The sequence below is a fragment of the Perca flavescens genome, chromosome 8 (genome assembly GCF_004354835.1).
Source record: "Perca flavescens isolate YP-PL-M2 chromosome 8, PFLA_1.0, whole genome shotgun sequence".
Classification (NCBI taxonomy): Eukaryota; Metazoa; Chordata; class Actinopteri; order Perciformes; family Percidae; genus Perca; species Perca flavescens.
Genome location: NC_041338.1, coordinates 29,025,774 through 29,147,669, shown reverse-complemented (window position 1 = coordinate 29,147,669; position 121,896 = coordinate 29,025,774). Strand labels below are relative to the sequence as shown.

The 121,896-nt window shown below is 40.1% G+C and overlaps 4 protein-coding genes across 10 annotated transcripts; 1 reads left to right on the top strand and 3 right to left on the bottom strand.

Annotated features, from left to right (window-relative positions):
* Positions 1-11,009: 11,009 nt before the first annotated feature.
* On the bottom strand, positions 11,010-36,682 carry sin3aa (SIN3 transcription regulator family member Aa). Of its 5 annotated transcripts, none has more exons than XM_028586468.1 (21): positions 36,624-36,682; positions 29,878-30,094; positions 29,344-29,541; positions 28,130-28,236; positions 25,997-26,291; positions 25,096-25,344; positions 24,058-24,210; positions 23,646-23,801; positions 23,422-23,511; positions 22,783-22,901; positions 22,460-22,670; positions 22,067-22,183; positions 21,132-21,370; positions 20,423-20,606; positions 19,547-20,123; positions 18,342-18,511; positions 18,021-18,194; positions 14,972-15,064; positions 14,362-14,456; positions 13,858-14,050; positions 11,010-12,927 (listed from the first exon to the last, which is right to left on the bottom strand). In XM_028586468.1, the coding sequence occupies exons 2-21, from the start codon at positions 30,061-30,063 to the stop codon at positions 12,697-12,699; spliced, it is 3,837 nt and encodes a 1,278-aa protein (XP_028442269.1). In that variant the 5' UTR covers positions 30,064-30,094; positions 36,624-36,682; the 3' UTR covers positions 11,010-12,696. The 5 variants fall into 5 exon arrangements, 4 of the variants coding, with proteins under 4 accessions (XP_028442269.1, XP_028442268.1, XP_028442270.1 ...); XM_028586467.1 differs by lacking the exon at positions 36,624-36,682 and adding an exon at positions 34,156-34,382; XM_028586469.1 differs by lacking the exon at positions 36,624-36,682 and adding an exon at positions 34,156-34,382 and having other exon boundaries at positions 29,344-29,523.
* A 3,231-nt stretch (positions 36,683-39,913) lies between these two features.
* Positions 39,914-64,513, bottom strand: ptpn9a (protein tyrosine phosphatase non-receptor type 9a). Its single transcript, XM_028586471.1, has 13 exons — positions 63,792-64,513; positions 53,839-53,982; positions 50,229-50,318; positions 48,018-48,142; positions 47,458-47,563; positions 46,575-46,685; positions 45,757-46,073; positions 45,108-45,195; positions 44,522-44,591; positions 43,883-43,961; positions 43,581-43,731; positions 42,828-43,035; positions 39,914-42,469 (listed from the first exon to the last, which is right to left on the bottom strand). The coding sequence occupies exons 1-13, from the start codon at positions 63,822-63,824 to the stop codon at positions 42,279-42,281; spliced, it is 1,713 nt and encodes a 570-aa protein (XP_028442272.1). The 5' UTR covers positions 63,825-64,513; the 3' UTR covers positions 39,914-42,278.
* Positions 64,514-70,115: 5,602 nt separating this feature from the next.
* Positions 70,116-116,444, bottom strand: snupn (snurportin 1). Of its 3 annotated transcripts, XM_028584646.1 has the most exons (10): positions 116,388-116,444; positions 85,170-85,322; positions 77,137-77,301; positions 76,438-76,621; positions 75,415-75,519; positions 72,878-72,974; positions 72,287-72,384; positions 72,043-72,120; positions 71,446-71,526; positions 70,116-71,238 (listed from the first exon to the last, which is right to left on the bottom strand). In XM_028584646.1, exons 3-10 carry the CDS (start codon positions 77,292-77,294, stop codon positions 70,918-70,920), a joined length of 1,122 nt encoding a protein of 373 aa, XP_028440447.1. In that variant the 5' UTR covers positions 77,295-77,301; positions 85,170-85,322; positions 116,388-116,444; the 3' UTR covers positions 70,116-70,917. The 3 variants fall into 3 exon arrangements, with proteins under 3 accessions (XP_028440447.1, XP_028440445.1, XP_028440444.1); XM_028584644.1 differs by lacking the exons at positions 85,170-85,322; positions 116,388-116,444 and adding an exon at positions 78,385-78,868; XM_028584643.1 differs by lacking the exons at positions 85,170-85,322; positions 116,388-116,444 and adding an exon at positions 78,395-78,867 and having other exon boundaries at positions 70,118-71,238.
* On the top strand, positions 79,928-103,385 carry snx33 (sorting nexin 33). Its single transcript, XM_028584642.1, has 2 exons — positions 79,928-82,317; positions 100,032-103,385. Exons 1-2 carry the CDS (start codon positions 80,886-80,888, stop codon positions 100,283-100,285), a joined length of 1,686 nt encoding a protein of 561 aa, XP_028440443.1. The 5' UTR covers positions 79,928-80,885; the 3' UTR covers positions 100,286-103,385.
* Positions 116,445-121,896: the final 5,452 nt, after the last annotated feature.

The window sequence follows — 121,896 nt, the reverse complement described above, 5'->3', positions numbered from 1 at the left end:
CTCTTGTTTTATCAACAAAGTGGTCAGATAGACGGGAGCATTAAACACAAAGTCCAGTGAATAGGAAGGCAGAGAAGCATTAATGGAGGATTCAATAAACAATTGAATCCTCCATAATGAAAATAGCTGTGACAGTGGTGTTATTAAACCTGGACAGTTATTAGGAATGTGGGATAATATACTGTAGAGAGGCTTCTAAATTAAAGTTTAGATGGGAAAGAAGGAAAACAGCAAAGCCAGTTTTTCCAGATTGCATAAGTTATGAGTACTGTAATAGCTTATTATCTCACTCGGATACTACAGCCCAGATACTACAGTGAAGGTGCAAGTGTTTTTCTTCTCTGTTTTTATGCCATTTTCGCTTTTTGATAACGAGGCACACATATTTTGTAAAAATGGAAAATCTTAGGGCCTAATGTAGCACCAAACGTGACACCCAAGGTGTGTTGGCACTTGTGCTTAGTCATTCAAGGTGGGCATTGGACTCAACACAAACTCTTCTCTTAACAGTTTTAAGAGTAAACTTAAAGGGATACGCCACCGTTTGTTGAAATAGGGCTTATCACGGTCTCCCCTAGCTGTAGATAGGTGGGCCAACGCATTTTTTGTGCATGCATTGTTTTAGTCCGGTGCAACACCGGCAGCGCCACCGCTAGTTAGCTTAGCGTAGTGAATGGAATCCTATGTTGCCGGTTAGCATGTTGTGAGTAAAAGTGAGCCAACAAAAGACAAAAAAACAACCTAATTACTTGCACTGAGACAAAAAATGTGTTGGCCCACCTATCTACAGCCAGGATAGACTGTGATAAGCACTATTTCAACAAACGGTGGCGTATTCCTTTAAAACTCTCCTCTTCAATAAAGCTTATAGTTAGGGAGTGAGGAGTTGCAGCGTCCGCCTAACCTGGCCCACCTGCTCTCTTCATTAGTCGTCAGATTCATTTACCATATAATCAATAATATAATAAAAATACTATATATATATATATATATATATATATATATATATATATATATATATAAACGCTTATGATTTGATACTATATATAAAATTGAATTGAATTGAATTGAATCTCCATGCTTGCTGCTCCCTCACTGCGAGGGACACCTAATCACTCAACAAAATCCAGACTGTTTGCTGTCCTGGCTTCTAAATGGTGGAACAAGCTCCCCATTGACATTAGGACAGCTGAAAGTCTACACATCTTTTCCGACTGCACCTTGGCTAAGAAGATGATAGCAATAAAGAATACATTTACGAAACTGCACTTACAGTACATGTTGCACTTACATGTGGCACTTTGTAGTTTGGCTTATTTGAATCTAATATACTTCTATGTAATTCTTGCTGTTCTGAGTTTGTACCTTCATGGTTGAAAGCACTTGTGGAAAGTTGTTTTTGGATGAAAGTGTCAGCTAAATAAAATGTAACGCAAAAATGTATGGAGGAAATATTTATTCATAATTCAAATTGAAAGTCCAAAGAGAAATTGAAAATCCAAAGGGAAAACAAAGCGAGATCAAATTAAAAATATTATTATTATTTTTAAAATTTTCCATTTGGCTTTGGCTTTTGAATTTAATATTTGGCTTTTGAATTTCAATTTAACATTGGATTTTAATTTTAATTTACTATTTGGATTTTGAATTTCAATTTAACATTGGATTTTAATTTTCATTTGGCTTTTGAATTTCAATTTAACATTGGATTTTAATTTTCATTTGGCTTTTGAATTTCAATTTAACATTGGATTTTAATTTTCATTTAATATTTGGCTTTTGAATTTCAATTTAACATTGGATTTTAATTTTAATTTAATATTTGGCTTTTGAATTTCAATTTAACATTGGATTTTAATTTTCATTTAATATTTGGCGGACACGCACCTCACACCGCGCGCACCAACCGGAGAAAAAAAGTGAGAGAAAGAAAAAGGAGAGTTCGCAGTTCGGACGGTGACTATCCGGTTGAGATTGTGTGTGTGCGTCCTCGAGATCGGACCACACACAAACACACGGAAGCAGAGCTACCCACACCCATGTTTCTACTGTTGCTTAATTAAATATAACATCAAAAGAGAGAAGTTGTCTGAGTCGTGTTTTAAACAGACACACATGGGGCGAAGTTGGGAACCAGAATCAGCTTTAAATCCAGTCCTAATCTAGTCCTCACTAACGCGGGCCCAATTATAGTAACTACATGAAAACTTCACGGTTGTTGCATGAAATGTCGTTTGTGTTTAGCTTACATCATCATTTTCTATCATGTGAAACAAGACCCAGCCTAGTGGTGAATCTGCAGACAGATGCTTAACAGTGTGCTCCTCAGCAGTAAGCTCCCCCTGCTGCTCATAAGGTGCCTCTGCACCCCTTTGGTTTCAGCCCCTCCCACCAGCCTTTGGGCCACGCCTCCTCATTTACATTGACATGTGTCAAGTCCAAATGAAAAGGCAATGTTAAATGGAAATTCAAAAGCCAAATATGAAATGAAAATTAAAATCCAATGTTAAATTGAAATTCAAAAGCCAAATATTAAATGAAAATTAAAAGCCAATGGAAAATTTTAAAAATAATAATAATATTTTTAATTTGATCTCGCTTTGTTTTCCCTTTGGACTTTCAATTTCTCTTTGGACTTTCAATTTGAATTATGAATAAATATTTCCTCCATAAAAATGTAGCACACGGCAGATTTGTGAAAGAACCGAACTGCTTATGTTTTTTTTAGTACAGTGAAAGAGCGTCTCTGCTGCTAGTTCACATGCTTGAAGCCATTTGAACTGATTCACCTGGTACAGATGCACCACGTGTCCCGCTCCATCTGAAGGTGGTCTGGGTATGATCAATGATCAAGTGGGAGGGAATCCCTCAGGGAGAGCTGTAGGTAACTGCTGGGGATAAGGTTGTGGACTGTGTTGCCATGGTGCTATGACCGGACTGATGATACTAACAAGAATGAAAGGATGGAGGGACATACAGACAGACAGGCAGATGGTAAGACAGTCAGTCAGAAGAAATGAAAGGATGATGGACTGCAAATGTCTCAAAATGATTCAATCTTTAATGAAAGCAAATACGTTTCCTTTACATTTTTGGATGTTTCACTGGGTATATTGGGATATCCAAACCAGTCTGGTTTACAATACAAGGCCTGACTGGTGTATTTCTTTTACAAAACAAAATGTGAATATTATCAACTACCGGTGTTTAAACTTTCCTCTTAATCTGCTTGTAGGAGGAGTTCTCCCTCTTTTCTTCCTCTGGTGAGCTAGAGCTGTTTTTTTCCCGCCAGAAAGGGTTTTAATGCCAAAACCTTGAGGCAGAGATTTGGCTAACTAAAACAAATGAACCTGTTCACACAGTTTGGAGTCCATCACCCAACTGCTTCAACCGAACGAAGAAGGTAAAGTGACTGTATCCCATTTTCTTAGAAATCTGGGTTTTGTGTCTTCTGTCTTGACAAATAACTTAGCTTTTGTTTTATTTTGAACAGTGTTTCAGTGCTGCTCCGGAGCTAATTTACTGTTCAAGTGCATGAGCCAGGCAGTGCACTGCTGCCATACAAATCTTTTAACTAGAAAACCATTGGGGAACTCATTCAAGACACTTCCCCGGACCAGGTGCACAACACATGAGTGTACGATCTGGGCCAACACGGCCCCAGCCCTCACTGCAGTGAAATGTGTATCAGCCTCACCAGTGGTCAGAGGCCTTGGCGTGGACTACAGTCTTGTCCTCTGGGTGGATATGGCGAGAAATGGGCACAACATCAAAAACAAAAAGCAAATCTGTCTCTGTCCTTCACGGCTGCCAGGGATTAAAAGGTTGTCCTTTCAACACTCGGCCTCGCGAGGTCTAACACAGTGGAACGGCGACTGTTCCCATTCCTCAGCGCCAAGGCTGCTGGGACGAGTCTATACCACCCCTACTTTTTGACCTGGTATCCCCTGAAAGAATGAGTTTCCTCGTGAGTGCACCACAATGCTCTGGGAAGCAAGGGCCAGGGCGCTCGCCTGCTGTGATGTTAATTTAATGACAAGCTGCTGTTCAGATGGCAGGTCCAAACAGCTGAATAAAGGGATTGTTGTGTTTATGCTCCATTTTGTCGGGAAGGGGCCCCTCCGCCTGTCTTACTGATCTCTACTGGGCACCAAACAGTGGAGCCTCTGTGAGTACAGTGGAGCACAACGCCGCTTCCTAAAGACAAAAAAAAACAAAAGTTTCCCTCCTCGTCTTCACTTGGTGTCCCAGTTCAGCTCCTCCCAGGGCCTGAGTGGGTTTTCACTTTTGGGACGTTGCTGAAAAAGGCCCATTGGGTTTCCTGCAATTAGTGCATTCCAGTTTCAAGCAACCTGGGTCTTAGTTTCTGAGTTCTGGCCACCATTCCTATTGGTAATAATAACATTTGCATGCACCAAGTTAACTGCTGAGATGTGGGAACACGGCAACAACGTTTAAAAGAGGTCAGATGGAGCGAGAAACACGAGGAGTCCGATGATCAGACACGTTTTAAACAAACATCCAGGTTAACCAAAATAATTTAGAAGACAAAAAGTAAAAATACTACCCAAACCTTTGCTGTAAATCATCAATAGCATCCATCACAGTTTACAGTAAGACTCCTTGAAACTTTGCGCTACTGTACTTACCATAGTTGTGAGCTCACACAGTCTTTTTATGCAATGAAGGATTATTAGCTACATTACTGTTCGTACCAAAATGGTAATACCAACTTTGTGCGGTCATGACGCTGCTAAAGTTATACAGTACAGGCCTAGAAAATGTCAGAAATGGTAATGAGTGCACTTGTATTTAACCCTGGCAGATGGTGCTGACTAACCCTCCACTCTGGTGTAGAAAGTGTAAAATGCAGCACATTAACCAACTTACATGTATTGGATATGAACACCAAGGGAGGGTGGAAAAGGTCAAGTTTAGCCAAGTGTCTGTGTGTGTGTGTATGTGTGTGTGTGTGTGTGTTTTTTGTAGCTGTCACATTAAATTACCCAGCATGCTTTGTGGCTCTGACATCTCCAATGTCATCTTGTGATATATTTAGTCACGCTTAGGTCTCAATAAATGGTTTTCTCAGGAGGGGACACACACATATTCCGAGTGCTCTGCACAAATGTCTGCTAACAGAAGAGGAGGAGGAGAAGAAGAAGAAGAAGAAGAAGAAGAAGAAGAAGAAGAAGACAGGAACAAACATGATGATGACAAAGAAAAACATTTACATTTAAAGCACCTGCCTAATATGCTCACCCAAAGCAACCTCTGTGTGTATTACATGTCAAACAGAGATTATAGAAATCTTATAATAGTGGTTTTGCATGTATTAGCCCATTAACTATTATATGTACATGCTTTAGATTACTGCAGATCATCTTTTGCATATCTGTGGTGAATATTCTAAATGAAAGGTCCACATTTCCAATGGTTTTTAGTCAGATTTTCTGGCTTTCTTCCTGGTTTCTATTTATTTCAGCAGGAAATGATGACCAACCTGCAGAAACCTTCTTTAAATAGATAATTCATCACATTTCCCTCCTTTACTTTTTTATTATTTATTATTATTTTCCATTTAGATAATTTGTCCATGGAGGTGCATTCAAGGACAATCTATATTTCAGAGTAGCAACCAAACAGTAACCTTCCCAACGCAATCACGTCATCCTTGTCACACAGTCAATGTTTGCTTATCGTTTGTCCTCTGGTTCTGTATTCCAATAGCTATGCAATGCATTAACTTCAAATCACGTGTTGCGATTGCGGAGGATATTTTTTCTTTTTTCCACCCAGAAATTGCCTGTCCATGCAGGGGATTCAAACTGCCAACCTTCATGTTGCCAGCCTACATTTTTACAAGGTTCGGTTCACCCAGAATTTCTTTTTTAAATCTTATCTTTGGTGATGTCTATCCATGCAGTCATTTTTGGTTTTATGTGCTTAGGTTTTGTCTCTAATAATTCTGCAGCCACAAGAGTACAGTGGAGGCAGACACAATTTCATTTGGGGTGCTAAAAATGTTGAAAAATTACATTTAAAAAAACTCAACATCAATGTCTTTCCAGAAGCTGTGTCCTTGTTATACGTATAACTACCAGAGCTATAGTGCCTTCGGCCACCAACAATTAGATTCACCTCCTCTGTATTGGGTGGAGGTGGATGTCTCAGAGATGTATATCTGAAAACCTGGATGAATAAAAGCATAACTATTAGATATCACTAGAGGTAAGTAATTACATGTTAACTCCCGTGTCTGTAGAGTGATTGTATACTGTATGTAGGATTTGAAATGTAGAATTTATTTTTAAAGGCATTATGTTTAGCAATTTAAAACTAGATGTACCATTGTGACTGTCAGAACAAATGAGATCATGGTCAACCCAAGTGACACGTTGAAACTCTTTGCAGTGATTCTGCTGTTTGTCAACGGTTGTTATACAAAACATGTGGGATGTGGATCTACATGCCAGTAATTTGGGCAGAGCCACAGTAAAACAGCTTTGTTAATAAATCTTAACATGAATCACTAGTTAAGTGTTTGAATGTGATTCAAAACACATGCCCCATTGGTAATGTTTACGAGATAATCATTTCATCATGTTGAGCAGAAAACAAAGTTGACAGTAATTTCAAATGTTCACATTGCCATCATACGCGTCATACTTAATCAATAGTCAAATTCTCAATCTTTGAGTGCAGACTTCCAGATTGCTGTTAGTGTCCATTAGTCCACTGCTGATGGGATATGTTTACTGTGATGGATATTAACACCAGTAGAATGTGTTGTACTTTCCAATGTATTTATAATGTACTCAAACAAACTGTACAAGCTGTACCGCTGGGTTAACAATGCAAGAACAAGACTTAAAGGTCTGAAAAACTGAATGTCTGAACCAGATTTTTTGGTAATCCATCCAGTAGTTGTCGAGATATTTCAGCCTGGACCAAAGTGGTGGACCGATTGACAGACGCCAACATTTTCCTTTCCAGAGCCACACCGCTAACAAGTCTACAACCTGTGAGCAAAATGTGTGAGCAGGTGCATAGTGGTTTCTATTTTCCAAACAGTGCAGCTTGTGGTCTGTAGCTTAGACGTAAGGACATGAGACATCCATCCAGAGCAGGGCAGACTAGGATAAGTGACGTTCTTGTGTTTGACAACTCTGCTGTAGAATGGCCATTAATATGTTAAAACAGTTGGTGGGGAGTTTTTTTCTGATCTGTTGAAGTTGCTGGACCTGAGCATGTAAACTTGACTGTTCAGCACAGGAGCTTGCAGTGCTTATGTAAGAGTGCCAGACTTCACTAATCCTTTTATAGGAGGAGAGGAGCCTGCAGGGTTTCTCATCATCAAGACAAATCAGCCTGTAAAGGAGAGACATCTCAGCTGGTCTGTGCATCCACCACCACACAGAAAAAGATCCTCTCATATAGACACAAACTGCCTCTGAATGCAGCTGGTAGAAATCACCCATGAAGTTGTGAGACAGATGAGTTGAAAAAAGGATGAGTGCTTTAGGTTATTTATAGCTGCTCCAATTCATGCTTCTTATTCTTCTAATCCGCTGGTCTTCAAATTTTATAACCCATTCCAAAAATACATAATAGTTTAGAATTATCTGCCCTTATTCGGCAGCGCTATTGATGTCTTGTGCACAGAGTGAACACCTGCCATCACCCAAATGCTGCAAACGTCTTGTCATGATTGCCAAGATTGTCCACTCCATCAGGAAGTAAAGGACAACTATTCCGACGTTTTCTTCCTCTCCTGTAAAAGAGTGAAAGTTCCCGAATAAAGACCAAAAATCTACTGTACGTGGTAACTCTCAGTGAGTTAATTGCTCTGCATTGTGAGTAACAAGGCCTCCAAGCTTAAGGGGCAATGCCAACTCTGTAGTTGTGACAATAGCTCTGCTCTCTGAGTCAGAAGTTGCGGAAGTGCCGACATTAGGGAGCTGAAAGCTGTTGAAAAGTTCCGGAGTGTGCACTCCGAGGAAGAAATCATGCAGAAGAGCTTTGGGAAAGAAAAAGAAAACTCCCCCTCAGCCGGTGCTGCCTTTGTGGAACTCATTGTTAGCGCTGCCAGTGGGAGGCATGGAGGGCTCTGTTGGCATGTGTCAGCCTCACTCCTCATCAGGGCCTCTGCACCGCAACGGCCAAGTGTGTAAAGGGTGTGTGTCTATTAGTTTTTTTTTTTTTTTTTTTTAAGGGGCTTAAAGCTGCAGGTACTGTAAAGGAGGTGAAGTTTGGGTTTTGAGGACATGTTCTGTCTCACTTCTCTCTACTCTCACTGTACAGTATGTGGGACCACCCGTAGAGGCCTGACTGGAGCCGGGCCAGTTTCCCAGTGGAATTCACCTTTTGCATCACAGAGCAGATTGTCCCCCATCAGATCTGAAACTCACACAAAGCTGCCAAGAGATGTTGGCCCTGCCTCTCTCAACAGTTCCTGATGACCTAATGTCTCGAAGACCTCCAGTTTGGTGGCTCAACTAGGCTGAAACAGCCGTACGTGATCATTTTTAGAGCCTTTCGCACTGACGTATGATTAACTGACTTCTAATAAAAGAAACAGTGTATGGTTTGTTTTCTATAAATGATTTGAATTTGCTTTAAATTTACATCCCACAGTGTTACCCAAAATGTGCTTTTGCCAGTTTCTAAACTAGGGAAAATATGTATCAGCGTGTACCATTTATTTCCCATTATTCGGTCATGGAGAAAAAGAAAATTCAAATGTTAAACCAAAGAGGGGATATTTTACTGTCCTTTTGACGTCTCATAGCTATACAGGAGTTCACTGATCAGCCATCACATATTATATTGAAATCCAAGCAGAAAACCTATTAAATGATTTGTTGATTATAAAGCAAAAATTCCAAACAATCAATGGTTTCTACTTTTTTTATATATATAAATGTGTGGATTGGCTACTTGTCTCCGTTTAATTTAATTCAAATTCATGCTTTGGCAATTTTGGACTATTGGTCGTACAATAAAAGTTATCCCCTTGGACTCTGTGTAATTAGTAATGGAAATGTTCATATTTTATAGACTAAACAATCTAGATAAATCCATATACTGTGCACTCATTACTGGAAATAGAGTCTGCTGATGACCACCTACTGCCTGGATTTTACGGCTTCTGCTGTGATGAAAACTGAAACTGATCCAATAATCCTGGAGGGAAGAAAGCAGAGAATCACATGTAGTTAATCAGCTAATGAATAATGTGTGCATTACCATACCATAGAGACCATAAAGCTGTGAAGTGTCTTCAATTTATCTTAATATGAATATTTGGCTAGCCGGCTCAACTGCAACCAAGAAAATAATATCCGTGATGTGACGTCAGCGCCACAAGAACTAGAGGAGAGGTGTGGTTTCTGTTCGTTTGTTTTGTTTTCCTCGAGACCGCAGAGGGTGGGGGGTGGGAGAGGGTTTTTGTTCTTGTTCAATTTGTGTTTCTCTGTTCTGTGTACCATCTGATATTACCTGGCACATATTGTGGAATTTGTTCTGTCTGAATGATAAATGGTGCTAATAACAATACAAAATTGATCTAAAAAAAAAAAAAATGAACCCATGTAAAATCAATACTCTATCTTTACAATGCAAAGAGCTCTTTATGTTGGTGGACAGTTCAAGGACTCCCTCTGCAGGATTTAAAGGGGATACATTTGATAGACGTTTACACAAAAGACCACCTTTGTACTGACAACTAATTGCTGATGCATGTTCAAACATGCTTTTTTTTAACCTCTCTGTCTCTACATCTATGATCTACAAATCAGTGTTTCAGCAGGGTTAACCAAGTTTAAATTAAGATTTTTCACAGTCAAACAGACTAAAATATAAAAGTATGAAGGAAAACTAGAAGGGACAACATGGACTAGAATTATTCGTTATTATATTACATATTTTCAGTACTTCCCAGCAGTATATAGCAGTTATTATAATAATTAATAATAATTCCTAATGATATAATGAATTAAATTAATGCGACCTGGATCCGGTGAAGCAGCAGAAAATGGATTGATGAATTTACCAAATAGAAATGATTAATTCAATCAACTTCTGGCTAAAGTCAAGACTGGCCCATTTAGTACCGATGAGCTTCATAGCTACTGTAGCTAGACGTAGTGACATGGTTAGCCACAGGTCTGATGGTGCTCACTAAAACTCCGCAAAAAATTGTTGAATTCCTGGGCGCAGAAGCCACAGTTGAAGTGTGCAACGTCTCCTGAAAGCCTACAATCAAATACAAAAACCTTTAATAACTAACATCATTGCCTACAGCAGGAAAGAGGAAAATATTCAAGGCATTTTTTAACTCAAATTTAAGACTTTCTAATAACTTCAAGGCCTTTTTTCTTAAGACTTCAGTGCTTTAAAAGAAAAATACAGAATCATAGTTTTAAGCCTTTGGCATTTCATAAAAAGAAAAAATATTCCAAAGATTCTGCACAACTAGTACAATATATAATAAATATACTGTAGCTGGTGTTAGTATAACTGGTGGTTTATAGTCAAGTACTGCGTGTTCAAACTTTTAATCTGCGGTTACTTACTATAATTAATCAAGTTGTCTAATTGGATGTGAACGAGCCTGGTTTGCTTCTTGTAGTCTTGAGTACCAGGAAGTACATTTTAAAAATTGTATCTGAGAAGAAACCCAATTCTAATCTGCATATATTTATTGAGTGTTTGATAGAGGTTAACTGAAAAGGTACTCCACAGCACTGTGGTCTGGCTACACCACCTATCTATTCTGGGATAGGGGGAAAAAAATCAAATAAATAACACTCTGGCTTGTTTGTATTTCTTTAAACCAATCACAACTATCCTGGGCGGGGCTAAACCCCAAAAAGGTGAAGGGGGAAGGAACATCTGGTGCGTATGTCAGGATTTATCCCAGCAATGTACATCCGTTCAGCCAGACTAACCGCAACATGAATGACTGAAGGTGAAAAAAGAAATCACTCAACAACTGCACAAAGGGCTCCGTAGGCTACAAATGTCGTTTTTATTATTACTTTAAATAATGTCTAAATAAAGGGACTAAAGACATGCTCGTGTGACTTCTTCCATTATCAAAAATATGGTGTGGGGTGATGTTTACAGCAGAAATCTATCCAGGGAGGGAAGCGTGCGTCACCAGGTGAGACCGTTGTGGAGTCAATTCATCCGAAGATAAATTAAATGAGTGCCACCATCACCATGGACGGTGTTGGTTGTCAAAAGTGGGGCAGTGATTTTTTTTTTAACAACCAAATGTCACATTCAGAAAAAAAAAAAAAACTAAACTTTTTTCTCATATATAAAAACTGAAAGGCCTGGATATATTTCTACTTTTCCACGTTTTTACTACAGAAATTAAAAAGAAAGGAACACACAAAGGGGGAAAACAGCTATTTTTTATAATCAACTCCCTTTGGTAAAAACTGTAATAAATGGTCTTGCATTTGTCTTTTTCATATACATACTAACTTTAGCCATTCATCACTAAAGTCCACAGTAAGCTTGGAAAGTATTACTAGCACAACAACACAGATCTGTCATAAAAAGTCTGAGACTATATACAGTGTATTTACAATGTGAACGGCATGTGGACAGTCCTCCCAGAATGAGTCGAGTGTGTGTTTGTGTGTGTGTGTGTGTGTGTGTGTGTGCGTGTACAAGCTGGTGTATTGGCAGAGGGCATTTTAAAAAGGTTGACTTCCAGGGCGGCGAGGATCATTTGTGTTAATAGAACTATATATAATATATATATATACACAACACATACACTGGAATACATGTCAGTATCTGACATTCACAAGCTGTACAATTTTACAGTCTGAGACCAAACAGTGTTGTGAGGCTAATTTTCTTTCTTTTTCAGTGTTTTTTTATTTTATTTTTTTACATAAATGCAACAGTGCTTTTGTTGTTGATGTTAACCCAACAATACTGTTTGGGGCTCAGGCACAGTTTCTAATAATGCTGCCATGTGTTTCGGAAAAGGAAATGTAACCCTCTTTCGTCCGTGATAGGTACAGAATTGTGATTTGGCCTTAACGCAGGAATGTCAGAACCAGATCTCTCCGACTTTGTTGTGCTCTCTTCCAAACCTTCAATCTGGTACACAAAACTTTTCAAACATTTTCCTCTTTCTAAATAAGTGCACTTGTCCACCATATTGTTTTCCATGGATACTGTAGAATAACACTATCATAAAGAAATCCCTGTATGATGGAATGATTTAGATGGAGCTCTTACTCTGATGGCTTCAGACAAAATGGTCAGTCGAAAATCCTAAACCGAAGCCCAGTTGTGATAAAGTACAAAAAGCACCACTCTATCGCACACAGACTCCCTGTCGCAAAGCCCCTGTAGAAAAAGCTCAGGGAAGTTTGTTTGAGAAGTGCTTCCGAGTGCTGGTAAGAGCTCAGGTCTGCGAACGGATCATGACGATTCCTAAGTTTTGGCACCAAAGGCCCTGCGAAAAAATGGGCCCAGCTAAAAACGCTGGTAAAATCAGTAATCCTGCCGCCCTGGGTGCAACATACACGGTTGCTAGCTTAATTGTGCTCCCATGTCGGCCTTAAAAACACATTAATAAGCCCTCGTCCCTACCTCTACTTTTGACCTGTTTTGACTTCAGACCCAACACCCCCAGATATCAGTCTCTCTCCCGTTTCTCCTCAGCTATGGCGCCTTGCTGGGTGGGCCGTATTTGACGCGGTACTTGTTGATGTTCACAAAGTGAAGGATTTCTGGATTGCGGCTGGTGGTGCAGGGTAACAGGCCTTCACGAGCGTCGCCCATCAGCCACTTATTGGTCTCGGCGTTCATGTCGTGAGAGACGTGCTCCTTGGCCCACACGTCCACCCAGGCTTGGAAGCGTTTGTGCAGCCGTATGCTCACCCTCTCGTGTGACTGAGGAAAAACGTTATTAACGTTGTTATAAAACTCAGTGGGTAGACAATGACATTTACGGATAGGATTCTTAAGGGACTAGAGATGATTAGTACATGGCAGAACAAACCTTTAACACCGAACACAAGGTAAACTGAATGTTCTGAATCATTAGTGCTACGATGAGTAGCTTTTTGCATTAGAGCTCCCCTCACTGGTGACTAACAGCCCCAACATGCAACTGTCAGCTCAGCTGCGATATAAATGTTACGTCCCTCTATAAGGCTATTAGTCCTATAAGCAGTGCTTACGTAGGCCTAGTTTGTACTAAACTTAAATTAATAGTTAGACATTTTAGGAAAGATGCCGTCTTGCTACCAATTAGAAGAAAAGATCAATATCGCTCTCACGTCTGTATGGTAAACAGCCCCCTTTGGATCGAGCTGAAGATGGCTGTTTCCCCCGTTTTCAGTCTTTATGCTGAGCTAAGCTAACCAGCTGCTAGCTTCTGCTACACATACAGTATATTCCCAGAACTATTCCTTTAACTAAACAGGTTGAACAGGCAATAGAGTCAGACTAAACTGAAGACAGAGCTCTTTACATCACCTCTGCTTATAAAGTACATTAAAAGGCTTTAGCAACTTAAACAGCAAGGACATGTGGAACAACCTGCTAAATTGCTTAATAATTAGATATGCTGCAAAAATCGAAATTTTTGTTTATCGTTTCAAAAATATTTTGGAAACCTTCGGTCTCTTGGCCAAATGCATTTTAAACTGTAAATAATAATAAAAAAAGGATAAATATGTTTTAACAAAGGCCAACCCACACCCTTAAATAATAAAACTCATAAAAGAGATAACACGCTTACTGCTCCCCCTACACCTTGAGCACAGTAAGGGAGTAAATTGGAAATCCATTTGACTAGTAAGAAAAAGCAGTGGATACCTGGTGAGCTCGCAGCAGGGCAGTGCGTCTGTACATGTAGTCCTCAGACTTAAAGACGTACACCATCTTGTAAGAGTTTAGTTTGAACATGCACTCCATTTTCTCCTTTTCCAGGGATTTCTTGCCACCCTCGGAGGCCTCTTTGTCCAGCTGCTCTCGGCCCTTCTGGTACTTCCTGATCCGCCTCAGATTCCTGGTTTTGAGTGCAAAGAGAAACATGATGAGAGTGACTAATGACACCCAGCAGGAATGTGTCGGTACAAATTGATTGGAGTTCATGTAATCAAAAGGACTCATGTTTGACTTCTGCATTTGCACTTCATAGAAGGAGATGTGTTCAGTTTAATAAGCAAGATACTCTGATGTTATGCAGTAGAAAAAGAAATATCCTTACCATTAACATCACCCTATTTTTTCTGAGTCAAAAGAAATAAAACTGCATTCACAATTCAAAAAATTATTTGCAAAATTGACAAAAACAATTGACCTGATGTGACAACTTACCTGGGAAGAAAAACTGGCTTCTGAGCGAGGTGCTCCCTCAACTCAGGTGTGGTGGTATCCGGGTTTAAGTAGCGTCCAACATAATCAGACCAACGCTGCAAACAAAGGACAAGTGAAAAAACTAATGTAAGACACAGATTAGGTATATACACACTGCTACTAAACACCAGTATTACCAAAAGGTTGGCAATAGGTCCTTACTGGCATTTCCACTCCAGCTGGAAAGTAGACCCTCTTACTAGACAAAATGTAAAAACAATGACAAGTTTTATTTGCATTTATACACTGGATATTTGGTTCCCTCATTTAATATAGAGATATTACTTATTGTGACAGAAGCCAAATAAGAATAATTAAAATCTGCGTGGAAATTTAAGACTCGTCATAAGCCAAAAATAAGGGTCCCAAGTCCCCCTAGTGTTGGCAGTTTAACAACCATCACAGATACTCTTGCTTTAATAGTCCTAACTGGTTTGTAAAACAGAGAAAATAAGGAAACATCGTGTGGCTTGATAGTAAAAAGGTTCTTTCCCTGCGTTTATCCAAACTCATTGCACACAAGCCGAGCCTTAAAAACGGCAGTCTTCAAGTGGGTTTAACAGTTTCTCACCTCAGCCTCCATGGGCTCGTCTGAGTTCTCCTCCTCTGTGTCGAGCAGCTCCACCGTGAGCTGCACCTGCCCTCTGTTCCTTGAAAACATCACCTGAGAGAGCGACAAAGACAAAGCGTGAAGCAAAATGTATTCAGAGTGAGAGGGATGAAAAAGCCAGGATGTCCTGAAGGCTCAGAGGGCTGAGGTGCAAACTAGGTAACTGCAGCGTTCCAATCGTGTGCCCAATTTCCACTGCATGGCTCGACTTGACTCACTTTTGGTACCAGGTTTCTGCTATTTCCTTTCCCACTACAGATAGTAGAGTCTGGCACAGTTTAGCGGGTTGCCCTTTTTTTTTTAATCTGGGTCGAGTGAATAAAAATAAATAAACATTGTGGTCGCTATTGGCAGTAGTTTGCCATTTGGTTTCTTTGTGCAGGATGTCCTGTGTTGTGCAAGTGACAACTCTATTGACGATTCTCTCTTACAAACAAGCTTACATATCTGGATTAGGGCTGCATGGTATGAGGAAGATATGCGATAATATTGTTAAATATTGCGATAACGATGTAACGTGCGATAAAAAGATACTAAAGCGTACTCAGTTCTGCCTTTCCGTTGCTTTTAGAATTCGGCTAAAATGCAACAAATTGCTTGTTGAATTTAAAAGAAATGGAAGGAAATCATTTCCAACATTCTTTTCTAAAGAAATTGAACTTTAAATAAAATGTAAAAGGCACCACTAAAAAAATATATATTTTAATGTGCAGTTTTCTATTGATATTTTCTTTCAACTAACACAAAACAAGCTCTGATTGTCTTTCGCTATATGTTACAGCCTTTCAGAATGTGTTTAATGCAGCAGTTGATATCAGGACAATTAAAAAAAGACATATTGTGCAGCCCTAATCTGGATTAATTAAAGCAACCACTTTGCACTCTGCAGCCTTGATTTAAATGTACTGGCTCAATTTAATGATTTGAGTGGCAGGGTTAGCTCAGTTGGTAGAGCAGGTGCACATGTATAGAGGTTCACTCCTCGACGCAGTGGCCGCGGCCCTTTGCTGCATGTCATTCCCCCCCTCTCCCCTTTCATGTCTTCATCTGTCCTGTGAAAATAAAGGCCTAAAAATGCCCAAAAAAAATCGATAATAATAATAATAAATTATATATATATATATATATATATATATATATATATACACAGTGGGGGAAATAAGTATTTGACCCCTTGCTGATTTTGCAGGTTTGCCCACTTACAAAGAATGCAAAAATCTACAATTTTAATCATATGTACATTCTAACAGTGAAAGACAGAATCCCAAAGAAAATTCCAGAAAATCACATCATATGAATTTATTAAAATTGATAACCATCTGATGAGGAAAAACAAGTATTTGACCCCCTGGACAAACAGCATGTTAATATTTTGTAGAAAAGCCATTATTGGTCAGCACAGATGTCAAACGGTTTTTATAGTTGGTGACAAGGTTTGTGCACATTTCGGCAGGGATGTTGGCCCACTCCTCCCTGCAGACAGCCTCCAAATCATTCAGGTTCCGAGGTTGTCGCCTGGCAACTTGAATTTTAAGCTCCCTCCAAAGATTTTCAAATCGGATTCAGGTCTGGAGACTGGCTAGGCCACTCCAGAACCTTGATGTGCTTCTTCAGCCACTCTTTTGTTGCTTTGGCGGTGTGCTTAGGGTCGTTGTCGTGCTGAAACACCCATCCTCGACCCATCTTCAGCTCTCTCACTGAGGGAAGGAGATGTTGGTCCAGAATTCCACGATACATGGCCCCGTCCATCCTCCCCTCAATACGATGGAGTTGTCCCGTCCCCTTGGCTGAAAAGCACCCCCAAAGCATGATGTTGCCACCACCATGCTTGACGGTGGGGATGGTGTTCTTTGGGTTGTACTCAGTGTTCTTTGCCCTCCAAACACGACGAGTTCAGTTGAGGCAAAAAAGTTCTATTTTGGTCTCATCTGACCACATCACCTTCTTCCAGGCCTCTTCTGAGTCGTGCAGGTGGTGAATGGCGAACTTCATGCGGGCCTGTACATGTTTCTTCTTGAGCGGGGGGACCTTGCGTGCGCTGCAGGATTTCAATCCATGACGGCGTAGTGTGTTACCAACCGTTTCTTTTGTAACTGTGGTCCCAGCTGCCTTCAGTTGATTCATCAGTTCCCCCCTTGTGGTTTTGGGATGATTCCTCACCGTTCGCATGATCAGGGACACCCCACGAGGCAAGATCTTGTGTGGAGGCCCAGACCGAGGGAGGTTGGCGGTGGTGTGGTGCTTCTTCCATTTCCTGATAACTGCACCGACAGTTGATCTTTTCTCTCCAAGTTGCTTTCCGATTCTCTTGTAGCCCATCCCAGCCTTGTGCAGATCAACAATCTTGTCCCTGATGTCCGTAGAAAGCTCTTTGGTCTTGCCCATGGTGGTGATGTTGGATGCTGGTTGTTTGGGTGTTGACAGGTGTCTTTTATACAGGTAACGAGGTGAGGCAGGTGTATTTGATGTAGATAATTGGTTCGGATTGGGGCTGTGTCTTAAAGAAAGACTAACTGGCTTGTAGGAGCCAGAATACTTGTTGTTTGTCCAGGGGGTCAAATACTTGTTTTTCCTCATCAGATGGTTATCAATTTTAATAAATTCATATGATGTGATTTTCTGGAATTTTCTTTGGGATTCTGTCTTTCACTGTTAGAATGTACATATGATTAAAATTGTAGATTTTTGCATTCTTTGTAAGTGGGCAAACCTGCAAAATCAGCAAGGGGTCAAATACTTATTTCCCCCCACTGTATATATATATATATATATATATATATATATTTATTATTATTATTATAATGTTTCTAAATTTCTTTTGCTGTAACGGTTTGTTTCTTGAATGTATTTTTTATTGTTTATGTTAATATGCCTCTGTAAAGCATTTTGAGTCTCCTTGTGTGTGAATTGCGCTATACAAATAAACTTGCCTTGTGGAAAATTTGAAATTGAAGTACTTGTCCTTAAATGAACTTTAGTTGAATTGGCTGTGGTAACTTGGTGTATTTACCTTGAAGCAGTTCTCATCAGACATGAGCTGCTCGGCTTTCCGCTGATACATGGCCTCCGCAGAGCTCCTCGAAGACTGGGTGGACATGGTTCCTCCGCTGGCGCTGTTGGCGCTCTCTGAGAGGTAGAGGTCTGTTACTTGGACACAGATCTCATCGCTCACGATGTGCTGGAGCTGGACGGAGAGAAGGAAATGTTTTTTGAAGTGGGAAACAACTATTTTAAAAGTGTCAGAATAACTCTCACTGTACTAATGGAGGCTCAGTGTGGCCGCCAAACGACACAAGAACAGCTGGAGGTGAGAGAACAAACAGATGCTTGCCTGCCGGACGATGCTTTGGATGAGCTTGTCCATTGTGAAGGCAATGTAGGCGTGAATAGTGAACATTTCCCTCAGCGAGTCCTCGTACTGAGAAGCCTCCATATTTCCATCAAGCAAATTCCTAACCATCTCCAAGAAGGCTGAGTAGTAATCTTCCACCTCAATGTCCACTGGAGAGAAGAAATAAAAAAAAAAAAAAAAAACAATCAAGACGGCTGAGTACAGGGTTTTTCCTGCATAGAGGAATTTTTGCCCCCCCCCCCGCCCCCCCAAAAGAGGTTTTAGCCCACCCCAAAGGAAAATCCCAGGCACCAAAATGACAAGAATTGAGAATATTATTATTTTACTCTTTATTTTTTACCAGTTTTGTTAGTTGGGGTTTATTTACTCAAGCATAAAATACGTCTTGTTTATCAATTTGGAAGAAATAACAGGAACATGCATAGATTTCTGTCAAATAAGGTAACACAGACTCATTGACTACCCCACCGATCATGCTTCCTTTAGAAGAAAAAAAAGCGGATTGTGAAATACAGTACAGGCCAAAAGTTTGGACACACCTTCTCATTCAATGCATTTCCTTTATTTTCATGACTATTTACATTGTAGATTCTCACTGAAGGCATCAAAACTATGAATGAACACGTGGAATTATGTACTTAACAAAAAAGTGTGAAATAACTGAAAACATGTCAATATTTAACACTATATAATATTTTAGATTCTTCAAAGTAGCCACCCTTTGCTTTTTTGATACCTCTGCAAACCCTTGGTGTTCTCTCAATGAGCTTCATGAGGTAGTCACCTGAAATGGTTTTCACTTCACAGGTGTGCTTTGTCAGGGTTAATTAGTGGAATTTTTTCCCTTATTAATAAAAAAGCAAAGGGTGGCTACTTTGAAGAATCTAAAATATAAGACAGGTTTTCAGTTATTTCACACTTTTTTGTTAAGTACATAATTCCATATGTGTTCATTCATAGTTTTGATGACTTCAGTGAGAATCTACAATGTAAATAGTCATGAAATAAATAAAAAACGCATTGAATGAGAAGGTGTGGCCTGTACTGTATGTGTTAGAGAGAAGGAATGTGGCCCAAAAATCACTGAAATCAGAGGTTTCATTCTCTGTCCTCAATAGGAAAAGCAAACAATGTGGTTTAACTAAGAACACAAAACATGCGAGGGACTGTCTGTTGTTACTCACTGGGCTCCTTCAGTCTCAGCTGGATGGCTGGATTGTCGCTCTTCTCCTTCTTCAGTCCCAGGACCTCCCTCTCCCAGTCTCGTTCTCGGACCTCTTCTTCGATCTGTCGCTCCGCCTGCCCGTAGAGCCGCAGCAGACGCGAGCACAGCGTCTGGTGCAGCCGCAGGAAGATGTACCAGTTGTTGTTGACGTAGTAGAGGTTGTAGGCGTCGTCCGAGCCGCGCAGCTTCTGCGCCGCCGTGTTGCTGAACAGCAGCTTTGACTTGGAGGGGCTCCTGCTGCCGGGAACGCCGTTGTGCTTTTTGGGGGCGCCTTCCTCCAGGTCCATCTCCTCTTCCTCCTCCTCCTCCTCTACGTCGGAGAGCTCACCCCGCTGCGAGAACAGCATGTCGGGGATGAAGTGGTAGATGATCTGTTTGATCTTGTATTTGTCCTCCTTCTGAATGCTGGTCTGCCGCTTGACGTGGTGGATGATGAGCGCCGCGGCGTCCTCCAGGATCTGGCTGTCCTCGTACGGCAGCGCCAGGTGAGGACCCGTGGGCGGAGTGGTGTTCTCCTCAGACGCCTGCTCCTGGTGCTGCAGAGCAAAAACAATTCAATGTCCGCATTTTGGGTTGCATTGAATATATGATTCTGTGTGATGCTAACCTTAAAAAAAAAAAAAAAAAAAAAAAAGTGGGTCTACGGTCTCCTGTTTATTCCTATTTGAGATACATTTTCCTCAAGCACTTTTTGTAAAAAAAAAACAACAACAACAACAAAACATGATATTATAAACAAAATACTAACCATGGCATTAGGTAAATTCAGGTTTTATTGCATATTTTGTGCGAATGCTGGTACTGTAGTGAGGAGGTCCATGAGAAAGAAACTTACCTCATCATAAATGCTTTCGATTTCGTTTAGCAGGGACTTGGATCGAAGCACTTTGGTGTCGTTCTGTTTGAAGTTGATGCCTTGATGGTCCAGAGACTTGAGGTAATACTTCTCGTTCTGCTCCCTCCAGATCTTGTTGAAGCCGCGTTGGGCTTCCCGCCACTCTTCCTCCTTGGTCTTTAATCTGGTCAGAGGAGAAGGCAAAGTCAAGTAATGTACACACACACAATCTCTGAATTCATATTTTACTACTAACTAAAATCAGCGACTTTTACACTCAAACTACAAGGTGCAAAGGTGTGTCACATCACATCATCACAAGATTTAAACATCTGCTGCATTATGCATTTCAGGCAGGAGTACTAAATTAAAATACTGGTTCAAATTCTTTTGCAGCAATTGAGAATGTAGTCTACAAACGCATGCATTACTTTTAACAACATCATTTTAGCTTTTCCTTCCCTGTGTGCATTAGCAGGTTTATGAGCAACGGTTCATAACCTTGGTCTGGGCCCAAAAGAATCACACAGGTTTCGGTTTGCATGTGTGTACCTTACTGATTCTTCGCAATTTTGATCATAGATACCTAGTTAAAAAAAACAAAACAATCTCTTAACTAAAAAACAGCTTCTATTTCCCAATACACAGATCGGATAATTAAAAAGGAAATAAAGAAATAGCATCATTCAGGAGTTGGTTTGACTCAGACCTTTTTAACACGATGGGGACAGAAACAGCAGGGTTTTTCTTCAGGCCATCAATGATATCGGGCGCCTTGTCTCCGTATATCCTCTGGATGGCCTTACGGTGTACGACCTCCGAAGAGCCGCCCAGTGTGCTGTCCAAGCGGAACTTGCCCTGCTCCTCCGCAGACATGCGGGACAACTTCCGCTGTACCGTCTCCAGGACTCTGATGGTAGCCAGGTTGGTCTCCAGTACTACATCCAACTGTGGGCGTGAAACCGCAGCGGTTTTAATATGCATATCCAATTATCTTTAATTAAAAAGCTCATACTGTGTAATATTCTCGTCGTCTACTGTTCACCACTGAGCAATTTCACAGTAGTAATTCAAGTCTTTGTTCAGGGATGTTTTACGACAAATATCAGAAATAACAACTTAACATCCATTGGAATTAAGGATGCTAATTTAGATTTTTTTTTTCTGACCATTAGCTGATCCAGACAATCAGGCAACTCAGTCCCAGTTCACCCGTCCGTGAGAGTTAGCAGCCATGATGTTGCATACATTGTCGTGGACACATGCTGCCACTTTCTATTCAAGTTTAGCTGTGAGGTTGTCAGCTGTGTCTTCTTGGCATACTCTGTGTTAGAGCCACGAACTTAGCAGGGGGAAAAAAACCTTGCAGTTTAAGCTCTCTTTTTTTTCTTCAGTTTTTCTGGCGGTTGGCATCCATGAGTTGTATTACTGCCACCTACTGGATTGTAACAGTTTCACAGTGCAAACTATTTACAGTGTCCACCCAGGGTTAAACAAATAGTTTGATTTAACTTTTGAACTATATTAATTGGTCAAAATTCTTATTGTTGGTTAACGGTTAATTATTAACAGGGAATAAAATAATTTTTCACCCGTGTGGTGGCATCAACATACAAGTCGTGAAAGTTTAACGTTCCTGCTCACCTCAAAGCGTTCGTCCTCACATCTGTAGATGTGCTCCTCGTACTGAGTCTTCTTGGAGCTGACAAACGTGGAGTCCTCAGACCAGGAGGGGAAGGAGACCCAGGTGTCATTTAAGACCTGGATCCCACAGAAACAAACGGAGTGTCATCTTTAAAAAGGTCCACACACTTTTCGATAAAGTTAATCTGTCCACATTAAGATATATTTTTGTTCAATCACTAGGTTGGGTATGTTCTCGATTGGATCAATATAAGACAATTGGAGTTTCAGTAATCAGAAAACTTGTCATCGTGTTTAAAACAGAAACTTGACCCATTAAACACAAATGTTAACACCGTTTATGACATTTTCTAAATCTAACTCTTAACTTTCAGTTTCTCTCTCTACTCTTACCTCTTTACAAAGTGGAGTTCTGCCGGTGCACTTGGGCTGTTGGTAGCTTTTGGGCAGAGCTCTGTAACTGGAGCCGAGTCTCTTGCAGGAAGCATAATCAATCTCCATGGCGATGCCCTCGGTGGCCCGTTCCTTGGGGTATGTTTCGATGTGGGACATTTCCCGATATCCCAGGAAGTTTTTGAACCAGTTGAAGAGTTCGGGGAATTTTCTGTGAAACATAATTACGTGAAAAAAACATATGTATGATATACTGTACATATAGTGTACTGTGAAAAAAATACATTTATGTCATTTGCCAGGTGAGACAACGGACTACTCACCCTAAAAAGGGCAGCACCAGCTGCACTAGTTCAGCCCTGGAGATCACCTCCTGATTAAAGATGACCAGACACCGCAAGAAGTTGTCGTAGGCCTCTGCACTTCGCAAGGCTTTGCGCACCTGTGGTGAGAAATAAATGGAAGGATGGTAGGTGACAGAGCCGAGTGGAGGGACATAAAATTGCCAAAACACCTGAGCATAACTCGGCTGTAGATTTCTTCAGTCATGTTAGGCCGGTTACACACTGGCTGCGTCGCGTGAGTGTGTCAGCTGCGTGGCGTGTCCGTTTATATTTCGGCTCCCATGTTAACAAGTTAGAGCTTGCACACTGCCTATGTGACACACACGTCTCAGGCGCGCCGAAAACGCATGCCTGCTAGAAATAGAACCAACGCCTATTTTTCACGTGACACGCAAGCGTGTTGGAAGCGTTTCCAGGCAAAATATAATAGGAAAAGATGTTTATATGACAATTTACTGTCTGAGTGAATTCTTGCCAATATATCCTAGAACTTGAGCCTTGCTTTTCTAAGCTTTTGCTTTGAATTTAAAATGCTATCTGAGTAACTTATTTATTGACTTATTTAATGACTGTTTGCTTTTCAAATCAATACAAAGATAAAACACAGCAAACCCTCACCTTCTCAAAGAACAGAGATTCTGTTCCGACTCCATGCTTGCTGGCCTCTGCCACCGAGGGATCTTTCAAATTCAGTAACTTGGGCTTCTTCTGTAGCGTAACCAAAATAGAAATGAGAAGACTTCGGTACAATAATTACTAAAAACAGACAGGAAGCACGTCAAATAAGAAGGACACAGGAGTGGACTATAGCTTCAGCAGTATGTGAGAACACATGCATGTACCTTGACAGGGGGTGTGGTCCCTGGAGTTGGATGACGACGGATCTGGCAGCCGTTCTGATTGGGCCTCTGTTTGTTGTTGAGCTGCAGCTTTTTGGCAGTTCCACCGTGGTCGTTCCGTACAGACTCTGCCTTCTCAGCTGTGGTCTTACTTAACAGCTGTGGAGAATACACAACAGTGATTAAAATGAGGGTACGTGAATACGCTCTCTTCAACTCTGGATCTGCAGAACTACGGATACAATGGGATTATTCCAGCAGGTCATTGCTAAGAACAAGGCTTAATGTGGACTGTTGAACTGGTACAAAGCATCTAAATAAGACTAAACAGCACATCCTAAAAGAAACTCCTCCACTCTATACTTGACATGTGCTTGTACATCTGCTCTAAATCAAAGAAAGGGTATCTGCTCACCACTGAACTGTTGGCATCAGGGAGAAATTGCCCAAACTCTGAGAGCAGGTCTTCTTGGTTCTTGAAGAGTCTGGCCACCTGAGCGTACACCTCCTGCTCCGTCAGAGCCGGTGTGTAGTTCCCACCAGCCTCCTTAGCGTTACGCTGCTCCTTCTGTAGTGGACAAACACTTTACTGTGAAGTTATATTCAAATATATTTGAATATACATTTTTGCGCATCATGTCTATAAGAGGGCAAACCAATACAACGGGAGACAGCACTACTTGTGTAACTTTAGTCCTCTCTCTCCCTCTCTCTCTCTCTGGCGCGTGCAGCAGGCAGACATGACTCAGCAGATTATACCGCTGTCACGGTAATTTGGTCATAAACCACAGAGCGTCTTGCTTTTCCATGAATTTCCCCGACGATATTTTCTCATTGTCTCTGCAGTTAAAGATTTACGTTGTGCTGTATTCTTCTTTGCCCTCGTTGTTTGTTTACTTCCGTTGGCGGCAGCCAGATGATAGAACGCCATCAACACGCCCACTCGCTCGGCGTGAACTCTCTTCCTGGCCGGCTCAATCAGACAGGAAGCTAAACATTTAGGAAACAGCGGCTTGGTAGGACTTTGAGGTCTGCTGTATTCTCTTTGATGATAAATTAAGAGCTTAACAGCATATGCAGAGCTGCTGAACAGTCATGTGTTAGCAAACAAACAGCTGGGTTATGTTATGGCTATGTACTGACAATCCCCCACAGACACACCAGGTGAGCATCTCATAGTCACACCTACGACTTCGTGCCTGTGTTAATTGCAATTGACTATAGGCTTTATCGTCCCCAAGGGGTAATTCTTATTCACAACACTGTACGTTATGGACAGCCTGCTTACAGAAAAATGGTACAAACATAACAGATTGACATGAATGACACAACATAACACAGACAAATACCACGCGACAAAGTGGCCCCATTTAATCTCACCAATTAGATCTTTTTAAGACACAAAAGTACTTCATAGCAAAGTATCACCTAGGTTTCAGCTGGGGCCACTGACCTGGTACGTGTGGAGGATCTCCAGGAAGGCTTTGTAGATGTCGGGCTGGCCCTGGAAGCGGTTCTTGATCTTGTTGACGTAGTTGATGGCGTGGTTGAACTCCACAGGCTGGTTGTTCTGCATGGGTGGCCCAGTGGGGGTCCCGCTGAGTGGCGGGTGGAGCTGCATGGGCGGGGAGCGAGGAGAGGGGTACGCAGGGATGGACGGATTGCTCTGACTGCTCGGTGTCAACGCCTGGGGCTGAAGAGGCTGGAAAAGGCCAAAACGTTCAAAGTTTTAAGGGTATTTAAGCAGATGCTTATAAAATGTTTTAAACCACTTAGTAAAGATGGGAATAACAAAATATATTAGGGGTGGGAAAAACAAATCTATTCACATACAGTATGTATCATGATTTTTGTTTTTAAGACAATTTTTAAAATGGATTCCTTTCCCCGCAATCAATTTTTTATTTTTTTTTATTTACCAATGATTCGCCTAAATATTTTCTGTTTATACAGTACCACTGATGGCGACTACATCATAGCAGTTTCCAGCAAAGCAGAAAACGCAGAAAATACATATTATGTAATTCATTACAAATGAAATACATGTCAGACTGACTGACGTGTGATGTGCATTCTTTTTTAGAAAACAATTTGTTTTTAGAAATGTCTCATGATACATACCGTCTCTAGAAGTGTATTATTCAATTTTTGTTATCGTTAAAGAAGGAAAAGAAAATCACAATACTCAACACTATCGAATCCCAATACTTCTAGAATCGCAATAAATGGAAATCGCAACACAAATCGAACCGGCAGCCATGTATCGTGAAAGAAGCGAATCCGGACAAAAGCTTTTCATGTATTGTTTGTATAACTCTGCTGGTATCGATCACTTCCCACTCGGAATCACAGACCTTGCTCGTCTTGGCGGGGGTGGGCTGCGTCAGAAGGGGCGGAGCGGTGGTGGTTGCAGCAGACGGGAGCTGGGGCGGATGTTGGGTAGCCGCAACGGTTATGGGGATGTTCTGGACCGAGATGCCATGCGGGGTGATGTGGTGGATCTGACCAGGCGTGGTCACGTTGACTAGGTCGTTGGTCTGGACCTCGATCTTGTAGCCAGGTGGCAGGAAGGTGTTGAAGCCCATGATGAGGTCGGGGTGGCCTTTGAAAAGCTGTGACACTCTGCTGATGACTCCAGGGGTGTCAATACTGGAAAAACAACAACAACAAAAAAGACTTCATTAAAATCTATTTTGACTTAAAAATTGTGTATATGATGTGATTATATACATTTTGTAAATTTTTCAAAAAAAACTGATCACAAAAAAAAACTATTTTGACTGTTATCCCGTTACATTTTGAGTGAGAATGAACTGTTTCAAAAACATTAAGTAGAAGCCAAACAAGCCCTTTCATTACCGCAACAACAGTAGTTACATGAATACCAATAAGTGACTCAATGTAAGTCTGCTAGTGTTTTGTTGTGAAGGAAGAGATGATAACACTAGTAAATAGATAAAATAAACAAGGTTCAATTGTGAACACATTGTAGAAACTTATTTATAGGTCATTGAAGGATTTAACCAGTTGATTGTCGCAGAACTGTCGTATCTGTATTCATGTCATTAACTTTCTACTGTATCAAACTTCATCAGCACCTGGTACATGTAGGAGAAAACACAAACAAAATCAAAGCGAACCAATCTTGAAGTCCAATAAAGCTCAGAAAAAAAGTTACATTTTTTGAGGAGGTGCGTGTATGATGGGACCATCTACAGAGCCTTTGCATGTAAATATTGGGTCGCTTACTCAGAAAAGCAAAAAACTGCCGTAAACTTTTGGGATTATTCATGTATTATGGATTGAGATGTTTGATTACACAATTTTAAAGAGGACTAGAAAAATAGACAAAATTATTAAACTCACAAACCCTTTTACAGCTTCTAGTTGTCACACTCACAAAATGGCAAAACAATGTTATTAGCTACCGTAAAACAAACAGCTGAACAATACTGTTCTTGATGAACTGTTAATGGAGGGTTAACTGGAGTACTTCTAACACGTGAAGTTGCTTTAAAGCGTAACTTTTTGACATTAATAAACGACCGTTACATTCAAGCCATTGCCAAATGAGTTAATACAAAGTTAATTAAGACTATCAGCTCCACACAACTCTCTCTGTATTTCTCAGTATGGCTATGTTCAGAAGATTGTGGCGTCCGGTGACTTTCCCACGCAGAAACTCAAGTGAAGATAATTAACTCTTCTGAAGAGTCCATCATGTTTTTTAATCCTCCGTGTCTTCCTTGGTTACTAGCATCTGCATGGAGGAGGGGTAGGGGCTGTGTGCAATCACGTAAGGCTGTATCACGTGGATGCGCTGACAGTTGTTATTACTTACGGAAACTATAGCTTTAAAGTAAAGTAATGTTATCAGGTATTTCAGACTTATGTTGTTTGAAGAATAAATTAACATTTCTTGGTTGTGGCTCCATAACTGAGTCACAATTTCATCCTCACATATTTTCCCACTTTGACAAATGCGGCTGCAACTGTCTTGTATCAACTGTCATCGTGCTATACCGGAGATGTGTACATTCAAAAGCTGCCAATATTGTGGGTTATTAAGAGTTTTACCAAACCAAGAGCAGCTCGTACCCTTTAAACTTTAGATTGTTCTGAACTAATGCCAACTTTTAGCTACCATCTGTGACAAGGACAACAGACCGGTCGTTAGTTAAAATATGCTAATTACCTTTATGGAGGCAAACAAATCTCATGATTTTTCCAGGATTGAAAGACTAGTCAAAGACTTGAGATTTGTGGCCTTATCCTTCAGCTTCTGCTGACAAGCCAGTTATTATTTTATATAGTTATTATAATATTATTATCAGTAACGAATTGTCCAAATTATCACACTGTTGTTTGAGGCAGGACTGAAAGAGTAAGAACTCATCAAATGTACATTTTGAACACAAAGTTGTCCGACTTTGGGTGTGCATCCTAAAAACATTGTCTTCTTCTGTAAAATCAAACAGTGGCCTCACCTTTGAGACTTGAACTCTTTCATTATGTCCAGAAAGTCATTGTAGACCTGAGGCTGGTTGCCAAACTGCAGTTTCACTTGATCCAAGTAGGACAGAGCATCTTCCACCTTCGGGGACAGAGAAGAGGGAAAGTCAATTACATCAATCTGCCAATCAGTTTTTTCTTGTACATTTCACTATTGGCCGCTGTGCCTGGATCATTCATTCATTAATACAGTAAAATAACTAACTTCATAAAACAAATCAGTGACCATTTATGCTACCATCACATTTTTCGAAATCCTGACCAACACAGTAAATAAATAATTTAACCCAGATCTAAAAATGTTTATTAAAATAAAATAATCTAACTACAAATGCTTTTGGTTTAAATGCTTCCCTGTGAACTAGTGGTGTAATAAAACATTGATACACTTGTGTATCGCAATATTTTATTTACTTTGCAATACTTTATTGATTTTCAAAAATCGATTTTTGTTTTGTTTTTTTGTTTAGTTTACGTGCAAAAATATTCATGTAAGACAGTGGTTCACGTTTATGTTGTGTTTAAACCCCCTACTGCTGGATAGCTATGCTGAGACGCACCACTACTGTCCTTGCCTAACAGTGCCTAGCGGTGCCTGACTTTTTGCTAGAAGCTAACAATGTAGCTATGGCTGAACTTTGGCCTACTTTAGCATATAAACATTAGCTCACTAAGACCCTGTGAACCACAATCCCAAACTGGCAGTTTGATTTTCTGTCTACTGAATTGTTTACCTAAAGTAAACTTCTTTGACTTTTATGCACATCGTCTTTTTTTAAATATTAATTTTTCTCAAATTAAAAATCCCAATATATCGCCTTACGCACAGTATCGAAATATATTGCAATATATTGAATCGTGACCCATGTATCGTGATACGTATCACATCGCCAGATTCTTGCCAACACACTGTGAACCATGTGTATGGCTGGATACAACAAGGGTTAAAAGGGGAAGCCCTTTGTGTTTAGGGTGAACCAGCCATTTAACTAAACAGAAAATGTACTCAAACCAACAAATTAACTAAACATTTATTTGGCAAAAAATACACACGTCCCTAAAACCTCTAATAAGGTCAGTATATTTATTTTCACAAACTTCTCTGGCATGAAAACTCTTTGATGTTTGCAGGTTTCCCATGGGACCTGGCAACTGTAAGAACCTGTCAAAATAAAACATGCTGACTAACCTTGAGCCTCTGGAACTGCTGGCCCTGTGCAGAGGCTTGAGGAGGCGCTGTATGGCTGTGCCCTGACATCACTGAGGGCCCGTGGGACTGGACTGCTGGGCTATGGTGGTGGGACCCACCATGGACGGGTGGGCTTGGAGTGTGCCCATGCCCGCCACTGTTTTGGGCCACGGTGGGAACCTGGGAAAGTAGAGACACCTATAACAATGATTGCAAGTTGTTAACTTTAGTAAATCTGGTAATATATCTGATGGATAGCAGCACTATGACCTTATCAAAAAAGGAAACATTATTTAAATCACCACATACAACAAGTATGTACAGCAATTTATCTTCATAAAAAAAGCATGCTGGCGGCTTACAGAAAGAAAGAAAAAAACAGAGTCTCTGACACGCTCAACAAACTGACACGGGTTAAAATGACAGCCTGAGTTATGAGCGATGGGTGACTTAAAATCTGCTGTATTTGACCCAGTTTCAAATCTAAAACTCAGTGAGCTTAAGACAAATCTGCAGTGGACAAGCAGAGTATACCTGGTATCCCTGGGGGACGGAGTACTGGACGCCTGCTGTGGGCTGCATGTTGTCAGACACGGCCTCATACACAGCTGGGGCTGGGGCAGGGGCCAGGACGCGATGCTGGAAAGCCTCCGCGTTGCCAGCGAGGCGCCGCTGCTGGGACGCAAAAACCGTTTCCTGATCCTCCAGTCGCCGCTTCATTATGAACTCATACTTGTAAAAGCTGAGAGGCCTGCAAAGAAAGAGCATATGGACCCTATTTCACATTGGCAGCCTTATGTCAAGTTATCAAAATCTATTAAATCAGCCTCTTGGTTTAATTCAATACTTTAGTCATATGGTAGTAATTTTTCTTTTACTTCAACTGTGAATTTATGGATACATACAGTACCAGCTAGCCACTTCTGTTGTTCGGCTCGAAAAGAAAATTATTATATAGCGTACTGATTTACTAACTTGTGATAAGGCATGTCAGTTTTAGTTTGTGATATCCTTTTGGGATGTTTCTTTTCCCGGAACTAGGTCAAAGTTACAATGACATAAGATTAAGTTTGTGCATGTCGTTGCAAACTGACTCCAAGTGTCTGGTTACACTTTTGTTTGAACTTGCGACATCCCGAGGGTCTCCAGCAATGCCAAGCCTAGAATTGTATTCACAAGAGAAGGACTGATCAGCCCCAAACCTAAAGCACCGTCCTGCTACATACGCAACAATAGAGCAGCTACGTCACCAAAGGACAGCCGCACAGATGGTGCAGCCATGCAACAGTATGAAAATGAGGAAACACTGTATGTGCACAAGCAGATTGGAGGGGGTTATTTAGGGAAAAGTAAGCCGTTAGGAGTTGCAGAGCACCCTGAAACAGCAATGTACAGCTTTTGCTCTTTTATGGACCGCCTCAGTTATTTTTGTGTGTAAATAATCTCTTTCTCTGAATAATAAAGTTAAATGTTATTTGGCAAAAAATACTGTGGGATCATTAACTTACATACATTTCATCTTCCTTGTTATAAATAATAGTTTCATTCATTGAAGACTTGTGTTTTTAAGTTGAATTAAACCTCCACACTTTGGAACTATATAACTTGAAAAGCCCTGTGAATACCTTACCGACAGTTTGGGGTTTACAAATGAGAAAGAATGGTAGTATATTACTTAACATCAATATCAACAAGCTACCATTTTCCCCACAATGCCTTCATCATCATTCTCACTCAGTGCTAAAGCGATGACTTAATACATCTAAATGTTACAGTTTTTTTACAATCACTTTGCTACTAATTTCAGAACCTTGACGTCATTTTTCAAAACTCTAGACACAAAACTCACAACCAATGATCAAAATGCACATTTTTCAAAACTCTAACACTTTTTTCAATTGCTTGGATACAATGCACATAAACCAAATATAATTTGTTCATTTAACAAAGATCACCTGTTCAATATGACACAACTTAACATCAAAGTACTACTTTTTCAAAAAGCAATTGACACATTACATTTTAGATAATTGTCTATTCATTCCATTACAATCATCTAACTATCAATCGATACAACTACTCAAAATGATAAGTAACTGTTGCATTACTCTTAATGCATAATTGTATGGAAACAGACAAACAATATTCCATGTTTAGATCATGAAAGTTTCAAGATAACGAGATTCACATGTCACCAATTAGCGTGGATCATGAACCAATTAGACTACATCATCTATGGATGTAATATTTCATCATCATTCTTTACTGTAATGTACTACTGTTTATCAGACACTGTTTCTGTAGTACCATGTACCAACTTTTCAGACTCTTTACAGTATTTACAGTACTGCACTGTATGGATTCAGGCCCTTGGAATTGCTTGTCCAATTCTGCCAACTTGTTACTGATGATTGAGATATACAATTTACAGTCATGTGAAAAAATTAGGACACCCATGCTAAAGTTGACTGAAAAGAGGAATAAAAAAAACATCTATTGCAAATTGATCTTAATGCCTTAATTAAAAAAATGAGGGAAAATCCAATCTTTAAGGACACCAATTTTCTTTGTGAATGAATAATGTATCGTAAATAAATAAATGTTCTTCATTAAAATTAAGGGGGCATAAGTAAGTACACCCCTATGTTAAATTCCCATAGAGGCAGGCAGATTTTTATTTTTACTGTAATGGCCAGTTATTTCATGGATCAGGATACTGTGCATCCTGATAAAGTTCCCTTGGCGTTTGAAATTAAAATAGCCCCCCCATCATCACATACCCTTCACCATACCCCCCCATCATCACATACCCTTCACCATACCTACAGATTGGCATGGGGTAGTTTCCATAAAATCATCTCTCAATGCAAATCAAACCAGCTATCAACTCAAATTAACTGAAATAAAACCATGTCAATCTCTAGGTATGGTGAAGGGTATGTGATGATGTTGAGCTATTTTAATTCCAAAGGCCAAGGGAACTTTATCAGGATGCATAGTATCCTGGATCCATGAAATAACTGGCCTTTAAAAATAAAAATCTGCCTGCCTCTATGGGAATTTAACATAGGGGTGTACTTACTTATGCCCCCTGTATTTTAAGGAAGAACATTTATTTATTTACGATACATTATTCATTCACAAACAAAATTGGTGTCCATAAAGGTTGGATTTTTCCTATTTTTTTTAATTAAGGCATTAAGATCAATTTCCAAAGATGATTTTTTTATTCCTCTTTTTAGTCAATTTTAGCATGGGTGTCCTAATTTTTTCTCATGACTGTATATATACTTTATTTATAGAGTACTGTATGTCTGTTGTCGTTGCAAATGAGAATTTGTTCTCAATCGACTTACCTGGATAAATAAAGGTTATATATATATATATATATATATATATATACACACACACACTTCTACCACATTGGTATGCAGTATTCGCTCTACTACTGCAGTACTTTAACAGGGATGTATTTACTTGTAGTACCATAATGAAACATGTATCACCTATTTTGTACTACAATATTTAATGATTGTACAAACGATGACCCAGTGAAACTATGGGTAGCTTATGTGTGGGTGATCTAAAGTAACGTTTCAATGGTATTTCACAATATATTTGTTTTTTGAACCAGTGATTGTGCAAGTGCAAGATTTCTTTAAAGATATGAATGCCCAATGCAATGTTTTGAACATTGGACAGCCTGTGTTACAAGTGATAACTGTTTTGAGTTTTGTGTCTAGAGTTTTGAAAAATGACATCAAGGTTCTGAAATTAGTAGCAAAGTGTAAAAAACTGTAACATGCGCTGAATGTAAAACTTGCAGTCTCCGCAGCCAATGAAATACAGACAGCCTACGTCATCGATGCAACAAACAGGTGCTGTGGGAACGTGGGAAGTCAGCCTGCCATTCACAACTTCCTCAAGACAGCAACAACTCCATAAGCATCTGAATGAATTGCGTTAAAGACAGACAAAGCTAGAAACCCTACGGTGGAATAATAAATAACGTTTCAAAGCCCGAATGTCGAGCAAAAGTAACACAATGACTGCCAAAACGAACTAGTAACGCCTCCAACCGTGGTGCTGTTCATCAACAATTCACGCTCTGAACAGCCGCGGCCAAAGAAAATGAGGCTGTTGTATTTTTAGAAACTCCACTTTACTTAGTGTAGTAACGTTAGAGTCACGTAGAGACAAATGCAGCTATGTCTGCTAGCTACATGCTAACAGCCGTTAGCCGACAACAGCGCTTCACCATCCCCTTTATGGCCTGGCAACACAAGCACCGACCTCGAGTTACTGCACGACGCTTTCTCCCACGCCCGCCATTTAGCTAGAGCGTGGCGCAGGAGTGCTGCAAATTACACTCCATTTCAGAAGGTAAGCACGCAAAGTGGCTGACTTACTAGCCGTCTGGTGCCTTTTGAGCTTAAAAGTATACGAAAGCGTTTTTTTCTATTAACTACGCCGAGAACTTGTTTTGTCGACAGAGGTTGTGGGCTGCCAGTTAGCTGCTAGCTAGCTAATGTAAACAACATAAGTAGCCCGACACCGAGCAACGTCTGGTGCTAGCAGGGAACCACATGCAGCTAACGATTAACGATCTGGTGCGCTGTTGCTGAAACAGGCTAACGTTATCTTAAGCGATAATTAGCTGTCGATTTATCAGAGTACCTATATCGGGTCTACATACGAGTGAGTGACATGCAAATAAACGTCGATTCCCCGTGTGCTGTACTTAAAAGATCTGCTAACGGTAGGTATATAGCTAGCTGTGTTAGCTTGCTGAATGAATTCAGCTGAACTCACCCCTCTCCCAAATAGCAAGCTGAAGATCGCAAATGATGCTTTGATAATCCGTTATTTGTGAGTTAACCGCTACACCTTTGGCCAGGGAAGATAGCAAAGTGACGTGTGTGCTGAAAGCAACTTATCAGTTGCTTGTGATTTTAAAATAAACAATTCAAGCTGTGGGCTGCAAAGTGAAAATCTCCCCGAGAGAGGAAAACAATCTCCGTTCGGTTAGCTCTGGGGGAGGCGGGGTTTCAGATATGACCCCGCCCCCGACAGGCGCTATTGGTCAGTTCGTTGAAGGACCCACATGAGGGGCGGTGCGACGGGCCTGGGTTTTGAGTTTGAACTGTCAATCAAGGATTTCCTCGCACAGTTACCATGCACGCCCATTTTGAGTTGAGGCGCGACAATACCAGCGGTGAGAGGAGTCCCGCTTGCGGACAGTATAACATTTTAGGTAACTAAAAACCTATTTTAAGTATATAAAGTATGAAACGTTAATATACATCCAAACTTGCCTTCTCTCCCAGTACACACAAACATACTCTCCATATATTAATAATATAACGAATAATTGTAGTAATGCAACTAATTGCGTTGCATAAGTGGGCAGATTTCCACTGAATGAAGCATCAGGCTCTTATTACAGACATACAAATTTACATGTAGGCCTACATTCAATGACATTTACTTTTTTTGTGGTGTGTGTGTGTGTGTATTCATGGCCTGATTAATCTGTTTGGGGGCCCCTGTTCACTCCAAGTTTCCGTCAAGTACAGTGCACACAGCACACTATAGATAGCAGCGTCATCGTATTTTGCAAAGTATAGTACTCGTATAACGGAATATTACCTAGATTTTCTGTATCAGTTTGTGGTAATATAATGAAAAACTTTATAAATGCACCACGTGAGCATAATATAAAACATTAGAAATAATTAAGGTCTTACAACTAGATTATGCCGCATGGCCCCTCTACAGGACAGGGACAAAATATGATCAACTTCTGACCCAGCGGTGATAACGTGTGTATAGTTCCACTGGACGTTTCAACACGCATCAACCAAGCACCTGCCAAATCATTAATACACTGCAGTTTCTAGACTTGCATTAGCCATGTAGGCCACAGCAAATTACCAGGCACTTTGTTGGATGTATTGAGAGTTTTAGAGTCCTATCCATCTGATGAATTAAGATCTCGATCTAGCTACACAACTAGCTACTTCCTGGACTTTGGTAACACGTGACTTTGTTCCGTAGGAGGGAGTCTGCTTTTGCACTTGTGTCCCACCTCTTTGTGAACACTTCAGCCAATCGTTGCCTGTCACCGTCATTACAAATCCCAAAAAGGTGGAACTTCCAAAATAAACCATCGCCCACGACAGGCGGAGCTGCAACACCAGCCCGGGATTCCTCACTCCGATCCAGGCATCGGATTCAGCACAACACACACAGTAGCCTACTCACTATCCCAACTAGCTTCCCCCAATTGCGTTGCACTTTGCAGAAGATATGCTCCAGACCGAAACCAGCATTTGTCAAAAATACGCCTGGGTTTAATGTTTAAACGCACAATATTTTATTTTTATTTATTTTGGCATCTTAACAAGTATTTTTTTCTTCTTCAAGTTTTGTGCAAAAGCATGCAAGACAACACACTGCGGGCTGTTGTGAGATCCCCCCCCACAACACCGTACTACACGGTTAAGAAGGAGGATAAGCCGGCCCCCTGCACTCAGCGTCGATCATCGACATAGGTATTTGCAGGCTGCACAACAAACAAAAGGCACTAAAATGCATCATCTGGTAATTGACGCTTGCATGAGCGCTGGTAAGCATGGTGAAGTAGGGCCTATATGCGGCTAATACCGCATCTTTTCTCGGCGGCAAGAGCTGATCCAGTTGCCCTTAACTAAACAATGCCAAAGTCAAACGAAAAGGGAACTACGGCGTCGCTGTGTGGAAACATCGGCACGGTGGAGCCACGCCATTCTACGCGCTCCCAAATAACACGCAGCCCCATTTTCCCGCAGAGAGAGAGAGAGTGAGAGAGGACGACCGCGTCCTTAACAAATCATATTCTTTGTTTACTTCAATAGTCGGGAGTAAAATGTCTAACCTGTCTCACCACAACAACCCCCCCTACCGATCCATTAGCGTATGCTCACACAACGCTGCAGACACGTAACGTTAAATGTTTCGACTTCCAGACAGCGGGATGCCTCACATTATCAGCACACAGCCCGGGGGGGGCGAGGGGGGGGAGATTGTTTACTAGCAGAAGAAATTACGCCCTGCATCTATCTCGTTATGTTTTGGCTATTCTGTAGTCGTTTACGACCATAAAAAGCCCCTTTCAGTTCATTTAAAGACACAAAAGGCACGACTGACCACAACACGCGTTCCTCTTCGAAATAAACATCGTTCACTTGTTATAGAAGCAATACTGTTGATATTATTTAGTTTAACCAGCTGTTACATACCCAGGAAAAAGACTCCTTACTCCGGATTCGTGTTTGTAACAAAATTAGTTGGATACGCCCCCCTCCGTTGGCATTGGAGCATACTACAAGACACGTCATTTTATTTTGAATATCACCCGCTAAAACCGAGGCAGCATCAGTGAAACAGGGTCTCCATGAGCATCATCTAAACTCAACATCTCTATTCCCTACAGTGGAAGAAAATGATTGGAAGCAGTGGGGGAAAGTACATATACTTAACTAATGCACTTTAGTAGTTTGTACTTTTTTTAGGTTCTAATCTACTGCCCTGTACTTTTTTTACTCCAATCTTTGACAGCTATAGATACTAGTTACTTGGTTACTAGTGGTTACTAGATTCAGATTTTACATACAAAACATGTGCTCAGCAAAGGAAATATGATGTATTGTTATAATTAAACCTCTCAGCAATATGAACATATATAATAAATTCAAATGAACCCCACCTCCAGCTGCTACATCATTAAAAATGCTGCTAACATGTTTAATGGTCAGTAATAATCCAATGAGATCTAGATAAGACAAAGTATTTAACATTGTTTTATGACTGCTTTTATTGTTAAAAAAAAAATCTGATGTCTTACACCACTGCTAGCCGTACTGTTTGTACATTCTTTGCACTTGTCAAATATCAAATGAAGTTACTTTTACTCCAACAATTTGCCCTTATTGCAAAACATGGCGTAAGGAGAAAATCTCGGACCCCTGAGAGGGTATTGCTCTTCAGCTTCTCCCCTACAAAACCCTTTTAAAAAAATAATATAAATTATAATATGTATTAAAATATAATATTCAAATTGTGCTGGAATTTTTGTGAGACTTCCTTACATTTTACCTGTGCAGTTGCATGGGATATTACTGTATGTTTAATAAATATTGTGTTATTTCTAATAGAATTATAACTTTTTTTGTTATAAATATACAATGGCTAAGTTGTAGATTGTGGTCTAAATATTTGTGTATCTTGAAGATTTAGTCTACACAAAGCCTTTTCATTTTTTTGATACAGTTTTATATTCCTAACCTCTTATTTGAAGTTACCACACTACAAGAGAATAACAAGAATACCTATCTTAACACACTTTACATCAGAAGAATATCTGGACATTAATCTCATCTATTATTGCCCTCTTAACATAAGCTTTCTTCTGAAGACTAAAGTTATAAAAAAAAAACATATTGGGCCTTTTTTTCAGCTCCATTCATAGTTGACTTTGTGATTCCTGAAAACATTTTTGCAGATCCAAAAACCAGAAATGCTATGTGAATTCTGTTTAACGTTTTACATTTCTGTCAAATAACAAATTCACAAGATATTCATGAGTTTTTTTTTTTTTTTTTTAATAGGTTGTGCATTGCCCAACACAGTTAAACGCTACAAAATTAAGTCTCACGTGGTTAAAACGTTTAGTTTCAAAGATTTTCAAACTTTTTCTGTGTACTTGGTCCTAGATTGATGCATTCAAAGGCTCAGCCGTGGCATCTTTGTTTTAAGCTGTAAAGAGGATGATTAGAGGTCTCAAATGATCGTTCTTGTTTAGTCTGTGACCATATCATCATCAGGTGGATGATTTAGGGCCTGTGATGCGGTGACACGTGTAACACACTTGTAATACAGGGATATTGTCATGCCATTTAATGGTAAATAAAAACAAGTTTGAAAATTGTCACAGTGCTCCTTTTAAAAGGTGCTCCATCAAGACCAAAAGAGTTTTAGCAATTTCCTACTTGAATTAAGGAGAGAAAACTCTCGGCTAGCCAAAAAACATTTACTTAACTTTAGGATAAATTAGATCAATATTAATTGGAAGGTATATGCATACACTAAATCTTGCTCAGTCAGTTTTACTGCAGCAACATACAGAGAGCAATACCACACCCAAAAATAAGCATAGTTTAGAGAGAAATACCCACACGCTGCTGAATTCAGCTCCCAGCATGCTTCACGGTTGCAGTGTTTCAACGTACTGGAAATACAAACTTTGTGGGTATTCCTCTTTGAACGCTGTTGATTACACTGATCACTTTGGTGTGGTGGTAAACCCCACGGTCTAGCTAAAGCCAGTGTATTTGTTGAGTGTATGCAGCAGTGTAGGAGTGTTACTGCAACCACCAGCTCTGTATTTTAAGAGAAAAGTGATGTTTTGGACTTTGAGCTGTCAGCTGAAATGACTGCAATCATTGTCTAGCCTTGTAATGAGAAATGGATTTGGTTTAGATTAGATTCGGTGTAGGATGTGTAGAAAACTTGAAATGACAAACTCAACTGATCTAATTCTTTAACCCTCCCGTTGTCCTCCGGTCCAATTTGACCAGTTTTCAAAACGTTTCTTTATCAGAAATTTTGGTTTCTTTCAACCAAATTTTCAAAAGAAATAAAGTGGATGGCTCCCTACAACGCTCTTCACAAGTTGTATTCAATTTCATAGCATTAGAATTTTTTTTATTTTTTATAAAAGAACATTGAAAAAAAGTCGGGACAAGCTTTAAGAACGTGGGGAAAATAACACACAAAAATGTCAAAAGGCGCAGAAAAAAAACATTGAAAAAAGTGACAAACATTGGTGGAAAAGCAACAAAAGTGTCAAAAAAGACGGAAAAGAAGTTTACATTTTCAGACAGAAAAACAAAAAGTTGCATGGTCAACGGGAAGACAACACAAGGGTTTAACCACTAAATAGTTTTACTGCAAACGTGTTAGCAAACAGTTGCCTTTTTTTTTTTTATTTTATTTCTTTTTACAACCAGCAGATACAGAGCAACTTTAGCATTCATTTGAAGTGGTTTCTAGACGCCTGGCAAAGTTCAATAGTCACTCCTTTTTGCTCGGTTTTGGTTTCCTCCAACTCTCGAGGGAAATATGTGGCTCTTTAACAGCTAAATGCTTCACTATGTTAATTAGCTAATAACAAGCTTTCACTGAAAACTGCTGCCTTCTGAAAAGAACGCTACAAGAGCGGGGAGAGTGAACCAAAACCGTAAAGTTGTGGGCCGTAAAACCAAAACAACCAGCTGAAAGACACTCAAACACTATTGAATTGAGGGGAACTGCAGTCGGGTCATAATTCTTTGTGGGTTTGTCTCACGAGCGATGCCTTTCACAAAAAAAAAAAAAAAAATTCTTTCAATTTAGACAGTCAAACTGTTTAAAGTACCATAATAAACATTTAACTGGAAAATGAGAAACATTTCAGTACATTCCCAATAAAACTGAAGAGCAGTTCTTCTAAATCAGCTTTGTAAGCCAAAAAACACGCATTACAAATGTATACGTTGACATAGTTTGTATTTAATACAGTATAGCTTGATTCAATACTCAAAACGAATGATAAAGTAATAGGTTATAATAGAACAAATATAAATTTAATGTAGATAACTGTATATCCTGGGTAATTGTATGAATACAGTTGTTGAATATAATAGAAAAATAAAATAGGGGACATTTTGCGTCCATCATTGAAAGGAAAAATAATTCTAAAATCAGAGTGCATGAGGATGGCAGACTTAAAAATGCTTCACTACAAGCAAATTCAATATGAATTCTGTAGCAAAGAACACATTTTTTTCCTTTCACCCAGCAACAACATAATGCAACGTACAGTATAACACACAGACACATTTTTGTACATGTACTATAATAATGGCAAGATACTGGGACCAGATGAAAGCACTGATTACAACCACAGTCTGTAGAACTTAAAGTAACAATAATAATTATAAGAATAAACTTAAGACATTTCTGACTAGTGCCCAAGAAGGACTCTAGGGTGTAGGGTTCCCTGTAAAATAGTCTTGTCCCAACAGAGCTCTATAAAGATGTTTACGGTAAGTCCAAAATGTTAATACATTTTTTATAATTCAGCATTACTAAATTTAACAATCAAGTTATCCCAGCATCACATGCAGATCTACAGATTTAAGTCCTGTGTCATCCGATCCCAATGATGACTAATCTCAGAGCACACTGGGAATAGTTCTTTAAAAGTGCTAAGACATGATTTGTAAAAAAAAAAAAAAAAAAAAAGAAAAATATTGCACTACTCATGAGGTCTTAACTGATGACTTCCACAGATGTTCACAGATGTGCACTTCAATGGCATAATCACTTTAGACTGCTCTAAATGTGTGTGCGTGTGCATGTGGGTGGGTGCTAAGCAATAACTTTCCCACGATCACTAAAGCATGATGGCACTGCTAGTGAGAAAAGGCGGCCATATAGGCTAGACACTGGTCACTGTCTGTACTGCAAGTCAGGAAATCTTAATATTTAGGTGAGATGGAAGGTCAGGCTTTCAGTGGATGAATTTGGAAAAACAAAACAAAAACTAAAGAGGAATTCACATGGACAGCAATTTAATTAAAGAGTACAGAGGGGCTTAATGGCCGTTTAGCAGTTTACAGCCAGGTCATTTAGGATGTGCTTCACCCCTGTCTCACTGCCATTCAGGGTTTCTTTTACTAAGGCTGAGGAGAATGCATCATCAATCTCAAAGGAATACAAACACTTCTTGGCAAAAGACTTTCACTAAATAATTTTTTTGATAACCGGTTGAGCAGTATCACCTCGTATTCAGCACGACACTCCTGAGACTGGCTCGTACCATCTACGTGACATATACCATGTGCTAAAAATGCAATAAGCAATATTTCCTGGACACGAGGTGTAAAAATTGTTGCGTAACAAAAAAAAAAAAAAAAAAAAAAAAAACTATTCTTGTTTGATGACTGTAGAAATCAAGCTCCCTATTTGGAATTTAAATAATTGTGTACTTAGTTAAAGGATAATTTCACCCCAAAATAAAAATAGTGTCATTAACATCTTGCCTAGGTCACTTAAAACTCCAATAAATACATTTGTACATAAAAAAAAGCATACAAGTTATTAGCTTCTGTTGTTCCATCTTCAGCTCTTTTCAAAACAATTACATTGAGTTCAGTGCTTACTTCATGCACCAAGATACTTTTGTTTGTGTACAGTAATTATGCCTATGGGGCATTTGGCTACAAAAAAAAAAACTTTCAACGGCAGTTTTTTGGCACACAATGGCTAAGTTAACTTTAGCATTTAAGGAGCTTTGACTGAAATACAATTTAAAAAAAAAAAAATCACTGTTTTGCATTCATACAAACTTTGGTGGAGTTTTAACTGATATGGGATGAGTGGATAATGATTGAAGTTTTATTTTGGGGTGAAGTACTCCTTTTAAAAAAGGTCCCCTAAACCACCAGTTTAAAAGTTGGAAATAAATATAACAAAAAAGGTTAGTGAACATAACCTCGATCACTTCACCCAATGTGCCTCAACATACCACAAAACTGCACAACACAGGAGCACTATGTTCACGCTACCACGTATTGTCAGATATGTTCGGCATAAACAAAATGTCACATTATTGGAAGCAAGAATGTTATCACATTGAAACATAATGGTCAACACTGAAGCCTTTTTTTTTGTCACTGTCTTGTCTTGGTCTGGCTTGTCAAAGAATGGCCTAGTTTCAAAAGGACAGCTTCTGTGAGGAAGATAACTCTCCTGGGTTCACAAATTGGTCACACAACACAGCTCGGGGTTAACAGATTGACTGCAGAAATCTCAGGGCTCATGGATTAATTTGGTAAAGTCATGGCTGAAGCTCACTGATTGGCTGGGAGCAGGCCCTGCCTTTGGGCGTGCTCCAAAATGGCATTGTAGCAGAAGTAGTACTGGTCCGGGGTTTGAATGCTGAAGGCCCTCTGCGTTCTCATGCGTCGCACTGTCTGGCATACATTTAGTGAGCCTACGTCCTGTAACTGGGACAGACAGATGTCCAGAGCACAGAAGGTACCTGCAAACAAAAGGGACCTCGTTAGCAGAGACACTTGAAGCACTGTTATTACGGTCTTTAAAAAACAAACAAACAAAAAAACTAGGCAAATTAAGTCTTTGTGTTGAAATTTGGTCTAAACCTTCACAATCTCATCCACTCTGTTACCCATATTACCCAAGCCTTGAAGCTCATAATATACAATTTCACAATTGGGTATCTAATCTTTTTTTTCAGTTCTGGAAATATGTGCGTTTAACAAAATAAATATTTGATCTGAAAAAAATCTGATGAAGACAATGACAAATGGCAATAGTCGGATGTCAAGCTTTTATTTTGGAGAAAAAAAAAAAAAAAAAATACAATCTCAGGATCTCACCTGTTCTCCCAATCCCTGCACTGCAGTGGACTACCATTGGGGGTCCCTGTGGGTGGCCTGCCCACTGAAGTCCCAAAGCTTTCACCATTTTCCTCTGTTGTCTCTTTACAGCTCCCAGGAAGTCAATGAGAGTCACTGCTGAGGTGGGAACGCCATAGTCCGGCCAGCTGAGGTACTGGAAATGACTCACTTGTCTCTGTTCACATGTCTGAATGGATACAACATATTATTAGGGGTATGCTTGTTGTACGTCACACTCTTGAAATTTGGATGAAGGAACAGTTTGATATTTTGGGAAATATGCTTACTTGCGTTCTTGCCAAGAGTTAGATGAGAAAAACCAATACTGCTCTCATGTCTGTACGCTCTATATAAAGATTGAGCCAGCATGCGTTTAGCTTAGCATAAAGTAAAGACTAGAAACAAGCTTGGCTCTGTGTAAAATAAAAATTAAAAAAAAACACCTACCTGCACCTCTAAATTTGACTAATTAACACTTTGTAAGACTTTGTTTATGCCTGGGCTACATTGCTTATCCTGCTTCCATCTGCCCCACAGAGGGAAATATGGATCTCACTATAGCAATTTGTTGGCCAAAACTTGAAAAACTGAAAAAATATATTTGACTCTACTGTACAACTAGTATGCGTTTTGGTGTTTGTTGACAAACTGAATATTGTCGCTACATGAAAAACCTCCCGGTATGCTCTTTCCCATTGCAATACATGTTCTCGCAGTGTTCCATGGCTGTACCTCAGTGTTGTGCAGTTCGAGGATGGTGTGGTTGTAGTGGGTGTGGTTGTCCACCCTTTGGTTAACCACTGCCATGTGGCCATAGACCTCCTGTCCCCCTTCCTCCAGAGGCCAATACTGTCCACACTTCCTCCGACTGCCCTCGTCTGTCCTGCAGCACGGAGACAGGACATACTGGATTAAATACATATAAGTACCACTTCTAATTCAGACTAACCTTAAAAGAGGAAAAACTGACACCTTTTTTTGACTCAACAAGTATGAATCATATTTGGCATTTGTTAATAATCAACCTAAATTACCTGGTTGTCATGACGATAACGAGCACGTTTTGCTCCCAGACCATTCTCCAGAAGTCACTGTAGGTCTTTTCCAGTGGTCCTACACAAGTACAACAGGAGATTCAAAGCACATTAAAGGACTTCAGTCAGTGATCATTAAACTGCTTTGTCATGTAATCAAATGGATATGCCCCATTATACTAATGGGGCATATCCATTTGATTGCATGACAAAGCAGTTTAATAAGCTACTGTACACGTATACCAAACACTAATAAAAGACATCCATTACTTTTGGACATTTACTGCTTTTTCAGAGAGAAAAAAAACCCAACTGTTCATTTACTGCTAACAATTCTGCAATCACACCTCAGAGTGCATTGTTGCTTGCACATTCAGTACCTGTGGGTCCACCAGCTTATTCTGTCAGTTTGAGAAAGTCTCCCTAGACATCTTCAGAAAATTAGCACTTCACGAAAAAACATCACTGTCTATTTGACCTCTTCACACACACACACACACGCACACACACACACCTTATTTTCTTGTATGTTTGTAACCATCCATGTATCCCATCTATACACACAGATGTGTTTAAGTAGCTTTAACTACTTAAGCCATCCACAGATCATTAACTAAGAATATGTGACAGTTGTCATACCTTGAGTACCAATGTATGCATTCTTCTGTTTGTAGCCGTCCATGAAGCTCGCATTGATGTAGTCTGATCTCTGTGGGAACAAAATCGGAAGTTTATAATGTCAGTTCAAAAAAACACTAAAAAGGGGAATCGTTCTATGATCTGAATGAGACTGTAGAGTTCAGTTGTCTATATGGGCTGGATGGAGTATTTAGGAAACACAACAGAATGAAAAAATACTCATTACACATTCTGGAAAAATACCAGCTAGCCTGTAAATCAGAATACCGACAGTGTGACTGCCTTTCAAAATGCCAACATTTCTTGGCAGCTGTGAGTAATCATGAACTGGCTTTTTCTTTTGTAACTGTAATGTGTGTGTGTGTGTGTGTGTGTGTGTGTGTGTGTGTGTGTGTGTGTGTGTGTGTGTGTGTGTATATATATATATATATATATATATATATATATATATATATATATATATATATATATATATATATATATATATATATATATATATATATATATATATATATATATATATATATATATATATATATATATATATATATATACACACATATATACATATATAAAAAGCACCAACCTCATTCCTTCTGGCTTTCAAACGAACTCTTGTTTGATCAAGGCACAACACGTCTCCATAGCGATTCCTCTCCTGATTGTAAGCTGATCTGTAAAGAAATAATACCAACACTACAGTACTAATGACACTACTACTGTAGCCAGCTTGGTAGTCGGATGGATTGATTGTTGTATACAGCCAACAGTGCCAAATCTATACATGACAAAGATAAAATCCTCTCATTTGAGAATCCGAAACCATCAAATTGTTGGCATTTTTGCTTGAAAAAAAAAACAAAAGCTAAAATAATTATCAAACTAGTTGCAGATTAATTTTCTATTAATAGACTAATCAATTATTTGTTTCAGCTCCAACAAAACTGATTATCATTTTGTCTGCTTCTCCTAGTAGTGTGAGCTTGGGTCCACAAAGAATATTCACCCAATGAACACGAGTAACCTAAACTAGGACAATCATTTTAGAGTGTCACTCTATTGCTCCCAGGGGAAAAGTAAACTAACTAATTGCCTTTACAAAAAGTAATAAGTAAGAGAATTGTGTAATAATTCCTTGTTTTGAGTAATCACCCCACTTTTGTAATTAAACACCAATACTCCAAATGTGATCCCTGAAGTCTGAAGCAGGTGTGTATGCCTGCTGCTAAACTCACTGTGCACAATGGAAGGTTCCAGGCGGCGGTTCTTTGCGGAGCTCCTCATACTCTTGATGGATGCCTGAGCGCTGAAGCCTCCCGAGGTGAGTCAGCAGCTCCTGTGGGCGCATGGACTCGGGTCCGGGGACGTGAATGGAAGAGTCTTCCACGGGGATGCCCACCAGCTCGTCCACTGGGTCTACCCGGCCGTTCTGGCCCGCCAGTAGCTGCTGGTTCCAGCTGTAGGACTCCAGAGGCAGCAGGCCGCCGAGGTGCTGGGGGAGACAGTCTCTGGGGAGGTGTTGGCGGAGCTCGGCCATTTTCACCATCTGAACCTGGAGTTAGAAGGCGAAAGGCATCGACAGATGTGATTCACATAGTAAAAAATGTAGTTCGCTATGGCATCCTTTGGTGGAGGGTGAAATTGCTGACAAATAGTATTCTGTATTCTTTTGTTTTTCCCTTTTTTAATGTAAGAGTATTTGTTGGTTTATTCTTTTTTTCATGAATAATCCTAACACAATTTACAGTAGACCATCAGGCGACTGAAGAAATCCATACTAATGAAATTCTTCAGGGACCATGTGGCAGGGTGATGGTGGGGACTCCTGTGTTTCAAGCATTAACATCCCAGGGATATATGAGGCAGCAGGGTGGATAAGTGGTTAGAGAGAACCCCCTAATCAAATCACCACTTTCAACAATCAATGACACTGAATTCCCTGCTCACTCAATATGTGCTACTCCAAATAAACTAAACTGAATTTTTCAAAACTCTTCAATTAGTATCATCGTAAACACGCAGCAAGTATTAGAACATTAGCTCCTCCATTTACCCTCTCCCTAAGTTTCTCCTTGAGAAGCAGGCTGAGCAGATTGTAGGGCACTCGAAACCAAACGGGGGCCCCGACGATCAACACCTTCTTCAGCCTGGCAGGGAACGCCCCCTGGTGGAGAGAGACAGCACAACAAACTACAATTTATAATCAGATTCAACAGGATGTATTTCATTCTTCTTTGAAAGTCATGATTTAGACAATCGTGTGCTACTTTGCTGGGTCTGAAATAGTAGTTTATCCTCAAAACACAACTTGGACAGAGCAATCGCAGAAGCTCGCCCTCTTTCACTTTATATTGTGGTTGTTCTGAATTTGATGAGCACAACTCTACTACAGTCAATTTTTAAATCAATATGTGGGCACAAAATTCATGCTGATGTGGCCACATAAGTGCCTGTGTTATTTACTCCTTAAAAGCACAAATCACTTAGACTGGTGCCTATTTTGTACCTGCAAGTATGCCTACATCTTACACAGCCATGTATGGATTAAATCATTCTGATGCTTGTCAACCCAGTCAGTGAGCCATTCATCTTGCCCTTTGGACCGGCTCGAAATTCTGCGAAGACACCAACCCTGCTTTAATCAATATGCTTCTTCACAGAATGGAAGACATAACTTTACAGTTATGTATTAACCTGACTCTGGGAAGGAGTGAATCATTTTCAACAATGGCAGATAATTCAACCTACCTCCTTTCAATATATGTAGTACTGTTTACAATAAGTAAGTTTACATCCAATCCTGTGAATATTACCTTGTGTATTTCTCAGGACCATGCATCTCATTTTCTCAGATATTTGTCTCCGTTTGGTGTTTACAGTACACATATAACAACATTTGTACGTGTGTATGTAAAATGCAGCACTGTAAGTCCAACCTTGAGCAGGTTGAGGATCTTCTTGCTCAGGTCCAGCTCAAAGTTTGTGTAGTTGGAGCCCGCCATGTCGTAGATGAACACCAAGCCGTTCCTCTGGGTCTCAAAGCTGTGGGTAAACAGACATTAATACTTCTATTAATGTTTTAGACATCCTAACAAACAGGTCAGGTAACAACTAACTTATGCAGGCAAAGGTTTTTTCTTCCAACTCAGGAAATAGACAGCATTCTGAAATAGCACTTAGAACTTCAAATACAGTATAGTTACCATGGGAGACGGTGAAAGCTGTCATAATAGTCAAATTAAAAGCCAAATTTGGTATTACATGTTCAGGATTCCCTCAAAAGAAAACTAACCCACTTGGAAATAAATTGGGCAAAATATTTGGTATATCTGCACCAGATTCCGATGCTAAAGCAGGACATGTTATTCTAGGGAGAAATGGATGCCCAGTATTAAGCAGATAACATTTCAACAATAATTTTAAACAAAAATGTTTTTCTATTTTATTACAACTTATTTTATATTCAGACTATCTACCTAAAACCCACAGTCCTCACCTTTCCACGGCCCGATCCAGGAGGTAGAAGAGGGCCTGAAGCACCACATGGTTGCCTGTCTTGTTCGGGTGATGAAGTTTGGCCGTGTACAAGGCAATGGAGGCCCCCGAAGGATCCCGCACACTCTGGAATACACAAAACGGGTTAACAGGTTAGATCAGCATTCAACCTAGGGTGATAAAATTGCCCCCTTGGTACTACCAACTCAAACTGCACTGGACTGTTGACAATATTACCATTCATATTCATTCAGTTTTCTTTACTTTTTCCTGCATCTCCAATAACTATCATTGACATTCTCATTAGATGCATGAATGACGATATCTGAAGAAAATGTTACCAGTGGATTGACGGATGTATTTTTCATAGAAATCATGTGGTATTTTTTAGCCACTTGTAGGAGTTAACTGGGCCTGGTTTTAAGTGGAAGCCAAATGGACGCTCTGCAAAAATGAAGAATGAACAATGACCACAGGGGGGCACTTAAGTTCATATGATGGTGACTGCCACCCAGCCCCAGCCCCTGCCCCCACCCCCCCATCCTCCCCCCCAAAAAAGGGCTGTCAACAATTCAACAAGAGGTACAATTCTTGTCAATATTGACAGCTCTTTTTAATTCCTGAGGAGGGACACAGGACATATGGTTCATGTCAAACCTGATCAGAATTAAGGCTGCTGGTGTCAAGAGAACTTGAGTCTTCACTTGAATGAAGCCCGTGTCCAAAGACACTTCAGAACCGTCCTCCTCTACTGCCGAGATCTTTAAGTCTCGTCTTAAAACACATTTTTATTCTTTGGCGTATGATTTAGTTTAGGGACATTTGTGTAGAAGCGTGTTGTTTGTATGATCATTGTGTCTATATTTTTATTGTCTTCCTTTGTTTTTAATACATAATATAACTTTGTACCGGACTTTGTTCAGCATAGTTTGGTTTTATGTGCTCTATAAATAAATTGACTTGACTTTGTAAGCAAATATGCCTGTGTTATCGGGCATGGGCTGCTAAAAATACATCAGGCAGGATATGAAGCCCGCTGCTGAGACTGGAGACCTCCGACGTCAGACAAAAGGATGTGCGGCATCAATGCCACTGTGACACGTCAACAGGGAAGAGAGAAGGGAAATGCAAAAGAGTGGGAGTGTGTGTGTGTACTGGAAGTGGGGCATCTTTTATGGTTGTAATTTGGCTGACAAAAGGCTCAATTTATCTTGCACAGGAAATCCTATTGGCACGTCAATCAATAATTTTCACCCTTAAAAGACTTAAATCCTCATTATGAGAACTTGCTTACAGAATTTGTACATTAAGCCCTAAATCTTGTCAATGAAAAGGGAGCTCCTTTCAAGTTGGGATCCTTTGAAGTATAAGTTACTGATTGATCGATTCCAAAGCTGCTCCAGAAAAACCAACATTTCTGAAAGTTAACACGTGGAAGAGGAAAAACATCCCAACAACAACCCAACAATCTTAAAGTGTTGAATAGGGAATCATTTTGTTAGCCTGAGTAATTCTATTCAGGACAGAACTGAAGAATGTTTAACTGTTACCCCCCAATCATTATATCAGAAATGTACTGAAACCAAGAACAGAGTAGCAGCCTTTTACAACAATACTCACACAAATATGTGATTAATGTGATAAGCAACAGCCAAATTTGAACGTTTAAGGATAAGGCTGGTATTATTCTGCATTTTTCTTGTCAACAAATCGTAGTTTTAAAAGAAAGGCTAAGTAATTTCCTAAAAGAGCTGGGCACAGCAGTTTTTAGCAAACATTACGAGTAGGAGTAAATAGATCTTTTGTTGGTGACTATTTTCAGCTGTGAATTAATACATATTTGGTGCTCTAGTAAGCATACATGACATCAATACATTGTATGTGTGATCAAACAAAAAAAAACTACAGTACCCATTCATCATAATAATGAAAGAACATGCAACAATCTGTCTCATTGTTCACGTTTCCAATAGTTGTTGGACAACAGTGGAGGTCTATGGGATGGAGGAATAAGCTATATTAGGCTTTGGATACACACACAATACTTGTCAGAAGGATTAAGTCAATGTTGTTTTTTGTCTTTTCATTTGATTTGTTTATAATAAGGAAAATTATAGAATTTTGCCTGCCTTATCTTTAAATTGTTCTGTTAGACTGAGCTTTTCCATTTAAGGGATGCCAAATGTAGAAGAGATTAAAAGGACACTCTTACCAACACAGTGAACTTTCCACTGAGCAGCTCCGAGCGCAGAGGTTCTTCCTGAGGCTGAAGTCTGACGATTCCTTCTTTTAGACGCGTTTCCTGAAGAAAACAGATCACAGCAGGTGAAGTCAGGCTGTGGAGTAACTATAACAGGCCGTCACTTTGAGGTAAATTCCTCTCTGTGAACAATAGAGAATTACCCGCCTGACTTTTCCTGACAGGAGGATCCCTCTCTGCAAAGTTTCCATTCCTTTTTTCCAACCCCCTCCCGTTAGTGGGAGTTTCTTGAACAACTTGAAAGAGCCAAGCATGGGAGGTGTCATTTACATTTACGGTTTCTTATTCTTCTGAAATAATGTGGGCCCTTAACTGTGGTTTTAAAGGGGGTATACAAATAAACTTTACCAGTGATAAATACAGGATGAATCTTGCCTAGCTGGAGGAAAAGTCTTCAAACCTAAAATAGTTTCCCCATAATTTCAGTTACACTGATTTTAACAGTTTGGTTTTCATAGAGACTTTTCCATTTGATTGAGAAGACATGTTCTTTTAAGTGTGATTTTTTTTTTTTTCCATCAAACTTGTTTTATTGGTAATGGAGACAAATACGAAAGAAAGACTAAATGTGTACATATATAAAAAAGGGCGGCCATATTCCAAGTAATGTCCTATCAGAGCAGTGATGTCCTATCAGAGCTCTGCAAATAGACCTAAAGCCTTACTGCAAGACATGGACTGAGACTTGACTCAAGAATGATTGAGGACACTGAAAGAATGTTAAAATGACCTGGGACCAAGGAAATCCACCTACCTACCTCTAAAGTTCACCAATATACACGTTACATTTTGTTTTAGGATATACGTACAAAATTACACGATTACATGCTTCATTAAAATACAGCTACAGTCTTAGCTGAAACTACTCATGCAGCAGTTACAATAGATGATACAATATACAAAACAGTGATGTTTCCTGCCAGGCCCTACTCGCACGACCAACCGCCTCGGTTTTAATGCCAGCTTGGCCCATTTGTACGTCCGTCCCCCCCCGACCAAACAAACACTTCACTGGAAACTTTCCCCCTTAGTTTGTTCTGACAAATTACTTGTCCCCGGCCTCTGTCCCGGTGCTGACGCAGCATTAAACAAAGTTAAATGAACTGTGGCATGGCAGGGGAGACCAAATCCTTCTCAAAGTCACAGTCAAGGCATTCATATACGAGTCGAGTTCATGCAGGCCAACTATTTATTGCAGAAATAAGAACCCGTCTTGGTGTTTGAAGCAACATTACTTAAAAACGTAGTAGGTAAAATCCTGCCCTGTCTCGAAGCTATTCAGATCATTAGAGTCAGTGTGAGGCGTCTAAGAACTTTCAGTGTGCTGCAGCGGGTAAACCCGAGCACATTTGAGCAGATGAACCCCATTTGCATGTTAAGATTTGTCCAGAATTAAATTTACAGTAGTATAGACCATTTAGGGACAAAATGAAGACGTTATCCTCGACTTCCTGGTAGTTATTACGTGGCTCGGAGGAGAAGGCCTTGATTATGTTATTATCTAGAGGTTATTTTCAGATCATAAAGTAAATGAGACCTGCAGTATTATCCACAGGCGCTGCCCTAGAGGTTTCATCTTGATCATAATTTTCCGGTTCGAAGGTAATAACATCACCAAGGTCACCAACGGCTATTTCAGTGATATGGAGTGAACGGCCATTTTCACTGCTACGCTGTGGCAGTTGAGAGGCTGATGGCCTCTCAAAGTCCTTATAGCAGGAACTTATAGATATACAGCCAGCTGCTACAGACACTCCTACGCATGTTTTAAACTTGGTCCAGTTTCAGTTTACTGTTCTCCCCAGGGAGGTGGTTAAGAGCAAAGCAAACAAACAGAAACAAAAAAGGAGATCAGAAATGTCTATAGGTGCATAACCGCCATGCCTTTCTATTAAACGCTTCAAAAATGATTCCGAAAATAAATGACCTAATGTACAGAGAAACCATGTTCCAAATCTTTGAGTTATCATACAAGCATTAGAAATATTATATTAATAATATCTATTGTGTTTAATATTGTTTTGCATGCAGGCCCAACACACCCTTCCCTGTCAAACTTTATGTTCCTCCTTATTTTATCTAACCTCATCAACTCATAACCTCAGCTGTACCAACCAATGAGCTTTAATGATGACAATGCAATACTTATTTTGCGATAAGCTCAAAGCTCTTGGTGTGTGTGTGTGTGTGTGTGGCTCCAGGATTTTGGTGCATCTGTTTAGGCGATCTCTTGCTTGGCAAGGGCTTCTGAAGACATTTGGTAAATGAAAAAGGCCTTGTGTTACTGTGCTGTGGGTGTGGTAAAGATGCTCTACAACATGACCTTCACCTTTCTACCTCTGGACCAACTTGTATCTTTGTGTTGTTAGACTGCTATTCTTTGTCCAAAAACAAAAAGGCCCTTTAATACATTTGCATGTTGACCTGATTTTATTCATATTGCAACTGGTCATCAGTTATTTCTTCCCTTATCTGAAATAATCACAATAGGTAGTAAACTGCAGTTAGGTGTCAGAAGCAACTTTGCAGTTGGGTTATAGTCGTCCAGACAAGGAGTTAATATAATACAAGTGGTTCTGTGGAAATAACGGAAATACTATTCAGTATAATGAGATAATTGTTCCAACGTGGGTGTAGATTATTTTGATAACGTTGAAACTAAAAAGTGTTGACTGACGAGATAGATAGGTTTCTAAATTTAGGTTACAGAAAACTGGAAACTATGTTTTCACCAAAACAACAGAATTCAACAGTTATAGCTTGAGATGAGCAAACGCATCGAAAAACTATTTCTTCGTGACATTTGACTCCTCTGGGTCTGTTATAGCTTTCCAATTGGCCAACAATGTTAAAGCAAGCGACTTTGGGCTTTTGTTAACTTAGTTTGAACCGATTGACAGAAGCCATAGCTCATGCCATGAGCATCACTGTCACGAGGTCTCCCTAAATCATGACCTCGAGCTCGGCCGAGAAAAGAGACAAAAAAGGTAAACGTTTTTTTATAAAAACACCAGTTTGCACAGAGTGATGACACTAGGCTAATGTAGGTCTTTTTTGGGGCTATGTAACATTCACATTAATGGACAGGGGAACTCCAATACTTGAAAGTACAACCAAAATGTGTATACAGTATATCCAAAACTAACATATTGGTCTCATTTAGAAATTTCAGAAGCATAAAAACTTAAATTGAAACTGCTAAATTCACACTTAAAAAGTCTAAGACTAGACTGAAGCTTGATATTACCAAAATTTGTTTTGACTACATTTTGTGACCGGATGTGCAGTTCATAGGTGTTTATAAAGAGATAATAGTGTGAACTGCTCACTTAGTTAGCCAATTAATATGCTAACATTTCACATTAAATATCATTTGCAAAATCCAACGCCCACATAGGGAGTGCACAAAATTCCTGCGTCTACTGGATTGTATTTAGATGGACAAGTTGTTCACTATGTAAGAGATGAGGACTTCCAAGAGGGTGCTGTCACCACTGCTCTGCTGTTGTATATACAGAAGCAAGTTAGTTTGAATCTAAAGGATTCTCTGGTCCCTTCTTACCCTGTAGCTGTGGAATAGCTCGATGGCTCGGAGGACGTCAAACTTGCGAGCCATGAGGAACTTGACGGCCAATTCCCTGGACAGCGGTGACACTCCATGCTGACTGGTCCACTTGTTGATTTCCTCCAGAAACTGCCTGGTAGCCTAAAACAGACAGATGTGGTCACAAACTTTGTATTCCATAATCAAAGGGTCAAACAAAAAGGAAGTGGAACTAGGCTTTAAACTTGATACATCCTCACACTACAGCTTCACAAAATATTTGACACAATTGTAAGGCCTGGTAAGACATCTATGATAATTCTTCATGTGCTGTTGTATAGTCTGCTCACTGAGTGAGTTTACAGAATGTATATACACCGTACACAGGGAGGTACAAAATGAAATGTGTGAACTGTAATTTGTGCAGCCAACCTAAAGTTATTCTTCATTTCTGCTGGTTCATCTCATGCGTTAACCACAGCTATCTTGGGGAAAGTTTTGGCACTTTGTAAAAAGCCATGAAGGAACCAAATAAAATGAAAGCTGCAAGCAGCGTTGGACGGGCCCTCGCTCCTCTGCACGCGTCGGGGTTACTGGCGGACACCGATCCTTGCGGCCGTACATTTGCGCGGCACTCAGACACTGCAAATCATCACCAATGAAAAGGGAACTCTCTGCTAAGTTCAATGATATCTCATACAAGACTCTAGATCATACAGTTCTGTGAAAGGGGGCGTGGCTAAAGCATAGGGGGCGGACCAAACCATGACCAATGAAAACGGAACTCTCTGCTGAGTTCAATGATACGTCACGCAAGACTACCTTAAAAGCTTCAAAAGTTATGAAAGGGGTGTAGCCTGAGTAAGTGGGCGTGGTTAATGTATAGGGGGCGGCTCAGTATCCCATGTAGACCACACATAACTTTCATGTAAGTCGGATGATGTTTGTCATATAAGGCTGATTTCCTGTTGCCAGCGGGGGGCGTTATGACCAAAAGGCAATTTTGGCCTGTAGATGACCTCAGGCCTGGACTATTGTTGATTGTGGGAAATTTCAAGCAGCATGGACAAGGTACCCTCTAGTTACAGCCACTTTCTTGTTCATCGCTAAACACTCAAAATGGCTGCCATGCCACTGCCACACCGTTTGACAAAAAGTTTTGCTTTTAATCACTTTTCACCTTTAAGGTGTTGAGATGGTACACACCAAATCTGAAGTCCATCAGATGAAATCTGTAGGAGGAGTTCGTTAAAGTATAGCACCTATAGTTTTGGGACTACTTCCTGTTGCCACAAGGGGGCGCTATGACTTTGAGTCAATATCAGCCTTTATTTGTCCTCAGGGTTGGACTCTTATGAATCATGAAAAGTTTTGAGCCAGTTGGACAATGTACACTCAAGTTACACCCACTTCCTGTTTCAATGGCAAAACGCACAAAATGGCCGCCCCGCCACGGCTATGCCCTATGACGAAAAGATTTTCTTTTAACAACTTTTCATCTCAACGGTCTTAAGATGGCACAGACCAAATTTGAAGTTGATGGGATGAAATCTCTGGGAGGAGTTCATTAAAGTACGACGTGGAATTGGCCAAAATAAAATAAATTAAAAAAAAAACACACTAATTTTGACCTTTCAATTCAAAATGGCGGACTTCCTGTTGGGTTTAGGGTATGGCTCCAATGAGCTTTTTTGTACGTCTTGACATGCTACATTTGTGTACCACGTTTCGTGAATCTATGTTAAACGCACCGCAGGGGCTCCATTTTTTAAGTTTTGTAGGGGGCACTAGCGAGCCATTTTTGTGCGCCTAAACCCGAAACACTTAAAATACATACATTTTTACCAGACTTGATGCGATTAATTTGCCGGAAGAAAGAAGGAATAATAATTCCTTCAGTTTCAATAGGGCCTTCGCCGCTGTCGGCGCTCGTGCCCTAAAAATCCAGTCCATGGTTGAGCTAAAAAGAACAAGTAAAACTGAGGAGTGACACATGTAAATGTCAGTATGTAGATGAACAGGAAATTTTGTTAAGTAAAAAATAAAAAAAATAAAAAATCTTCCAGTTTAGAGCGAACAATGTTCATAGTTTTTTATAAAAAGAGTACAAAAGAGGGGAAGAAGCTGAAATCTTGCTGAACTGATGTTCATCACATGAAGCTGCAATAATGACAGGGCAACATACTTCTAGTTTTAATAGTACTTAGCAGTAGAACCAGTCATGTGTAGTTGTTGAGTGCTGAGATAAACTAATAAAGTAGTTCTTTATTGATAACAAATGTTTGGTGAAAGGATGACCCTAATGGCAATGAAATTAAAAGGGTTTTAGATTTGATTTGTGTCCGATTTCTTCTCCAGGAAGAAGATGATTTATTGGCCATTACACTTTGTGATGGTAAAGCTTGATGTGCATCTAGGATGTAGATGCTAATTTGTTTTGTGTGAAATCTGGCTGCAGCCACAGGAAAGAACACTATAAGAGCAAAGCAGAAAAGAGCTTAAAAATTACGACATTATGATGTATTACTGGTGATTATGTGGCATTAATTAGACTCCCATATTAAATAAAAACAAAAAAACTTCGTGAGACAACTGTTTGGTCTTTACTATTTAGTTTCATAGTAATTTTTTGTGAGATTTAAATATTAAGTTTTTAAGCTTATATCAGGTATTCACAAAATCAAATGTAGCGTATATTAAACCTACTTTTTCAGCCACCTGGGGCCAGTGGAAACAACTGACATTATTTACTTTGTAAGTTGATAAAATATCAGTGTTAGCAAACACAGCAGACACTACAACAGCATTCATTTGGAGATATAAGTCCAATATTCAATGGTCTTTTAGCTCTTTTTGGGTCTCCACCAACTCACCAAATCTGGCTCTTTAGCCACTAAATGTCCCTCATATTCACCAGCTAGTCACTAATAGAGTCTGGATAGGGCAGAATTTTTCTGTCCGAGACCAAACCCGGCCCGAGCCCGATCGGCATTAAGAAATTTGTGTCCGAGCCCGACAGTTAAAATCTCATTTTTTTCCTCATACTAATGACACATGTAGGTTGTACGTTGTACATTTTTGTGTGGAAAGCCGGCTTTTATTAAGCAACTGTAGGAAGGCATTTGCAAATGTCAACAGATGAGCGCATCAGTGCACATGGGGCAACAAGCACACGTTAAAATGTTAACGTGTTAACCTTTCCTGCTCGCTTCGTTTCCGACCGTGATCAGAAAACCAGGGGAGACTCGTTACCTCCAGGGCCCACGTTATAACATGAATACCGTCGGGGTTAAAATCCCGTTTCTGGTGAGCAAATGAATGAACTAGGCTTTCAGTCTGGGGTTTATTTCGGACACCGCACACACTGTGTACAAAACTTAAACTTTTATTCCACCAACTCTGCTCTGGTTGCCTACAACACGTCTGCTTCCTCTTTCTCTATCTCTCTTCTGCCCACTTACCACACACACCCACACGCACTGAGCTCTCTTAAAAAAGGAGCAGCAGCACCATTTTACAACAAATGCCTTATCGCGCTGATGTGACCGAGCCCAACCCAAATATAATTTCTAAATATTTGTCCGAACCATCGTCCACGTATCCATGCCTTAGTCACTAACTGTGTCAGTCTGCCATTTGGTGCTGGGAGGTAGCTCACGGTCTGTTTTTAGAGCTTGTCCACTGAAAACAGCTACCTGCTGTGGCCGAAAATGTGCTAGTGGCACTTAGATAAAGATTTGCTTGCTTACGAAATGTGGTTGTGTTCCAAGAATCGTAGACACTCGTTCAAATCTTTGAGAAAAAAAAAAGAAAAAGAAAAACATTAAAATTGATATACACTGCACTTGTAATTTGGAAAATGTATTTACCATAAAGGCCTTCCACCCATCTTACAAATAACTTATGCATTTAGCCAGCAGTCTTTCAGAGGCTTCCTGTCCTCCCCTCTGCTCTTATTATACACTCCCTAAGGATCCCACCCCCACCACCCTCAGCACCCGCAGAGTTAGCGAGTCAGCACCCAGTGAATCGTCAAAAGGCGACACAGGAGGCAATGAAAGCTCACACTTTAAACACAGGGTCCCACTTCTCTTGTGAGGCACAGCAGCGGTGGGGCATGCATGGGAGACAGGAAGTCAAGTTCTGGGAGTCCACAGCTCTTTAGTAATACAAAACGATCACTGACGAGCGCTGAGCCTCGAGACAGGATGCCACTGTCTCTCCTCAGGAAAGCCAGTGCTTTCACAGACAGGAGGGCCTGCAGCTTCTGCTCTGTTCAGATGCTTTAACATGCAAGGGATGAGGGATGATTGCACCTGACAGGGCTGAGGTCGTTTCATATCCGATTCACATGGGGAGGGGTGTTAATCTGTGTCCGGAGCTTTTCAGTGCAGTACAGAATGGATCTCTGATTATTATCGGAGCGGATTCTACAATATTGGCATACAATATTGACATTTAAAAACATAAATTGACTATGTTTCAGACCTCAGAACTATGAACGGCACATTATGAGCCTACAATGACGTATGTGACAGGGAAAACTGGGTGTATTACCATGACTCTACCTATACTTTGTGTTAGCATGTGTCTCTTTTCAGTCTACTTTCTACTATACCATCTTATGTTTGACTTTTGGGAAAAGTAGAAAAGTTTTTTTGTCTTTTTTTCCAGAAAATAGAGAGCTGTGACACCATCTGTCTGTGAACACCAGACTAAAACCCAAGGGGGTAAGCGAGCGTCCACAAAGCGTAGCTCCTATTTAGCCATTTTGTTGTTATCAAGCAATCACCTGCAGTTAGCATCCCATTGACTGCCATTCATTTTGGTGCCACTTTGACAGCGAATAACTTTACATCTGAAGCATTTAAAGACTCCATTTGTCCATTGTTTATTTCTAAAGAAACAATACATAAAAGGCTCCATTACCTTGTATCTCATGTTACGGCTCCGTAGCAGACGTTTTTGTAAAATTAGGCTAAAGATTGTGTCATAACCAAGTGACTTACTGTCGCATAGTAGAGGAATTACCATACAGTACAGGAGAAGCTCACAGGCAGTTTCAACTTACATTAGCTGTTTAAGTTTAATTACTAATGTTGGCTAGCATTTTAGTTAGCAATAATTAGCCTGTGCCTATGTTATCTCCTTACATATACCTACACTCTCCGTCTCTGCAAGATTCGGAATGATTGAGATTTCTCTTGGCACAGCTACCAGAAGACTTCCAACTTTCAGACAGGTTGCACACGTCACAATTACGTAGTCAAGCTCAGTTGGAGGCTGCGCAGTAACGCTCAGCGCTCACCGGAAAAGTGTTTCTTATAGACTTCGCTGGTCTCCGTAGAAAACAACGGCGTCACTTTGTCCACTTGTTTAACTGTCTATGCTAAAACCAGCCAGAGCATCGACTGGGAAAGGGTCAAAGTCATTGACCAGGAGCCAGTGGATGGCCAGAGAAAGATCAAGGAAGTCATCCACATCCCTTGCCAGAAACCATCTTTGAACATACAACTGCATGTTATTATATAAGGGTTCAACATCCGTCCTGCAACTTAGCCAGCTCCATTCACAGACGACGACCAAGAAGTAAAGACACGTTCCACTAAATGTATTTTAACATTTAACAACTCTTTTATTACATTTTCTTTGGGTTACTAGGTGTACTCACTATTGTTTTCTTCAACATCTAAGGAGTTTAGTGGGCGTACATTTTGTTGCAATTGATCTGGTGGAAATCAAAGGAGATGATGACTCAGGGCTTCAGACAATCAACGACAGCGGCTGACTTTCTGACTTATATCTTCTGTCCCCTAAAAGTGAGTTTTGTTCAGGTTGTGTCAAGCTGGAATGGGACAAAAATCAAGTTCTGTCAACTTGGTAAACAAGACAAATAGAAAAATACTAAGAGGGAAGATCCTGTAAAATAATTTACAGCAAAAACTGCAGTAAGACTAATATATGATGTCAACAAATACATACAGCTACTTTAGAAAATGTAGTTGGTGCAATGGTTAACAAGGTTTTCTTCTGAAGAAAAGAAGTTTGTTTCAGTACTTTGTTCAGTGGATTTATTATTATTACTTTGATTTACCATATGAATAATCACATTTCTTGGTACAGCCCTTTAACATGAATTCCATCAAATGTGGGCCGTCTGCTCTTTGTTGTTGCACTGTGAAGCGTTAATCCTTCAGGCTAAAGACAACTTCCTGTCAGATTGCTGTCAGGTACAGTACACTCGGGTTTCCAAGATTTCAACGGTCTGACAGCTGCTCTCTCTTTTAGCCTTTTAAGGAGAGCCTGCCAACTCCAGGCAGTGACCCTCTGTTCCTGGAGAAGCCAGTCTTGTTTGGTTTTTCTGCACTAGGGCCATATCCGCCAGAGTGGAATTTGAGGATGAACCAGTTTGTTTTCATGATAGCACACCACACTGCATTGGAAGACTCACTGCGGAAGAGTGACCTATTCAATTCCTGAAAGATGCATAAATATTTGCTCTACTTGCTCCAGTTCTGATATGGCAAGATGTGTTTTCCTCAAAAGTTCTTGAAACACTTAATTCTGGCTTTAACTGCCTGATGTAAATTTTAAAAACAGATTGAGAAGTCAGTTTGGAGAAGTACAGAATTAGTCTGTATGTAATCACAAGTCTTTATATTTTACTGGTTCAGCTGTCTTCATGTCCTGAGTTTGTCGTTCTCAAATGCTGAGTGAAACATTTAAAACAATAAACAGCTGACATTACATAATCCAGTTTGCTGTCAGGGGTTGTTCATTGGTGGTGTTGACAATGACTGTCGATAACTAATTGATTAGGTTCACTAGGTTAGGAACATGCGGTGCTGTGAGTTAGTGAATGAAGTTGGTTCTTTGCCAACCAGCCCTACAAACAAGTCCATGGGTCCAAACAGGTTGGAGACCCTGACCCAGAGAACTATGACATCAGAAAACAATTACTGCCACACAGAGACGAGGGTTGTGTCAGAAATCATTTATTTACAACTCCCTAGTAAATGACAATTGACAATCACAAGTCTGCAGGTTGCTTGTTTTGTCTGACCAGTAGTACGGAACCCAAAGATATTCAGTGACCTATCACAAAAGACTACAAAAACCAGCATTTATTCATATTTGACATGCTGGAACCAGTGAATTTGTAGCATGTTTGACTAATCGAGTCAGCTCTACATGATTTGTCAAATAGTCTTCAAAAACAGTTTCTTGAATTTCCAGAAGATTTTGATTATTTGTTCAAAACTACCTGTACTGGGATAGATTGTATCCATATTTCCAACCACTAATACAACTCTGTAGACCATCCTGATGGTGCACATTTTGAGTTATTAATACATGTAGCCTAAATAATTTTTTTTATTAATAGCTGCATTCCATTTAAATGTGTCAGTGTCAGGGTAATGGTATTGTACATGCTGGCTTACTGGCACACAAATGGATTTTTTAAATTGTTTTACTAACCTCATGATCCTTTGTTACAGGAATTGGCCATTAATGTCCAAGTATTGACATACTGTCTACTGTATTCACATTCCAGCCAGAAGGAGTTATACTACACTATTGAAGGGTTATGGAAAGTTGTAGGGGGTTACTGCAGTGTCATGATTACACCTTGATCAGACCGAACTACTGCATTTTCTGTATTATTATATTTAAAAAAAGGATTTATCGCTGCCCTTGACATTGTCGGTCCAGAATCTGATTACAGATGCAATGCTAATCTATTTACAAATGTATGACTGCTGGTGCCAAGCAGCTTTGCTTCACTTTAGTGAGTGCAATTTGGCACGAGTCACTACCAAAACAGGAAGTCACTGACGTCACTCTCTCCCTATTCCCCAATTTCTCCACTCCACTGCTTCCTGGGAGTAGACTCACACACACAAACACAGGCACACAACACACACATTTTCTCTGAAGCACATGATAGACACACACAAACACACTCTGTAACTCATAAACTCTCCCTTCCCCCGAGTCCTGTGGAAATGCTTTTAACAGCTGCCTTTAGAATGAAGTTCCACACTACACTTGTGTATGCTCCCGAGAGAGCCACCCTGCCTCGCACACGCACACGCACACACACACACACAATCCACCCAAACACCCCCCCACAGGGCTGTGGATGTAATGAGGGCGTCCGGTACCCTAGCGGGGGCCCTGGCTCACACAGGAAATGGAGTAGCCAGATATGGCTTTCTTCTTGCCAGATGATGAGAGGAGTCAGCGGGAAGAGAAGGCACGCGCATGACCAAAGCACCAAAGAAGAAGACTTGAATAAATCATACATAGATTCAAAATCTAGATACTGCACCGATTAGTATTCCCCCACAGTAACTGTTCTTTAAGAGCAAAACGAAAAAATTTACAAAAGCAGTATCTAGTCTATTTGCTCAGGTTGGATTTCTTATGGTTGGTACCAGTTATGTGAATATAGCTTTGACTGGTCAAATGTAAACTACAAACCAAGATAAATTATACAATTTACACTAAGTTGCCAGTTTATTAGGTAGGCCTACACCTAACTTAAAAACGTATACAGTCTGATACAACAGTCCTGCAATAAAGCCAACCTTCATGAAGGTTATAATGTTCAGTTTAGTAGAAAGTGTTTCAGAGAGGTGTTGATTCAACTTTAAGGTGTACAAAATATTAGAGACACCTCTCTGTATTACACAATACAAATAAACAGCCTCCAAAACGGACCATAAAGTTGAATCAACACAAACTGCTACAACAACTATAGTCTCGCTTTGCCAGACCTTCCTCCAAAGTGCGCTGAAGGAGGGTCTGGCTACTCCACATAGCATTCAGGGATGGGAGGAAAACGTGCTGTGGTTTAATGGCATTTCTTCAAACCAATCAGAATCATCATGGGCAGTGCTAAACTCAGCACAGAGCTGCTGCAAAAATAGTCCTGCGAGAGAAAACTCAGATTGGACAGATAGTCTAGCTAGCTGTGTCAATTTGCCATGCAGAGATTGTAGGAGCAGTTAACCATAGTCCTCATAAATCCACAAAATTATAACGATTATTCAATTATTCCATCAACAGAAATCGGTTCATCTGCAACAGTTCCATCAAACACGTAAGTAATAAAGTAAGTAATTTTTCAAAAAAGGCCAAAACATTCTACAAATTGAACTAAATAACTTTGGACTGAAATCAATTTTAAACACATACAACTTAAAACATATAAAGCCAGGTGATGATGACTTGACAAAACAGTATAAAATCTATATTAAAATATGTTTAGCCAGTAACTTACGGTTACTATTTATATTCAGGCATGTAACAAAAGGGAAACTTGTCAAAACTGAGATCACAGCTTTTTTATGGGGTAGCCTACATACTTAAACATCTCACATTATAAACTCTTCTATGCTTGGGTAAGTCCACCAAAATAAAAAAGGAAAATGCATTTCCTATCATTGAAATTGGACTGAATGTGTGTCAGTTTACCCGGTTTTTCAAAGCCACGTTACTAGCATGAGAGTTTAAACGAAGTTTCTACGGTCTACCTTTCTGAATGAGCCAAATGTGAAACCAGACAGCGTTTCCAAGTCTCCCCCAAACCCGTTCCCGGTGTAATATCACGGTCTGTGCCCACGGATAACCAACTCTTAAAGACCCCGGGATAAATAGCCTATTTTACATCTGTTTAGGCTGATAAAGGCAAGCTTGGCATGTTTCGCAACACTTTAAGCTTATAGCCGCCAGAGAGGAACTGACAGTGATGCAACGAGAGCAATTAAAGCGCCAGAAATCGATACAATATTTCCGCTCCGCATTCAGGACCATTTCGCAACAAATCCATTGCGCACTGCCATCGCCACTCGCCGCGGTGCGCTCAGGGCTGATATACCTCCAGGTAGGGCCGAGGCTGGGGTATTTAGGGCGACGAAACACAGAAAGAAAGACGTGTAAGCAGCATAAAGACTCTTAAGGCCTACCTGTTCTTCCTCCGCCGATAAAGTAGCTGCCATGGTCCCCGTCAGTTCTCTGATCACCTTGTACCGAGACCCGTCCTTTTCATGAAGTGGAAGACGACGGAGATGTACGGTGTGTCTGTCCCTCGTGTAAAAACGGGGTTTAGGGGTTGTCCCTCTAGCTCAAAGTTGAAGGCATCTGAATCGCTTCAGTATGTTTCTTTTCTCTTGATAGCCTCTTTGACTGCGAGACACACAGGCCAACTAAGCCCGAATCTGCCACCCAAACTAGATAGAAAAACCCGCTGATGTTGTATCAGATTTCACCGAGGAGAAGAAAAAGAGGACAGGGAAGAGGAAAAAAAAAAAATACACTCGAGCAGCTAGACGATCGAGGCTTTGTTTCGGCTCGAGAATAACTGGGTTCAGACCATGATCTGCTGCTCAACCTAACACAGATCAGAGGGCTGCAGCTGCTCGCTGACTTCTCCATGCCATGAATTGCAAGTTTTTAGCCCTGAACGTCGCTTTTATGTTGTGAGGGAGACACGCGCACACACACACACAGCCCTGAACAGAGAGATTGGAGGCTTTCTTTCTGCATGTTGCTCTACCCCCTGGTGGTTAAGACCAGAAAATGACAAAAGCTCACAACCTCCGCCTTCATTCATAAAAATAGGAAACCGACAGGAAAATCACCCATTTTGTCAGTTTGCAGCTGGAGGAGGCACGAGGAGGACTCTGAAATACAGGATGCTAACGTCAATGTTATACGCATTTAACAAAAAATAATGGACACTTTGTAACGTTTCAATAATTTTAAGTCCTTCCACTCATGTGCCTAACCTTCCTTCATGTTTGACCGTCACCAGTGACTCACTACTGTCGAAATATGTAACATTCAATTAACATTATGTATGGAGTTAAGTCTGAGGCTTTCTTGTCAAGATGAGAAGATTTATACAACTCCAATAGTTGTCCGTTCACGTTAACGATAGTTAAACATGAAGCTAGCTACAGTTAGATTAGCACGAAGACAGGAAACGCTAACCTAACGTTAGCCTGGCTCTATCCAAAGGCAAAACAAATCTACAAACACTTTTGTTTAATAATGTAATAAACCCGAAGTTGTAAAAACAAGAGTTCGCCATTTTATGGGCTTAGCCTTTTCTATTTATTTACTGAGAGCATGTAGCCTAACGTTAACTTCCTCTCCGTTAGCTAGTCTAACTAAAACAATATTTGCCTATTCACAGATTCTACACTTTTCAATGAGAGAGAATGCCTGGGTATCATGCTTTGGAGAATTTGTTTGTGTGGGGGAAACATATAAATACATGGTATGTCTTAAAACATGTCAAGAGATCTTATAGCCTTTTGCTCATCGGCCACTGCAGTCTAAGATTATACTGTTTTTGTGCACATCTATGCATTCGTCTACATCACAAAAGCACTCTCCACTCTATCACTGCCCATTACTAATGCATGAAATAAAGTGAGAGGAAATAACTAATAATAGGAGCAGGCCCATCTGCAATAGTTGGTTGCAAGAATAGCAATTTAATTAGTGAAACTCTCGACTCATGTATCCCCCAGGCTACATTATTAGCCAGTAGGCTACACATTACAGGAATTGCATGACATCATACGAAACAGAAAATACCCAACTGTATGATAAAGTCACTGTAATATGACCCACAAACACACTGCAGGTCTCCATTGAAATATTATATGCTGCTGATATATTTCAGCAGGGAAGTTGGCTCATGTGCAACCAGGAGACTGCACTTCCTGCAAGACCTAAAGGTGGCCTTTAATTTATACCTTGATGTGTTTGTAATGAGGTTGTAAAAGTAATCATCAATGCTGTGTCAACCTTCACATCATAGGCATCTTGTTAGTCCTGTAGTTAAAGAAGGAAAAGCCTTTGGGAGAAAGTTAGGGAATTCATTAATCTGACTTCCAAGTGTTTTTGTAAGAAAAGGTTGGAAGTTATAGGTACATTCACATGCTGTTTATATTTTCTTTCCATAAAAAAAAAAGATCCTACAATAGGCAAATTGTAAATAATAAGGCGTGAGAAAGTCTGGCTTGAAAACTAAAGGGAAAAGGGAGTGGGCAACAATAGACTTCCTGTCAAACTAGCTTACATCATCATTTGTGAAAACGTGATTGGTAAAGCCTTTGTCCTGCCCACTTTATGTCAAAAAAGTATTTCAATGCACTGAACATGCAAGAGATGAAGACCTGATTTCACTCATTGTGGTTCGTAAAAGCTGGAGAGGGAGATACACTCATTCATAGTTTAACCAAATCAGTTTACTCCAAGATGATGTTTAATGTACGGTGTGTGGATGCCTCTGGTTGAACAAGAACCACTCTAGGCCCCACATTACAAGTCTAAAGTGACTCATGTCTGCATGAAAATCACATTTCACTGGGTTTTTATAAGAATCACAAATGAGCAAAACATTGTGGACTCAGTATCATATAGTTACCACTGAGGTTAAGGAAGCCACGTCCTCAGTATTGTGTCTGAGATTTTGGGGATTTTAAGAGGAATTCAGACTAAATATGTTTAAATTTGATTGTTTGACAAAAACAATCTAAAGTTAAATTAAATTGTAATAAACAAATTAAGTATTACCCCCCACAGAATTGTATTTGCAGTGTGAAAAAGGCTTGAAACAGCATTTAGGGAGGTATAGGCTGACATTTTGGGAAGTATGCTTATCTGCTTTCTTGCCAAGAGTTAGATGAGAAGATCAATACGATTCTCATATCTGCACATTTATGAAGCTACAGTCTGCAGCCGGTTAGCTTAGCTTAGCACAAAGCCTGGAAAAAGGGGGGGAACAGCTGTCTGAGGGTAAAAAAAAATCTGCCTACAAGCACCACAAAAGTTTACTATTTAAAAAAAAAAAAAGGAACACATTGCTTGTTTTACAGGTTACACTTTGGGTTTAGTACAGGAAAAAAAACACAAAATAAGTTAATATAATGTTATTTTGTGATCTTTTGAGGTACTGGTAGGTGGATTTTGCTACCTGCCATGTAAGCCGTTTCCCCATTTCCAGTCTTTTTTGCTGCTTTACCGGCTGCTGGCTGTTGCTTATATTGACATGAAAGTGGTTTAATTTTAATCATTGTTCATCACCATTTACATATTAAAAAACATTTTGCTATCTCTTTATCTTTGGATTTTATCTCAGTTTTTGTGAATCCTGGCTAGAGCCCTATGTGGACCTGTCTACAAATCAATATGCAACTTATTATTTTTCACACTAATGCCAGCAGTGTTACCACATAGGCTAAACATCATGTCTGACAAGTGTTCAAGAGTTGCAGAACAAACACAAATCTTCCTCCCTTAGAAGGCTTGTGAAAGGGTTTTCATAGAGATCAACATTTAACAGTGTGTGTGTGTGTGTGTGTGTGTACACACACATATATGTGTGGGAGACTGAGCATGCTCTGACAAGTGTGCACAGTTCCTGGAAAGTGATCAGCGCTGCTGACTAATAGCTAGATTCTCGCATTAACCACATGCCTGACTATGCTCTCTTTGACAGGCCTCTCGGTTTAGTGGTGACTGAATGTAAAAGAAAAAACATCCGAATGTACTCGATGAAATGCAATTGTCAAATTCTGTAAGTCTGGAGCAGTCAAATACTTTGGACCTTTTCTCAGAAATTTGTATTTGCAAACACTTTGACCACCGATGCAATTAAAACAATGGGAGGTTAAAAAAAAAACCCGTGGAAACATTGCTCATGTTTTCTGTAGCATCATCCAAAGGAAAATTCTACCTTAAATCTGATTGTTCACAAACTACATCAACACTGTTATAACCTATATCATTTTCCTCCTTTAGGTAGAACTGAAATCTCACCAAAAAGCAGATAACCAAGAACCTGCTACTACTAAATACTTCCATCCACTATTATTACTGTTCAGATCGGTCTGTGATATTTGATGCTTTCCAGGAGTTACCAGATATTGTAATTGTGGTTTACTGAGTTTCCTGTCGCTGCTTTGTGCACCCTCCACTACTTCAGTCAGTGATGTCCTACGTTTCCCAGAATTAGTTATAACAATCCCCCACAGAAGGATGTTGAGCGTGTTATTTTCACCTGCTGATGTTCCGTGTAGGTGGTTGAGCAATAGTGATACCATCGAGAAAACAAGATTTCTGTTTTTTTTTTTCCAGTGTAGAAAAAGTGAGTAGTGGCACAAACACAACATGGCTTTTAGCTGCAGTGCGTGCTGTTCTAGTGAAGCTGCAAGTGGTGAAGATAACTACACCTTTTTTTCTCCCTTCTTTTTTTTTTTTAAATCCTTTTATTACTTGGTGATTATTGGAAATTTAAATTGAGGTTTCAAGAAAGAGGCATACTCTGATTCTAAGAGTCAAACACAAAATCCTGTACTGGTCAGCCTTTTATTATTTTGTATGTAATCTTGAACGTCTTGTTATCTGTAATTGGGACACAAAATATTTATTTTCATATGACAAACTAAGCACCAAAAGATTTGTGTTAAAATGTTCTGAATTTAGTCTACAGCCAAGCCAAGGAAGTTGTTCTTTAAAACAGTATCGCTTACATCAGCATGCTCACACAGACCGTGCTAAAATGCCGACGGTAAGCAGGTAGGTTTACCATTTTCACCATATTAAAGAATTAAATTTCACTACTTAGAATTAAATAAACGTACAGCTGAGGTGTAAGGCAATGTCCGTTTAAAATCAGATGATGGTCCCTTAAAGTTAAATGATTCGTCCAGAGGGGGGCATACATGTCTGAACCAAACTTCATGGCAACCCATCGAATAGTTGTTGAGACAATTCACTCATAACCATGAAGGTCAACCTCATGGTAGTCTTGAGGAAAAGTCAGGGGATCACCAAAGCCTATACGCTTTAGCCTCTGTAGATCATAAATGTCTGTAGAACATGTCATGGCAATCCATTCAATAGCTGTTGAGATATTTTAGTCTGGACCAAAGCGGTGGACTGACCAACAGACATTCCTATACAGTATGTATAGCCACGCTGCTAGCTACAGGTAGAATTACAATGTTTTTGGGTGGACAGTTCCTTTAAAGTTACCACTACTACCTCAGCTACCTTTGAAGTCATATTACTAATTTGCATTTAAAGCCGCAAACAACTTTACTTCAAAACTATTCTCACCAAAAAACATGGCAAGAAAAAGGAAAAAGAAAATCAGGTTGCCTCCCTTGCTAAGATATTGTAAACTACTTCATACAGCCCAGATATGATAACCTGAGGCAATCACTTTGGGAGTTGCTACACAGAGGATGTGTTGGCACAGGTCGCCAAAATTTCCAATCCTGCCAGACACTTTCACGTCTTTTCCTGTTGACAATTCCCCCCCAGCTCTTTACAGTTACACAAATGTCACAGTAAGTGCAGTACAAAGGGGGAAGAGATTCTGATTCTGCTGGTGAGTGCCTATATCAGCAGTATGAGTCACATCTTACCATATACTGGCACATCAGCTACTGGCAGGTATATTGACAGTGCATACAGTGCCTGAGCTGCTTTGAAAATCCTATTTAAAAGGATTTTCTTAACTTCTATTTAACTTCATTGTATAAATAATGTAAATTATATTAAAAAAAAACATTTTTCCTTGCTTAATTTTATATAGCAATCTTTAATCACAGAAACAGTATTTAGCTACGGACTTGATCTAAATTTACGTTTATTTCCTAAAATGCATATAATAGTGAATGGTTTGATACTTTGAATTATACCCAAACAACCAATTAAATGAGCATGTTATAAATTGACAATTTTCTTTAAGTCTAATTAAAGGTCCCATGACATGGTGCTCTTTGGATGCTTTTATATAGACCTTAGTGGTCCCCTAATACTGTATCTGAAGTCTCTTTCCCAAAATTCAGCCTTGGTGCAGAATTACAGCCACTAGAGCCAGTCCCACAATGAGCTTTTCTTAGTATGTGCCATTTCTGTGTCTGTAGCTATTGAGGAGGAGGGTGGGGGTGTGGCCTTGACCAACTGCCACTTTGCTCGTTTGAAAGCCATGATGTCTTTCTCTCATGGGTGGGACAAATTCTCTGGGCGGGCAAAGCAGAGAAAGGGGAGGTAACCTTCCTCCTTATGACCTCATAAGGAGAAGATTCCAGATCGGCCCATCTGAGCTTTCATTTTCTCAAAGGCAGAGCAGGATACCCAGGGCTCGGTTTACACCTATCGCCATTTTTAGCCACTGGGTGACCATAGGCAGGCCAGGGGAACACATATTAATGTTTAAAAACTTCATAAAGTGACATTTTCATGTCATGGGACCTTTAAAGAATTTCTGTATTAAATGTCTCTCCTAGAGGATTGAACTGATTCTGAAATAGACCTTTCAAAAAAAGTGTAGTGAGTGTAGGCCGATAAAAAAAACATTTATTGAGAAACATACACTTTAAAAACATCATCTAAACAATTTTAAATTCAACATTAAATTGTAAAAGTCCATGTCGCTGCTGCTCCCAACTCACAGGGTCTGACCAGTCAGCAACACCTCAACTTCCAAATCACTGAGTGCAACTCTCCATTATAACGAATGATAATCTGTTGAAAAATACCGGAGTTTTTAGATAGTTTTAGAAAGTCTGCAAACAACTGACAACAGTAAGGATGTTTCATAAGCGAGATCTGTTTTAAATGCAGAGGAGCAAAACACCTCACCACAACATTTACCGTGCTGCACTTTGCAGTATATCTCCCATAAGAAACCTCTCGTCCCATTTTTTTGAACACGTGACTACCTATGGTGTTATGAAAGGGAGCTGCATAACACACTGTGACTAAGTAATTATAGTGATTAATGACTGTGCAATTACTCACAAAGAAACAAATCTGTTTCAGAGTTCTGCAACAGGTACAACATGTAAATGGCAGAGTTTTTAGCCATTTAAAAACACATATAGAGCATAGCTCTACTAATCGGCACTCCGAGGGCGTCCTGAGCAGTGCCGGATTAGAATTAGCCATGCTTTGCAATTGGTCAGATCTGCAAAACCATTCAGCAGATATTCTAAGGAGCCATATGTGGGCCACCACCACTCAGAAACCCCGAGTTAGCAATTTGCATCTCGTTAAGCCTCCCACTCAGATCTCCATGTGAGCTTCCCTTATTGGCTTTTGATTCAAGAAGTTCAGAGTGTCCCCACTGTCCAGGCTTGGTGTGGACAGGTACTCTAACTCATAGCCTCCACTTCTGTTGGCCGGGCGGACTTCACTTGAGATTTTCTTGTGTTCCAGGATCTGCTGCAGCTGGTGGCAGGCGTACTCAGGCTTGGTGGTGAGAGGTCCTACGGGGACCTCTATGCCCAGGATATCAGTGACCATGTAGGGGCGAAGCCAGCCCACCAGAGGGGTGCTGCCGGGGGTGTAGTGGGTCTGCCGGTGGTAGAAGAGCAGACCGTCCACCTGCAGCCAGAAATTCAGAATGAAACTAATCCAAGCTTGACGAGAAGCAAATAAAGGCTTGTTTACGGTTCATAAAAAGATAAGGAATTACCTCCCATATACATCATTACACCTAGCAGTTTAGCATTTATTTGACTAACACTACTCCCAATGTGCAGCATTAAGGTGTTAGCAGAAAACGGTTGGAGGACAAGATAACTTTCTTACGCCGAAGCTATACTCCGCTGCCAGGGCTTTCTGAATCAGCTCTGCTGTGCAATCTGTGCTTTGGAGGCTCACAAATCGGAACTGTTGGACAAAAGCAAAAGCAGAGCACCATGTTGTTAGTTCCAAACACAATTTGTCTTCTTGTCAAATGTGAGAAACTGCTTTCCAATGGCAAGTTTACTCTACAAGGACTAAGCCTGATTTAGCTCCTACTGGGCTGTTCTACACAAACACTAAAGATTAAAAAGGTGAACCATGAACTCAATGTTCACTCCGGCTTCCTCAAAGCCCCATAATCGTTAAGATTTGTGTGCAATAATCACTTTAGTGCACAATTAGTACAAAAGACAGTAATGGAAGTTTTCTTTTAGTTTTCTTTTGTTTCATTTCCCTCTGAGCAGGTTCAAGTTCAGGACTTTACTTATCCCATATGTGGAAATATGGTGCAGCAGGGCATAAAGCACAACAAACACAAAATACAGGAAACCTAAAATAGAATAAACATGTTGCAGTATCTCAAATAACAATACTGAGTACTGAAAACTAGGAAGGACAAAATGGGGCATGAAGTGAATGGGCTCCATTCCTGTTACTCACAGGGTTGCGTTTGGCGATTTCTGATAGGCCGTCCGTCTCCTGGACTTTGGACTGGAGCCAGTAGAAACGGAAGTCAGTCTGTTGATGAGAAAACAAGCACTGTAAACAAAAAACCTCCTCTTCGAATCCCGAACCAATGAGATGGCCAACGTGGCAAAAAAGCACATCTGTGGCCCAGACTTTGCTACTTAAGCAATTAGACAAGCATTCCTGGATTGCTGGAGGATTAGAAGCCAAGTCTTACCGGGCAGTCGTAGACCGGGTGGCCTCTCCAGCACATGACATCCAGGATGTAGTACGTTCTGTCCACCTCGCTGTAAATGCAGTCCAGGATCGTGTAGTCTGCACATACAAAAGGGCCATTTACAGATTTACAGAATTCACTTTTATAAAACTTATTATCTCAGCTATTATTTACTTTAAAAAAAAAAGGCAAAAGAAAAGACGTTTATAACCCCATAGTACTGTAGCTGTATGCAAAGCTTTTGAAAGAATTATTGATTAATACCAGTAGCACAAAAGTTACAAGTTCTGATATTTTCAGTTGTGCAAATCACAATCAAATGGAAAGGGTTCATCATCATTTTATACACCTTTACCCAAAATCCTGTTTGTATGTGGTCCCTTTGGAAAATTTGGGATCTCCCCTTCCTCTCTTAAAAAGTGTTGTCTGCGATTAATACATTTAAATCCTAAGTTGAAATTTCTTTCAATGTCGTTGCACTACATTTAAGCTAGAACATAATGGGAGAACCTTCTGTTGGTGGAACACTTTCTTGTTTTGCCTGAGTGGTCTGCCATAGTTAACCACTGCACATTCAACAGGCCCACCTACCTTTACCCATGGCCGAGTTGTGTCGGTTCCCGCCGGGCAGCAGGGAGGGGAAACGGTTCACACAGTAGCCGCTTTTAGTGTACGATGCAGTAGAACCCTTCATGAGAAAAAGTCAATAACAGAGACAATACTGTTACCACAATGTCAGCTACTCTGTCATTAGAACTGTTAAACTGAGTTTGAAATGTCTTGTGCCAAGGTATTGGTTATAAAAAAGCAGCGCGCGCTCATTTTGTTAGTTTTCAATTATAATTTACTTCAATAATATAAACAGAATTCAGTATAACAATAATGTAATCAAATTGTCACTGGAGCTGAAATAATTTTTCAATCATCACTCTCACTCAAAGTATGAGGACAGACCTATTTGAAATATATCATAATGTATGGCATATTGTATTTGGATGTCCCTACATGCACTTAAAAATAGAAAAGTAGGACTTCAATTCATAAGACAACTTGACGATTCTAACTGCTCGGGTCATCAGAATATTGGGAGCTACAAATGGGGTCACAGATCACAGAAATTGACTTTTGGTGTAGGTGGTCCCAACAGTCATCACCCGCCTAACTCCTGGCAGCATTAGGGCCTAAAGTTACCACAGAGCTGCACAGGAACTTTGGAGAAGATACGAGTGTCAGATTGGGTAACTGTGACAGATACGTGTGAATACTAGCGAGCAGAGTCTCGTTCCGTTTTCCTCGAGCAACGGAAACCATCTGTTGTTTCTGTTTGGTTGGTAAAGAGTGCGTGCCGCGGCGTTTCAAAGGTTTGTCGTTAATGAGGTCAAGATCTGAATTACTGAATGAGAAACCAGATGACTGTCATAATGACAATATAGATGGTTGCATCACAGGGTGTGGAGTGACACTAGTGCAGCAAATGTTTGTGTGTGTGCTGAGGGAGGAACTCTGTAGTCTAGGCCAGTATGACATGACAGGCGTGTTGTACCAGAGTTACCAGTAATCGAATGCCGAGAAGCATTTTCAAGCCTTATCATTACTCGTGAATCACATACTGAAACAATATGTGATGAATGAGGCAATTGTTTTTACATATAACACTACCACAGAAAAACACACACAATGTTGTAAGAAAGTGGAAATGGAAAAAATTAGCTAATTTCACTTCTTATAATTTATGTCTTGATGATGATTATGAAACTACTGTAGAGGAGGACTTAAGAGGGGATTATTTGGGGATGCATTTCATATGACGGACAGGTTTATATGATTCAACACAGAGCCCTGGTGACTGCCACTCACCTGCCTCTACTCAGCGTGGCTTCCCAAATTCTTTTGTTTTCAACAACTGACGAGATGGCGATAGTGTAAATTCAATTCCAAACATGTCCTGCAGACAAGAGGTTGCAAATCTTTTTTGCACGATAGACTGTTTTGGTGGGGTTGTTCGAGGGCCACGACCACAAAAAAAAAAAAAAAAAAAAAACTCCAGTGTTTTGAAGGTACTCTAAAGCAATCTGTCACTCTCACAAGGTTTCTTTGTTTTTTTTATTCATGTTTACAACTTTCAATACAATAATGTAATTTAGTTGCAGCCCTAATCCTGTTGTTGTGGGCTTGAGAGGGAGAGACGAGGAAATGACTGCACAAATATTGTATAAAGCTTTATAATTATTATTCAGCTTTTATACCAAATAGTTTCCTTGCTGTGTGGCTCGGTACCGGTCCACGTTTGGGAACCACTGCTATATTTACTACAGCTTTAGAAATGACACAAAATCAGGTCTGTTGGCTAAAAAAATGAACCCAAGACTAGGATAGCATTGACAACATATTATACTACACACTTCTTTGGTGTCAAGGCCAAACCGGTTTTCTTTTTGCATTAAATTCTTGTCGCCATGTAGCATACTTGTGTTCTTAAGTTTTTGAAACAATTATATGCAGTGGCTTGCAGCTGCATTATTTTATTTTATTTTGATAAAACCGCCTCACATAGCACCTCAGACTCAAACTTATGCTCATTTTCAGATTCATATAGTACTGTGAACAGCATCATAATGAAACCACTTCCAGCTTACTGCTTTCTCCATCACAGGCTCAGGAATGTTCTTCCCAACTGTTCGTCCACATTATTCATTTTGTGTAAGATTTCTCAGACAAGGTGCCTCATCTTACTCACAGGCACGACTCATCTTGTTCTCCTCAAAACCAGGAATGCAGTATTGAATTTACAAGCAATGAATGCAAAGCACAATATAATCCTCTAAAAATATTGATTCAGTACAGTCATCAAAATGCATTTAAACAATAAGGATCCTAACTGCTGTTCAATGTTAATCAAATTGTGAAAGTGGCAAGACTTTCCATCAGGGCTGGAAGATGACACATCAGAAACAGCAGAGGTGGAAACTAGTCCAAAAGCCAATATAAGCTGATCGCAGAATCTCAATTCTATTTGATTGACAGTTCTATATGTGTTGAATTATCAATGTGGTGCCATTAAAATAGTCATTTTCTTCCTGCAGTAACACATTAAGTGAATCAACAGAAAAGCAGTGGCTGGTTCTTACCTTGGAGGCAACAATGAGGGATCGTTTCCCGATAGGACAGACCACCATCAGCCAATCGGTGTCAAGTTCTGATGGCACATCCACCAGCCACTCTGACAGCATGAGCTAAGGAGAAAGAGGAACTTCGTTAACAAACTCAGCTTTTTATCTTCATCAACACTGTATTTAACATAGACAGTAAAATTAATGGACAAAGCGACGCCGTAGACTTCCACGGAGACCAGTGAAGTCTATTAGAAGCACTTTTCTGGTGAGCGCTGATCATTACTGCGCAGCCTCCAACTAAGCTTGACTACGTAGATGTGACGTGAGCAACATGTCTGAAAGTTGGAAGTCTTCTAGTAGCTGTGTCAAGAGAAATCTCAATCATTCCCAATCTTGCAGAGACGGAGAGTGTAGGTATATGTAAGGAGATAACATAGGCACATGCTAATTATTGCTAACTAACATGCTAGTTAACATTAGTAATTAAACTTAAACAGCTAATGTAAGTCGAAACTGCCTGCGAGCTTCTCCTGTACTGTACAGTAATTCCTCTACTATGCGACAGTAAGTCGTGTGGTTATGACACAATCGTTAGCCTATTTTTACAAAAACGTCTGCTACGTGAGGTACAAAGTAATGGAGCCTTTAATACATTGTCGTGTTTCTTTAGAAATAAACAATGGACAAATAGTCTTTAAACGCTTCAAACGTAAAGTTATTTGCTGTCAAAGTGACGCCAAAATGAATGGCAGTCAATGGGATGCTAACTGTGGGTGATGGCTTGTTAGCATCAAAATGTCTCCATAGGAGGTACGCTTTGCGGATGCTCGCTTACCCCCTAGATATTTAAGAGTCCAAAAATGAGGATCTCAAGTCATTTGGCATTTAGTAAGCTCATTGGGTGTCATTCTAGAAACTCTAGTGCCCTCTGCTGGCCCAGATGAAGAATGCAGAAACAGAAAAGTACATGGCTTAATGTGCAGTCATTCACACATGAATAGAATAATATCTCTGGGTAATAACACAACGAATACTGACCTGGTTTGCATAATGTTTTGGCAGCTTCCTCCTCTCAATCTCCATCTCCTCTTCCTCTGTCTGGCCATCTTGCTCCTGTCCCCCCTCCTCTTTTTTCTCCTTGTCCTCCTCTCCATCGCTGTCTGCCCCTGTCCAGTCCCCATCAGCCAGACGCCGCGCATGGTTGACGTAGTTTAACCTTTTGCTGAGAGCAGTGATGGAAAAAAAGGCTCATTTAATTATGTACACTGTGGCCTTATTTTAGAGATGAAAACATCTGTGTAATTTACCAGTACACAAGATATGGTAGTAACTCAAAACATGCATTTAAATTGCAACCAGAACTGACATCAGTGGATCCGCACATCCTACATTCTTAAGTTGACCAATTCTGTAAAGCTGGAAGGAGGCCCTCTTTAAAGGGCTTTCTAGAATGAGCGTTACTATAGTCACAAGTATGTAGATGGAGCAGAAATGTAAGGTAAAAAGGTCTCCAGTGCCTTTCATCATTTAGTGGTTATGTTGGTAAAAAATGTGTTCATATCGCAATACAGAAGGAAGAAGGGTAGAGAACTATTATCTTACTGTATGTATAAAAATAAGACTCATCTTGAGTAGTGGCTCTGGGTAGGAGAAATTCTAACCCAGAAGGGATAGGCTCCATACTGAGAACTCACAATTAAACTCCAGGATCAAATACTGACGTATGAGGACATTTACCTCTTCTGCAGTTCAAGAAAGCGCCGCCGCCGCTCGCTCTGCTCCAGCACGCTGTACTTGCTCTTATACTGGGCCAGCCGAGGGTGAGGGGCGGCTGTGGTGTTGGGCTCCTTGGACACAGCGAAGCTGGCCGAGAGGGCTTGGGTCAGGTCATCCATGGGAACTCTGTTAAAAGTATAAAGTAAAAGTATCACTATACCATGCAAGTCTGAAACTGAAAACAGTGGCAGTATTTGTGCCACAGATCATTCATAATCTGTGCTACTTGTGAGCTCAGGAAAATTATGTGCAAAATTAAGAATATATAATGAAAACTATAAATGGGATTCTTTTGTGATTCTGAGGCAAAGGTGTCATTTTCTGTATTTTGGCAGTTCAGCCTTTTTGCCACATGTTGCTGAACTCAATTTTGAGGTACCAGTGGTCGAGGCAAGGGCACAGAATAGATTATATAAACAACTAATCGGATGTTACCAATGACTGGCCAACTGCTTTAAGCAGGCAGTGTATTTTGAATTATTTAACTAATTTTGTGGTTTCATCCTCATAACATTTCGTCTTTAGTGGGAATCCCACCATTATATTGTGATAGTAACATATCACAGCTACAGTAAGCATGTAAAAATATGTAATATTAATTAATAAAAAAAAATAATATATATATATATATATATATATATATATATATATATATATATATATATATATATAAAAATACAAACTTACATTACCTATATAGCCCTATGTATATAACTCGACTTGACCAGTGGTACATCAAACGGAGTTCAGGCACCACAGAAGTAGAGGACTTCACTTAGATAGTAACACACTGAACCAACATTAGCTAACGTTACTATTAGTTCAACAACTAAATGTGACGTTATGTCTGTTTCACGGAATGTTTTACCCACATCACTGTAATATCCGCACATGTAACTATATTAATCCGTCCAGATAACAAACGTCTTCTTAAACGGGTGATAGAGAATTTTTTGAAAAGCCCGGGGGACTCTTGTATAAAAGACTGCTGCATCTAGCTAGCTAGCCAGTTAAGTCATCTTAGCAGCTAGCATCGTGCTAAACCTGCTAGCATACAGTTAGCCGGGGCCATTCGTTAGCAACACTGATTCGAGTGTTACGTTACAGCTTTAATTCCCGACTAGCTAGCTACACTACTACACTATCTTAAGGTAACTAAAGGACAGGAGGTTTGCTCGGATAATAGCAGTCATAATAACATATACATACATAACAATACCTTGGACATTCAGGGAGGCTGCTGCTGAAACGTCACGTTGTCATCTTTTCCCACCAGGGGCGACTTTTAGTTGGCCGACTAAATGCAGCACACTAACCCGGAGTTACCGAGCAAACTTCTGCACTTGTGCAGAAATACTGTGTTCCTGGCAGTAGGTAGTCTGGCTATCATCAGACCAAGCGTATAGGGGCTTTCTAACTTTGTTTAACTAAGTGTATTCGTTACATCTATAGGTATGTGCAGTGGTGGAAGTTCAGATTCAGATAGTTTACTTAAGTAAAAGCAGCAATACTACAGTGTTAAAATACCCCTTTACAAGTAAAAGTCCTGCATTTAAAATGTTACTTAAGTAAAAGTACAAAAGTATTAGCATAGAAATATACTTAAAGTACCAAAAGTAAAAGTAATCCTTATGCAGAATAGCTAATTTCTGAAAGTTGTATTTGGATCATTTTAACATTGCTGCAAAAGTGGCCACTTACATAGTGCGGGGGGCGATATTACGAATCCCACTATGGCCACGCCAAGACCCGCCCATCAATAGCGTTCACACACTACTATTGGCCAGGCGTCCACGCTTACATGTACAGGTCCTATCCCCTGACCAATCCCCTAACCCCAACCAATCGAGCTGCTTCGTAGGGCGGGTCTTGGCGTGGCCATAGTGGGATTCGTAATTTTGAGTCCCGGGGCTCATTTTATATAATGCTGAGTATCGTAAACTATAACAATACGTCATAATGTATTTGTTGATTATACTTTGTAGTATAAATCAGAATCTGCAAAGTAACTAGTATCTTAAGTTAACAAATAAATGTAGTGGAGTAAAAAGTACAATATTTGCCTCCAGAATGTGGTGGAGTAGAAGTATAAAGTAGCCTAGCCTAAATGGAAATACTAAGTAAAGTACTAATACCTTAAAATTGTGATTAGTTACAGTACTGGATTACATGTAGCCTACTTAGTTACATACAGTACATACATACATATACATACATAATTATAAACTGATATGATTTGTATGTAAAAACAAAACTTAATTAAGTAAAACTAAATACAGTGGAGTAAAAAGTACAATATTTGCCTGTATGTATAAAGTAGCATGGGAATACTCAAGTAAAGCACAAGTAGGCCTACCTCAAAAGTGTATTTAAGTACTGCACTTAGTTCCACTGTCCTGTGAAGCACATTGAATGGATTTGGATGTAATGGTGCTATATAAACAAAAATTTAAATCGAATTTCAGTGATTAAGAAATATCTGTTTAGAATATTAACTGATATAACTTTTATAGTGGCAATATAGTGGTGGATTTCAACAGAAAAGTCAGTTTTATTCCGTTGAAATCAAGTTATCAAGTGTATTATATATGCAAATACATGTAGTACGACATTCTAATACTACTACTAATAATAATCTGTATAATCTGTGTCTCTTGGATGTTGTAATCTGTGTTGCAGGTTATAATCTGTTTCCCCTGTTGGGGGCGGTGTTGAGCCAGTTTCTTCTCTACAACGAATATAAAGGAGCTGATGGAAAAAAAAAGGCGAACTTGCTTTCAATTGTCCAAGCCTAACGTCATGGAAATAGTTACTTTGTTGAAGCGCGCACGGGAATAAACCCAAAGAAACAATACTGAGCCGTGATGTGTGTTGATGCTCTGTAGAAGGAGATTGTTTGGTTGCCGATTTCGTTGTTTTTTTTGTTGGTTGAATTCAAGAAGGATCGACTGAAGATGCGCAGGAACCTGTTTACAAGGAAAACGCAGCGAGTTTCAGTCTGAGGGAATGCGGAGCAGGCTCACAATGCACGGCGATACCATTACTCATCCCTCTGTGTTTCCTCACGCCAGGACACTTTGTCTTAAAGATATTTTCCCGAAGGATCATTTCTGAGATCTCCGTAATGAGAAACAAGTGTCCGAAAAGTGAACACAACGCGGGTCCAGTTTCTGAGGATTAAAACCAGCGTCGGGGTTTGTGGAGGAGCTCTTTGGTGAAACCAGTTTTGTTTTTTGAACCTGTTGTGTTTGTGATGAGAAAGAAACAAGATAGTCAATCTGTTATGCGGAAGTTAATGTGTTCTAGAGCATTTGCAGCCTAAAGGTATTGGTAGACGTTTAAAGCAGAATACATAGTAAGACAATGAGGCGGTAGCCTCAATGGGCTGAGGATGCTAGTGGTCACAGAAGGTATATTTTAGACTTTGTTTTGGCGCAGAACTGGCCTAATAGTTTGACGTAACTGCTGACTTCTCCTGTGTTTACTAGCCTAAGTGTCAGATAGCCTAATTACATTAACGTGAAGTCCTACTGTGCTGTTGCACACCTGATCCAAAAGCTGCCATGTAATTTGAGAGGAGTTTAAATATTACAGTGAGCTATTGTCAGATGTTTCCAACACGGCATGCATCAACGCAGCAGCATCACTATAATCTAGGCACTATGTGCATGTAGATTGTTCTTGCTTTGGGGACCCACTGGAGTGTCAAGATGTCCGTGAAAGCCAAAGCAATCTACACTTTTCAAAGTGAAAACAAAGAGGAGATCAGCATCCAGGAGAATGAGGAACTGGTTATCTTTGATAAGAACTCCGTGGACGGCTGGTTTCAGGGGGAGAACAGCCGAGGGGAGAAAGGTCTCTTCCCTGCGTCCTATGTGGAAATTATTCGCAGTCGTTCAAACTCGAACGTGACCGACTGCTCCATAAGCCCGGCAGGATCTTTAGGAAACGACTCCTCCTATTTCCCCTCGACCCCAAACACCTCTCTGCATTTGCAGCAGAGTTACTATGACGATGACGACGATGACTGGGACGACTGGGACGACAGGTCGACAGTGGTGGACGACGCTGACCCCAGTAGGAGCCCCGGGGCCAATGGACATGCCCATCAGAGCCCGCTGTCATACAACCCCAATGTGCACTACCGGCCCAAACCACACATGGAGAGACAGGACAGCATCTCCAGCTCGAGGAAAGGCAGCATGGTGGGCAGGAACTTGAACAGATTTTCCAGCTTTGTCCGCTCAGGGGTGGAAGCGTTTGTGTTGGGTGATGTGCCCATGATGGCAAAGATAGCGGAGTCGTACACCATCGACATGGGTCCCACGGGGCCCCTGTGGAAGGAGAGCCCACAGCCTTTCTCCTGCTCCATTGAAGACCCCACAAAGCAGACAAAGTTCAAAGGCATCAAGACGTACATTTCATACAGGGTCACACCAAGCCACACGGGGCGTCCCGTCTACAGGCGCTACAAACACTTTGACTGGCTGTACAACCGCTTGCTGCACAAGTTCACTGTGATCTCCGTGCCTCACCTGCCTGAGAAGCAGGCCACGGGGCGATTTGAGGAAGACTTCATCGAGAAGCGCAAGAGACGACTGATACTGTGGATGAACCACATGACCAGTCACCCAGTCCTCTCCCAGTATGAAGGCTTTGAGCACTTTCTGATGTGTGCTGACGACAAGCAGTGGAAACTGGGCAAGAGACGGGCGGAGAAGGACGAGATGGTGGGTGCCCATTTCATGCTGACCCTCCAGATCCCTAATGAGCACCAGGACCTGCAGGATGTAGAGGAGCGGATCGACACCTTCAAGGCCTTCGCTAAGAAAATGGATGACAGCGTGATGCAGCTCACACATGTTGCCTCGGAGCTGGTGCGCAAGCACCTGGGTGGGTTCAGGAAGGAGTTCCAGCGGCTAGGAAATTCTTTCCAGTCTATCAGCCAGGCTTTCACGCTGGACCCTCCCCACAGCTCAGAGGCCCTCAACAAAGCAATCTCCCATACAGGCCGCACCTATGAGAACATTGGAGAGATGTTTGCAGAGCAACCTAAGTATGACCTCTTCCTTATGCTGGACAAGCTGTCGCTCTATCAAGGCCTGCTCGCCAACTTCCCCGACATTATTCATCTACAGAAAGGTAATATCATCCATGAGAAGTTTTAATGTGTGAGCGATTTCTCTGATGTCCTTATGCATGCAAACCCCATTAAAAAGGGAAATAAAAAATGTTTACATCCATAATGTTCACAGATGTTTGGATGTATCCTCAGCCTCCCATCTGATTTTAATTCCTGCAGATTCATTCATATTTTAATTGAATGCCCGATGACTGTTCCCTATTTTTTTTTTTTTTTTTTATGATTTTATAATTACAAAATGGTAACTTTTTTCAAGCCATCAGGCCACATAATGTGCTCTTCGTCTCACAGCAATTATAATTTATCAGAGGAGCCAAGCAGATTATTGAACCTTAATATACCCAGGCACAACCACCAAAAACAACTTTTGTATCATGTGCTGTAGCATGCTTGAATTGAGACAAGCAGCAGCTACAAGTGTTGCAAAAACTTCAATAATAATAATAATAATAATAATAATAATAATAATAATAATAATAAACAAAGTGTCTGCTAATGACAACAAACTGAGCTAATGGTCCCTAAATTAGATTCAATCTGTGCTATTTATTTTGTTATGGATGACCGGTTAGGTCAGGGTTAGTTTCGCTTTGCCAGACCGTCCACACGCTGCGGAGCGGAGGAGGGTCTGGCTAGTCCGCATTCCGGGGCGGGGGAAAAACGTGCTCTGGTTAATTGGCATTTATTCAAACGAATCACAATCGTCACGGGCGGCACTAAGCTCCGCACGGAGACGCTGTAAAAATAGTCGTGCGAGAGAAAACTCAGATTGGACAGATATTCTAGCTAGCTGTCTCAATTTACCCTGCAGAGATCTGAGGAGCAGTTAGCCATAGTCCTCGTGAATCCACCGGAGTTTAGAATTCCAACACAAAGAAAGCAGAAGGAAATGGAAATCGGTGAAAATGCATGCATCTTAATATCACTGACATTAATACAAAGTGTGACTACAATAGCTGTTATCTCATTAGAGACTGAAAATAATGTAATTCTATTTACCGAACTATTGATATAACCAAACGACCATTGCTATTATGTGTAAAACTGTTTACCCGAGACTCCTCTGGGCTCTGTTCAAAGTTTGATGAGACAAATAGGCAAGAGCGTTGCTGTAGTGTATATTACAACCAACAGCCATGATGTGACAAGGACACCTGAGGCAGGGAGTGGCTCATGAATAAGTGATATTTGATCAGGTTATCTTAACCTCTGTGACGTTGGCCTTCCTCAGGGTTTTAGTTAGTTGTAGGTTAAAATGTAACTGAATATAGAGCATCACAGTAGCACATAAAGTAGTAATCCTTGTCTTTTTTTTTTTTTTTTTTTTTATTAATTTATTTTGGTGACACCCTTGCTCAGTCAGCAGTCAGTCTTTTAATTTGGCAGTTCTCAGAGACAACTTTTTGTACATCCTTATAATTCTTCCAGTGGTTGCATTAAATCGTATTCAGCTTCTGATTGTGGCGTCAAGATAAACTTTATATTAATGCTAATGCTAACTACTACTATTTTATCTTGAATTGTTTCCAAACATATTCTCACTTGGAGATGCAAAAACGTTTTTTATGAAGTGAGAAAATGTTCAGTTGGCACACTTTTTTTATATGATAATACAGGTCACTCTGGGCCAATCACAACTACTTTTTGTTGTTAAAACCTACGTTAAGGATCATACTTCTCACATATCAATGTGGCAAAATGGAGCCAGGTTATGTTTCTTTGAGGGGTTGCTTTTTAAGAAGTGGTTCAGCTTGTTTGTGGCGAGGGATGCTCTAAGCAGCTAATGTTAAAGATTCACTGCTTGTATTTGTTGAAAACTGTTGCAGCACAGCAGCAATGAATGGCTTATTTTACTCTCATGTATTAGCATAATGTTGTTTAATCGGTAACTGGAAATCATAAAGAATGTCCAGTCACTGTAACATTCCTGATTTGAATACTCTATGACGGTTGTGTTTGTGACTGCTGCTTTTCATAAACCTCATGGTGAAATATTGGTTCTGCTCAGGTCTGCCTAGTTTGATTTTGGTCCATGCAAATCGGCATTCTGTGTCAGCTCTCAAACAAATAACCGTATCAGCTGATTGGAGTTACAGAGGAAGGAAAGAACTGCAGCAAGGGAGGAATTGTGCTGTCCTATTATCTTCCTCCAAACAGCTGGCAATCATTTATCGCAGATATTATTTGTGACGCAATTCGGCTAGCTACAGCTAGCTACGTCACTCCACCCATGAATAAATAAGAAAAACAAAGCCATCTGAATGATATTAAAGGGTCAGTTCACCTAAATCCCAAATAAAGAATGTTCTTATCCAACCCTAGAGATGTCAGACCGTGTAGATGTTTTCAGCCTCACGTGCCAAAGTTTTAAGATATCTGGCTCTGAAATTTATTTTAATTTTTAAATGCTTGGAGCACCACACCGGAATTTCCACCTACCCTCGTTATATTGGTATGACAAAGGTGGATATCCCAAAAATATGTGCTTGGCTATGTACCACCAGGGGTAAGTAGAAAAATATGTCTCCCTGTAATCTTGGCAAACTGACACTTTTAAAACAACACTGTGTAACTTTTTAAAGAAGGAAAACATGTTCTTCCTGTTACAAATGAAAAGTTCAGCTCATAAGCAATAACACACGCTCCTGCTCAATTCAACACAGTCAAGCTTCTGTCAGCTAATGTTGGCAAACTTTAGCTGGATTTTGCCATGTAACTGACATTACTGAGTCTGTTTTACCATTATCTTGTCATTGTCACATGTAGTCACACTGTTCATCAAAAGTTACATGGCTTCACTTCAAGGGGATAATTCAGACTTAGATGAAGTGGTGTTGTAATAGGTACTCACCCATAGTCAGCATATTAACTGCAATAAATGGTGGTCGGCAGGCCCCCAGTTTGAGGAAGCGGGCTGGAGTACCGCCACAGAAGCTGAGCAATGTACTGCTAGGGGACAGGGGGCAGCAGCTAAACATATTGTAGCCAACTGAAAAAGGTCCACCTGAAAAAAATCAATATCAGTTTAAGTTTACGCTAAGATATTTTAGTGCTTTACCTTGCCTTTCCAGCAGGGAACTTAAGCAGGTATCTATGCTCTCTTCAAAGCCCCCAGACTCCTTTTTGACAAAAACAGTAATCGTACCTCGCAGAACACAGGAGTTGCTGGTCTACTGCTGCCTTGATCGGTTATTTAGTTTGGGTTATTGTGTGACAGTCGGATCGGTACTAACTTGGTGTCCATTTCTTATTTTTGCCATTAAAAAGATGATCAAGAGAATTATTTTAAAGAAGATGATCAGGTAGGCTATATGTTGTCCACAAGCCAAACCTGTGCTTTATGCCAATAAACCGCTTAAAGAGTGATTTTTTTTTTTTTTTTTTTTTTTTTTTTTTTGTTGCAACATCTAATATTTCTGAGGATCTTGAGGGCAATAGACAACTGACCATGAGTTTAATAACCTTGGTTTTCTTGTGGCAAATTATGTCAACCTACCTTTTGTACATGTCATGCATTGGCTGTAGGGCTGGGCAATATATCGGTATTATAGCAACATCGACATATGAGGCCAGATATTGTCTTAAATTTTGGATATCGTAATGTCATGATATGACACAAGTGTTGTCCTTTCCTGGTTTTAAAGGCTGCATTACATTGCACTACATTACTCTCATTGTGTTAATGTTTTGTGAAAGCACCATATAGTCAACCCTACAATATCGCCGCAATATCAACATCTATGTTGATTTTTTTCTATATCGCCCAGCTCTAATTGGCTGACATATTTTGTTTTGGCAGCTTAGCTGTACTCTATTCTAGCCTTTCTATATACTTACCAAAGTTGGCATTCATTTGGTTGTTATTATGAAAATCCCACAACAAATGGCTGGTGGTTTATTTACTCTTTAATCAAATTGTTCCTAATTGCCGAGTTTAAACTATTTTAGATTGTTTTTTCTAGACAACGCTTAGTTTCTTTTGTTAAATAAAAAAAAGGGAAATTGTATAAAATGCTAATATTCCTGAAAGCAAGATATTTAAAAAGTATTATTTGTATATAGTATAGTTTGGTGTACCGAAACTCCGGTATTGTATTGGAAACAAATTGTAAAACAATAAGCCTATACCCAACCCAACTGTACGCGATGCGGTTGAGTAGCAGTGTTTTTGTGAAGGCAGAGAGCTTTTCTCTCTGCTGAGTCTTCCCTGCAGGCCCAGATAACTCCCATTGATGTGACTTTGTGTGCGGCTGAACCAGATACAGCTGTGGCAACACGCGGAACACACAGAACTGAGGTCAACCTTTTCCGGTGCACTCCTCCTCCACTTCATGTCCTCATTGCTTCTTTCCTGTCTGACTTTCCCCTTTCCTTAGTTCTATAGGAGCTAGTTTTTAACTGGGATCCCGGTGAGCATGTGAACTGCAGGAATGTTATCTGTCTTTGAGATGTGGTGTTAGGCAGGGACTGCATGTGGCCTTGATAAAATGGATCTTAGGGAGGAGAAGATTTTGGGTAATGTCAGAAAAATGTCAGGGTGTGCTCCAATTATAGATCTCTTTCTCCCATTGTCTCTGTCCTGTTTAAGCTTTTAGTCCACACATCTTTTTTGCCTCTTTTGGTCTGTGCTTTTGCTCCATCTACAAGTCACTGTTTCGTTATGCTCTTCACATCTGTCTTCTTCTTTCATCTTTTCCCCTTCTGTTTCCCCATAAATACACTCCTATCAAAAGTGTATGTCTGGGCAGCTGCCCTGGTTTTAATAATGGAGAAAGTAAATCTAGTTTGGTCCACAGGCTTTAAACCTCGGTTGTATCCTCAGTTGAATACAATTGAAAATCTTGATCTATAGGGTTAATTACATTGCATTGTTATAGAATAAAGAGCCTCTAAGGCTTTAGTGTGAGAGGCGCTGGCAGCTACAACTGCACTGCCCGTTACAGTTACGCGTTTGTTGTAATCCTGGACTCTGAAATGTATTGTGATGTCTCTTTTGAATTATTGTACATAATCATGAACGGAGCTATTCTCGTCTGGTATCAATCTGTTCTTAAATAATGGAATTCTTTGGAAGTATGGTTACATTGCCAGATATTGTAACGTGTAAGGTAGTCGTGACAGTAAAGCAGATATCCTGTTCTGTAGATTTTGTACCTGGCAACAACCGAGGCCCTAATCTGAGACAAAACCACCTCATGAAGTAATGAATAAAACACAAAAGGGTTCACAATAGAGTGAAACCAACCCGCCCCACGGAGTGGCTATCAATTAGATCTGATCCGGTCACATGTTGTGTAAAATGAAATCTGAGGCGTTGGTTCTGCATCACCTGTGTCCCCAGAATGACATGTTGAGGAAGGCAAGGAAACAATTACTGTTAAATTCTTGTGGATAACCCAAAACAATGATGATTAAATTGAACTTCAAGTTATTGGTTAGCTAGAAAAGGCCACACTGGAATAATTGCAGTTTAAAATCCTGAAGTACAAGGCCATAAATGGCATAAAACCAAAGCGAAAGTCATGACAAATGCTGGGGTAAACTGCAGGGCATTCTTCAAAATAAAATGCACCAGATTTGTAGCTGTTCTCCTTTTATTTTGACAGATTCTTTTGGCAGTTAGATTTAGGGCTGGGCGATATGGAGAAAATCAAATATCACGATATTCTTGACGAAATACCTCGATATCGATATTGCGGCGATATTCTAGGGTTGACAATTGGTGCCTTAACAAAATATCTTCACACTTAGATTTTAGATAAGTAGATCACTTTACTGTAATGCAGCCTTTAAAACCAGTAAAAGACAACACTTATGTCATATCACAATATTACGATATCCAAAATCTAAGACGATATCTAGTCTCATATCACGATATCGATATAATATCGATATATTGCCCAGCCCTAGTTAGATTGTTAATAATCTTAAGTATAGAAAGTGTGGTCTTTGCCCCTTTAGCTACAGCTGATAGTGGGAAAAAACTGTTCCACACCAGAGCAGAGCAGTATTCAGTTTGAGAATGAGCTAGCTCCCCTGGGAGCACGCCAGACAGATATTTAATCTGGACAAGAGGTTAGTTGTCCTCCATAGCATTTTAACTTCTTTTTGGGATTGTGCCTGCTTGCACACATGCAGATCTTTGTGTCTTCTCTGAACACTTTTCAATATTGTTTAATTTTTCAAAGTGCTGACCAGGAGCTCGTGCCGTGTTTATATTGTCTGACCAAGATGTTACAGATTAAAATTCCATACACTGGTTACAACACACAAGAAAATACCACACTCTCGGCAGGTAGGCAAACTGTAATCTGTGAATCTGTGCGCTAGGGTTCCAGGAGCTTGCAGACGCCAGTTATGGCACCTTTTGAACATTGATTGTATGTTATTTTGTTGGGTAAAGTCCACTCTCTGTCTCTGGTGACTATGAAGAGCAAATGGTTTTCCTCTCCTGTTTGCTTACTCATAAATCTTGACAAAGGCTAGGCCCTCATCTTCACACACACACACACACACTATCTATCCACATGCTTCTGCATTCCTGCCTGTGTTGGCCCAGTGCACTGCTGTTTCACACTATAGGAGATTACAGATGTCTCCAAGAACTCTGTCTTTACCACCGCTGTCTCCCGCCTCCTCACAAACAACCACAGATTTTGTGTTAGTGTCCTTAGACCCAAAAAGGCATGAGGTAAGAGAGGAGTTAAGCTTATATTGAAAAGACTAATACCATAGCTATTTTTTTTTATTTTCTGCCCCACTCGTAACAAATAACTGGAATTGGACAAAACATTTCACCTTTCAGTGTAAAATGCTTTCTAATACAAGACCACCACCACTAACCATGACTACAGCAGATTTGAACACCTCTCCAACACTGTGTCAACTAAAACTATGCTTCTCAAAAGGAGAATCAATGATAGCTTGCGCTCGTAGCTGACTTCTCAAGTTTGCACCAGGCATAGACCTTTTTCACAGCAGACATTTTGACTTGTCATAGTAGGAAAAGCACATCTGAAATTGATAACCTTAACGATGGCTCAATCCCATCAAGTGTCCCAGTAAGCTATTTCAGTGAGTCAGCATGCCCAATACCAGGGCCTCTCCTAAGTGGAATGCAGCCATCATTAATGGGTTTGAATACACCTGTGCTTTTCCTACTGTGACATGTCAACATGTCTGCCGTGAAAAAGGTCTGTGCAGTCTGTAGCTGTTAAGGTCATGTTCAGACAAACAATAGCCTCCTCATTCATTTCAACGGGACCACTGTATCGGTTATCGCTCATTCCTGGTCAGACAGGGGGCATTTTAGTGTACTTAAGCTCATTGTTTGGCCTGCAACTCATCCCTGTTTCCAGTTCAAGCAGGCAGCTTTTTCAATGCTGTTTCAAAAAAGCTGTGATAAACCCTCTGTATTCTATACCTGCCCAGACAAAGTTAGCAACTATCTGGTGAAAGTACTGAAGCATTTAGCAGCTAAAGAAAGATGTTTTCTCAAGAAGTTGATGGAGGCCACAATAGAGACAAAACACAAACACCAAATGCATGCTAATGATGCTCGGTGTCTGCTGGATGTGTGAATAGATATATACGGCAGATAGGTTTTCAGCTTGTGAGTGGCCCAAAAATGTATTAATGCTGCTAAAACGCAGCTATTTTCAGTCTGAAAGCCTGCTCAGTATGACATAGTGGTTAGCACTGCCTCACAGCTAGAGGCTTTGTATGTGGAGTTGGCAAGAAACGCAGGGTGGGTTAATTGGAAAACCTGAAGATGCTTGTAGATGTGAATGTGTTTGTCTATTTGGTTTAGCACTGTGATAGACCGTATAAACTATCCTTTTGCTCAATGCATGCTGGGATAGGCTTCACTCCCCGTCGACCCTTAACAAGGAAATTAGTTTTGAAGGTTCACTCTCCAAGTACTTTACATTGTGATGAATAAATGGAAAATTTAAGTCATCGAAGGCATCTGTATTTGTTCATATTTTGATCAGTTCATTCTTTGGCATCACATTCACCAGTTAGCTTACAGAGGAATTGTTTTTCTCCCTATTCAGCTCCAGTACAGCTAAACGGCTAAAGTAATCCAAAACTAGAACTTAATCTTCTTTGTCTGCTACAAGGGTGAAGTTGAAAGGGAGTATTTACCCCATCAGTGTCCTAATCTTTTCCCTCCCCTGACAGGAATGAAGCTTTAACTGTCAGTGAGATTACGGGTGTCTGCCAACATAACTGTAGTCATGGTAGCACTGACACGATGCTTGTGGTTGGCATGGAGACGCCATCCCTCACAGGAGAGCATTGTTAGCGGTTGCATTCTCTGGTGTTTTCTGGTGTCATGAAAAGACTATCATAAAAATAATTTGACCAAGTATTTCATTTGGTAGGATGCATCAGTTGAGGTTGGATATCCACATTCTGATCAGCCAAACATCTTACATCATAGGAACATCTTGCATATTTTCAAGTTAAAGCAACACTTACTCAGTAATAAAAAAAGTTACAGGGCGAACACACAGAAGAAATAATACATTTGTTCCATAACAAAGGAGCTGAAACTGTTATTATAAATGTCACAATCAGAAACATAACAAAGCCTTAAGACCCAGAGGGATTTCAGGACATCACAACTCTTGTCTCACAAATCTTAAAGTAATAAGTTATACAACAGAATTATGATGTCACAGCTAATGTTGACACACTTTCTTTTACTTGATGTGTGATGACATAACAGATGTATTTTTTATTTTTTTTTACTTTGTGAGGCTGGCTGAGTTTTAAAAGATAAAATAAATCCCTTCGCAGAGGAACGTTGTGAGATACTCGCAGGGCTATTAGTGGGGATAATTTATACTTTCCTTCAAGATCAGTGCTGAGCATATCCCTTTTTAATAAACAAACACATCTAGATAGGATCATGTCTGACAGGAGCATGGATTTATAGCCATGTGTGTGAGAGTAAAGTATATAATAGTTTTAGATCAGATTCTGTGTGCATACTAAAAGAAAAGAACATCTGTTGAACATCTCTTTGCATGGCTTCAATTAAGAGCTTCAATCCAAAGCTATTGGAAGCTTCATGTTTTATTTCTGTGAGTTGTCAGTTCCAGTTCCAAAAAAAGTAGTAAGATGTGCACAAAGTAATACTGAGCATGCAGATGAAGTCACCTGCTCACAGGGTAAAGGTCCCATGACACGGTGCTCTTTGGATGCTTTTATATAGACCTTAGTGGTCCCCTAATACTGTATCTGAAGTCTCTTTCCCGAAATTCAGCCTTGGTGCAGAATTACAGCCACTAGAGCCAGTCCCACAATGACCTTTCCTTAGTATGTGCCATTTCTGTGTCTGTAGCTATTGAGGGGTGAGGGGGGGGCAAGGTGGAGAGTGGAGGTGTGGCCTTACACCCATCACCATTTCTAGCCACTGGGGGACCATAGGCAGGCTGGGGGAACTCATATTAATGTTAAAAGTGAAATTTTCATGCCATGGGACCTTTAAGCATTTCTGGTAACTAATTCCCGGTGTCTAGAGAGGATGGTTCTGTTTTGAATATTCCTCATCCCTGAAGAAATAAAAAAATAAATATCAAAGAATTTGGAAATATTTGTTTCCGTGTCCCATAGCCACATAGCCTCAAAGATAAATGTAAAAAGGTAAAAATATTTGAGTATATAATTGAGATATAATCGGTTGGAGCACATTCCAGCTCAGGACATAAACTCCTCTGAACTTCTAATCTGTTTGTATCTGTGGATCTGATTGGCTGGTGTAAACATATTACTGTTAGCTTACTCAGCAGTGTTTTTTTTTCTTATGTTAGTGTATCGTCAAGGCTTTTAAGGCCCACATTAAACACTGGCAGATATTGCAGAGTCCTTTTCACCCTCATTGCATTCTTGAAGCGGCTTCTCTTTTTTTTTTCTCTTCTCTTCTAAAGCCTCCTTTTCCTCTATTTTCAGATGACATCTCCTGTCTTTTTCCTTCTTTTCCAGTAAAGTGTCAGTATTTACATTTAACTGCTTTGTCATAATAGTCTAAAGGCCCAGTCATTTCATTAATGGAATCACCACAATTAGTAACTTTACTTGTGGGGTCTTTTTTTGTTTGTTGTTGTTGCCATTTTTTATTTCCTTTTTTTGAGAGCTCAACAGAGAACAAACGTCTCATTGGTTCACTGTAGTGCTTGACTCAGACGTCAGCAGCCCCTCCACACACACAATCACACAATCTCACACACTCCCACACAGCCCTGTAGTAATGGTTAGTGTTTTGTGGTGACAAGCCTCATTTGTCCTCAGTTGAAAAATGTTTCTGTTTACTCGTTTGTCCAATGTGAATAACATCCACTAATCTTACTCAGTCACGTTAGTTCTTCCTGTGTTTGAAGTATTTGAACCAAATTTACAGAATGGTTTATTTTACAGTACAGAGAGCACAGATGAGTCATTCTGATTACGCAAATTTGAATACTACACCAGTATGTGGACGTTAAAGCAGTTTAAGAGTTTCAGACTTATTTTAGTATTATAATGTACCTGGCTGTTTCAGTCACTTTGTTCACCAAACAAAAATCTAAATTGAAGATTGTATTCAACTTAACCTCAAAGTTGGGCTTTTTAAATTGACAGGATAGCTTGAAGACAGGAAAGGGGGAGAGAGAGGGGATGACTTGACTCAGACATGGGGCGCACACTCTACTGGGTGAGCTAGATGTCACCCCAGTATCTTTAATAATGGGGTCATTTCAGTTCATCCCAAATAACAGTTTCCTAATGTCTTAGTTTTAAAACATAATCATCGTTGCAATAAGAGGTTAAAAGCTTACTTTGTGAGACAACTAAACTGTTCCATGTCACAAACAGGGGCTATAATACTGCAAGAGCTGAGCCAAGTTGGATTTTTCATATGAAAAGACCCATTATTCTGATGAATCATGAAGTCATGCTACATATGGCTTCGTATTCTAAAGACACGCATTACAGTACAATCTCTATACTAACCACCTATCAGCCAGCGTTACGTTATGTTGATAGATTACACACGAATAACGGGTCAGCTGATTTATACAAACTAGCCTCAACTAAAGAGGCTCCACTCCAGTTTAATGGCGCCTCCGCTTTAGGATTAAACAGGAAGATTGATTGTATTAGCTGTAACTGGAAACCATGGTCCCAGATGAGAATGAGTTAAAATAAGCTGCTACAAACTAGGGATGTCATGAGAACCGATACTTGCGATACCTTCCGGTTCTAAAATGACAAAACACAGACAATGCCATTTTTTTTTGAAGAACCATAGGCACAGTTTAGCGACGATGCCAGTGTTAGCAGCATCGGTGCTGCACCTCTTCCGGAACTCATGGAGGCAGTATAGGCTTCAGAGTGTTCCAGTCGATGCATTCAGAAGTAGGTCCGTTCTCTTAATACATCCATGAGGAGGTCATGAACAAGTGGCCGAAGTCACGCCCTTCTACTTCCGGTACATATCTTTTGAAAAACTATGAACGAGAGTCAACTGAGATAGATTCTAACCATTGACATATATATAATGGACCAATAGACCCCGTTGCTCTGGACGGAGACCAGTGAAGGCTATTAGAAGCACTTTTCCGGTGATCTCTTGCTTTACTGCGCAGCCTCCAACTGACAGAGACAATGTAAATGTGACGTGAGCAACGTGTCTGAAAGTTGTAAGTCTTCTGGTAGCTGTGACAAGAGACATCTCAATTATTTCCAATCTTACAGAGACGGAGAGTGTAGGTATATGTAAGGAGATAACATGGGCACAGGCTAATTATTGCTAACTAACATGCTAGTTAACATTAGTAATTAAACCTAAACAGCTAATGTAAGTCGAAACTGCCTGCGAGCTTCTCCTGTACTATACGGTAATTCCTCTACTGTGCGACAGTAAGTCACTTGGTTATGACACAATCGTTAGCTTATTTTTACAAAAACGTCTGCTACGGAGCTGTAACGTGAGGTACAAGGTAATGGAGCCTTTTATACATTGTCGTGTTTCTTTAGAAATAAACAATGGACAAATAGAGTCTTTAAACGCTTCAGATGTAATGTTATTCGCAGTCAAGTGACGTAAAAAAAAATGCCGGTCAGTGTAATGCTAACAAGAAGTGATCGCTTTGTAGCAACAAAATGGCGCCATCGGAGGTTCGCGTTCTGAAGCAAAGTTTACCCCCTTGATTCTAACCGACCTAAAAAACGGCATGTTCACTGCAAGCTTACGGTCCTCTCTTCCTGATTTACTGCCCCCCTCTCTTGGCTTCAAATAACTCACCGTTGTCGGCTACAGCCGCTGAACAGGCTACACGTTGTAAACAACCGTGTGCCTGCTCCTCCGGTAACGTTAGCTAGCAGTTAGCATGGCGGTGTTAGCCGCGGTTAGCCAGGACCAGTCAGGATCACTTTACTGGCTATGTCTAAATTGTTTTTGCGAGTAACCAACTCGGGTACTCTAGCTATATAATTCAATGTGAGTACACAAATGTTGTAATGACATAAAATGCCCGTCCCTTGTAGCCGTGATAAATTAGCCTGAAGCTAATGCTTAGCTACCTGTTCAGGAGGAAATTGGCCAACTTTGCATCCTTTTGGGATCTAAGCTGTCTCCATCTTTCAAATACATCTCCAATATTTACCCGGGGTTTGTTACGTCTCTGGTCACGCAACTGTTAGAAACACTGTTTTGTTTTGCACTGTTGTTTTTGCACAGTGCCTTTTGAAAAGATTCCTGGAAGTCTGGAATATGTCTGGGGACACTAGTTGTTGCAATATGACAATTAATTGCACTTTATTATGTTGTTCTATGCTCTATTTCACATGTTTTGTATGTCTTGTTATTATATTTTGATATTTTTCAAATATTTTAATAAAGAAGTTCATGTTTCAAGTTAAAGTACATGGAATCTAAGAAAATCCTTTTTTTACCGTGGTATCGGCATCGAGAATAGTGTTATTTTACTGGTATTGGCACCGACTACTGAATTTTTGGTATCGTGACACCCCTACTACAAACTGCTGTGTGCTAATGTTTGGATCTTAGAAGAATGGGCAGTCTGTGGAGAAAAAGGAAGCTAGCTTTGTATAAGAGGATCTCAGCTATCAATACTAATACATAAATCCAAGTAGCAACACATGCTGTAAACAAATACACATCTTAAAGAGGGACTTCCTTTCTCCATGTTATGTTTGTGTTGAAATGGATAGAAGAAAGATGAAGATGTAGAGGAGAAGTGCTGCACTTCCTGAAATCATCTCGCAGTGACCTCGGGCTGTGGGAATGGGGAATTTAGCAGATGCCTGAGTTCAGTTCCCCAGAGGGTTATGGCCATAATTAATCTTGACTATCCTCATTCTTTTTCTCTCTGACACACACACACACACACACACACACACACCCACCCACACACAGTATGACTTATTAAACTAGAGAGGGAATCTGCAGGTCTTGAAAAGTCCTTAATATTTTCTCTTCCCAGGCATAGGCAGCAGAATGTTTCTAAAATATTTTTGTTCCCAATTGTAGGCTGTCAGGAGACATTACATATTATAAGTGGGATTGTTGCAACAGTGGATTGTGTGTAGGAGGCTTTTTACTGTAATCCAGTGTTCAATCCCACTGTCACTGCGGCTATCTGAAAGCTCAGTGGGCCCTTTTTAAACGCTCAGCGCAATTGCAATTGATTTTCCCTCCACAGACGCACGTCAGTAAATTAGGGATGTATTTGCACTCCCGGGGGCGGTTCAGCGAAAAGCGGAGGCATGTTTAGGCGCAAACGTTCCCTGGTGAAATTTTGCTGTTTCAGAAAACAGTTCTGCCAAAGACCAGGAAAAACCTGGTCTAAAGCCTGTGGCGCGTTATTCAGATGCTATTTTAGGGGCGCATGCTTGGCCATAATGTAGCGTGTGCACAACGCGCATACACTTTGCTTCTCTCATCTACACGGACGCAGCAGTTCCCATTTTTGCAAACCATACATAAATACAAGGAAAAATATTACTGAAAATGCGCTTCAGGTGTTTGGATAGGTCAGGAGGCACTTTACAGTACAGTCCTCAGAAAGTCGCAGCATTCTTTGTGGCTTGTTGTGTTTTACACAACATTTCCATGAATCATGGATGTGTTGATGACATAAATGAGGAAATATTAGAGGACTTAAAGAGACATGATGTTGAACTACAGCGGGATTGGACACTCCGGCGGGATCTGGTCCGGGAGTGGCGATGCACTCCTGATGGAGCGGGTGGATGGAGATGGAGTGGGGGGAGGAGGAAGGGGCACAACAGGAACAGATGGTGCGTTTGGAGGCCCACGCTCCATGGCTGCAGCAATCCTCTCCAGACTGTAGAGATGCGCCCGAGAGGCCGCAGCAACATCGCCACCCGGTCAAGACGGGCATTTATTACTTTGCCGCATCCCGGACAGCTCCTGCTGGCTTGCAGCAGGCTAATCCGCTGTCATAATAGCAATCCGCCATGGAACAAGCGCGCCTGCTCTTAAAGGAAATGTGAGATGACGCTCTGATTGGTTTATTGCACGTTACGCCCAAACCACACCTAGCTACTTCAGACCAACCCATTTTAGATTTGCGTCGGGAGCAAGACTCATTTATCCCGCCGGTATAATAGCAACAGCGCCCGAGATCCGCCCACAAAGCTACTTGCGTTTCACGTTTGATACTTGCGTTTCACATCGTTAAAATAGGGCCCATTGTGTCATAATGCGCAAGTGTTGATTTTGGCTAAAACTTAAATGTATGTATCATAATTTTTTAATTGGTTAATCCATCCATTTTTGCTGCTACTTTTGCAAGTCCAGGTTGCATTGATTTAATTAATTATATCATTTGGAACTACTTTTACATACTGCTGGAAAGTACTGGTAAAAAAACCTGTGATAAAATAATAAATAATTCTAGGCCATATTGTCCCCACTAGTATTTCAACATACTTTCATACTTTGGCAGGTATGATGATGAAATCGGTATCAAATATGCATTCTATGTGGTTTTAAAAAGGTCTTAAATTTAACTTGGTGAAATCTGCAGAAACCCCTGCACACTGTTGTCCTTTCCTTTTCTTTCCTCTCCTCTCACTCCTTCTTAAACCCCTACAGAGTACTAATATGTACCTAGCACAGACCCATGAAGCTGTCACATGGGAAATAGTTAAATTCTTTCCTTGGCCACCACAGCCATAAACATGCGGTAGCCAGTCTGGTTGGGCAAGATAAACAAATCTGGTGACTTTCCAGACCACTGGCCATGTATCATATAGCATTTGTTAACTCCGTGAAAAGAAGCAGAAAGCCTATAGTGGGAAACAGGGATTGGTTTGTAGAATGGTAGGAAACTTATACAGCTTTGCATTTTATTCTGTCACAGTTTTACTTTTTGTAGCTTGTATTTTGTGGGTTTAATTTAGCATCATTTAGAGCAGAGATTTAGTTGGGTGGAAGAGCACATCAAGCTTTCTCTGTGATGAGCTTTTGCATTAGCACACACACACACACACACACACACACACACACCATGTGGAAAACAGAATACATGAATGTAGGTCACCGCCACAGACTGTAGTCCACACGCCTCCTTGCTGCTGGAACAGACTATAAGTGCTGTTCATGCTTTCCCAGACTTCTGCCAAGAATTCCATACAAAATCCAAGGCGGCATGAACTCACAGATACAGTTAATGGATAAAACCTGTACGCTGCAGCGGCTACAGTAAAGACACTACACCTAGCTTGTGCAAACTAGTCCTCCTAGCTAGCTAGCTCATCCACATGACTAAAATCAATCGTCTTCCTGGAATCGAGCTCAGATTGTAGGAGACTGAGACAGACTCACTAATCTGATGAGAAATGCAGCGTGGCCACATGCCATTAGGCTGCCATGTTCTTTGACGTCATGTTCCTGTGGTTACAACATGTCTGCATCACACTGAAACTAGACGTTTGGTATGCAATGAAACAAAAAGTAATTGTGTGGTCTGTTCACTGCTCTACCTATAAAGTGTACAGCTTGACAGAAGTTAATTTCTTGGGGAAAAGTTACAATGTTGGTCTTTACTGCTGAGTGCCATGGAGGAGATGTTGGTATACATTTTTTTTTTTCTTCATATAGCACAACGTACAGTAATACAGACCCACCCAAAGAGCAATACAAATCTAAGACCGTTTTTAACTATACTTGACTTTTAATACAACATTTGATATAGGGTATTCATTTTAATCCTTTTCAGTGACTATACATCAGCGTATCATTGCTTAAATTAGTTGACGATGACTTTAAAAGGTCAGTCCAACAACAACAAAAAACATAATTTCTTGCATAAATCTGATGGTCATAGCCATTCAGATAGTTTTGGTTGTACTTGCCCAGTTTATCCACATTTCTTTAATATTTATGACAGCAAATCTATGGAAGTAGTTTGTGGTGCCCACAGCATAAACAGTTCAATTTCAAGAATTCAACAGCGTTCAGCACAAACAAACATCTAGCTGCATGGCTAGATACCACTATGTGATAAAATATGTTTTGTTGTATTTGGGTGGATGCAGAAACTTCAGAGATTAATATCTCAGAAAATTGGGCAAGTAAACAGAAACCATCTGCTTTACCACATACCAAATACAAGTTTTTTTTGTTGATTGTCCTTTGAATGGCCTTTCGCTAGCCTAATGTCTCGCATTGTCTGTTGTACAACTAAATCAATCTTTGGACATACTTTGAATGTTCTACCAAAACAAGTTCCTTCCCGAGGCTATTTTGCAGAAGCACCATTGCTCCGTCAGCGCTTAGCACCGCCCAAGATGATTGTGATTGGTTTAAAGCCATGCCAATAAAGCAGAGCACGGGGTCTGGCTAGTCCATACAGCCTTCCGGAATGGGAGAAAAACGTGCTCTGCTTTATTGGCATGGCTTTAAACCAATCACAATCATCTTGGGCGGTGCTAAGCGCTGACGGAGCCATGGTGCTTCTGCAAAATAGCCTTGGTGAAGGAACTTGTTTTGGTGGAACATTCAAAGTATGTCCAAAGATTGATTTAGTTGTGCAACAGAAAATTCAGATTGGACAGATAGTCTAGCTAGTTGTCTGGATTTACCCTGCAGAGATCTGAGGAGCAGTTAACCACAGTTCTCATAAATCAACTGGAGTTTAGAATTACAACACAAAGAAAGCGGAAGGTAACGGACATTCGGCTGAATTCTGCGGCACCGGAGGGAAAAAAATCCATTGTCTTGGGCTTCCTTTGTGTTGTAATTTTAAACTCCGGTGGATTTCTGAGGACTACGGTTAACTGCTCCTCAGATCTCTGCAGGGTAAATCCAGACAGCTAGCTAGAATATCTGTCCAATCTGAGTTTTCTGTTGCAGGACTAAAACAACTTTTGAACATACAAGTTTCACCAAAACAAGTTCCTTACCGAGGCTATTTTGCAGAGGCGCCGTTGCTCCGTACGTGTACGGTGCCAAGACAATTATGATTGGTTTAAAGAAATGCTAATAAACTACAGCACATTTTTCTCCCATCCCGGAATGCTGTGTGGACTAGCCAGACCCTCCTTTGCAGCGCTGCGGAGGAAGGTCTGGCAACATGAGACTACAGTTTACCAATATTGCCACTGAGATTTTGTGTTTAGAATATTAAAGTTTTTAAAATAATAAAACTTTTTTTTAAAAATCTTTTCCCAGGTGCCTTTGCCAAGGTGAAGGAGAGCCAGCGGATGAGTGACGAGGGAAAGATGGACCAGGACGAGGCAGACGGCATTAGGAAACGCTGCCGGACGGTTGGGTTTGCCCTCCAGGCGGAGATGAGCCATTTCCATCACCAGCGAGAGGTGGACTTCAAAGACATGATGCAGGCCTACCTCACGGAGCAGATAGCCTTTTACCAACGTGTTGTCCAGCAACTGGAGCGCACCCTGCGCATGTATGACTGTCTGTAAAGACACCAAATTGCTGCCCTGTTCAAGATGCCAAAAAACACACACAAGTCTTGACTCTTTTATCAAGGTGTTTGTGTTGGTGTTTGGTTCAGTTTGAAAAGACTTGCAGATGAATTAAGCAAAGATGTGCAAAGCCAGTCAGTCTTTCACTTTGATGGATTCAAAGACACATTTTTTTTAAAACCTACTGTACCTTTTTATTTCTGAAATACGCATCACATAGGCAACGCCACAGACATAATTTAAGGTATTTGTAACATTAAAATAAGAAGATAGGTTTAAGAATCATAGCAAACCTGTAGTTTATTGTTCTATAGTATGAAACGGGTTCTGTTTTGAAATTGTCCCCTTCTCTCCAATACATCATGCACTTTGGCTTCTCCTGGGACAGATTCAAGTTGCTTCCAATATGAACTTTTCTAGAATAAACCCACAATATTATGGTTTATCTACCAAAATCTGATAAACATTACAAATGTTCTTTAATACAGCATTTTAGGATTTTATTGAAGTCACTGATTTTTCTCATCAGACCATGAAAATATAGTATTTCTGGCCAAACAAGTGCACTTAATACTAAAGTGGAATTTCACCATCTTCTTGTTAAGTGTAAATCTTGCTCAGGTGTTTACTGCTTTGAAATTCATATCAGTTTCTCTGTTATCTCTTAGTACAAGTCGCAAATGTCTTTCTTAACTAATAATGTGGAATTAATGTGGAAGACTTACTTATACCATGTAATTCAGCTTCATAATGTCATTTTCTTATGTTTTTCATGCAGTTAGTGCCTTTTAAGGAAGGCATGGAATATTCTTAAATTGGCCATTTGTCTGTAGCATGGCTTGTGTCTTAAGGGGAAATTCTCGAATGACATGCATTTAGGAACAAGTTTGCACATGTTTTTATACACTACGGGGTCATAGTGTGGAGGGTGTGTTTATGTGTGGGTGTGAGTCAACTACTGTGCAGATCAATTCCCTTTTTCCACAGTGGAAAACAAAAAAACGATATCTACGTAGCAGCCGGTTTATCTAGCCAACTAGTAAATGTAGTGAGATAGTTGAAGTGGATTAACTGGTTGTGTGAGGCGGTACATCATCTGGGCATTTCAATATTTGTATTAAATCATTTAGTTGACACAAGACCAAATTCTTCCTGTTAGTAGAGTTTTGTGTTTAATGTAGTCGGAGTCAGAAAACAGTATGATTTATTGTTCATATCAAGTATTTTAAAACGACATCTAATGCACAAACAGAACCATATTATTTCATTTAGATTATTTCTACACTGTATCCATAATAACTTAAAGAAATTGTTCTGACATTTTTGTAAAAGTGTGTATTCACTTTCTTCTTGAGATTGATTACACTCTTGTGTTTGTCCGTTAAATATGATGCTACAGCCAGCAGATGGTTAGCTTCGCTTAGCATTAAGACTGGACAGAGGGCAAAACTGTTAGTCTTGCTCTGTCCAAAGTTTATCTAATACTCACTACTTTAAAATGTTAGATTTCTTTTATTTAAAAAAAAACCAAAACTGTAAAAACTTCAATTTGTGTTTTTTGTCAGGGGGTTATGACTCATGCCAATATTTTAACACATAACCCCCTGTAAAACCACAACGTGCCATTCTTACAGTTGGGTATTTGTATGGATTAAACAAATATGACGTGTTAATTGGTGAGCTTTAGGGTGCTGGTAAGCAGATTTAGTTACCTGTGGACAGAGCCAGGCTAGCTGTTTCCTCGTTTCCAAGCTAAGCTAAGCTAAGCTAACATGCTGCTGGCTAGAGCCTTAAACTTATCCTGCAGACATTAAAGTGGCATCAATCTTCTCATAACTATCAGCGAGAAAGCGGATAGGCAGATTTTCTAAAATGTGAAACTCTTCCTTTAATAATATTACATATATCTTATTGCTCTTCTTCCAGCTGTGATCACAGTGACGTGTCACTTTTTTTTTTACATTTTGTTTATCACATTTAGTGTACTAATTTTTCCACACTGAATGAGATTTGAGTGACTTAGGATTGAAGTCCCTCTTCACTGCTTGAATTAGTGTTCATTACTAAAGAAGAGTTGTTCCAGTAACATTACTCATCATGTTTAACTAGAAAAAAACCGTTCAGCGTCCGTAACCTAAGAGGTAGTCTAGGGAATGTTTTTGTGAGCTTGACACGCTTCTCCTGAAGCAATTTCCAGTGTTTATTCATCAGTTGTGAGGCACTGATTCTTTATTTTGATGGAAGAGGGTTTGATTTCTCAGTGGTATGTTTGGGTGTGGATAAAAAGTGAAAGAAAAAGTTATTTTGTGACATCCCTGCCTGGTCAAGTTTCAGAATTTGAGGTTTGAGCCTTATTATGGTTCTCCCATAACAAAGAAGTGCTGATTCATTGCAGGTTTCTCAGTAAACAAATGGTCCCTGTGTTTGTGCGTGACTCAGATATGAGTGTCTCAGTTACTGGTACTGTTCAGTCCACATCTGCAGTCTTTAACTATTTGCTGTCTAAATGTGGTGTTGTTTATGTGTATTTTTGAACAAACCTGTGCTGTTCATACTTTGCTCATTGAATTTGCACTCATCGCAGTTTCTCCAAGACCAAAGAAGTCAGACATTTTCTTTTTTACTCTGTTTGGTCGAAGTGAAATCGAATGTGCTCTCTGGTTCTGTAATTGTTCTACGCTGAGGAAAATGTGAAGAAAGCACTTGGAAGAAGTAAAAAGAAAAAAGAAACATTCCAGAAACTACATAGGACACCAAAGGCAAAGACAGATTTTGGGCAAAAGATAGAAATGCAAGGTGCAAAAGAAACCGTGAAAAAAGAAAAGAAAAAAACATTTAAAGAAGTGCCTGCAGACCCAATCAGGTTTCATAATGACACTTTCCTCTAATGTTCCAAAGCAGCATAAGTTAAATGCCAGGCATTTCACACAGTTAACTGTTTCTTAACATGGATGTGTGACCGGGTGAGTTGCAGGAACTCTATGCTTTAGGTTCAGTCTCAGAAATAACAGACGGTGATTTTCAGTAAGTAATTTGTCAACTGATTTAAGGGAAGGGGACCTAAAAATGTTAATAAAATGTTATGATGGTTATCGCCTACTGTCTTTCTCGTCTTTGTAGATTTGTACAGCAACATTGTGAGTTTGTTTCCATTTTCCAGTTTCCAGACATTATATCTAGACTATTGAAGTATTCTGTTTTATATTTGGAACAAGTGAGCATCATATTTTATTTACAACAACCTATTTAACTCCTCTCTCAAGTATAAAAAAAACTAAACAAACAATTTACCAAGGAAGCACTGATGAAAAACCAGGACTCTTAAAAAAAGAAAACACATCCGCTTTGACACACAAACAGTTCGTCCTGAATATAACCGAAACAAGGATAGCCAGGATAGGAGCTGTTATCCAAATTTCAGCGTCCACATAAACAAAATAAATGAGACAAAAAAAAATATGCTCTAAGTCGGAATAGAGCAGAATTCCTCACATCCAATTAAAAGTTTGGGTTCGAGTGGGCAATCTCTAAGGTCTATTATCAGTATGTCATGACCATGTTTTACTGTTTTTAGCCATGGTAACACTGTGGCTGGCATTGGTCTGTCAGGTTCCGACTGAAATATCACAACATTTGAATGGATTGCCATGTAATTTTGTCCAGACATTCCTGTTCCCCGCAGGCTGAAGTCTACTGAGGTTTGTGATTTCACTGGCACTGACTTTGCCTCAAGTGCCACCAGAGGTTGACAGCTTTGGTTTTGAGTGGAATATCTAGGCAACTAACTGGGTGGATTGCTGTGAAATGTACTACGGATATTTAAGAGGATGAATTCTACTAACTTCTGTGAACACCATTACTGAGCTGCTGGCATGGCTGTAGACTCCTAGTCTTGTTTCAAATGTATTGTTTAGTTTTTAGAACACGAGACAGCATGTGTGAGTCTGCATTCACACGCACACTGTGGCGGTCTATAAAGGATCTGACTGAAAACAATAATTGTGAAATATAAAGTCTAATCGTGCTACATTGGGGGGTAAAATAACACAACAGAAAGTTACACAAATGGGCCAGTTAAGTGACCCTCCCACTCTTACAACCCTTTGGCGAATCACCGAATAGCTTTTGTTGGTCTGAACGTGCCCTTAGGCTGCATTCACACACACACACTGTGCCGTGCTTCGCCGATTCAGACCGTCCGGTGAAAACGCAGATCTTCCCATTCATTTTAAATGGGTATAGTGCGTTTAGGATGCGGTATTGGATGCTGCAGGGTGGGGTGCCGAAAAAACACCCAGCGGCGAAAAGTTGCGGACGATTAAACTTTTGGAGAAACGCAACTCGACGTCACCCTGCGGCACCAATCACCGGGTTGCTTTTTCTGGTCTAAATGGGCCCTTAGTCACCACTGTCTAAAAGCCACACTTCACGCATGAGCAGATCAGTTTCTTCTCCTGAACATCTCTCCTTCCTGCTTAGTAAATCTGCCATCATAATAGCAATGCGCCAAGGTACAAATTTGCCTGGCTTTTAAAGGGAATGGGAGATGACACATTAATTGGTTTATTGCATGTTATGCCCAAAACACACCTATGATTAATTAAGACACTAAGTACAACCCTTTTGAACCATGCGCCCAGCGCACGGACCCTTTTTTCCGCCGTTAAACTAGCAAAAGTGGATTCATACACGCCCTAAACGCACCTGGGCCAGGCGCTTCCCGCCGTGCGCTTAGATCGTTAAAATAGGGCCCTACATGTTCTTTAGCTGTATGGATGTGGAGGAAAACCCTCCAAGAAAAGAGTCAACACCCATTCTGATATTAACTTTTAGTCAAGGAACATTTTATTAAAAGTTTCCTTATATGAGAATGGCTGTCCTGCTGGGTTAATTCTTGGAGACAGCTGATTAATGCCAAACTGTAGCCTAGAACAATATGTCAAAGTGAAACCCCGGCTTTTCCCTTTAATGTGTTCCAGATGTTTCGGAAGCAAACATTTCATTTGGACAGCTCAAATCAGCAGCTCTGTTGTTAAAGTGAATGAGGTGTTGGCATAGATCTTAATTATATTGAGCTCCCTCTTCTGTTTTAACCCTGACAACAGGTGCGTTAACGATACTATTGGTTTCCTTTATAGTAGGCCTATCAGTTCCTCCCTGTCGTGTTGATACACAGTGATGCTAAAGGGTCGCAGTCGCTCCACTGTTTGTCAAGAGCGAAATATCAGTGTATGTTACAGATGCACTTCATGACTTCCAATCTTTTCAACTTAAAAAAGAAAAAGAAAATTCAGATGTTTATATTTGAACCCAATGCCTGGGTCTGATGGTAATAGTTCAGGCCCTCTCTCAGGTTTTGGTATGCAACTGGAGCGGCGGGGTGATGTCACCTCCATGATATGTGCCAGAAGGAGACGTCATCAAGTTCACTTAGAAACCCAAGACTGACAGGGGAATGAAAATCTAAAATTCAAGCATAAATCATCACACTAATTAGAGTGGTGGAAGCAGATTTAAACAGCATTTTAAGTATTTCTAATTAAGTTTGTCTGCCGCACACTTCCATGATGTACACCACAGAGTGTTAGTGAAGCAAAAAGGCCTCAATGGCAGTAAAAGGACACCTTGGAAAAAGTCCTAAAACCTTGATGTACTGCCAAAGTAATGCTAACAGTGCACTTCTCCGCAGCAACCCAATTTATGTGAGCAAGGAAGTGGGGGAGATGAAAACTGGTCAACTTGTCCTCCTTTCAGGCTTTTTCCATCAGACACAGCTGAAGCTAACTACCTCAGCAGTTGTTGAAACAGCTCCAGCGTGGTGCAAAAATTGTATTATAAAAAAAATGTCCTGTTGCTAATGGTCTAGTCATGCCTGGGTGTCATGTTGCAAGTCTCATGTACATTACTTACACTTGCAGATTCTTAACTTTTTCTCCATGCTCTAAACGTCTAAAGCAACTCAGCTGGCTCATTTAAAGGGGAAAGTGTGGATATCTATCAGGTCTGCAGTGCTGCTGCAAGGGCACATGGTAAAGGCGTTATGGCCCAAAGTGCCAGCAGATGTCTATAAAAGAAAAGAAGAAAAAAAAAAAAACAAGATGCTGAGTGAAGGAAAGAAGCAGTTTCATGTCTGCATGGCCTGGGGAGGAAAAGTGCGCCTCCAGCCTGTCGACAGGATACCTCAGAGGACAAAGACGTACCCAGAGTCCTCATTTGTTTTCCTTAATGAAAAATCAGTCTGAGCTCCAGAGCACAGCAGCAAATGTGTTTAGGTCCTAGCAGCGCTACAGCTGTCTGCGTCCAGTCATGTGTTATTCATATCTGCAGTCAAAAATGTCACGACTCCAAAAAACAAAACAAAAAAAAACTACAATTTCCCATTCATTTGTAAGTAAAATTCCCTGAAGTATGTGGTCTGTAAAGGGGATATCTGAGTTAAGAATTTGTCGTTGCTATCACTTTCATGGATGGCCAGACAGGATTGTTGTCTCGCTCCTGGATTGACATGGACTTGACCTCCATAGTGCAGAGGATTACAGCGTCCTCCTCCTCCTCCAGCATGTGAAGGAAACAAAGGCAACAGATGGTCGAATCAACACACATGGGTGTGTTTGGTAATCCCTCCTCCACTTGCTTCTGCTGCTTTCTGCTGGGGCTAGTGTCACAGCAGGGCCAAAAGCCAATATTGAGACCAGATTTGGGAGTTGGATTGGGAGAGGAATCTTGGCACTGCCAGTCTTTGGGGGGCTTGTGATGCCCCTTCACTGAATTACCGATATGAGCAATCTTTAGTAATGGAAAAGTCTTATTTTGAAGTATTTTTCTCATTCGGTATGTTTATGCAGAACCACATGGGATTATTCAGATTCTTCCTTACTGCGGAGGACTGAGGTCCTAACTTTTTTTTTGACTCAGAATCAGCTTTATTGGCCAGGTTTGCGTAAACAAACAAGGAATTTGACTCTGGTTAATCTTTGCTCTCAAAGTACAACACTCACTTAACATATACAGAATAAAAACAGAAAGGACAGTAAGAAATATAAAAAAATACTGTTATACAGTATACACTATAACAATACAATAATTATTATAATAACTTTAGCTTGTAACTATGTAAAAATAAAGCGATATCTACTTGTGACCATTAAACCCAGGTTATGTGGCCTTTTAGTGTGGACATGAGTTGTGAACAGTCTAACCAAAGAGGTATGTTTTTCCTTCTCAGATTGATTTATTTGAAGGCCTGAAGAAAGAATTTGTAATTAGATAAAAAGTCATATGGAATCATGATTTTATGCCACATAAAAGCTTAATTTGTTCCCTCTTTCCTTTAAGTTTGCCCCTCTTTCCTACTGTGGATTTGTTTGAAAAACGAAAATGCAAACATTTATTTATAAACTGTTAGAAACTGACACGTGTGGGGAAGTCATGGGGGAAGTAGGTCTCTCAGCAAATTATTCATCATGTTCCTTCTAAACACGAACATTCATTCTTCATCCTGAATCAAAGCCCTTAGAGAATAAACTGTAACCAGTATACAGATGCGGTCAATAAATCCATTAACCCGTGTTGCCTAAATCCAATTAGTGTTTGACATGTCAGCTAATAGTTTAATTAATAGATGATAGCGACAACAAGAACACGGAAGCAAAGGGGATTTGAAGCTGACTGTAGAGCTAAGGTGTGTATTTAAAACATATGGAAATTCATGTTGAAACACTGATAGAGCATTCAGAGTCATTACAGTGTACCCTCAATATATTTGTTGTTGTTAAAGAGATAACGAACACAGTTTCATATAAATGAACTGCAAAGAATGAGTTGAAACAGTAAAAAGCATGAAAAAAATTCAAGGCGTCTACAGCTACGCTAGCAGCTATGCAAGGCTATACTTCGGCCCGACTGTTCTTCGAGCTAACGGCTAACGTTGGCATGCTAACATATCACAATGACAATGCTAACATGCTGATTTTCAGCAAGTATAATGTTTACCATGTTCACCTTCATAATTTAGTGTGTTAGCATGCTAACATTTGCTAATTAGCACTCAACACAAATCTGATACTGTGAAATGTTGAAGATGCCGTTAGAAGTCAGGGGATCTTTAAAATGATCCCAATTCATTGTAAGGAGGACATACATGTTTGTACCAAACTTCATAGCCAACCCACAGTTGTCATAATTCCATACAGTAAATGTCAAACTTATCGTGGCATTAGAGGAAATTAAAATCATGGGATGCGTGGCTAAAACTGCTCCTACAAAATGTGTGCTAATAAAAAGGACAGATAAATTGGTTATTATGTATTAATGAAGCTAAAAAAAAAAAAAAAACGTACAGTAGCTACTACCATAGTACCAAATTCTGTGTCTGTTTCTGTTTTTCTGTCTGCCCTCCTTTACCTCTCGGTCTCATTGCCCTACACCCACACATTGTTGAGGGGGAGGGCTGACCCAGACTTCAGACTGACTGGTTCCAGATGCATGTTATTGTCCAGACCCATCTGAAAGGTGCACATCAGGAGGCTGAAGTGCCTTCTTCTACCTAGTAGGTAGGGGTGTGCATAAAAATTGATTCATATTCGAATCACGATTCAAGCTCTACAGATTCCAAATCGATTCATAGAATTCATATTTAAAAAAAATTATTATTACATTTTTTTTATTGTATGTCTACTGCAATCACATGGGAAAGGTAACTACATTTACATACTGTGAATCGTTTTTTGAATCGAGAATCGTTTTTGAATCAAAAATCGATTTTGAATTGAATCTTGAGCCTAAAAATCAATATTGAATCGTGACATTTTCTGAATCGTGCACCCCTACTAGTAGGGATTCCAGATTGGAGTTGTAATCAACAAATGGTCAATACATGGCTTGATAAAGGCATTAGATATGGGACTTTTCATCTTGGCAGTGTCTGCTCTTATAAATATGGCTGTTTGGATTAAAACTCTCTAATTCACACACTCTACTAGAGCTGTAATCGGGCCTTAAATATTCAGCCCGACAAGGCCCGAGCCCGACAGAATTCGGCCCGAGGCCCGACAAGTACATTTTGATTGACAGCTTTTTAAAAGCCCGAACCCGTTTACAGCCCGACATTATTCAAATGTGTGCACGAACACAGCTCTTTTGCCTTTTGTCAAGAATTACTCATTTATACATTTAGCATAATTTATTCATGACTAACGTAGGCTATAGGCCTCTTGGAAGTTGGAACAAAGAAATAACGTAAGTACTCTGTAACATCGTTATTCTCATTATGCACATGGTCAAAAGTTTTCCACACCTCAGACTTTACTTTCTTTGCTGGTGCAATCAAAACGTAATCGCCAGAGGCCAGCCTCCATTTCACCTCCTTATTATTGATTGCTAATCGAAACGCATCACCTGACCGCTCATTTACCGCGCAACCTGTCGGGTCCCGTTGGGTTCGGGCAAAGATCTTCAGCTCTACACCCTACCGCCCAGTATCCATTTGTTCTTTGTAGATCAAAGGTGCCAACACTCTGAGGTTACTGTAAAGGTCACATCTCCACTGGCTCCACTGTTACAATGAATGCTTGAGCTGATGGTCCTTAAGGGCACTTTGGATCCATCTCAGATTCATATTCCCCTCTTCTTTTCTTATACACATCTAGTACAAATTCCCAAAACACCCCATATACTGATCTAAAGCCAGGCTGGTCTCTTAACATTTGCCTGGCTACGAGTAAGGACATTCCAGTGGCTTGGACCCAAAATGCTTCCACATTCTTCCGGAAAGTCCCAATAAGATGTTTTGCTGGTGGAGTTTTTTTTTTTTTTTAAGTAGGTCTCCTAACAAGTTAATCAGGCCACAATAGCTTCAACATGGTTGCCATCGCAGAATGTATCATATTTCTGTTTTCTTTGTTAAAAACAAGCAATTTAAATACTGACTCATCAATTTGTTATCAGGATAGTCTACTCAGCATTTTTCCAACATGAACAATTCTTTGGCAAAATGAAAAACCAGAGAGCCAAGAAGTCAGACTGATGTACACCCTGGAGCGGCTCCATTGACAATTGATAGGAAACTAATATTATGGACTTCCCTACCAAATTCATGAGACAACATCATATTTTACTCGTGCTGATGGTCTTAAACCACAGATCACTCTCTGTGAGGCAGTATGTTAATGTAACATCCAGTGCTGGGAAGTAACTAAGTACATTTACTCATGTATACTGCACTTAAGTACAAGTAAAAAAGGCAGAGGGCAGGGTGTCTGCAGATACAGACACAGCCACACCCTTATAGTGGCTCATAAATGCGGATTGAGATTATTATTATATTAGTCTCTACATATTTTTATTAAATCCTTTGTTTTGTTCTCGTTGGCGGCACCTATGTCGATAAGCGGTAAGTTTTATCGTCTGTAGTCTTCACTCTTTTTCGGCCAGAGTAACCATTTACTCGCAACGCTAGCAGAGACCGAAAAACACAGTATGGCTTCGTAAAAAACAAAAACATAATCATAATACTGTAAATGCAAAGGGGGGGGGGACCTAACTGCGTGTCAACCACTGCTCATGCACACGCATTCATTCTCCCTTGTGGGGGGAGGGGCTTAGGAGACCGTTTGAGCTTTAGCAGAAACGGGGGGGAGGGACTGAGAAGTTGTCAGTGTTCAAATTCTTTGGTTAAAGCCTGGATCTTCACAATCCTACCTACAGCATGTTTAAGTAAAAAAAATCAGAATCATTTTTCTTCCACTTGTGACATTAGAATGCACGACAAACTCCTTTAACTGGTTTTTGACTATGAAAGACAATAGATATAACCATTACCTCATGTACCTCAGTGCTGTCACACTAGAGTGCATTTCAATTGCTGAGAACACACTGTATACCACATACACACACTGAAATCCCTGTGCTTTTGTTTGCTCTTACACAATGTGTAGCTGGGAGGAAAACATGTGACACATTAATCCTGGTACTTTAAAGATGTCTAATTGTGCTGTGAATGTGTACGGGTCTGTGCGTGTTTGGCTTTAAAATGATAAAATCTTTCCCTCGCCACAGGCCCGGACAGGTAATTCATGTGTTGTGCCTGAATAGTTTCTCTGCTGAGCGTTTTCCGGACGTCACATGGCAAAGTCTTGTTTGTGCAGAAGTGAAGAGATTGTGAAATCCAAGGATCTTTAGATAGCAAGCGAGTCAGACACGAAGTAGCTGTGAAAATTGCAGGGGCTGCTGAGGAAATAAAGAGAACAGCTCAGACTTAGATCAGACAAATACAAGGCCTGTAAACTATTAGGACATAAAACGCTGCTGTTACATCCGGACCACAGTCTCTAATCGAGTAAGACAAAAGCACTGCTGTGTCATCACATGGAAACTGCAGTGGTGGTTTATTCTAATCTGAGCACTTCTGTATCTTTATAAAGCTTTCATCAATGTCACTTCACCTTTGTTATTTAAAACCACATTCCCATTCCAGACACATTTATTTGCTGCGTTTGAAAAAATGAATCTTCGCAACAATGTCTCCGTTTGTGAAATGCACATCAAATTAGTTTACAACCTGAGAATACCAGAGGCAACAGTAGTGATGGTCAAATGAAGCTTCGCGAACCAGTGTCTTTACTTTCTGAGCTCACTAGATGGCGCGATCTGTTAAAGGAAAAGGTTAAATTAATGGCAATTCAATGGGTTTTCAAACCCTATTTTGAACAGAGAGCACCATCTAGTGAGCTCAGAAAGTAAAGACACTGGTTCGCGAAGCTTCATTTGACCATCACTAGGCAACAGTAAAGTATTGGTAGGATCTTTCCAGTATTTTCATGCCAATTAAAACAATCTAAAGCTGGAATTTGTAAGACTAAGTGTCAGTGGTGACAGATTGAAGTCCATATACAAACAAATTATGCTTGTGTGCCATTTAAGAAGCAAATGTCCCATTATCTGACTCGTAGTGTTGTGCACAAATGTATGGAAAGACATCGTACTTCTTTAGTTAGGTTGTAACCTTTTTTTTTGTAAGATTATTTTTTGGGGCTTTTCCCTTTATTTTTTGTTAGTGACAGTGGATAGACAGGAAAGGTGGTAGAGAGAGATGGGGGATGACACGCAGCAAAGGGCCGCAGGTCGGATTCAAACCCGGGCCGCTGCAAAGGACTACATGGGCGCACGCTCCTACTGGGTGAGCTAGAGGTCGCCCCAGCTTGTGACCTTTTATAAGAATATTTGTTTCTAACATAATCACAGTTTTGTAAACCCAATTTTAGGGAATAATGCAAAAAATGTTTTATAATTTTCTGTACTGTAAACTAAGGACTGTACTCAGTGATAGAAGTTATATTATAGTAGACTCTCACTATGAACAACAGTGTAAAGAATATAGAATGGACACGGTTTTATTTCTTAGGTTTTTTGAGTTCTTTTCACTTCCAGAGTTGATTTGTGATGGTTAATGTAGTAAAAGGGTTTCAGCAAATAAGAAAACAAGAAGATGTTTTACATTTTACACATTTACACAACATTTTTTTGTGAATGCTGGCAACAGAAAAGATTCAGAATGTAAATTTGTGTAAATTTCAGAAGACATCCTGTAACCTGAAGGCTTCTGAGCAGCTGCCAGAGATTACTCCGCTAATGAGCTGTCAAAGTGATTGCAGGATCCAGTATGACTGCCAACCCGAGTTTAAAGTGATACAGTGACTACAAGATAAAAAATATGAGATAGAGGATGAGGGAGGATGATGCCTCTTACCTCTTGCAAAGATGAAATATACTTTAGGGAGTGACTATCATTCATTTTTATTGCAGATGAGGGGTCATTTCACTGTTGAAACTGAGCCAAGTGGATATCTTTAAACTATAATGATATCCAGCATGTTAAAAGCTGCCCTTTGCTGCATGTCATTCCCCCTCTCTCACATCTTCAGCTGTCCTGTGTAACCCCTCATTTCCAACAACTGCGGTATGGCTGCGGATCGGCTCCGCTGCATGTTGGCTCCGTGCTCTGCCGTCCTTCAATACCCACATATATACATACATATATACACACACATATATACATATACATACATATATATATATATATATATATATATATATATATATATATATATATATATATATATATATATATATATATATATATATATATATATATATATATATATATATATATATATATATATATACATACATACATATATATATATATATATATATATATATATATATATATATATATATATATACATATATATATATATATATATATATATATATATATATATATATATATATATATATATATATATATATATATATATATATATATATATATATATAAAAGGTGCGCTACTTCCGATTGTCAAGCTGTGAAAACGTGGCTGGAAATTATTCTACCCTATTCTTCTATAGTTTCTCAATAAATCCAAGGAAAGGTTTAGGCCATAAAGTTGCTGACTCATTTTGTTCATTTTATATGTTGCTTTAAAAGTTGTTAGTGATGTTTATATTTCCTGAGAAGCACTAAGTGATGTTATTATTTAAAAATTCTCCACGGTTAGCTGATCTGGTATCAGATCGAGCTCAAATGATTCTCAGAGAATGTTTCCCACACGTAAATATCATAATGAAATCTAAGCTTTTGTTCTGGTTGTGTGAGTCTATAAACAGGTATGTTATATCATCACACTGGAAAGGAATAGTTCAACATGCTAAAGTCCCTGTCAACCTCTCCTCTCTGGCTCTGCAGCCAGGCTTTAGAAGTTTCCTCTGGGGACAACAACCATTTCCTCAGATCTCAGCCTGCATTCTTGAGAACTGTCCAATCTCTGTAAACAAGATCCCTGCTTTGGGGAACAAAAGCCACAAAAAAAAAAAAAAACATTATCTCACTGTCCGATTGAAAAGAATCCTCGATGCTCGTTCTCTCTCTCCTGGTATTCTCAACATTTCATTGTCAGGTCAGTGTGACTGAGCTTGACTGTAGACACCATTTAACACTTTCAAATCCTCTTAGTTTTTGACATGGCAAAACTCCCATCAGCCCCGTCAGTGTCCCCTAGCCACGTAAAAACAATAAATATATCACATCACAACAGAGAGAAGCTTAAAGGGTCAATTCCTATATTTGTCAACCTGTGTTGTTTATATCTTGTTCAATTTTGGGACTATTACTCGTGACATTTTACTCATTACTTCGGTGATGATAACAGCACGGTGTGTATCGTGGATTTTTACCAATTCTGACACAAGCCATCTTGGTGCTTACTAGCATGCACACATGCAAATAAAAAAAGAGAGCCACAACCTCACCCAATGCGTGTTGAGACTGAAAACAAAGTGAATTTTAGACGCAGCGTGACCACATAAAAAGGCAATGGAAAGACGTGAGTGGATGTGAAAAGATACAAATAGGTAGTCTGGATAAACGACGGATAATCGCAGAAACATACGGCTGTCCCACCATGAAATCTGCCAAGTGTCTGAAGGCTTTCTGGTTAACTTTTTGAGGCGCCATATGCACACATTCCGTACATCCACAATTCTGCACAAACTTTGCTTGTGGAAAAAAAAAAACCACAATACATAAAGTTGTGAAGTTAAATTGGCAATGACAGTGGAATTGCGCATTGTAGAAAAAAAAAGGTTTAGGGGGGTTTACTGAAACTGCTGGTCAGGCAGGTAAGGACTGACAGGATCAGAAATTGGGATGGTTTGCATTAGAATGCTTGCTTGCTACATTGTGTTCTGCAACTTCAAGTACTAAGAGGGAAGAATGGAGCACAGATGAGTTTTGATTCCCAAAAAATCTGAGAGACTGGCCAAAAATAAAAAAATCATCAGGTTACTGAAATTGATCAACACACCCCTGCAGATATGGTATGGTTGCACAGGCCAATACAAATTCTTACTTTCACTTTCAATTTAAGAGTTGTAATGTCCCCTGGGATTGTCCGTGAAATGGACAGAGCAAACTGGAACACTGAAAAACTAACATCAGACTGTAGAAACAACACAGATGTACTTGCACAGTGATTAAATGCTCCCTGATGTAGAGTACATTATCTATTTCTTCATATTTTCATGTTTTGGTAAGATTATGACTCAGTTTTAAAATGGTGGATATCTAATGTTGGAAGGAATATCTGCTGATTCATTTATAGGCAAATCATCCATCACTAAACTCAAAGTCTGAAAATAAGAGTGCCACTCAGTTTCCTTCAGGCAGCTAGTTGGTCAAAATGCATGAGAAGAAATACTTTGGCATGGCTGTTGCATGAAATGTTTGGTCTATTTGTGTTATTATTGAGGATGAAAGAGGGAAATGCAGAGCCCTGATTGTTAGCATCTGATAGCTTATTGTTTGTCTTTGTCAGGCAATGCACTCACTTTGCAGTTATCTTCAAGTCAAATATTCCATTAGTAAATGTTATTACTTCGCCAGATAGCATTTACACCCAGACACTGATTTTGAAAACACTGCTTGATAAACGAAGCCACAACAAAAAAGAAAGAAAGAAAAAGAATTCCACAGCAAGTTGCCATGCAGGCCAGTCGGTTTGTATGAGTAACGCTCAATGGTGTTTTTTGCCCCCAACTGCTCCTTCCAGGCAGCGCTGCGACCGCTGCCTTCAAGGCACCTAACCCTAACCTTAACCCTAACCATAACCCTAACCATAACCAGTGCTTCCCAACGGTGCCTTCCAGGCAGCGCTGCCTGGGGGCAAAAAAACACAGATAAACATGAGTAACAGGACTGAGTTTTTGACACAGCATCAGCAAACACATTAAATGTAGCCATATGACATCAATGTCATATGGATATATCAAAATTGATGTTGTACTGGCTTGATTTTTTGAAATGTTTTTATAAATTCTGTAAGGCGTCCTTGAGTGCCATGAAAGGCGCCTTTAAATAAAATGTATTATTATTATTATTATCAATGGTAAAAGCATGAGAACACCTTTAAGTGGTTTACCAAAACTATATTAAAAAAGATCACTGCATCTAAGAAATAACTTAGGTCACAGGACTGTACATTGAGATTGACATTCTCAGTCATACTTCGATCAAAAATACAGAAAATAGAGTGAAATAACTTACTTTTGGCCTTCAGGAGACTCAAGTGATGCTACTTCCTGTTGATCATGTGACTTGCGGAATGTCCCAACTTTTTTAGAGAGGAGGAACATTTTATATGGGGAGGAGGGGATACATCTGGTTAACAGGACTGAGTGAAAACCTGGGGACACAATTAAAATGTGTATTTTTATATTATGAATGTTCCATTGAGAAAAATATATTTTATGTCGAAATATGAAACAGATACACTATTATACCAACAAAATGTTTTTTTCTGAAGGATTCTAATAATTCAATTTCATGGTGAAGTGTACATGTAGTGTTAGAGATTGGGGACGGTCTTAATTTTCTTAGTGTTTTTTATTAAAGGTCCTGTGCTCGACATTCAGAATATTAATAAAGCAGTAAACAAATATTTGCTATGTAAAGATATAGTGGAGTAATAGCGTCCTGAGTAGAGAATGAAGTCCCTCTCCCTGTGTGTGTTCTAATAGCGTATTCTATTTGTACTCGGAAGTTGAATTTTCCAAGGTCAAAGTCGGAAAAACACACTCCCTAACCTCGGATTTCCGAGCTCTTAACTCGGACAACCACCGAGTAAAAATCCAACATGGCTGCTCTGTGCATCAACTTTTGTGAAAGCTGTAGTAACATACAGTTATAAGCACTTCTGTCTTATTTCTGTCTCACTAAATCAGTCGTACACACAGTGCTGTCCATCTTCTATCTGTAGACATGTTACGATGTTTGTATGCACAAAAAAACAGCGTCATAAACTGGCATTGCTAACAATGGCTAACTTGGCTAGAGCTAACGAAAACAATGAAAATCCGTCACTTAAGTTTTTATTAGCTGCCGACCTGAAAAACTGAGCTCTTATGTAGACAAAAGTGGATCCAGACGTGAGGAATCAGCAGGGAGAATGGGAAGACTGCGGGATCCTGACAGTAAGCTAACGTTATGTCCGATGCTGCGTTTGCAGCAAGCATATCTATAGAGATACTTTTTATGTCCTGACACTGATTCAGCAGAATGGCCCAATACCTCTTTATCATTTCAGGAGTCACATCAAAGGTGAAATTTTAAAGAAGGAAAATACAAGTCCCAGATAGCATTATCAAACAGTGCACAAATAAGTACGTGACTTACAATGCAGAAGTGTACTTGCTGGCGAGGTTAATCTGCTTGCATCACACCCTGTGCAAATGTCAGAGCTCAAACAGAGCAAGGGGAAAAAGATAAGAAGAAAAAAAGGTTCTGCTCTGGTTGTTTGGCTGTGAAGGCAGGCCAACATTTTTCCCCTCGAGTCTGCAGCTCTGTGATTTGTTTCTTCCCCACACTCCCTCGACTGTGGTTTTAGGCATTCCTGGATGGTTGGAGACTAAACTGTGATAAAAGATATTACCAGAAATCAGATCCCAATGAATCTTCCACGGTAGCGGAGAAAACTTCCACCCACTTCGTAAACAAGTCACATTGCCGGTGTTTGTAATGACCACAAATAACAGTAGAAGTGTTAATACATATTCTCGTGAATGTTATGTAAAAACTCAGGAGCAGCTCGACTCTGGATACGTGAAGAAGGTTCGGGAGATTTGATGACTTACACAGAAGCGTTTAATGAAATCTCCGTGGAGAAGAATTTGGATTAAGCAGTACAGTTTAACCACAGTGTAGTGTTATATAGTGCCATCCCAACTCTGAAATTGCTGTCTTCCTGAAAGTGTATTTAAACTCATTCTGCACATACAAGATTTAGAGATGACCAAATTAGGTCCTTCTTTACTCATCTAAGTGTCATGATTGTGGGTTCTGTTATGTTCTGTTTCCTGTTTTATTTTGAAGTCTGTCTTGTCTCCCTTGTCTAGTTTACTTCCTGTCCTTGGTTTTCCCTCCCTTGTGATTGTCTGATTTGTTTCACCTGTTGTGCCTCCTGTTCCTTGTTAGTCCTCGTTACCCTGTGTATTTAGTCTCTCTGTTTCCTTTTGTCTCTTGTCGGTTTGTCTTTCCCTGTCAGTCCTGTGTAAGTCCTGGTCATTTGTAGTTTTGAGTTTGTTAGTTGTGTGAGTTAAAATAAAGAGTTTGTTCTGCACATTCGCTGGTAGAGTCTTGCATTTGGGTCCACCTGCTGCAACCCTGACAGTACGTGACGTGCAGCCGCCCTGATTCGCCGCTGACGTGCAGCCGCCCTGATTCGCCGCTGACGTGCAGCCGCCCTGATTCGCCGCTGACGTGCAGCCCCCCTGACTCCGGGCTGGCTAGCTGCCTTCCTGATTCCCTGCTGGCTAGCCGCCTTCCTGATTCCCTGCTAGCCGGCAGCCTCCCTAGTGTTCTTGAACTCTCTATTGTCCCCAAGCTGCCCAGTGTCCCAGTGATGCCCAGCACCCCTTTTTCTGTCATGATTGTGGGTTCTGTTTCCTGTTTTATTTTGAAGTCTGTCTTGTCTCCCTTGTCTAGTTTACTTCCTGTCCTTGGTTTTCCCTCCCTTGTGATTGTCTGTCTGATTTGTTTCACCTTTTGTGCCTCCTGTTCCTTGTTAGTCATTGTTACCCTGTGTATTTAGTCTCTCTGTTCTGCTGATTGGCTAACAGCTAGCCAATGAGAGCCTGGCTATCAGCATCCTTTACCCACTGCAACTGGGCGAGCTAATAAATAGTAATGAGCTCGGGCAATATGATGTCAGACTGACCAGCTTTTGTAATTGGCCTGATTTCTCCGCTTATTTCTTTTCGGTGGCTAGAGCTAACAGAGGAGGTAGCAGTTGATTTTCACATTCACGACATAATACATCACACAACACATATGGACCTATTAACATATTTCAAAAAACAGTTTTGTGTGGCAGGGCACCTTTTAACAATTTTTTGGAGGAACACATTTTTTTTTCCATCCTCTGTATGCCTTGAAATTGTTATGGCCTGGCCTGTCGAGCAAAGTCGGTGATGAAAAGCAGTGGAGGCAGACAGCTCTGAGTGAATTTCCAGAAGGGCTCTCTCTTAAAATAACTTCCCAGTCCGGTCCTGCATACCACGTCTCTGTGTGTGCTGCTGAACACCGGCCTGCGCCGATCTGACCACCACCTCCTCCTGCTCATACACCTTCATCAGGACCACCTCAGAACCACACTTCCTCTGGTCATGTTACACTTTGGTGCCTTCATTCTCCAAAATCAACAGGGAGACATTGCACAACTTATAAATAAATAACAAGGATGTGAAACTTTGGCAAATTGTAAAAACAACTGCCTGCCAATTTGGAAAACATAATCACTGTGTGGAGTATTTGTTTTGGAAAAGACCTGTTTTGCATTTTTCATGCATATGTACATTCAAATTAATGCAATTTGTTTCCCTGCGTCAAGTAGTGACACAATAAACCCTGGAGGGAGAACTCCACCCTATCAGCTGGACGGAGCAATGACATAAGCCAGATCAGAGGGCTATCGGGGTGGGGTGACGGGGGTCCATCCTGGTGATTTCCTGCCCAGTCCAGACTCTTGGCCTTTTTTAAAGGGCATCAGGGCAGATGAGGGGATGGCGAGGATGGAGGGTGGGTAGTGAAGGAGGAGAGAAGGATGAGGTCCAATGGAGGGAGGGAGGAAAGGAGGGCGGGAGGCAATATTAGACCAGTGCTGTGTTTTTCTTGGCTCTCTCTGTAGTCTGTCCCACCCTGCTGCAGGGTATTACACACACAAACACACACACACACACACACACGCACGCACACACACAAGGAAAACACAACAGAGATTTCCATGACAATAGTGTTCCAGCCAGTAGGAGTAACAAAGCAGGGTGATCACAGTGCATTTCTCACAGGGGAGGAGAGGGTGAAAGTCTCTCTCAGCGCTGGAACCGAGGAATCATCTGCTCCGCTGGTCAGGCCACAAAAACCAACTAAGCGCGATGACTTCAGAGGCAAGCTGGCGTCTATGCAGCCGAGGGTCTGTGGCAAGCGGAGGAATGAATTGTGTTTTAACTAATCATCTAACTAAAATGAAATCTAATTCAGTAGATATCATTATCATCATCTCTGTGGTGAAACTGTACTTTACATAATCTTGTTCTGAACCATATGAACTGCAAAGAAAATTGGACTGGGGTTATGATCATCACTCAGATTGGTGTGTAAGAGCCTTCCTACAAGGAGTTCATGTAAATCTAATTACATAGTTAAGTAGCCTACTGTGAGTGGAATGTAGCATGGAGACGAGGTTAATGGTTCGAGGAGAGGCGCTGCAACCCGGTCTCACGCCAGGTCGTGAAATAGTCACGTTATTTAGATTTACTGATTGGTGTACAGGTCACGATTTTGACGTTTATTTCGTGTACACGCCACGAATTTTGAACGTGTACAGGTGATGATTTTCGAACCTGCTCTGGGGAAACGGGGAAATGACGCACCACACGCCGACCACAACAACAAGACGGACCGCCACATGTGGGACGCGATCCCCGGGAGCATCCCCAGGCACAGGGGCACACAACAACGGGGAAACTAAATGCCACACGCCGGCCACAACAACGGGATGGGCCGCCACTCGCGGGACGCGCAGACTTTCACCTCATCAATACTACTCGCTACCGTCATCGTTCTGTGATCACGAAATATGCTTCCCATTGAAATACATTGCTTTAAAATTCATAATCACCACATGAAGAAAACAACATTATTGTGTCCTGTTCACGACTCAATTGATTCAATAACGTGACCATGTCACGAACTGCCATGAGACCGGGCTGGGCACACACACTACAGTATCTATGGTTGTCACAGTACAGAATAAAACAGCATAACCTAGAGCCTTAAAATTATCTTTGTTATATGTCATCCTCTCTCTGCCTCTTGTCTTCTTTCTCTTTTTTCTCTGTTATTTAATCCTTAACAAAGTCGACAATAATATGTCTGCAGTTAACAGCCTAAAGAACAGTGGGATATTTTGAAAGGTTGTACAATTAGGTGACAGAAACGTACTTGTAGTAAATTCTGAAGTGTATGGTATCATTGATACTTTACTGAATTAAACAACATGCTAATCTCCAGGTTTACGTAAGCAACAATGCCACAGAATTAGTCACTATTCAGGATAATTATCTAGATCATTGGTAATCCTACTTCCTGAAATATTTAACAGGGTGCAGCTAGATGGTGGCTTCGGGGACTGACTGAATCCAGATCTTCCAGTTTCTCAATACTTTCTAGTACACACATAAAAAAATACTAAAACTAAAAGTCAATGTATCAAATTCTCACCCAAGAGGTTTATTGGTATACAGTTTGAGAAGGTTTGAGGTGGGTGGAACTAAAATATTTGTAATTTTGTCTCTGACAAAGAAGAGCAGCTGTGGCCATACACAATTTTGTCAGGCCTGTGGATCCTGGTGGTGACAAGGTTTCACAGTGCAAAAAGAATCAAAACATCCGCAGATATTATTTCTTTGCTGTCCATCCGTATGATGTTCTGTTACGACCAGCTTATAGGCTATGGCAATAAATGGCAGAGACAAAAAAGCTACAACAGACACACACA

Bases quoted from the DNA above. Each gene is read 5' to 3' on its own strand.
- snx33 (XM_028584642.1), top strand. From the start codon at position 80,886: ATGTCCGTGAAAGCCAAAGCAATCTACACTTTTCAAAGTGAAAACAAA. The intron at 82,318-100,031 runs GTAATATCATCC...ATCTTTTCCCAG, and splicing joins CATTATTCATCTACAGAAAG to GTGCCTTTGCCAAGGTGAAG.
- ptpn9a (XM_028586471.1), bottom strand. From the start codon at position 63,824: ATGGCAGCTACTTTATCGGCGGAGGAAGAACAG. The intron at 45,196-45,756 runs GTGAGTTTAGCA...ATTTCTTTACAG, and splicing joins GGAACCTTCCATTGTGCACA to ATCAGCTTACAATCAGGAGA. The intron at 43,962-44,521 runs GTATGACAACTG...GTACTTGTGTAG, and splicing joins TGCATACATTGGTACTCAAG to GACCACTGGAAAAGACCTAC.
- snupn (XM_028584646.1), bottom strand. From the start codon at position 77,294: ATGGATGACCTGACCCAAGCCCTCTCGGCCAGCTTCGCTGTGTCCAAG. The intron at 72,121-72,286 runs GTAAGACTTGGC...TCTCATCAACAG, and splicing joins ACCCGGTCTACGACTGCCCG to ACTGACTTCCGTTTCTACTG. The intron at 71,527-72,042 runs GTGAGTAACAGG...TTTGTCCAACAG, and splicing joins AAATCGCCAAACGCAACCCT to TTCCGATTTGTGAGCCTCCA.
- sin3aa (XM_028586468.1), bottom strand. From the start codon at position 30,063: ATGAAGCGGCGACTGGAGGATCAGGAAACGGTTTTTGCGTCCCAGCAG. The intron at 22,671-22,782 runs GTGAGTAGTCCG...TATGTTTCACAG, and splicing joins CTGGTGCTGCCCTTTTTAGG to AAAATTCCCCGAACTCTTCA. The intron at 22,184-22,459 runs GTAAGAGTAGAG...TGTGGGATCCAG, and splicing joins GAACTCCACTTTGTAAAGAG to GTCTTAAATGACACCTGGGT.